General features: G+C 36.0%; 4 protein-coding genes across 4 annotated transcripts; 1 reads left to right on the plus strand and 3 right to left on the minus strand.

Annotated features, from left to right (window-relative positions):
• Positions 1 to 14,358: 14,358 nt before the first annotated feature.
• LOC102804079 (centrosomal protein of 192 kDa-like) lies at positions 14,359 to 75,297 on the minus strand. Its single transcript, XM_085500713.1, has 37 exons — positions 75,134 to 75,297; positions 71,551 to 71,731; positions 70,499 to 70,546; positions 67,726 to 67,898; positions 63,464 to 63,622; positions 62,967 to 63,046; positions 58,836 to 59,222; positions 55,750 to 56,175; positions 51,601 to 51,826; positions 51,160 to 51,315; positions 47,437 to 47,511; positions 45,496 to 45,560; positions 40,466 to 40,651; positions 40,009 to 40,153; positions 36,577 to 38,706; positions 36,140 to 36,333; positions 35,197 to 35,427; positions 33,374 to 33,499; positions 32,826 to 32,963; positions 32,541 to 32,607; positions 31,859 to 32,004; positions 31,289 to 31,500; positions 30,114 to 30,308; positions 28,923 to 29,010; positions 28,525 to 28,689; positions 27,465 to 27,642; positions 26,870 to 27,074; positions 26,522 to 26,628; positions 26,066 to 26,264; positions 24,209 to 24,436; positions 22,826 to 22,997; positions 22,432 to 22,636; positions 21,985 to 22,154; positions 21,401 to 21,460; positions 20,905 to 21,107; positions 16,415 to 16,562; positions 14,359 to 16,234 (listed from the first exon to the last, which is right to left on the minus strand). The coding sequence occupies exons 2-37, from the start codon at positions 71,691 to 71,693 to the stop codon at positions 16,046 to 16,048; spliced, it is 8,025 nt and encodes a 2,674-aa protein (XP_085356839.1). The 5' UTR covers positions 71,694 to 71,731; positions 75,134 to 75,297; the 3' UTR covers positions 14,359 to 16,045.
• A 3,819-nt stretch (positions 75,298 to 79,116) lies between these two features.
• Positions 79,117 to 117,654, minus strand: LOC100368816 (type 2 phosphatidylinositol 4,5-bisphosphate 4-phosphatase-like). Its single transcript, XM_002730570.4, has 7 exons — positions 117,524 to 117,654; positions 96,555 to 96,742; positions 91,312 to 91,515; positions 83,722 to 83,771; positions 83,344 to 83,434; positions 83,099 to 83,153; positions 79,117 to 81,168 (listed from the first exon to the last, which is right to left on the minus strand). Exons 1-7 carry the CDS (start codon positions 117,624 to 117,626, stop codon positions 81,083 to 81,085), a joined length of 777 nt encoding a protein of 258 aa, XP_002730616.1. The 5' UTR covers positions 117,627 to 117,654; the 3' UTR covers positions 79,117 to 81,082.
• LOC146742785 (ATP-dependent DNA helicase Q1-like) lies at positions 103,555 to 108,863 on the plus strand. The gene is made up of 3 exons (XM_085500559.1): positions 103,555 to 104,770; positions 106,275 to 106,448; positions 107,966 to 108,863. Exons 1-3 carry the CDS (start codon positions 104,655 to 104,657, stop codon positions 108,564 to 108,566), a joined length of 891 nt encoding a protein of 296 aa, XP_085356685.1. The 5' UTR covers positions 103,555 to 104,654; the 3' UTR covers positions 108,567 to 108,863.
• Positions 109,068 to 115,328, minus strand: LOC146742786 (uncharacterized). Its single transcript, XM_085500558.1, has 10 exons — positions 115,041 to 115,328; positions 114,697 to 114,816; positions 114,234 to 114,567; positions 113,466 to 113,815; positions 113,048 to 113,302; positions 112,383 to 112,767; positions 111,555 to 111,824; positions 111,028 to 111,267; positions 110,210 to 110,341; positions 109,068 to 109,710 (listed from the first exon to the last, which is right to left on the minus strand). The coding sequence occupies exons 1-10, from the start codon at positions 115,140 to 115,142 to the stop codon at positions 109,361 to 109,363; spliced, it is 2,538 nt and encodes an 845-aa protein (XP_085356684.1). The 5' UTR covers positions 115,143 to 115,328; the 3' UTR covers positions 109,068 to 109,360.
• Positions 117,655 to 144,179: the final 26,525 nt, after the last annotated feature.

Consider the following 144,179-nt stretch of genomic DNA (forward strand, 5'->3'; position numbering starts at 1 on the left):
CCATTCAGGTGCACCTTACATCATTCATACCATCTTCTAACCAGGTGAAGCTTACTACATCATTCATACCATCTTCCATTCAGGTGCACCTTACATCATTCATACCATCTTCTAACCAGGTGAAGCTTACTACATCATTAATGCCATCTTCTAACCAGGTGAAGCTTACTACATCATTCATACCATCTTCCATTCAGGTGAAGCTTACTACATCATTCTTACCATCTTCTAACCAGGTGCATCTTACTACATCAGTCATACCATCTTCTAAACAGGTGCACCTTACTACATCATTCATACCATCTTCCATTCAGGTGCACCTTACCTCATTCATACCATCTTCTAACCAGGTGAAGCTTACTACATCATTAATGCCATCTTCTAACCAGGTGAAGCTTACTACATCATTCATACCATCTTCCATTCAGGTGCAGCTTACATCATTCTTACCATCTTCTAACCAGGTGCATCTTACTACATCAGTCATACCATCTTCTAAACAGGTGAACCTTACTACATCATTCATACCATCTTTCAACCAGGAGCACATCACGTCATTCATGCCATCTTCTAACCAGGTGAACCTTACATCATTCATACCAGCTTCCAACCAGGTGAACCTCACTACATCATTGATACAATCTTCCAACCACGTGCACCTTACACCATTCATACCATCTTCTAACCAGGTGCACCTTACTACATCATTCATACCAACCAGGTAGAGCATATTCCAATGATAATTTAATGTCGACTGTGTTGCTTTAACACAATATTACCTCCGCATTTTTTTATTGCACGTGTTATTAGGAGTAATGGCATAATACAAATACAAAATAAAAGTTACTGACAGTGATTAATATATTTCCTATGCTTCAACATAACAATGCAGCACATTCTATCCTGCCTATGTTAAATCACACCGTTTCGGAAATGACAACAGATGTTTCCCACAGCTAAATTTTCAACATTTGTATTGTGTCATTTCCACATCCTGTTACCGAGACAGTGATTTGTTTTAAACAGGAAACAAACTATACTAAACGGTACAATATTTACAGGATACCATAAATGGCAGTCTGCAAATTTTGACAGTTTTCATATATTCTTTGCCTCAAATGTTCACCCAAATGACTTATTTCGAACATTTTTTGTTTAAATATAATCACATAAATATGACTGAATCTTACTGAAATATTGCTTTAGACACAAATGCATGGGCAAAGTGACTCTACACATGGCTAATATCACATGAAATGTGATGTGAAAACTAAGAGTCGAGTAGTCACAAGATGGAAACCATAAAAATTGGGATGCACAACACACAATTACAGGAAATAACAGTGAGAAGTCGTCTGAAAGACGCTTAGCCCCTGAAGATGGCGACGTATATGACATTTTACCCAGAGTCCTGGTAAGTTGTCATCCTGTATCATAATACCAGAGGTTTACTTGACAAGCATAGATTTCAATAGATGGTGTCAATTGGAAACCCCGTGGCCATCTTTTTCCACTTGCGATTTAATGTACAACGTCAGTATACAGAGTATATTCTAAGCTATCAGTGACCACATTAAAATTACGACGAAATTATTAAAAATTAAAATCAGAGAAACAAAATTAAACTGCTTTTATTAAAATGAAAATAGCCAGATTGTATCTGATGTGAAAAACGAAATGACAAGCATCAAGGTCCCATAATGTATACATTAAGTTGGAAGGAAATACATCAGAATAACAAAAATGATGACCATTAATCTGATCCTCGAGCAAATGAGATGTATATTATTATTTTATTTATTAAATCTTTATTGCAGGATATAAAGTGAAAAGTTCATACATCCCATATTAAACAAGCAGCCTATCGGCTGAGATAGCTCCGCTGTTAGCAATGCACATTTCAATTAAAGAACTGAAGACATCATTAGAAAATGAACAATATGAATAGTATCAAAGCAATCAGACTTACAGTTTTTAACAAGAAGTCGAAAATATCACTTTTTACCAAAAAATTACAAAAATATTCACCAAAATAAATTAATTAGAGAATTGAAGATATCATCACAAAACGAACAAATCTGAGAGAGGTCCACATGTAGTACCTATATATGTAATATCAAAGCAATCAGACTTACAGTTTTCAACAAGAAGTCGAAAATATCACTTTTTACCAAAAATGACAAAAATATTCACCAAAATTAGAGAACTGAAGATATCATCACAAAATGAACAAATCTGAGAAAGGTCTACATGTAGTATCTATATATGTAATATCAAAGCAATTGAACTATTGGTTTTTAACAAGAAGTCGAAAATATCACTTTTTACCAAAAATGACAAAAATATTCACCAAAATTAGAGAATTGAAGATATCATCACGAAATGAACAAATCTGAGAGAGGTCCACATGTAGTACCTATATATGTAGTATCAAAGCAATTGGACTTGCGGTTTTTAACAAGAAGTCGAAAATATCACTTTTTACCAAAAATGACAAAAATATTCACCAAAATTAGAGAATTAAAGATATCATTACAAAATGAACAAATCTGAGAGAGGTCCACATGTAGTACCTATATATGTATTATCAAAGCATTTGCACTTGCGGTTTTTAACAAGAAGTCGAAAATATCACTTTTTACCAAAAATGACAAAAATATTCACCAAAATTAGAGAATTGAAGATATCAACATGAAATGAACAAACCTAAGAGAGGTCTACCCAAGGTACATATACACCAAGTATCAAAGCATTCAGGCTTGTAGTTTTCAAGAAGAAGTCGAAAAAGTAAAACATTGACACGGACGACAACGACGACGGACGACGACGACGACGGACAATCACTCATATGATAAGCTCCGCTTGACAAAGTCGACAGCGGAGCTAAAAAAACATAACAATAACAACAACAAATGACAATAAATAAAAACAAAGAGACATGCTGTTTTCAACAAGAATTCTAAAATATATATCACTTTTCACCAAAAATGACAAAAATATTCATTAGATAATTGAAGATATCACGAAATGAATAAATCTGAGAGAGGTCCATGTGTAGTACCTATATATGTAATATCTAAGCAATTGGACTTGCAGTTTTCAACAAGAAGTCGAAAATATCACTTTTTACCAAAAATATTCATCAAGAGTAAAAAGACTTGACTAATAAATACATTCATTTTTCTAGCGTAGCTGTGGCGTATACATGACTTTACGGTACACAACATAAAACTTCAAACATAAATGACTGTCTGATGATAAAAGCACTGCAACGATTCTATTATTACTTTTAGTTATACGTGAAAAATCCATGTTTCGTCTAAGAGCATCAAATGTGGGAATGTTGGAGGACACAAACATACCGCTAGCACAAAAGTACCTGGGACGATCAAGGAATAAACAAAATTATTATACGCAGCACGGAGATCATAAGTACTTTTACGACTATGTTGAAACCAAAGCTGTTAACAATACATGTTACAACAAGTCATTGTCAATGACACGTCCCCGTTCCGTTCATATTTGAGTGACATATACATTCAAAGCAGATCATGACCGAAATGCACCTGCATATGTACAACACATTGTGCTAAATCTGAACAAAATCCATCCATGCATGACTGAGATCCGGTTCTGGAATTGTGAAAATACGTGATTTTGATGCATTTTCGGCCTTAAAATGGCCATCATTCCGCTATTGTTAAGCAGATCATGAAACAAATGCACATATCTATTTGTGACATGATGTACCATGTGTGTGTGAAGTTTGAACTTGATCAATCCAGACATGTCTTGGATACGAATCCAGAACTGAATTCTTTAACAAAATGGCCGCCAGTCGGCCATTTCGAACTTGATCCGGAAAAAAAAAGACGTGCATCAAGGTCCTATTATGTTTAATGTATGTACCAAATTTGAACAAAATCCATCGATGCATAACTGAGATACGGGTCCGGAATGGTGAAAATGTGCGATTTCAATGCATTTTCGGCCTTAAAGCGGCCCCCATTTGGCTATCGTTAATGAGATCATGAAACAAATGCACATACATATTTGTGACATGATGTACCTTGTGTGTGTGAAGTTTGAACTTGATCAATCCAGACATGTCTCGGATACGGATCCAGAACTGAATTCTTTAAAACAAAATGACCGCCAGTCGGCTATTTCGAACTTGATCCGAAAAAAAAAATGACGTGCATCAAGGTCCTATTATGTTTAATGTATGTACCAAATTTGAATGAAATCCGTCCATGCATAACTGAGATCCGGGTCCGGAATGGTGAAAATGTGCGATTTCAATGCATTTTCGGCCTTAAAGCGGCCGCCATTTGGCTATCGTTAATGAGATCATGAAACAAATGCATATACATATTTGTGACATGATGTACCTTGTGTGTGTGAAGTTTGAACTCGATCAATCCAAGCATGTCTCAGATACGGATCCAGAACTGAATTCTTTAAAACAAAATGGCCGCCAGTCGGCCATTTCGAACCCGATCCAAAAAAAAAAATGACGTGCATCAAGGTCCTATTATGTTTAATGTATGTACCAAATTTGAACAAAATCCGTCCATGCATAACTGAGATCCGGGTCCGGAATGGTGAAAATGTGCGATTTTGATGCATTTTCGGCCTTAAAATGGCCGCTATTCGGCTATCGTTAATGAGATCATGAAACAAATGCACATACATATTTGTGACATAATGTACCTTGTGTGTGTGAAGTTTGAACTTGATCAATCCAGACATGTCTCGGATACGGATCCAGAACTGAATTCTTTAAAACAAAATGGCCGCCAGTCGGCTATTTCGAACTTGATCCGAGAAAAAAAAATGACGTGCATCAAGGTCCTATTATGTTTAATGTATGTACCAAATTTGAACAAAATCCGTCCATGCATAACTGAGATCCGGGTCCGGAATGGTGAAAATGTGCGATTTTGATGCATTTTCGGCCTTAAAATGGCCGCTATTCGGCTATCGTTAATCGGATCATGACAAAAATGCATGTGCATATGTCCCATATAATGTGTGATGTATGAGTGAAGTTTGAACTTAATCGGTCCATGCATGTTCGAGATACAGGTGATCACGGACGCACGGACGCACGGACGCACGGACGCACGGACGCACGGACGCACACAGGGCAAAACATAAGTCCCCGTTTTCGGACTGCGTCCGAACGGGGACTAACAAATGGTTCGGAACAATGTAATTTTAACATTACTACTGCATATCCTGCAGCTAGAAAATTTTCGAAGCAATATATTGGCAGTGCCTTAGAATGATCGAATCGTTCGTTTTATGTCCTAATCATCCATGCAATTATCAGCAACGACAAATTGTGCACAATTTTTAGTTGAGAATCACCAAGATATATGGGTGGAATTACACTGCTTCTAAGAGCACTCTTCTGTGCAATAAGTACACACATTCAGACTTCTTAGGATGGTAAATAATATTGAAGACCAACCCATATTCATAGCAAACATTAACAAGGGTTCGCAAACCACGGATGGACGGAGTAAGGATAACCAAGTCATCGGCATACATCAGATGGGTGATAAAAAAAAAAAAACGCCCACGCAACAGCCCACTTTAGATGACTTTAAACGGGAACTGAGGTTATCTATATACACGTTGAAAAGTAAAGGCGAAATAATGCTACCTTGCCGTATATATAAAAGCATGTCAGAAATGTGACCACATTCATTAAGACAAAATGATCGCCAGTCAGTCAGTTTTTATTCTATCTGAAAAACAAAATAGTGTGCATTAAGGTCTCATAATGTACAAAAGGATTTCATCCATACTGACATCCAGTTTCTGAAAGCAGAGATATATAAATTTGATAACATTTTAGCTCAAATGGACATGCATATGTATCCCAGTCCAGGCATGTCCAAGATACCATTTGGATGCACAGATGTCAATTTATAAATCTCCATGCAGCCAATGAGCTTCAGCTGGTACACCAGAACCCAGAGATAATTTTAGAGATGGATGTAATGCAACTGGTTCATCATAATTGAACAAGCAACATATTGACAAGTAGGTAGAGATGGTAAGAGCTTTCTTTACGTGGACTGCTCTTCCATCCTTCCATGTATTATATAATAACAGCACAACATTGGATGAGATGTTTTCAGTTTTATTCCCAGTTCCAGAACAGCTAAAATTAGGCCTGGTTTTTTCATCTAAGTTTTATGCAGGTTTTGATACAATTAAGAACACATCGAATTATTACTCAATAATGGGTGACTTGCCAACCCATTACAAACTCTGTGACATTTGGAGCACAAAGTGTGCTTGAGTCCATTATTGGTTGGAAAGGGTAGGTTATTCAATTATGGTGATATTAGTGAATTGACCACTCTTTGAAAAGTTTTGCTGCTCCCAGCCCAAAATCAAAGAAAGCTTAGAAAGAACTCCCGTGTGCTGAGAGTATTGAAGACACATTAAAAATTAATTAAAAATTACTTGTACATGAGATATTGATAGAAAAACTGAAAATTAATTATGTACATCAGGTAACTAATATGAACAGAACAGAACAAAAAAATTATGAATTATTATGCTAATTAGAGAATTAATATGAACAAATTTTAACCCCAAATTAATCAGGCCTGTCTATTGTCCTAGAGCATTTATGTACCAAATTTTATTCAAATGTGATGATCAGTAATTGAGATATCAGTGTTAATTAATTATGTTAATTAGGTGATTAATAAGCATAAATATTTACCAAAAACTAATTGGGTTTCCGCATAGTTCTCTTTAAAAGTTTCATTAAAATCCAATTTGTGGTTCTTCATATATCAGTGGAACATTATGCAAATTAGGTAATTAATATCCAATTAAAACTAATTAGGTCTCTGCATAATCCTAGAAGATCTATGTAGCAAGTCTCATTGAAATATGATGATTACTACTTGATATATCAAAAGCTGAAAATTAATTAATTATGCAAATTAGATAATTAATGTGTACTCATATTACCCTAAAAACTATCAGGTTTGTGCAGTGTCCTATGACATCTATGTACCAAGTGTCATTGAAATGTGATGATTACTACTTGAAATATCAAAAGCTGAAAATTAATTAATTATGCAAATTAGCTAATTAATATATACTGATATTAGCCTAAAACTATCAGGTCTGTGCAGTGTCCTATGATGTCTATGTACCAAATTTCATTGAAATGTGATGATTACTACTTCAAATATCAGAAGCTGAAAATTAATTAATTATGCTAATTAGGTAATTAATATGTACTCGTATTACCCTAAAAACTATCAGGTCTGTGCAGTGTCCTATGACATCTATGTACCAAGTGTCATTGAAATCTGATGATTACTACTTGAAATATCAAAAGCTGAAAATTAATTAATTATGCTAATTAGGTAATTAATATCTACTGATATTACCCTAAAAACTTTCAGGTTTGTGCAGTGTCCTATGACATAGTAACTGTGCATACACCAGCAGACAGTGTTGTATTCAGTGTTTTGATGTCAGTAACTGTACACACACCAGCAGACAGTGTTGTATTCAGTGTTTTGGTGTCAGTAACTGTGCACACCAGCAGACAGTGTTTTGATGTCAGTACATGTAACTGTGCACACACCGGCAGACAGTGTTGTATTCAGTGTTTTGGTGTCAGTAACTGTGCACACACCAGTAGACAGTGTTGTATTCAGTGTTTTGATGTCAGTAACTGTATACACCAGTAGACAGTGTTGTGTTCAGTGTTTTGATGCCAGTAACCGTGCACACACCAGCAGACAGTGTTGTATTCAGTGATTTGGTGTCAGTAACTACACACACCAGCAGACAGTGTTTTGATGTCAGTAACTGTGCACACACCAGCAGACAGTGTTGTATTCAGTGTTTTGGTGTCAGTAACTGTACACACACCAGTAGACAGTGTTGTATTCAGTGATTTGGTGTCAGTAACTGCACACACCAGCAGACAGTGTTGTATTCAGTGATTTGGTGTCAGTAACTGTGCACACCAGCAGACAGTGTTGTGTTCATTGTATTGGTGTCAGTAACTACACACACCAGCAGACAGTGTTTTGATGTCAGTAACTGTGCACACACCAGCAGACAGTGTTGTATTCAGTGTTTTGATGTCAGTAACTGTACACACACCAGCAGACAGTGTTGTATTCAGTGATTTGGTGTCAGTAACTGCACACACCAGCAGACAGTGTTGTATTCAGTGATTTGGTGTCAGTAACTGTGCACACCAGCAGACAGTGTTGTATTCAGTGTTTTGGTGTCAGTAACTGCCCACAAACCAGCAGACAGTGTTGTATTCAGTGTTTTGGTGTCAGTAACTGTGCACACCAGCAGACAGTGTTGTATTCAGTGTTTTGGTGTCAGTAACTACACACACCAGCAGACAGTGTTGTGTTCAGTGTTCTGATGTCAGTAACTGCACACACCAGCAGACAGTGTTGTATTCAGTGTTTTGATGCCAGTAACTGCACACACCAGCAGACAGTGTTGTATTCAGTGTTTTGATGCCAGTAACCGTGCACACACCAGCAGACAGTGTTGTATTCAGTGTTTTGATGCCAGTAACCGTGCACACACCAGCAGACAGTGTTGTATTCAGTGTTTTGATGCCAGTAACCGTGCACACACCAGCAGACAGTGTTGTATTCAGTGTTTTGATGCCAGTAACCGTGCACACACCAGCAGACAGTGTTGTATTCAGTGTTTTGATGCCAGTAACCGTGCACACACCAGCAGACAGTGTTGTATTCAGTGTTTTGATGCCAGTAACCGTGCACACACCAGCAGACAGTGTTGTGTTCAGTGTTTTGATGTCAGTAACTGTGCACACCAGCAGACAGTGTTGTGTTCAGTGTTTTGGTGTCAGTAACTGCACACACCAGCAGACAGTGTTGTGTTCAGTGTTTTGATGTCAGTAACTGCACACACCAGCAGACAGTGTTGTATTCAGTGTTTTGGTGTCAGTAACTGCACACACCAGTAGACAGTGTTGTGCTCAGTGTTTTGGTGTCAGTAACTACACACACCAGCAGACAGTGTTTTGGTGTCAGTAACTGCACACACCAGCAGACAGTGTTGTATTCAGTGTTTTGATGTCAGTAACTGTGCACACACCAGCAGACAGTGTTGTATTCAGTGTTTTGGTGGCAGTAACTGTGCACACCAGCAGACAGTATTGTGTTCACTGTTTTGGTGTCAGTAACTGTGCACACACCAGCAGACAGTGTTGTATTCAGTGATTTGGTGTCAGTAACTACACACACCAGCAGACAGTGTTTTGGTGTCAGTAACTGCACACACCAGCAGACAGTGTTGTATTCAGTGTTTTGATGTCAGTAACTGTGCACACACCAGCAGACAGTGTTGTATTCAGTGTTGTGGTGGCAGTAACTGTGCACACCAGCAGACAGTATTGTGTTCACTGTTTTGGTGTCAGTAACTGTGCACACACCAGTAGACAGTGTTGTATTCAGTGTTTTGGTGTCAGTAACTGCACACACCAGCAGACAGTGTTGTGTTCAGTGTTTTGGTGTCAGTAACTGTGCACACACCAGCAGACAGTGTTGTGTTCAGTGTTTTGATGCCAGTAACTGCCCACAAACCAGCAGACAGTGTTGTATTCAGTGTTTTGATGTCAGTAACTGTGCACAAACCAGCAGACAGTGTTGTATTCAGTGTTTTGGTGTCAGTAACTGTGCACACCAGCAGACAGTGTTTTGATGTCAGTACATGTAACTGTGCACACACCAGCAGACAGTGTTGAATTCAGTGTTTTGGTGTCAGTAACTGTGCACACACCAGTAGACAGTGTTGTATTCAGTGTTTTGATGTCAGTAACTGTATACACCAGTAGACAGTGTTGTGTTCAGTGTTTTGATGCCAGTAACCGTGCACACACCAGCAGACAGTGTTGTATTCAGTGATTTGGTGTCAGTAACTACACACACCAGCAGACAGTGTTTTGATGTCAGTAACTGTGCACACACCAGCAGACAGTGTTGTATTCAGTGTTTTGGTGTCAGTAACTGCACACACCAGCAGACAGTGTTGTGTTCAGTGTTTTGATGCCAGTAACTGCGCACACACCAGCAGACAGTGTCGTATTCAGTGTTTTGGCTTCAGTAACTGTGCACACACCAGCAGACAGTGTTGTATTCAGTGTTTTGGTGTCAGTAACTGTGCACACCAGCAGACAGTGTTGTATTCAGTGTTTTGATGTCAGTAACTGTGCACACCAACAGACAGTGTTGTATTCAGTGTTTTGGTGGCAGTAACTTTGCACACCAGCAGACAGTATTGTGTTCACTGTTTTGGTGTCAGTAACTGTGCACACACCAGCAGACAGTGTCGTATTCAGTGTTTTGACTTCAGTAACTGTGCACACACCAGTAGACAGTGTTGTATTCAGTGTTTTGGTGTCAGTAACTGCACACACCAGCAGACAGTGTTGTGTTCAGTGTTTTGGTGTCAGTAACTGTGCACACACCAGCAGACAGTGTTGTGTTCAGTGTTTGATGCCAGTAACTGCCCACAAACCAGCAGACAGTGTTGTATTCAGTGTTTTGGTGTCAGTAACTGTGCACACCAGCAGACAGTGTTTTGATGTCAGTACATGTAACTGTGCACACACCAGCAGACAGTGTTGTATTCAGTGTTTTGACTTCAGTAACTGTGCACACACCAGTAGACAGTGTTGTATTCAGTGTTTTGGTGTCAGTAACTGCACACACCAGCAGACAGTGTTGTGTTCAGTGTTTTGGTGTCAGTAACTGTGCACACACCAGCAGACAGTGTTGTGTTCAGTGTTTGATGCCAGTAACTGCCCACGAACCAGCAGACAGTGTTGTATTCAGTGTTTTGATGTCAGTAACTGTGCACACCAGCAGACAGTGTTGTATTCAGTGTTGTGATGTTAGTAACTGTGCACACACCAGCAGACAGTGTTGTGTTCAGTGTTTTGGTGTCAGTAACTACACACACCAGCAGACAGTGTCGTATTCAGTGTCAGTAACTGTGCACACCAGCAGACAGTGTTGTATTCAGTGTTCTGATGTCAGTAACTGCCCACAAACCAGCAGACAGTGTTGTATTCAGTGTTTTGGTGTCAGTAACTACACACACCAGCAGACAGTGTTGTGTTCAGTGTTCTGATGTCAGTAACTGTGCACACCAGCAGACAGTGTTGTATTCAGTGTTTTGGTGTCAGTAACTGTGCACACCAGCAGACAGTGTTGTATTCAGTGTTTTGGTGTCAGTAACTGTGCACACCAGCAGACAGTGTTATATTCAGTGTTTTGGTGTCAGTAACTGTGCACACCAGCAGACATTCCACACAAATGACACCCTGCAGCCCAAAACCACAGCTGAAAGTTATTTTAGAAGGAACTCCCCTGTGAAAACATATTTAATGAGGTGGAAATTAGACTCTGGTTACCATTACTGTTGACAACTTGTTGACACACTTAAAATAAGAGGTCACTGACTTGTGAGGAGGAATATCATTCGACTCCGAACAGAATCAGTTATACAGAAACGACAGACGAAAAAAGCAAATGGAATGTAAATACAAGTGAACTCAGCAGGAAAGGATGGAAATACCAATCCTTACTGTAATTACACTTTGTGGTAAGACATGTCACTGATGTCAAACTATTACACTGATTACAGTCAATCAAGGTATTCTGTTGACATTAGGAGAATGTGCTTTCTTTCATTCATTCCTAATTTGAAAAGGCAGGTTAGTCATCAAGTACAAGTACAAGTACAAAATGTATTGCTTACATAAAACAAAGACCGCTTACAGGACAAACAGATGACAAAACTGCACAGGATTGCTGATTACTCACAACAACAACAAAATAATAAAAACAATAAAAGATAATCTTCTAAGTACAACCATTTCAATTAACTTAAGGTAGAGATGCAGTTTACCTGACAGGTATTTTAATTAGTTAATTAGGCAACCAAGATGACCTCCCTTGTTCACAAAACTATATATTTTCGAAAAGCTTATTGTATGAATTTTAAAATTGTGTAAGTATTTTTTTTTATGGACACTGTAGTTTGAAAAATGCACAAAAATGTGGTTTTTTTGGTCAAAAGTGATTTAAACAAAATCAGCTTCTAAACCAAGCCTCTGTTTCCTGTCAAAATTGGTTTACGGGTACATCTGTTTACTATGAAGAAAGTGCCGTCTTGAAAACTGTCTACCAGTCGTCAATTTTGCTGGGCAGCAGCTCAAATTTCACTAATTTAAGTTTATGCAAAATTAACATCCAGGTTAGTTGGCTGTACGATTGTTGTAACACTGTTCAACTAAAAACAATGCCCGACGGCGTTTTGAAGATAAACACATTATCAATCATTTGTGAAAATTTCAAAAACCGTCTAGGAGCTATTTTTTTTTAAAGTTCTGGGATGTGCACTAAAATAAAGCTAAGATAATTGCTAATTTGCATATTTTATACTTAAGTAAAAATAAATGCTGATTTACATCGCCATTGGAATTCCACTAATGATTTTATTTTCAAATTTTCCCAGAATACAGATGTTCATACAATGCCATAAAAAATAAAAAAAAAAGTAAAATTTGTCAAAATAAACTGCATCTCTAAAACTTAACGTTAATATAATACTGGTACATCTATATGTCATATTTCTAGAAAGGGACGGGTATCAAAAACAATAAGCAAGTTAAAATTCATCAATGGTTGAATCATTGTCTTCAAAAACCTTGAAATGTCTATAATTCGTTTGACTGACTCAGAATATTTTATCAAATGTAAATTTAAATCACATGCAATGTATCACCTATGCACAAAGTCTGAAGTCTATGAATTTCAAGACAATTCAGGGGCCAAATGAAAATTTGGTTGTTCATTTAACAACTTTGTGGTTGACATGGTGTGTGTACTTTAGAATGAATGCAACAAATTGTAAAAAACAAAAAAAATTATGATGCTGATTAAACAGCCCTTCCCACCCCCCAAAAACACATTAACTCACTCATGGAATAAATATGCTGCTATTGTGACTGAAGTTACTGTAGTTGATCACAAATCTTATTGTCTATTGCATACATGTGACTATTGTACTAATGTATGTATGCATACAATAGATGTCTGTCAGAAGCCCATCAGTGACAAGAAACTCAATATCATACTATGCAGTCATAGCTCTTCACAAATGTCTGGTCAGGATAATTTATTCAGTTCAATAGAACATACCAACAGATGTAACCTACTTTTATGTGAACCCTGAACATCACCAGACAATGAAGTCTAGTAGTATAGGGCTCATACCACTAATTGAATTTCCATAGACGACAATGTTAAAATATGACGAGATTGCTTATATGAAAATGACGAAGAAAGTTGAAAATATGGCTCAAAAATTGGAAATCAATATGCCAGTAATCAACCATATGAAAATAACTAACATGTTGGCCAGCTCAAACTCTTGCAAATCTCAGGTAAACAAGACACACCTACTGTATTTGGATTGCACCAAGAGAAATCACTGGCAAAACACCAAGATTAGAACATCCAAATACACACGGAATAAACCCACAGGTACACAGCCGCTAAGTAGTAAACAAAAGACCACATGTTGGTCTCACCTCTGACCCAGGTGATTACGCCCTCAAACAGGGAGCACCTGAGAAAAAAAATATTTAAAAAATGTCATTGGTTCTTGCTAGGCATTTAAATTGAGGGCTACGAGCAGCCATTGGTTAATTAGTGGCATGAGACCTATAGCATGCCCTCTCGTGGCAAGAAGTGGTAGCATCAACGAAGAGAACCGGGAGAATAAAGTGTTACAAAGTATCATCTTCCAATATATTTGATCTGATCATATCATTCATAAATATTCTGTGCAATATTTTGCACATAATTTGCCTATAATTGATCCATTATTTTTGCACTATTATAAAATGAACATAATTTCTTATTGGCCAATAGATTGTTTTATTTTGCCTGCGAAAATGTCCACAATTTAAATATTTCCATGGAAAGGTAACATACATCTCGGCAAAAAATGATATTAATTTAAAGCCAATCTTGTTAAACTGCAAAAAAGAGGCAGAGAGTTCACAAACTTATAGATCCTAATAGTGGCTGCAAATTTCCTAATCCATTTTTATCATGCCTGTCTTAATAAATCAGGATTTCCGCCAATGACAAGTAATTTGATTTTGAAATTTAATTGACAAATCAGTAAAATGGTATTATAAGTATGAGAGAGATGGGATTGAGAAGGTAAAACCAGGACTAAGGTGAAATGTCGAGACAGATCACACCCACCCAACAAAATGAAAATATACAAGATACATTTCACTATCTTGTGGATTTTGACCTTTATTATTCTGTTCATCAAAAAGCCACATTTAAATGACATACAAAAAAACATACCAATAGTTAAATTATTTCTCTAGAATTGATTGATGTGAACAAATGAAGAAGTGTAGGAATAAAACACCCCCTAACCTCAGTTGATATTGAGATTATGGCATGCACTATTGAAAAACAATTATCAGTTCCCTTTGAAAGATTTTGATATTAAGTAAAAACTTTTTGAGTAATACAACAAGTTTAAACACAAACAAATTGGTGGTTAAATTTTCGCTGATCTTATGAGAACTAATAAAATTGATTTTGCATGCTAGATCCAAGAGTGAATTTACACTCGGCTAAATGTTCTGCTCCTCTATAAGTACACATTGGTAATTCAAATTTTACACATTTTTCTTTTAACTTTTTATTTTTGGCAAAACAATGAGCAATTTTACAGTGAGCTGAATAAACAAACTTAAATACAAATTTATTTCTGTAAATTATGATAATCAAGCATAAAGAAAGTTTGAGATATGTAGTTTATCCGTTATTTACAAAGTATTTACAACATTTGTACAAGGTTCAAGACATCCAATTTTCAGTATTATAAAGTACCAATACAAAAACACATAATATATATCATTAATAGTACCCCTATGACTGATTTCTGGGCTGTGTGTGCAAGAGATCTCATGGAAATCATGAAAGCAACCAACATATAAAGATTGCAGCAAAAGAATGACTACCCATTCAACAAAATAAGTCAAATATGAACATGCTATACTTTGCTGAATATTTCACAATATACAAGGGATGTTTCAATGAGATAATTACTGCTTACAAAAACATGGTTTTCAAAGTTGCATCTGTCTCCATTTACACTAATCATATTTAAAAGTAATGTTTTGTTTTGTTAGTTGATATTTCATAGTTTTAAATTAGTTTTAAAACAATAAACAAATCAAGGTAATGTAAAAACAGAAGGCTTCGATATTCTGCCCCTAGAGGGCGCTAACAATTCCAAAGTACTAGTAGCTTCTTGAGTTAGTATTATATGTAAATGATTGTTATTTCAAATTGTTAGAATATTGTTGAGTACTAAAATTGTCTTTAGTCATATTTCACATTATCAATAATCACTCATCTTGAATTTTCATACCAAACTATGTAACACCAATTTCAATAAATGGTTTGCAAATTTGTGATATGTACATTTTTTTCATTAACTTAGACATTTAAGTAAACAAATGCAATCAAACAACTATACTGCCTTTTAAAATATTTAGTATGTAGTAATAGCATAGCCTTACAAGCAATCCAAGATGTGTCACTAAGATTAGGTACCAGTATTGGCACGATATTCCAAATATATATATTTAATATATCAATAAAGAAGTAGAAATATTACTAACAATGATTCCTTGATTGATGTCTTTTTGGTGGTAGTCATAGAGAGGAATAGATAATCCACCCCAATTCACATTGTTTTATCAGTCATTGAATTCTAAATGGTATCTTTAGTTCAAGAGCACATATTCCAGTAAAGCAGAGAATAAAGTCATACTTGCCAGACTTTGAGTATAAATCCAGTGGCAAAGAAATCCATTAAAATCTGGGTGAAATGCAATTTATGAGGCAGCCACATTGTGCAATATATTGTGGATGTCCATATATAGTAATACAATTTACAGACATTCTCCATAGAGTTTAGCCACAAGACTGTGTTCAACGTCTGTAGCAATCACCAGCAACGATTCATATATTCCAGCTTGTTCAGGTTTGAAACTGACCGGTAGATGGAGATAATGTCTTGGTTTGATGGAGTATTCTGAATGACTTATTGAGAACGGTGGATGTGGGTTCACAAACTTCAACTGAAAGAAATGAATTAAAGAGATTAACCTAAGAAAAAATGTGTTATACGCAATAGCAACAACTTATTGCACAAAATAGCTTCCTGTGAGCTGACATTTCTAACATTTAAGCAGCTGATTGACAAGATATGATAATTGACACATTGGTATGATAGTAGTATGCCGTGACGATAAACTCACAGTATGTGCAACAGTGCCTTCATTTTTAATCTGTAGTTTCAGTTTAAATACATGACCAGCTTCAGTGGCTGGGAATACCAGCTTATCCTTTGGCAAGATAATAGCATGATGTGAAGAACTGCTCGAAGTAACCGCATCCAATAATGATCTGTGGAAACAAAGAATAAATTGTCAATATCATAACGAAGGAGAATTAAACAGTGAAATCACAATAATTTTGTGAGGCAGAATAAACTTGCATGTACACATGTTCAACCAAATGATGCATTAATACAAGTTATTATTGTTATTATTTTTATTATTATTATTATTATTATTATTATACATGGTCTCAGGACAAGAAAATCTGAAGATAACATGATGTATTAGAGAAGTTTGAATAAGACTGTAAGGTCAGGTCAGTTATGTCTCTGGAACAGCATTTGCTAAACAAAATGGCCACCAGTTGGCCATATTGAATCAGATCTTTAAAAAAAGCAAGCCATGCATGGCACAGTTCCCGTTAGTTATCAAATTTAAGATATTATAGTTTTGTTTATAATAATAATAGTATAATGAATATTTAAAATTTGAACATAATCAGTCACAGCATGTCAGAGATATGGTGCTAGAACCACATTCATTAAAACCAGTCGGCTATTTTGAATCTTATCTGAAAAACAAATGATGTGCATCAAGGTCCAACAATGTCCAACGTATATACCAAAGTTTGAACAAAATCCATCTGTAAACAGCCGAGAAATGCTTGATTTTGAAGATTTTTAGAACAAAAATGGCCGCCATTGGGCTATCTTGAATCAGATCGTGCAACAAATTCATGTGCATATGTATAATATCATGTATGATGCATGTGTGAAGTTTGATTGTGGTTGGTCCAGGCATTTCTAAGATACAGGTCTGGACGCATGGACGAAAACACTGACGCACGGAGGTCAAAACATAAGTCCCTGTATTTTCGGACTGCGTCCGAACGAGGACTAAAAAGTTTGAACAACTTTTTGAGCAAATGCTAAATGTGTTGATTTGATAGGCTGAATTGAATCGTGATACATGATGTATGAAACATGTGAAATTTGCACATGATTGGTCAAAGCATATTAAATATATCTCAGGATCAGCATTCCTTAAAATAACAGTTGAACTCTGGTGACCTTGCCCTTTGTTATAATATTATTTCCTTTATCATAGTTTGTTTCAATATGAATATGCATTGTCATAATTAATTTTGAATACAAACAAGTTTTGGAGTTGAAACAACAGTGAGGAAGCAGTCTACCGAATGTCCTTGATAGATGTAAATATCTTACAAAAACTTTGGTGCCTAATTTGAATGAACTGTTTGTCAAATACAGAATACATATTTTTGAGTACAATTTTCTTTTCAAAATGAGGATGCAACATTTTGCTTTTTATGTATTGATTTCGATTTGATACCTTTGAACTAAACAGATTTTTTATAAGCTTCAGATCTTGATCAAAGTTTGGCACTCAGTTCATAGGAGTGCTTAATATTGATTTTCTGACATCTTGTTTTCTGTAAAGATTTTATTGGTAGGTTTGCAAATGTGTATCAGACTGTGCAAAAACTCTCTCCATGAGTTGGTTTTAAAACCCAGTCCAGTATTCCCATGATATTTCGGAGATAAAACCAACAATATTATTACAAGATAAATGATTTGCTTCATTGAACACATACAACAATGCATATTTCCATGATAAATTTTTAGCACTAAAATGGCTGCCATTCAGCCATGCTGAATTGGATCACAAAATATAGTCAAATCTGTCTACAGAAGCCACCAAGGTAACCAAGAGATTTGGGGTTTTATAGACTGGTGGCCTTTTTTATACAGGAATGGCTAATTTATTCATGAATTTATTCTCTCAACCCATACACAAATTAAAACACAACTAAAACTAAAATTTAGTACTGTAACAATGATTTGATTTAAAATTATGTACATGTAACAAAGTTAAATTCATAATTTTCCAAATCAATATTTGTTCAGTAAAGTACTGCAAAGTCTTATTTATTAGTAAAAAAAAATCACTCTTGTTCTATAGTTGTTCAGATTTTCATGTTTCTTTTAATACTTATCATGTCGCACACACATGATAACGGTTCAAATAAATCAGAATGTTTTTCAACTATAGCAAATATTTTCAACTCTTCAATTCCTGAATCGAAACTTATATCACTTAAGAGTTTATTGTTCGAGCGCCAACAAACTAGAAGGTGAGACAGACTTTGAATGTGTCAAACGGACAGCTGCAATACACCTTGTTTCCAACCTTTCATCATAAAAAATCCCCTCAAACAAAGTTCCATTATTATTCAACTAACTTGTATCAGCCTCTGAATATTTGCACACTATCCTAAGAAAAACCAACATGCAAATTATATTTTCATACTTTTGGGGGTTGAAAAACGGTCATATTAGCTCCACAAAACACATACCATTAGGCCACAAAAAAAACAAACAGGGCCACTACAAATGTACAATCCTACCACTATAGATAGGTCCACTACAAATGTACAACCCTATCGTTATAAACAGGGCCACTACAAATGTACAACCCAGCCACTATAGATAGGTCCACTACAAATGTACAACCCAGCCACTATAGATAGGTCCATTACAAATGTACAACCCTATCGCTATAAACAGGGCCACTACAAATGTACAACCCAGCCACTATAGATAGGTCCACTACAAATGTACAACCCTATCGCTATAAACAGGGCCACTACAAATGTACAATCCTACCACTATAGATAGGTCCATTACAAATGTACAACCCTATCGCTATAAACAGGGCCACTACAAATGTACAATCCTACCACTATAGATACCGGTAGGTCCATTACAAATGTACAACCCTATCGCTATAAACAGGGCCACTACAAATGTACAACCCAGCCACTATAGATAGGTCCACTACAAATGTACAATCCAGCCACTATAGATAGGTCCACTACAAATGTACAACCCTATCGCTATAAACAGGGCCACTACAAATGTACAACCCAGCCACTATAGATAGGTCCACTACAAATGTACAACCCTATCGCTATAAACAGGGCCACTACAAATGTACAACCCAGCCACTATAGATAGGTCCACTACAAATGTACAACCCTATCGCTATAAACAGGGCCACTACAAATGTACAACCCTGTCGCTATAAACAGGGCCACTACAAATGTACAATCCTACCACTATAGATAGGTCCATTACAAATGTACAACCCTATCGCTATAAACAGGGCCACTACAAATGTACAACCCAGCCACTATAGATAGGTCCACTACAAATGTACAACCCTATCGCTATAAACAGGGCCACTACAAATGTACAACCCTGTCGCTATAAACAGGGCCACTACAAATGTACAATCCTACCACTATAGATAGGTCCATTACAAATGTACAACCCTATCGCTATAAACAGGGCCACTACAAATGTACAACCCAGCCACTATAGATAGGTCCACTACAAATGTACAATCCTACCACTATAGATAGGTCCACTACAAATGTACAACCCTATCGCTATAAACAGGGCCACTACAAATGTACAACCCAGCCACTATAGATAGGTCCACTACAAATGTACAACCCTGTCGCTATGAACAGGGCCACTACAAATGTACTACCCAGCCACTATAGATAGGTCCACTACAAATGTACAACCCTATCGCTAAAAACAGGGCCACTACAAATGTACAACCCAGCCACTATAGATAGGTCCACTACAAATGTACAACCCTGTCGCTATAAACAGGGCCACTACAAATGTACAACCCAGCCACTATAGATAGGTCCACTACAAATGTACAACCCTGTCGTTATAAACAGGGCCACTACAAATGTACAACCCAGCCACTATAGATAGGTCCATTACAAATGTACAACCCAGCCACTATAGATAGGTCCACTACAAATGTACAACCCTATCGCTATAAACAGGGCCACTACAAATGTACAACCCAGCCACTATAGATAGGTCCACTACAAATGTACAACCCTATCGCTATAAACAGGGCCACTACAAATGTACAACCCTATCGCTATAAACAGGGCCACTACAAATGTACAACCCTGTCGCTATAGACAGGGCCACTACAAATGTACAACCCTGTCGCTATAGACAGGGCCACTACAAATGTACAACCCTGTCGCTATAGACAGGGCCACTACAAATGTACAAGCCTGTCGCTATAGACAGGGTATAGAATTATTTATAACAAAATGGCCCTCAGTCGACCAACTTAACCATGTGTCGGTGCAAACAGATAAATGCACAAGTTCATCCAACAGGTATTCTCATGGGCATTTCAAAGTGAGAAGAAATATTTTTTCAGTGAAAGAAAACAGAATTTAACACGAAAGGGAACTGAGATCATTGCAAATTGAAAACAGAATAAAAAGATTTGACAGGTTTTCAGTTATCCGAAAGTTGCACAGTAACCAATTTATGATAGCTTACTTTGGTACAGTGTGTTGAGTTTTTGTGACAGGTTCAGTGTTATCTGTGGTAGACTGATGGAAAGGTTTGACCATTGGAACAGTTGGTGCTAATGGTCCTCGTCTATGAGTCTTTGTTAAAGCTGCAGCAGCTTTGACACCATCACCAGCAAGTTCTATTTTAGTCTGTTGAACTGTGGATGCTACGGATTCTTTGGAATTGGCCTATATGAAATATACAAATAAATGCAACCAACATTATAGGCATAGTCACTGTGACAATAATCACAATATGGGATTGTCTATTAGAAACTAGGACAGAGGTTGGGATCGAGATTCTATTTCTAAAAACACTTGCGCACATTTGTGTAGTCATCAGTAATCGTTAGGGATGTTTTTTTATATCATCAATGAATTGCTGCACAATAAAATGAAGGACATTATGTGCACCACAAGATGTCTTTAAATAAACGTGTGAATCTATTATTACAAAGCTGACAAGAAGTCACATGACTTACCTCGAGTTCCCAGTATTGTGAATAACTACCTACATCTCTTGGAATGAATACTACTGGAATCTGCAATAAATACAAGCCACTGTCAATGTCATATTTCTCTTTGTTTATTATTACACAAATCAGAGATGTCATTTATCTATTAAAACCAGGTATTATAATATTTTGTTGTTGATACGCTCAACTTTAAAAAAGATCTTGGCTTAATCTTGTTGCAATCACAAAGTGAGTATTCTCAGGGGTGGACATCAGGGCATTACTGTACGTTTGGGTTAGTTGTTGAGATTATTTTGAACAGTGTAGTAAGACTACCTTATGTGTGCAACATATACATGTATACATTTAGTTGCTCAGGATTACCTCAAAGTTGAGTTTGTGCTGTTTTCTTGACTGGCGTTCCACAGCAGCTTGCACAGAGCTCATACATTGTACAGTGTGTGTGTCCAAGCAACGTAGAACATTTATCAAAATAGTAAAAGTGTACTCATATAAATATCATATTTCATCTTGTACCCACTTTTCACAAATGACTAGTTAGGTGACAGATAAAATATGGAAACATTTGTGCAAGAAAAGCAGCTGTTTACCTTGACAAACTGTCCTGGTGTAAGCATACCAGACTGTTTAGTGAAGCGGAAAGCTGTGTAAGTTGCTCTGTAAACTTCTTTGCTTTCTTGTTTCACATAGGCAGGTGCAATAGAGGATAAGGACCACCTCATTATCTCACTAGTGGTGTTTTCAAAATCAAGACAAGTTTCTGAAATGTGGAAGTAGGTAAAATAACAGAGATGAACACTAACGATAATCTACGCCTACATCCAGCACAAAAACAGATTTACAATGAGTGACATTCCAAATTATAATAATCCTGTTCAATATAAACACACTGTACAAGACAACACTGAATTACAATCGCACAACAACATGAATAATAAAAAGAAAAGTTACATTAATCTTTCGTTTTAAAGCGAGCATTAGCTCATGCAGAATTTCACCTTGGGGAGGTATAAAAACTTTTTGAATTCACTTCATACCTGTTGTCTCTTGTACTCGTGTTGCTGGGAATTCCAGTCTTTGGGCAGCTAGTCTGATTGGTTGCGGGGAAGATAATCTTTTCTGATGTGTGACTGTGACATGCTGCGTAGTTGTCATGCGAGGTAAGCGATGCGGCTCTTCATGAATAGTTGGCTGAACTGATTTCTCCATCACTAAATCACCATGAATTTGTACCCTTATTTCCTGAATATAAAATAAAAAAAACACGACTTAGACCTTGTGTTCTCAATGCTACAAATGTGATACAATACAATATATGCCATACTAATTGTACAGTCAGGCATGTTTTTAAAATGTAGGGAGACATATAAGCTCAAACCAAAAATAAGAGATAAATCTGTACACAAGCTGATCTCATAATGAATCACTCACCTTACTACCACCATCACATTTGACTAATATAGAACCTTTCCATGGCAGCTGGATGCCACGGGAATGTATAGAAGGATTAGCACTAACACATATAAGTAGTTGACTTCTGGCTTCCAACACACCATTCTGTGGAGTTACTGTCAAGCAATGACCTGGCCATAGTAACTCAAAACTGAAATTGAAACAAAAGCAATTGAGTGTGAGTCAACAAGATCATACCTTAATATTAACATTAATCTGCAATTTTCTAGTTCAAAATTATGGGGTTCAAAGAGTTCAAAGTTAGTGCATTATTCAAGAAAACTTTCATTAATTATACTCTACAAGGTTATGAGTACACTACATGTATTGAAACAAATTCAGAGATTGAAGGTGAAAAATAATCCATTTCGAGAATGGATAACAGTCAAAATGAACACCACACAGTTTTCAACTACAGTTGAACACCCTCATAACAATATGTTGATGTCTGAATGTACAAGTACAGATATGGCATCACTTCTCTTCAAATGTAAATCAATTTAATGATCTGTTTCAAAGAAAAATATTAATTGTGTATCATCAATATTAACAAATCTAGTACAATATTCATTTACGCCAAACATCTCGGCATTTTCAACAATCTATTAGTTGATTGGAATCGACTGTAGTGTTTCTGGTTTATTTACGAGCCTGCAAGCCTGCATGTGTGTATTGCTCGCGTTCAAATTCATTCTAATTTACATAGCTTTGAATTTGGAGCGATTAAAAATGAGTCCCAATTTCAGCATGTCCTGTTTGTAGCTGTTATAATTATATGCACACAATATGACCATGTGACCTTGATTTGACCAAAATGTAATATTTTATTTTCAGCAATATTCGGTCTTAACGTAGAATTTTACCTAATGTGGGACAGAATGTTTGATTTTCAGCAATATGACTTGAATATAAAAGTAAAGAATCCAAAACATGTTTGCAGCAAAGAACATTTGGATCTTTAAAACGGTGACTTTTGTAGCAGTGAACATTTCAGTTGGATTCTCAAAAAAAAAAACTTCACAGCAACTTTTGCAGAATGACATCGTCATGAACGATGTCAAATTATTAAATCTTGAAAAGACAAGAAAAACAACAGTTTACAGTTTGCCATCTAGTATGCACATTTTCTTTCAGATTAATCTGACAAGTAATATTCACCTTTAACACATTGATCACAATAATTTTCCACCAAAATTATTATTCGCTAACATCTTTGTTAATTTCTGACTGAATAGACATAATTTCTCATTGCCTACTAATCTTAAACAAAATCATTGGAAAAAAAAATATGGAAAAAGTTTTTTTTTGTGAAAGATGACTTGGGCACACAATGAGTGAAGCACCAGCTCGTTAACATCTCACCTTAGCTTTCTTTCAGTGTAATTAATCAACTGTATACGACTTCTATTCACAGGTTGATGGATATCAGGCTGTGTTGATAATAGTATTTGCTCTGGTGTGACTTCCCAATGAGTACAACTATTATCATCACCATTAACTTGAGTGTTTTGATATAATCTCAGGTTACCATTAGTATTACTGCTCCCTTTCACTGGTGGTGTGTGCATAGTAGGCAGGAGACCAGGTTTGCTGCAAGAAAGGAATGAAGCACTGTGTACATGGCACTATTTCCAATAAGAATACAACTTCAAGTCAACATATTTACTTGATCATTTGTGTATAATAGTTCCTTAATAAAAGCTGAATTTTAGCCAATAATAATGTCTGACGCAGTAGTACCTACCGTATTACCCCGGGCACGCGCCCCTCCCTGGACAAGCGCTCAGGGTGATTTTTAGCCAAGAACGGGGTCAACAATAAAGTTTTATTTGTCAAAAACTAACGCGTTCGACTTATTTAAATAGTGTGTTTGTTACGGTAGTTCTCTTTTGGGAGTGTGTGGTGGCCCTGAAAAGGGCCGCTTTGTTTGTGTTTTTACGTAAAAACTCATTGGAACTTAACGACGTAAGATGAACCACGCAGCATGTGGTGCACACGTTCTGCTTTCTCTTCATTCACGATGAATCCAATATTGCAACGATCCATACCTTGGTGAGTGGTTTGAAGCACTTAGCCTTGGTTTCAAAACGTAGTATTTCGCTGACTGTGAATCCATAACGGGAGCTAGCACTTCTGAGGCATCACGTCGTAAACTTGCTACTTTCTTTCCATCCTTCATCACAGCTATGGCATTACCGTCATGTGGATTATTTTTCTGTCGTTTAAGAAAAAACATTTTGCCGACCTCAAGTCTATTACGATAACCATAATGAGGCATGCCGACGATGGGAACTTGTTGCATCATCGTTATTTTTGTAATTTTGTCACGTGTGTGGGTGCGTGAATAAATCATGTTAATGAGGTCGACCAGAGTTTATTTTCAGTCTGTTTTTTATGTATCACCATTTGGATATGTTTATGTATTCACAATAAAATACAAAACATTATCAATAGTTTGTAAACATTTCACATCAGTAATAAAAGGTTTATTTGTTTCATAACCCTGTCTGCTATTCTTCAGTAATTACCATGCGATGTATCAATACGTGCGTGAACAAAATTATGCTAATGAGGTCATCGCCATCTTCGATTACAAGTGGTAGTTTTTCCCGGCCGTTTCGACTTGTATGCACTGATCACGGTTACTAAAAAAGTAACCGTGCATTGATTACAATACTTACCATACTTTATAGCCAATTTCAGTGAGTAATACAACTTCATTCGCTGACATAAAACAAGTTGTATTCTTGAAATTCGACCCCATGTCTTAGTGTGCCCACATTTTTTGACCAAGTGCTCACGTTTATTGAAACCTCGCATAAATCAAGAAATAAGTACGTGTACAAAGTGTACGAAAGCATTCCTTTATTGACCTTGTCATACGATCACAAAAACAACTTTTTAAAATCTTTTTTGGTGTGGTCCTCAGGTAAGCGCCCACCCCCATTTTTTCCTGATTTTGTATGTTCAGGCCCCTGGGCGCGTGCCCGGGGTAATACGGTAACTTCTTTTCTCACAACCAAATGTAATCTCTGAGCTATAAAATCCATTTTTGTACGCAGAATATACAGCAAGTTCACAGTTTATTATCAGGACTCACTACACAAAAATGCTAATTGGAAAATGCAACTTCAATGTCTTCACAGTAGCTAAATGTTATGAACAGCACAGTATAAACAGAATTTTGCTATTAACCAGACATAAGAAAGTTACACTTACTTAATGGTTTGATCAAAGTTGATAGTATCGTCTTCAGTCTTAGGCATCATGCCAGGCGACTCTGACATGCATGTAGAGTCAGCTTCCAAATCATAGAAAGATTTTTCACAAGGTGGGTTTCCTGTCAGTGCTAACATCAATCGTGACATACATGAATAAAATAATCTAACATCATTTGAACATTCTGGAAGATTATATGCTGCAAAAAATAATAAAGAATTTTAATAATCTGTTATGCAAAGAATGAAATATTTGATTTCCAGTCAGATGAGATGTGCAAACATTTACTTTCACGTTAAAAATATTTTAAATACATGTTCTTTTTTATCCACCTCGTAATCCAGTATTAATTAAGTAAACAAACTAGAAATTGTTACCATATACGAGTGAATTACCGCATCAACCCTTGTTCAATGAGATAGTTTATCACGTATTATTTCTACAGTATTTACTAACCTTCATAGACATAGTCTTCACCGGAGTAAGGACAATCAAATATAACACCCTTCAAAGGGTTATTCTCTGATAAAGCCATTGGTTTAGTTGATGATTTATGAACAGTCCTGAAAATAGACAAAATTGTAATAATTGACTGTATCTGAATACATACAGTTGGGTATATTTGTCTCGCATCACAAGATTGTTTCTTTCCTATCCTCCTCATAAATCCTATCTGAAAAACTCTCCAGCTACCATCCTGCCTTGTTTTGACATCCTTGCAATTTAGCCTGGGTTTCTTTTTTATAGGGTTCTAATTTATGTAAGTAGCAGCCAGTCTGACTTTATTTTACCCGCCCCCCTCACCTTCTATACTGCTGTCTGGTTATCTCATCACCATAAAAGAAACCAATAGTGGTAACAACATTAGACTTTGTATGACAGAGTCCAGTCTCTCGTTCACTTGGATTCAGCATTATTGTTACTGTTCTAGTGCTCTTCTCTTTCACAATAAATTCACTTGGCTCCACAACAAGCACACCAGGTGAGAGTTTAATCTTGGCTGCCATGTCTGAAAAAAGGAGAATATTAAGTTTCAGACTAATCAATTTCTATCACACTTGGTACAAGTAAATTAGATATGCACAACAATTTACCTTTTGATCCAATTAAACGTTTAAATGTTTTCAATGTAAAATTTGTCCAGATACAAATACCTAAACGTGTCAATAATCATTTCTAAAAGATGAATAGGAATTTGTTTGGGGTGATCCATTCCAAATTTGGTGGAAATCTAACTTTCATAACTTTGTTATTATAATACTATGTAGTATGCTTATCACAAATCTCATTGTGGCTTGCAAAAATTTCAAAAGTTACAGCATTGTCATACAAAACACGTAAATTTATGCAAGCAATATTTGAGAAAAAGACTTGAACATAAAACTATTGCATGACTAACCTTCAAATGGTATAGCCTTGACAAATGCAGCCCGGGGTCCAGTGTTTTGTATTGTGATCTGTGTAATGCTATGCTTTCCCAATGACAAGGATCCCATATTAGACATGAATGTACTTCCCATAGTTTCCAGATCCTCTATAATAAGGTTACTAATACCACCATAACCATACAAAGGAACCTGGAAATAAATTATTCACATCATCAAACAAACATGTGAACACTGAAAAACTACCCACAAACATGTGAACACTGAAAAACTACCCACAAACATGTGAACACTGAAAAACTACCCACAAACATGTGAACACTGAAAAACTACCCACAAACATGTGAACACTGAAAAACTACCCACAAACATGTGAACACTGAAAAACTACCCACAAACATTTTGAGTCATTGTGAGGACAATGCTGTCAACATGGTGAATTTCCAAATGTTCATTCATGCAAGGTAATTAGAGTAGGAAACAGGTCTTAGATTATAGTTTGAGAGAGTCAATCAGAAATAAACTCAATTTGTGTGTTTGTGACCATGTCATCATAACTCAAAAACAAATATTGATAAAGTATTAATTAAGAAGTTTTGTAGCACATCAGCTTATTTACAGTTACCGGTAAGTAGAATTTACTGAACATCTGAAAACATCTCCGTTGAGAAAATAAAGACACAGAATATGTAGTTGTATTCTCCTACAATAAAACTTCCTAAAATAAATTGCTGTAGTTACATGTTAAAAGCAGTTACTTAGATAGTACTTTGTGCTCTCGTCAAACTTAATATCATCTTAATAGCAAATGCAATTTTCTGTATCTCGAATATCATGTCTATTTGATTTGACAGCAATTACACGACTTTCTCAGTCAAATACATATGAAAGACGTATTGTTTTGCTAGGAAGGGCTTGCCGAAATGCACAGAAAATAATAATCTCCCATGATAGTTTCTCTGTCATTCATTATCCTAAACTTCCAATGAATGTAAATAATATAAATATAAGGAAATCGATCCGATGTAAGGTCATCTCGATACCTCTGCCTAGTATCTTTATAAATATACTTACTGTGAATTTAGTTCCACCAGTAGATGGTTTCATCACTAACTTTGCTTGCCTACTGATGATACTGGTCGGTGCAAATAGGACATGAAGTGGGAAATCCTCTAGTGGTTTAAGAATGACTTGTCTGCTGTCTGACAGATTTTCTTGATGCCCAAAAGAACTCTGAAGCTATAACATTACAAACAGAATGCGGTATATATACATGTATTCAGTGCTCCCGTCAGATATGATGCAATTTTTGTTTTAATATTTTGATATTGTACAATGTATATGTGTGAATACATTGAATACAATGAACAGAACATTTCTTGTCAGAATAAGTGTATGTGTACTACCTCTGTACTTAGTGCCAAGTAACTACAGAGATCTAACAATGAAATGAACACAATCTATGGAGATACCTGGAAGTCCTGGTGGTCTGCACGGATAAATATCCTCAACTTCAGTACATCATTTTGTAAATTATTACGTAAAACCACTTTTTGTTGTCTGTAGAACAAGAACACATTGGGATGTACAATGATTATCACTTGAAACTTATAAACACAATACAAGAAATATACAATCATCACAAGGCAAAATATTTTAGTATGATTCTAACAGAATGTTATTATTTATTTCATGTCTTTACTTTCACACAAATTGTATACATTGTTCAAAATTAAAACATCCAAGGTATTTTGCAGTCACATAAAGTGTATATTGACTGTTGATATGCATTGCTATGCTATGTTAAGATGACATCGCTTGCAAAAACTAAACTTCGTTAACCAACAATGTTTGGAGAGTAAAATTTAAGCCAAATTTAAGATATATAGTTTTGTTTATAGTAATATAGTTGGAACATAAACAAGTCAGAAGTATGGATCCAGAAGATGATTTTTTAACATTAAAATGATTGGCATCGTGTATATGATCGTCAAACAAATGTCTGTCCATATTGAGAAATATTGCTCTAGAACAGCATTAATTAAAACAAAATGGCCACCATTTTGAATACATCTATATATATATATATATATATAACATGATGTAAAACGAATATATAAAATTTGAACATAATCAGTCAAAGCACATCAGAGATATGGCTCTATAAGCGCATTCATTTAAACAAAATGGCGGCCAGTCAGCCATTTTGAATCCGATCTGAAAAATAAAATGACGTGCATCAGGAACCTGTAATCTCTAATGTATGTACCAAGTTTGAACAAAATCCATTCATAAACGCCAAGATCCAGTTCTGGAATGCCATAAATGCTTGATTTTTGATGATTTTTTAGCACAAAAATGGACATCATTCGGCCATCTTGAAGATCGTGATGTGCATATGTATAATATTATGTATGATGTATGTGTGAAGTTTTATTGTGATTGACGCAAGCATATCTAAGATACAGGTTTGGACGCACGCATGGATGCATAAAGGTCAAAACATAAGTCCCCGAACTGCATCCGAAAGGGGACAAATAACATCTCCCATACAAAAGTTTGTGCTTTTTCCCTTGTAACATCTGGGCAATTGAATTCCTAGCAACAGGAACACAAACAACCATATTCGACCAGTTATTTATATGAACAAACAACATACTCACAATGCTCTACCAATTGGAACTCCTCCCCAGTTGACAAATTGTTTATTACACAACAGCATAGACTGAGGAGATGATTTGTGTGAATGTAGAGACCCAGTACTCGTTCTTTGTGACCTGTGTTCAGACATTGTACCTTCACCTTGTAGTTTCACCTCATACTCTGGTCCATCAGGTAGTACTGACATAAGAAGAAGACTGTAACAAAACAGCATGATATAATGATATATAAGGTATCATGAAACATACTTTATTATAGCTGAAATAAATTTTGGCTGAAAAGACATTTTGGCACTTTTGTATGAAAATATAGAAGAAAATGTATTTTCACCGATTTGTGACCATATATGATGATTAGATATTTTGGTCATATATCTCGTCAGACAACATAATTACAGCACCAGTTGCATGTCCCTGTCTGCAACATTTTATAAGATATTACACCATATTATTGAGGACGCATGGCTATATATACAGTAATTGTCTGAAACCATTAGTCATATTACATTGGATTCAACCAAAAACTAATCACGTCTGCACAATATCCCAGGGCATCTATGTACCAAGATTAATCTAAATCTGTTGAATAGTACATGAGAAACAAGTGAAAATGCTTAAAGTTGGCTAATAATTATTCAAATTAGGTGATTAATGTACACAGATTTTTACCCAAAACTAATCAGGTCTGTGCATCGTCCTAGAGCATCTATGTACCAAGTTTCATTGTAATGGAATTGTTAGTACATGAAAAGCCAAAAAAATATGATTAGTAATGATGAGTACATATCACTGGAAAAGCCGTAATTTGGTAATTAATATGCATGAATATTAACCCAAAACGAATCAGGTTTGAGTTTATTTCTACAGCATCTATGTTACCAAGTTTCATCAAAATCAATTGAGTGGAACAGTGGGCCAGGAATTTTTTCAAGTTTGAGCAAAATCGTCCCAGCCAAAAAAAACACAGAAAAATTAATACATGAAAACACACACACACGTGATTTTAAGGGCAATCCTAGCGGAGCAGATTGTCAACAGACAGAAGTCAAAAAGGTACTTTACAGTGAACATATAAGATGACAAGTTTACAATTCTACATAATAATTTATTTTGTAATCATTGCATTCATTTTAATAATACTTTATCTGCTTTATTAGAAGGATAGATTAATTTTGTACCTGTCAATTGCAACTGGAGCATCAACTGGGGTGAATTTCACAACAATGTCAGTCATTTCATCTGGTTTTAATGTCAATGTGGCTGGGATAACACTGAAAAATTCCTGAGTTTGTGTTATCTTTAATTCTACTGTAATCATCAAATTACCAGCATTCTTTAATGGCAAGAATTGTGTGGCTGTCTTACCAGGAGGAGCTGCTAAAAATAGGGGCTGCAAAAGATACAAATTTGGTTAGTACTCATGCATATATCACATTTGGGGTTTGACTGCGTAAAGCAAAAACATGTAAAGATCCTTTTGAGAAAGCTCTTATGCTGATTGGTTACTATGATTATGTCATAAAGTCATGGATACTTTATTATATGATCTACCAATATTTGCTATCATTTCAGGTGATGTTCAACAGTTCAGTATGCATAGTAGAGCACATCCAGTAACTTGTACACACTATTGCTAGGTTTTATTTACTAAATTACCTGCTGAAAGTCTCCACAAGTCCATGGACAGCCAAAATGAATGGGAAATGTGTTAAGATGTCTTGCACTATATAACATATGGGCAATATTACCTTATGAAGTAACTCTTTCAATATATGCAATCTTGTAGTGCCTACTGTGACTTTGAGAGCTCTACTAGCAATGTTGTGATTGTCTGGAGTATCTAATTCAACATCAACTCTAGCAGTTATCATCTCTGCTACACCCAACACAGCCACTGTAAAACAACAAATTGCTTACGTTAACAGCTAAAAAAAACGAGCATTTCTAAACAAATTGATTATGAACAGAGTGGTAAAATATACCACAAGTGATCTTCAGAAATAAAATACATGCAAACTCACTTCAAAATCAATCAGTTGATTATACATGTATGTGTTAACTTTCATGCAAATTGAACACCGTATTTGCTCTTTTACAATCGCATCTCCGAAAGAATTGCACTTAAACCAGAAAGTGCATTTGTTGTATGCTGGGTCATTAGAATGCTACTTATTTTGACAATAGACAACAACTCTGTCATTTGTATAAACTAACAGAGCATAGAAACATCCATGGTATTTTGAAATCAGGTGAAACATGTATTAACCATGACTACTTTTAAGACAGCAGAAATCGCCTAAGTTGGTTGGTTTACGCGGTTTCCAATTTTTACTCTATCATGCTGCAGGAAGAGCATTTTGGCAATGAATTTCTTCACTCTGGCACAACAGCCCAAGGTGATTACACATTCTACAAATGATTGTTACTTACCATGATCCATATTCCTATGAGGAGCTTTGAAATCAATAAGTACTAAATGAGGATCATCAATACTGGCCTAAGACAGAGAAAATGCGGGAGTGTTAAGCAGCTACACTGTACATATGGATACAGCAAATATTTTATATTTATATAAATATTTAAATATTTATATACAGAAACATCATTGTACTTAGTTTCTAATCCTAAGACAGACCAAGGTAGACACAACAAATCGCTGGATGTACATGTTCAATATCAATTGTGTAAGGGTCAAAAACCTGTACTATTACTCACCTTGTTATCTGTTCTACCTGGAACAATAATATTGAGGACAGATGAACCTCTTGGTGTCATGGCTGTACCACCCGGTGACAGTGTTTCCAATCTAGTATCAAGTTTACCAAAACTATAACAATGCCATGCTATGGAACACTAAACAAAACAGTAAAATGAAAACAATAACTTATTCATTCTATTAAAAGAACATCTTCAATAGAAGCACATAGAAACAAAATATTGGATTTATTGTATCCTGAATCATAGAAATATTCCTTGTATTCCATGCGCTATTAATAGAACAAATACGGCAAGGCACTTTAAAACACTGTACAATTCAACTACAAAATGTTAGGAATATATCTATCCACACTTGTATCTTGACATATCATTGTAAATACAGACAGATAGTATTCAGGCTGTTATTATCATCATCATCCTAACCAACCGCCAGTGCCCAACTGATTGTTACACTTGCATAAAGTGATAGTATGATTTCCTTATCAGTTCAATGAGGGCAATATCAACTACATATACCATGACAAGAAAGAGAGTTCTCAACGCACCGCTGATATTATAAGTCTAATTGGCACAGAAGACTTTCCTCTGTTGTATATTTTTAATGCCTTTGATCTGGTATGGCCATATGCCACTTCACCAAAATGTAGACTCTGAGGGTTATCTGCTTCAACCTATCAAAAAAGAAACAAACAATATTCAATGTACACACAAAACGTGTTACATTATCAGTATCTAACCTAGATGATAGCTCACTATCCAATTTCATTCTATTGATTCTTACAAATAACAAGTCATTGAAAATGACACAGTCCCCGTCAAGTTCTCTTTGTGCTCGTCATATTAAAGCGGAGGGGTTGTCGTGAGCGTGTCCTTGAAACTTGAGTTCCAAGTGATTTTACATCAAAACACTTGTTTCGTGTCATAGTAATATAGCCAAAATAAAAACAGCCGTTATTCAGCCATCTTTGATCTGATTATGAAACACTGATATGTATGATGTATGTGCCAAATACGAATGAAAATGGTACATAAATTGTGGAAATATAGTAGTAAGGCCAAAAAGTCAGATGGCTGTCAATCGGCCATCCATGACCAGATTTTGAAACAAATTGTCATGGACATGCATCCTAACATGTATAAAGTACATGTATGTGCCAAATTTGAATGAAAACTGACAGAGCACGTCCAAGATACCGCATAAAAAAACAAAAACAAGATGCCTGCCAGTCGACCATCTTTGATCCAATTGCGAAATAAATCGTCATGGACATGTATCCTAACATGTATAATCTATGTACCAAGTTTGAATGACAACTGACAAAGCATGTCCAAAATACATTTTCAAAAAACAAGATGGCTGCCAGTCGGCCATTTTGAATGGAATCGCTAAACCACTGCATGTGCATATGTCCCACATAAGGTACTAGGCACATGCAAAGAATGAACGGAATTGGTGCACAGGATTCTGAAATATGACGTTGGATAGACTGACGCACAGACAGACGCACACACGGACGGTCGGACGGACAGACTCAGGAACTCAGACGGTCGGGGACATGTATCCTAACATGTATAATCTATGTACCAAGTTTGAATGACAACTGACAAAGCATTTTCAAAAAACAAGATGGCTGCCAGTCGGCCATTTTGAATGGAATCGCTAAACCACTGCATGTGCATGTCCCACATAAGGTACTAGGCACATGCAAAGAATGAACGGAATCGGTCCACAGGATTCTGAAATATGACGTTGGATAGACTGACGCACAGACAGACGCACACACGGACGGTCGGACGGACAGACTCAGGAACTCAGACGGTCGGGGACATGTATCCTAACATGTATGATCTATGTACTAAATTTGAATGAAAACTGACAAAGCATGTCCAAAATACGACATTTTCAAAAAACAAGATGGCTGCCAGTCGGCCATCTTTGATCCAATTGTGAAATAAATCATCATGGACATGTATCCTAACATGTATAATCTATGTACCAAGTTTGAATGAAAACTGGCAAAGCATGTCCAAAATACAACATTTTCAAAAAACAAGATGGCTGCCAGTCGGCTATTTTAAATCGAATTGCTAAACCACTGCATGTGCATATGTCCCACATAAAGTACTAGGCACATGCAAAGAATGAACGGAATCGGTCCAAGGGATTCTGAGATATGACTCCGGACAGACGCACGGACACACGGACGGACGGAGACCGAATTATAAGTTCCCGTTTTCGGACTTCGTCCGAACGGGGACTAAAAACACTGCTTCTATGAAACTCACTATAGGCCACTAACTTTTAACATTAGTGACAAACACTACTGAGTTGCATACTAATTTGAACAACTGGTTCTTGTTTATATACCTGTATATTTGCTTTTTCTGCCACAGCATGTACTGTTACAACACTGATACTAGGTGTGGGCTGTGGTATGTTGGTATTTTCAGCAACAACAAGACTACTGCTGATCTGTAAATGTGCCACAAAAATTCCTGGATGCTTGGGTACAAACAAAATGTTGGTATCTTCAGATTTCCCTGGACATATGATAGCAGATGATTTCATTATGAATGGAGTATAGTTCTCGAGGTCAACCTGAAAGTACAATATTATAGCCTCAACTCAATAAAAGTTCTGAAACTTGAATATATTTGAATGCTAAGCAAGCAAAATTTACATGCAATACAAGGATTACATTACATCATTCTGATATAATCGTCATGAAATCAGTTACGAAAATTTATTATTTTATTTATGTTCCAGTTGTGTAATGTATTACATTCACTGACTGTATAGACTCCAGTGTAATAAATATGAGTGGATATTGTGCACAGAATCAATTATGAAATGTATGCATTAGAGTTAGAGGTCTCTTGTAATAAAGTAGTCAGATTACTAACATATAAACACTTACAGTTTGTATAAACATGCATTAGCTGAATCTATATACATAACAGCAGATGAAAACTAATTGGAACTAATATAATTACTGGTATAGGCTGAATACAAACACATAAAAACACCTTACAATACAAGATCTGAACTCAACCATAACAAAGCACCTTGCCAGGGTAAGCTGATGCACATCTTAGTAGGTCATGGTAATGAATAAACCTATACTGTGTTTGTTCCATTAGAAGCATATGCTACTAAAAGAGCAAAAAATGCTATGCAGGTTCAGTAATTTGTACCACAACAATTTATCTTAGTATACACCCTGCTTAAGATTATTTATGTTAACATTTTTCCTACGTTACCTGGTAATATCACCTGTCACCCCTGGGTATAGGAAAGTAAAACAACCAACCTGTGCATCATTTGCTGTCACTGATATAAGCTTCATGGTAGAGTTGATCCACCGATTAGTTCTATTATGTATTGGTAAAGACGTCTGTACTGTTATGCCAACACAGCATACACCACCAAAACGAAGATCGCTTGGTATCACTACACCCTTAGACAAGTCTAATAAGGATGCAGATGGTGCTGCTGGCCTTGTAGCTGAAACCAAAATAAATATATGAACTAGTAATTATTCAACATACATGCAGGTGTATACCGAGCAGATCTTCTTGGATCATACAAATTATATGTGCCATTATCAGAATTCTTGTTATTGCTGTTCTTTTCCCTAACAAGCCATAATACAATGTGCATTTAATGCAATGCAATGCAACAAAGTACAAGAATACCATTATCATGTTTTGTTTCAGATGTTACTAAAAAAATAATTTATGAGCTAACCTTGTGGGGGTGCCACTGTAGCTGCAACTCTTGGAGCTAAGCCGCTGTAAACACTGGATAATACAACTCCAGATTGGCCAGGGTAATTGGGTGTTGCTACATGCTGGCTCACTTTGGCTGATGAAAATGTGGGTCTATGCACAATACCCGATTGTCCCGTTGTTGAACCAACATTTTGAGACAAAGATACAGTATTTGGTGTAGGTTGATATGAAGGGCTTGATGTTATAACTGTACTGGATGCTGGTGAAATGTTGAGACTGTGTGATGGTGATACTGATGGAACAGCATGCTTTTGTGAGGTAGTCAATGGTCTGCTGTTCAAATACTGACTGGCAAGAGTGGTGCTAAGAAGAGACTGGCTGGTTAGCAGTGTTGGCACCGTAGTTAATTGGTTTCTTGGTTGTACACCCTCAACAAATTTAATACTAGGTATTGTTTCAGTGGTAACGGCTTCATTTTTGTCATCCTTTAATGCTTTACATCCTGATTGAGCAAAATGCAGCGGAGTTAGGTCCTCTTGTGTTTTCTCAGAAAATAGTGTCTTTTTTGGAGTGCTGGAATCTAACACACTACAATCATTGAATTCTGGCACCCCTAGCTTCCCTATATATGACACATCACCACCTTCATCTGCGTCACAAACTGGTGTGCTCAGAGTCTTGGCAATGGCTGCTTTTTGTTCAATAACAGACCCATAACTGACATTGCGCTCAGGTGACCTACTAGGTTCTCTATTCTTTTTCATGTTGTAAATACTCACTCTATATTTCTCAGCACTTTTTTCTTTCTCTTCATCGGGTACATTGCTGCTGGCAAGCTGGGTGGCATCTCTACTTCTTCTATAAATGGCTGAGGGAGCTGAATGCTCACTCTTTGCTCCATAATTTATTTTTGGTTCATGAGAGGAGTCAACACTTTTTAGTTTTAAATGACTGGAAGATGTGGGTGTTGGCAATTTTGAGGATGATGTCAAAGACTGCGATGTCATAATCGAATTCATTGTTAATCCATCTAAGGATTCTCCAAAGCCGCTTGATGGCGACCTTTCTCTGGATGATTTTTTGCTCTTATGTGTCCCAATTTTTCTGCCATGTTCCTTATGTGTTGACTGCTCATCAAAAGGTCTAACAGGCTGTGGCTTGGAATGTACCAAATGTTCATTATCATTTGTAGGCATAGGATAGCTATAGGTATCGACCCTATTTGGTAGATTTAGAAAATGTCTTTGTCGCTTGGTAACAGTCTCAGGAGTAGTTCTCCCACCCCTGGATGGGCATTTCTCAGGAGGCAACCCAAACTCATGCTTTTCATATCTCTGATAATCTGTCTTATGAGACGTATTATCTGCCAACTCAGGCAAGGATTGACTTTTCTGTTTTAGCATTTGTTCCATGTTTTTATTTGGTGGAGAAAAAGAGAGTTTTCCTTTCTTTCCACTTTTCGCAGTGCCTGGTGCAGAGGAAGAAAATTCCTTGGGAATTTCTGGAAGTTTCATATGATAAGTTGGTATACCTTCAAAACCATTGTATCCCCTAGGCATAGCATGGCGTTGTTGGGGCACCTCGGGAACTTTAAACAGCTGTGACTGTCTACCAGGTTTCAATGCTTCCACCACCTCAGTAGAATCATCAGACTTGATTGGACGGAACATTCTGTCATGTGACAGCTGCTTATTTGTTACTGGTTCAGGTAGAACATGTGATTGATGAACTGGAACCTGATTGGGTGATGATTTCACTGATCTGGTTGGTCTCTCTTGATTCATAAATGGTTCACTAGGCTCAATAGTGGGTATTTTAGTTTGAGATGCATAAGTTGGTTTGGATGCAGCTGTTGTCACTGTATGAACATGCTCTGTTTGTTTTACTGCAGACTTAATAGGTTTTTGAGAAAATTTAATGATCAATGCTGCTAACTCTTCAGGGTTAGCATTATCTGAGGCATTAGCAATTGCTGTAGCTATGTCCACTATGTTTACAGAGGTATCCTGCTTTTCCTTTAACATACTACTTTGCATCAATGTATCAGCATCTCCTAACTCTTGCCTAATTCCTGCCGGTGCCATTCTCTCTTCTGGAGGAATAACCCTTGTCTGATTGGAAATGCTCTCAGCCCCAACATCATGTTCTAGTGAATGAAATAAAAAGCCATCAAGTCATACACCATGAAAGTTATATTTAAAACATTACAACAATCCTGTATAGATATTGGACCAGGGGTCTTGATCAGCTGGTTCAAGAGCAGATCTAGTAGACATGAATTAACTACCAAAAATACAAAGAATAAAATAAGAAAACATCACCAAGGTCATATTTAATTGTGCAGCAAACTTAGTACTTTTCATTTGATAAATAAATATATGTTAGGATACTACTCATCAAACTCATTAGCAAAATTTTCCTGAAGCCAAAAAGTGAATGCTCTTTGGAGAAAAAACTCAATCTGAATATTCCAAGATTATCACTTGACACAAAAACCAGTGAAATTCATTTCAAGTTACTATATAATATACTTTATACAAATGATCATTTGAATGAAATAAATCCAGGACGATTTCCAATATACTTTCTGTAATGAGTGTAGTGAAATGCACCTTTTTAAGTAAATTTACTGTATCCCTCTGACAAGATATCATTAAGGAAATGGGAAGACAACTGAAAATCACCAAGGTACCTGGTAAACTGTGCATGATACTAGGAGACCCCGAATATGGCTGGCAGGTAAACTTTATCAGCTTACAAGTGAGAGACCATATATACTCCTCAAAATGGAAGAAACAAAACCTAACTACCGGTATGCAAATTTAAGTAAGTCACTAAAAGCATTATTCCAGATTGAGAGTGAGATTGTCTTTCTTAATACCATATTTAAAGAGCAGTGGTGGTCGTGCAGAGCATGTGGGCTCATCTAATTAAATTATGAGTATTAGTTCTGACCTTGGTGCGACATGCACTAATTACCACCACTGACTTGATAACTTCCAATCACCAAAAAAATTACCTAAGCTTGATAAAGTTTCAGTTTGTAAGGTATTATGGGTCTAAGTTGCCATCTTTGTTAATATGAGACCCATATCTTGCGTGCGTGGCGAGACAACATTATCAAGAAATGTATACATTTATTATGTAGCCAGTCAGTTCCCAGACTGGAACCGGTAGCGAGTCAGTTCCCGGACTGGAGCCAGTAGCGAGTCAGTTCCCGGACTGGAGCCGGTAGCGAGTCAGTTCCCGGACTGAAACCGGTAGCGAGTCAGTTCCCAGACTGAAACCGGTAGCCAGTCAGTTCCCAAGCTGGAACCAGTAGCCAGTCAGGATACCGGATATTTGTAATGTCTGACTATTTGCCAGGCATATCTCCACTATTGTAAACAAGATGGTTAAAATATCACAATGACAATATTCTAATGTAGTTGTACATTATAAATCTTACCAATGTCATGCTCTCCTACACCAGACTTTCTTTCTTCAAAGCTGCCGTCCAGATTGATATCATGTGTGTGACCCATAGCACCAATCAATGCAATTGGACCATTAGTATGGGGTGGTGTAATAACATCTCCTGCACCAAATGTGGGCTGTAACAAATACACCAAAATAGCTTTAACAATATTGACAAACCAATGAGGCATACAAATTATACAGGTAACATGTAGCTACGCTACATATGTATAGCAAAACCCTTTCAGAACATTTATTCCTTGGACAAGATAATGGGATTCCTAGTGCCTTTACAAATGAGGCATACCAACAACACTGCATACTCACAACACTACAAACCCAGTTATGACTACTACATTTTCCATGAGCCTTGCAATAAAGTTGACTCTGCAGGATGGTAATTCAATCAACAATCAAGAGCTGATATATTAGAAATAAACGGTTCTCACTCTAATTGAAGATTGTGCTCTTGCCAAGCCCCCAAGAGCTTCAGACCGAGCACCAAGAAAAGTACCAATAGATATTCGACAAAAACTTTCATTTCCAGTAATATTATTAAAAGATAGTATAGCACCATCATGAAGACCCCACGACTCTCCTAATGGTGGGTCATCAGATGGAGGTACCATGGCATCCTGAAAAAGAAAAGACATGCATATAATAATATACATATATCTGACAAACATTTCTTGGTTCTAGAATCTCTGTTGATGTGACATTTGCATATTTCAGAAGGCTACAGTCCACAGCTGGCTACTTATTGCCACAGAATAAAAATAACAATATTTGCATTATTAGAAGTGCATCTATCCATTTATTGCATACCGATTAAAATATTCCCAGAGCATCTACCGTATTACCCCGGGCATGCGCCCAGGGGCCTGAACATACAAAATCGGGAAAAATTGGGGGTGGGCGCTTACCCGAGGACCACCCCAAAAAAGATTTTAAAAAGTTATTTTTTTTATCAGCGAAAAACTGCAAATTTGGCAAATTCGGCAAATTTGGTTGCACAACTTCCCTTTATCATATACACCCAGCGACACCGATGCCAGCTGACTGTGCTCCCGTTATGGATTCACAGTCAGCGAAGTGCTACGTTTTGAAACCAAAGCTGAGTGCTTCAAACCACTCACCAAGGTATGGATTATTGCAATATTGGATTCATCGTGAATGAAGAGAAAGCAGAATGTGAGCGCCACATGCTGCGTGGTTCATCTTGCGTCGTTAAGTTCCAATGAGTTTTTACGTAAAAACACAAACAAAACGGCCTTTTCAGGGCCACCACACACTCCCAAAAGAGAACTACCGTAACAAAACCACTATTTAAATAAATCAAACGCGTTCGATTTTGACAAATAAAACTTTATTGTTGACCCCATTCTTGGCTAAAAATCACCCTGGGCGTTTAACCGAGGATGTCCCCAACATGTTACTTTTGTGAAAACAGGGGGGTGGGCGCTTGCCCAGGGAGGGGCGCTTGCCCGGGGTAATACGGTATGTACAAAATCAGTGTTCTCCCCAGGCCAAAACAGCGTCGCGGGCCCCGACGCGATTGGATTTGCCCGCGACGCTAAGTGTTTCCTCCGCGATGCTATTATTTATCCCGTGATCTGATTTCTTCAGTCTCTCACAGACTGTAAAGTTTCCTGGCTAAATAGTTAAATCTAGAAATACATTGTATTAACGCTAATTTCCCGGGATAATCCCCTGTTGTTTCTCATTGGTTGGATATCGTTTTAAAACAACAAAGCAGTTCTATAAAGACAAAGCCGTAAGCCCCGGTGTCAAACGCTCTTTGCCAAACGTATATTTATATGCAAATGATATAGTCACACTTGGGGTCAAAAGCCACATGTTTCCGGTGTGTACGAAACGTATTTTCATTATTATTTTTAGAAATGTAGTCGTACTATTATTCTAAGTTTTGATTTTTGTCAGTATTTTTGATATTGTATTTGTTTTTTGAGATCAAAATGTGAAAAACTATATATTTATGATGTAAACAATTTTGACCTCGTGATTGTGAATCCAAGATGGCGTCACCCACGTAAGATCCAGCGAGCGTGAACTTCCCACTCGAATCGCATATTGTGCTCAGATTCGGATGAATTAAGTGAAGCATAATTGAAAATAATATATTTATCAAGAAATCGGGAATTCTAATCAAGAAACGTGTGGAAATTGGAGTGACACTTGTGTTATTTCTTGGTATAACAATGGCGACAATTCGTAATTCAGACCTCTGTTGTCTCGAATTGTTCACAATTGTGTTGAACAGACAACATCGATGATTAAAAAAAATAAAGATGGATAATTTCAGCCAGAAAAACTATTATTGCTCGAACATAGTAGCGTAAGTATCGTGACTCGTAACAGTTGTTGTACTTAACCGGAAAACAACAGAAACGGAAGACAAGCAATGAGAATAATCAACCCAATGTTTAATTTACCTGGACTGAACAGGGTTTTATAAAGTTGCTGATTGCTGGGCCAAGCAAAGAAACAGAAAACTCAGTATTTCTGCGGGACATTTGCAATACTAAACATGCAGTGCAATAATTGTATACAGATTGCACATAAAATAAATAGAAAAAAAGGAAAAAAACTGGTTTTGTTTTATTTCCCCATATGACAAACAATATGTTAATTTAGGCTAATTATATGCTAATTATTATGCAAATTAGCCGCGACTATGAACAATTTCTGGGGAAAACACTGAAAATGTTAATGAAATCTGACCAGCGGTTCTTGAGATATTCATAGAACAGACTAGACTGACGCAGTAGGGGCGATTAATTTGTTTTTGTAATTTAAATAAAATAAAAAATTTCGCAAAATGGAGGTGTTAGCGTGAAATCCCCTGTAACTGTGAAATCACCCAGACTGGTCTATTCTGCATGGCCCTCTATCGACACTGCAGGAACCCGTTGATTTTTCAACAGGTAATTATGTTAATGAGTGTTCTAATTGACAATCATCTAACCAATCACGTCTCTTCAACTGAGACTTTTTAAGTTTACCGTAAAATTCCTAATTGAGGCCGTGGCTTTAATTAAAATTTTTTCAGTGGACGAATTCAGATGCGTGAAGTCTTGGTGCGGCTTTAATTAGAGCATTCACTTCGGTAACAGTGGGAAATTTTATCAAAAACAAAAGCCAGAAGGGATAATGATATGCTATTGAGATGCACGACACTCGATTGCAACTTTGCTGCGATTATAAGCGCACTTTCGGATTTTTACACACAGACAAACTTGTACACAAACGAAAATGTATACTACAATCTCTTGAATGGACTAATTCATTAGCATCGGTATAGGTCGCAACTGAGAGACAGCTGTCTGACACAGTCGATTGCGTTCGACTACTGGCATGTTCAACTTCCGGCAGAGCAACTGTACATTCCATGTTTAATTTGGACATCGAGGAAATTAAAATAAAACAAGCAGCCTCTCGGCTGAGATAGCTCCGCTGTTAGCGATGCACATTTCAATTAAAGAACAGAAGATATCATTAGAAAATGAACAATATGCATGGTATTAATGCAATTGGACTATATTATTTTTCACCATAAATGATTGCGGTTTTTAACATGAAGTCGAAAATATCACTTTTTACCAAAAATGACAAAAATATTCACCAAAATTAGAGAATTGAAGATATCATCATGAAATGAACAAATCTGAGAGAGGGCTACCCAAGGTACATATATACACCAAGTATCAAAACATTCAGGCTTGTAGTTTTCAAGAAGAAGTCGAAAAGGTAAAACATTGACACGGACGCCGCCGGACAATCACTCATATGATGTCGGGGCACAGGTCAACATGTGTTCGTATATTAAGAGTTACCCCCTATGAGCAATGGAATCGACCTCAAACATGCTAATTATGCAAGTATTACCCATGATTCCTTCTCTCGATCATACAACAGACTCAAATGATCGAGAGAAGGAATCATGGGTAATACTTGCATAATTAGCATGTTTGAGGTCGATTCCATTGCTCATAGGGGGTAACTCTTAATATACGAACACATGTTGACCTGTGCCTCGACATATGATAAGCTCCACTCGACAAAGTCGACAGCGGAGCTAAAAAGTCAATCAAAAAAAATGTTCACATGATAACAAAAAAAATACTCAGTATATTATTTAATGTAATATATATTTATTTTCTCATTTTTTTTTTACAACGAAAAGTATATTCTAAAAGAAGTAAAAACAAAAACGAATGCATTCTTAGTAGCAAATGATCACGGTAACGGTCATGCTGCGTTTCACTCAAGTGAATAACTTACTTGTTTTCGAAGTGTTACAATTGCTGATTATTACTCAGTAGTGATTACTATAACGTACACAAAATAAATTTGTTGAATTGTTGTGAAAATTTAACTTAGTTTCACCGCAAGCGAATGATTTCGGTCACATATAAACACTTGATCCACGATATCCGCCATGTTTGTTCAAACATCTTTAGTGACTTGAAACTGTTTTTTTTTTTACCTGATAGGTCAAGTCGCTAATTAACCAATCGAAACGCTGGATGGTGCCAACGTGATTAAATTACTACCATAGCTCATTTAAATATGTTAATGTAGTTCAGCGACCTCATGGTAAACGAAACACGGAAGAGATTTACCGTTGTTGTGCAATCGTTTGGCTTTGATTTTGATGGGAAAACGGCATGATTTTTTTTTTAAATCAAGAAATTAGTTGTTTTCGAAAGATAAGCTGAGCATTGAAGAAGAATTTAACACTTATGACGATAATAACAGCTCATTGTCGAAACGCAGTTTACCACAGGCACCTGCAGTTCACGCTACCCACAATAAACCTGTACTCTGGAATAAGCGTCAATGACTACGAAAAAACCTAAATTAGACTCTAATCTAAGCGCCAGGAATCATTGAAATGTTCGAAAAATTATGCCTTAATTTAAAATTAAATGGTATATCTTTTTCTGAAATATGTGGTGGCTGTTTGATTTGTGAAAGTTTGGGGTGCGGCTTATATTGCAGGCTTTTTCCTGGGATCAAAACTTGTCAATTTCAAAATGAAACAATGTCTCAAGTTAGGGGTGCGGCTTCTATTAAAGCTGCGGCCTCAAATATGATTTTTACGGTATTTACGACGACTACATCAAACTCTAATTTCAACGTGCCGCCATGTTGGGTCTGCAGTGTGACCTTTTCCATGTTGACCTCATTATGCATGTATTTCGGCCCAACTCATTATAATATTTGCATTCATGAATATTTAATAGCAAGGAATTTCCTGCAGAATAAACCAGTCAGGGTGATTTCGCGCTAACACCTCCATTTCGCGATTTTTGTTATTTTATTTAAACTATAAAACAAATTAATCACCCCGATTGCGCCAGTCTAGGAACAGACATACATACAAACAGACAGAAAGGGCAAAGACACCCATTGTAATGCTTTGCATAAGAAAGTAAAAAAAAAATTAACTACATGCCTGCATAAAAATATTTTCCTTCTCAAACTCTTCCTGATCAGCAGCAAGCTTGGCAACAGCTTCATCTGTGAGGATGAAAAAGTAGTTATAATTTAGAACAAGTTACACCAGCCTCAGAAGTCATATGAACACACTGACTGGTCATTTATGATAAATGAAAACTGATTATTAAAAAAAAAGTGCACTTAATATTATTTATTCAGATTAATATGATTTATTTTATTTTATTTTATTAAACTGCAGGCAAAAAACCCAATCAGAACAATAAAATAATTTGACATTAAACATTGACATTTGACATTTGACATTAAAAAACAAAAATCACTTTCTAAAAAATTAAGCTACATTATTTTTAAAACTATTAAAAGTGCTATTAGAAGAAATGTGATTAAAAAGAGTGCTTGGGGAATGATGATTTTCTGACATATAATTGACATTTTAAAATATAGAAAAGCATGCGTCGCTTCCAATACATGTTGCACGAGGCTTCTTGCAACATGTATTGGAATTTCAGATAAAATGTCAACACAGTTGTAATATGAATGTAGGCATTTGTGTAAAAATACAAGTCAAGGGTGTTTCTGCAGAGGCAAATTGAAATGGTAATAAAGTGATACATAATTATGTGAAGAATAAAATACATTCCCCTTCAAACATAACAATTTTACAAGTTTCTTTTCAACCCATTCAATTTTGTTTACAAGATATTGTTGGAATGAAGACCACACTTGAGAACAATACTCAAGATTGCTCCTCACTAGTGATATATACAAGGTTTTGATAAGAGTGGTACTGTCAAAAGATTTGCAAGTACGTTTAAGAAATCCCAACATTTTAAAAGCTTTGCTAACACAGCTATTAATGTGATTATTATACTTAGGTCACATATAAGGGATGCTATTCTATATACATGTAAAATGGGATTACACTCATCTAATAACTCTATAGGCTATGGTTTTTTTACTGGTCGCTCAACATGCTAAATTAAAACCTAGTGATTATGCAATGTAGTACCCTATATGCACAATATCAAAGCAATCAGACTTGCAGTTTTCAACAAGAATTCGAAATATCACTTTTTGCCAAAAATTACAAAAATATTCATCAAAATTAGATAATTGAAGATATCATCACGAAATTAACAAATCTGAGAGAGGTCTACCCCAAGAATCTATTTGCAAATATGAAAGCATTTTGTTTAACGGTTTTGAAGAAGAAGACAAAAATGTAAAAAGCTGACGACAGACTACATACTACAGACGTCTGATGACGTCGGACAACCAAGTTTATTGAATCAACCAAAAATTATCGTTATTAATTTGCAGAAGAAAAAATTATTTTCATTCACACCTTAATTAACTTGTATTCTTGGAAAAATTATTATTTGCTTTACTGTGAGTTTTTACAGTAGATGTAAACATTTCAAAAATTTAACTTAAAGTGCTCTCTCTCAATCTTAGTTGTCTATCCACTGCACATAATATTTCATCGTTACAGAGGCCTCTTTACATATAAGCTGCAAGTTAGCATGTAATTTACATACGCTTTGCATAATAATATCTCATGAACCTCAAGATGTGGTCTAAACAAAGAGGGAACAGACATAATCAAATTCAAAACCATGTTATAACAAAGGAAACAGTATCCCAACCTTCTATTGTAGGGTTTATGAAGGCATATAACGTGACTATGATGTTTTAAAAGGTTTTATATTCACTTGAATTTTGATTACAATGCCACAGGCCCTACACACTAGGTGTGCACTTTGAGTCAAGTTTGATTTAAATCCTTCAATATAGGATCAAAATAACAGGTGTGTGTGTGTGTGTGTGTGTGTGCAATTCATAATTCTATACTTTTTTATTCAGCTGTTACAATGTATACATGGAGATAGGATTACACTGGATTACTAGAAGGATTTAGTAATACAACTATCTGTACCTGCAGGCAGGAAATCTTCATCACTATCGATACCAAACCCAAAGTCGTCATCATCACCTGAGGCTTTAAAACCACCTAAAAATACAAAATAAATTACTGTTATATTGTAGAAGGTTGATTTTTGAACTGTGACCTCATCATACTGTAGAAGCTTTCAATGCTATTCAAACGAGGTTAATGCAAAAATAATTAAATTCACTTCAGTACAAATGTATATGAAATTTTAGGCCACAATTTTGTTTACTAAAACATGTGACATGGTAACTAATAGCAACAGCCTGACCAGCTATTATTTGTAATGTGTAGTCCTTGAGCAGGAGAGGCATTATAAAATAATAACAAAATGGGAAATTTCAGACATAACACTAACATCTCTATTAATTTTCATTTAGTTTAACCACCTACTGGCAAAAACCGAATTAACTGCATCAACATAAATGACTTGAGATTCTGATTTCCTGTCCTGATTGTTTAATGGAGAATCTATGTACACTTGAGCCATCAGTAGAACAGACATACATACACAGATAGGGCAACTGCAAAGGACTCTCATTGTGTACTTCAGTTCAATCCAATTATAAACACAATGACTAGGAGTTTTCACAGTCACATAACTGCTCATCTGACAATATGCACTGTCAGCACATAAAAGTTATTTTGCAAAAATATTTCACACAGCCGTGAATAAAATAACCACTTTACATTTTCTCTATGATGGTAATAGTTACACTATCAAGAGCAACAAATTCAAATGACATGCTTGATTTATTTTTTATTGTAAGAGTTTGACTCCACAGTTTATTAATGTAGAATACTCTCACATGAAGTTTTTTTTTTTGCAATTTACAAGTTTAGCTTAAAGCGATATATCAATACAAATAAAATGTGTTCTTTCTAGTGGCTAATATTGACTTCATGACAAATCTAAAAATTAATTATTTGGGGAATTTTCATAATTTATTGACTTCTAAAATTCTGACCATTCACAAAACTATGCACCTTGTATATCCAAGATTCCACCATAATTTAATATTCTAAAAACAAGAAAATAAAAATAAAATAACAAGAACTACTGGTTTACTGAAAGCCAAAGTTGTTACAGTACAGGCAGCAGGGTTCTCCCCAGGGCTTTTCAGCACCGAGGCACTTTACTTGGGACCTCGGCGCTATGTGTTCCGACTTCGGTGCTTGATTTCATATTTGACATGCCAATATCAGATGTGCAAAAGCTTTGTTCGCCACGATGGTCAGCCCCGACCGTCACTCAAAATTAGTGACCACAACGGGAACGCTTCCGACCAGGACTATTGTCCAATTGTTATTATAATTACGTACCGACGACACGCATCCTGCCAGTCGTGGATTATAATTTGTAAACAATAGACGTAGTCGCACGATATGTAGCGGCTAGTCAAATTTGTGAAACTAGCACCTCTTTGTAAGTAAATACTTTCTGCGATGCACAGTGTTTAGATTGAAAGCTAAAATTTGTTCAAAATCAATTACACCTCGATATAACATGGTCAAAGCGGAGTTCATGATCAGTTTACGATACTCAAAAAAAAAAACAATGTAATTTTTATGATCACTACCATTCGAAAAACTTCGGATTCTACCGGCATTACCATGCGGCATTTTGATTGGTTAATGGCATTCTTGACACATCAGGCTAAAGGACACATGCCAATGTTTCACAAACATCATGGCGGGTCTGTTTTTTTTACCGAAGCGATCGAGTGATAAAAAATAATCGCTCCCGATAAAAATAAGTCGGATTTTACTTTCATTTCATATCAAAAAAAAAAAAAGAAGTACCGTTAAAGTCCTAATATAAACCGCATACGTAATTAGTAACTGCACCCCCAATTCCGGCTTCGGGGTTAAAGAGTTCTTAACAAAAATTGAAAACTTGAAAAGGACCTATTAATAACCGCACCCCCAATTCAACAAGACCATGACCGACTTCATTGTTTCAACCAGCTGTTCCAAAACGGCATTGTTCCTAATCCTATTCATTTGTTTCGACAACATGCCTAAAAATATTCACACCTATTTATTGTTGTAAGATGACAGACAGGCGTTGAAACTGCTTTTGTTCTGGCGGCGACCTCTGTCAATACTCTTTCTGAATACGTCTGTGTTTCGTAAGTTTTAGACAATGAGCTTTTATCACCGTAAAAGTGTTAAACTGAGCATTGAAGAATAATTTATCTTTCGAAAACAAATAATTTCTTGATTTAAAAAAAAAATCATGTCGTTTAGATCGCACTACATTATCAATAAATATCTTCCGTGTTGCGTTCACCATGAGGTCGCTGAACTGTCATTAACATATTTAAATGAGCTATGTAATTTAGACACGTGGGCACCATCCAGCATTTTGATTGGTTAATTAGCGACTTGACCTATCCGGTCAATAATACGTCACATGAGCATTCAAAAACATGGTGGATATCGTATCGGCTGTTTACATGTGACTGAAATCATTCGCTTACGGGGAAACTAAGTTGAATTTTACTTGCATTTTATAACAATTCAATGAATTTATTTTTCATGCGTTATTGTAATCACTACTAAATAATAATCACCAATATCAACACTTCGAAAACAAGTAAGTTATTCACTTGTGACCCGCAGCATGGCCGGATCGAGCTACCGTTCTGTGATCATTTGCTACTAAGCAGTGCATTCGTGTTTTTATTTGAAACTTTTGTTAGAATATACTTTTCGTTACCAAGAAAATAAAAAAAATAAATGCATATTACATTAAAAATACTGAGTATTTTTTGTATCATGTGGAAATTTTTGTTGATTGACTGTAATTTTTCAACATTTCGTAACGCCTATTTTAGAACCAAAATAAGGCCTTTCACTCTTCCCCGCCCCCAATTCAAGAGATTGTACGGTGTATTGTTTGTTTTATGCATGTGTTGTGGACAAAAAATGACCACGCCCATTTAGTGATTGCAATATGTACGTAATAGAAACCGCACCCCGAACTTGAGCTTTTGATCCCAATTTTTAAATTGATACATTGTAATATAAACCGCGGTTTATAATAGGACTTTAACGGTAACATTTATTGAGGAATTATTGGTATAACCGGTGTATAACATTGCCAAGTAAGTTATGTCACATCGTAACTTTGATGGTTGTTTTGAAGTTTTATTTGTTCGCTCATTACTGTAAATGTAAACGTTTTAGAAGTTGATGGTACGAATAATAAATTACAACAATACGCCAATTAATTACGTGGTCGATTTTTTGAAGGTGAATGTTTTTGGAGTAAATAAAATCAGGAAATTCGTGAACATATTTCTGGCTTAACGTTTCAAATGCGTTTTATTCAACGTTTAACAATAGACAATTAAATTGCAACAATAATTTATGTGTGTTTGTTTTTAGTCTGTATTTAGAGAATGTTTCAAACTCTTCTAAATTGTGAAACAATGTGTTGATTCCATTAAAAAAATATTTGCACTGTGACTGAGCTCATTAATATTCATAATTGTAAATGAGTTCTGTTAATTAATGAAGGAAAGGTATGTAAATGATATGCAAATTATTATGCAAATTAGTTGCAGCGCTATGCATTTTTTCTGGGGAGAACCCTGTGCAGTGTGTCAACTGAAACAAAGTAATCCATAATATTTGTTACAAAGATTGACTATCTTTCAACCATTTCTGAGATCATAAATTATATTAATGAGAGTAATGACTTACCATGTTTATTCATAGCTGGTAGTGGTGATTTGAAAGCCAAGTCGGTAAGTATTTCACCATTGTCTTCAATATAGGATGGACTATGTGGAGTAGATTCTCTTCCACTGTCATAACCAGTGGGTGATTTCCTTGATTGTTGGGGATCACTTACATAGTCTGTAATTTTAAATTAATTGTTTATATTATCTTATAATCAAAGATAGCAAGGAAAGTACTATCTGAAACTAAATGTAAAGATGTCAGTAATTAATAGGGTCAGCCAAACATAATTTAGATATATATTGCATTTGTTCTATTAAGTAAACTTAAACAAAACACAAGTCGTATACTTCAATTATTAAACATACAATAAATGCAACTTATGAACAGCAAATAAAGTTTAGCATTCTATGAGTGGGTCAACAAAGTATTACCTACTACTCACTACATACATGTACATACCTTCCTCTCCACTCTCGGCACCTTGAACTTCAGCTCTTTCCTCAGCCCTTTCTTGTGATAGGTTCATCTGTTCATTACTCAGGTTACTTCGTGGGCTCAATGCAGCTGGGTCTAACTGAGCAAACTCATCTTCTCCAAATGCCAAATTCTGACTGAATGTGAAATCACCGGTACCTAATCCAAAACTGCCCAATGAGGAACGCCCAACAAAGGGGTTTTGTGGGCTCTAAAATGTGTAAATACAAGATGTGGTAAGCGATATTCAAGTATATAGATTGCACTTCAGTAATGTGTGTATACATTAAAAAAGTATGGTAGGAAATTCAATTAGCATTCAATAATGCAATTCCAGAGATTGCAGAGCCGTAGTATAAGTGATTGTCATTATGTTATTACCAAATTCTATACCATCTGCCCATTTGATGTAATAAACACATTTATTAAACATCTGACGCAGAACTCATCTGACCATCTGTAAAATGCCATATTGAGTATTTTTAAAAGTGTTTGAACATCTTCCTTAGGGAAGAGTAGGAAATCAAACGGGCGGTGCACCGCGTTCATTACCACGGTGTACCGCAGAACGCCGGGGAGAGCCGCGGACTGCTTATAATAAGGGGTCTCTACCGCTGTACCGGTCTCTACCGCGGTCCTCGCTAATGTGTGAAATACGTACTTAACAGTTTCGTTGTGATTCCACGAGTCATTGTTTTAAAATCCGATGCTGTAAATGAATACGATATGTGCGCTTGTTTAGTATTTAGTACATGTATTTAGCGTAAATTTCCAAAGTGATGCGATATAATTTTTCATGGTACATGTATAGGTATACCTTTATTACACTGGAATAAAGTTTACAATTGAAAAGAGGACGATTTACAAAGTTTCAGCGTATCCAAGCCGTATCCTGGTTCTTGATTGATTTGCCAGTATTGTGTCACACTCCAGAAACAAGCAGCCTATCGGCTGAGATAGCTCCGCTGTTAGCAATGCACATTTCAATTAAAGAACTGAAGACATGATTAGAAAATGAACAATATGAATAGTATCAAAGCAATCAGACTTACAGTTTTTAACAAGAAGTCAAAAATATCACTTTTTACCAAAAAATTACAAAAATATTCACCAAAATAAATTAATTAGAGAATTGAAGATATCATCACAAAACGAACAAATCTGAGAGAGGTCCACATGTAGTACCTATATATGTAATATCAAAGCAATCGGACTTACAGTTTTCAACAAGAAGTCGAAAATATCACTTTTTACCAAAAATGACAAAAATATTCACCAAAATTAGAGAACTGAAGATATCATCACAAAATGAACAAATCTGAGAAAGGTCTACATGTAGTATCTATATATGTAATATCAAAGCAATTGAACTAATGGTTTTTAACAAGAAGTCGAAAATATCACTTTTTACCAAAAATTACAAAAATATTCACCAAAATTAGAGAATTGAAGATATCATCACAAAATAAACAAATCTGAGAGAGGTCCACATGTAGTACCTATATATGTAATATCAAAGCAATCGGACTTGCGGTTTTTAACAAGAAGTCGAAAATATCACTTTTTACCAAAAATGACAAAAATATTCACCAAAATTAGAGAATTGAAGATATCATCACGAAATGAACAAATCTGAGAGAGGTCCACATGTAGTACCTATATATGTAGTATCAAAGCAATTGGACTTGCGGTTTTTAACAAGAAGTCGAAAATATCACTTTTTACCAAAAATGACAAAAATATTCACCAAAATTAGAGAATTAAAGATATCATTACAAAATGAACAAATCTGAGAGAGGTCCACATGTAGTACCTATATATGTATTATCAAAGCATTTGCACTTGCGGTTTTTAACAAGAAGTCGAAAATATCACTTTTTACCAAAAATGACAAAAATATTCACCAAAATTAGAGAATTGAAGATATCAACATGAAATGAACAAACCTAAGAGAGGTCTACCCAAGGTACATATACACCAAGTATCAAAGCATTCAGGCTTGTAGTTTTCAAGAAGAAGTCGAAAAAGTAAAACATTGACACGGACGACGGACGACGACGGACGACGACGACGGACGACGACGGACAATCACTCATATGATAAGCTCCGCTCGACAAAGTCGACAGCGGAGCTAAAAATGGCCAGCAAATGAGAAACGGGCGAACTAATCAAAACAGGTCAGGCTGTCTGCATTGCACTGACAATGACATGATTACTTTCTGTTTCGTTTCATAAATCTTGCCTTGCGCATGTATTCTTGGTTGACAGAATATTTTTTAAACAAAAGACGTTATTTTTCTGTTACATGTTCGTGTTCCATGGTACTCGTGAGTGTGAAAGGCATTTTGAGTGAATAATTATTGAGTTTATGATACCGTACGATAACGCTAGCTGGCTCGATTAGAATTTCATTGCGTGTGAACCGCTGAGGTCATTGCCCGTTACTGTGCCAACCGCACGTAGTTCAAAAGCACCTGACGTTGTTTTGTTTTTTTTTCACTGGAAATGTAAGCAATACTCTGCGTTCAAAGTACGCTGCCCCGATTTTGAAATTACAGTAAATTGTAACGCATGGATTTTATTTACATGAAATTTAGTATATTTCAAAATGATATAGATGTCAAACCATAATTATTATTATTTGAAATGTTGTTTCTTGACTTGACTTTTCTGGCTTTAATGTTTTGTGTGTGCGCGTTTGTTTACAATATCATTATCAACAACAGTTATTCAGTGGCCCCGTCTCTGAGGCAGTAAGTCGCGGTTTCAACTAAGTCGCGTAGTTCGATGGCTCCGGACGATTGTATTGTGTTTTGCCGTCAGTTTTAAAGTAGAAAAACTAAGTCTGGTATTATCGCGTATTTAATTGCCCGCTCAATCAGTTGGAGGTGACAACTTAACACCTACAGACCGTCAATTACTGAAATAGAAAGGGTGATAGCAGCCTGAATCGAGGTGTCGACAGGGGTATAAAAAATAAGTTTGCGTAATTATTGCAAAGCCAACGCATTATCAAGTCGGCAAAGTTGAAATATTCACAGCCAGTACGTAAACAATGGAAAATAAGTTTGCGTTATTATTACGAAGGCAACGCATTATCACGTCGGCAATGGTGAAATATTCACAACCAGAATGGTAACAATTTTTACGTAGGCAACGCAGAGCCAGTAAAATTTGCGTAATGGGATGTGTATAATAAAAAGGTCAATGCGTGGAGCGCGAATGGTCACCAAGGTAACAACCCACTTGTTCAGTGCGTGACTTGGGGTTAAGGTTTATTAGATTAGTCAGTTTCGCCAAGAAGTGCGCTATTTTTTTTGCTGATCACCCAGTTGTTGTAGTATATATTGTAGCACCAAGTGTGTGACACTCCCTCTTCGACTTCGGCTTGCTTTTCCTACTTAGTGCATGGTCTCGAGGTAACGTAAACTGCGGCCTCTCATCGAGTGTTTTACACTTGGAATTTATACTTCGCTTACATTGGTATACGCGAAACATTAATCTTTTAAAATAAATCCTGAGACTATACATGATGTAAATTCAAAATAATGTGATATTATTTTACATTATGTGGGGTCTACATTATTCTGGGTTGCTTTGCGATGTTATACCAAGACTCGTGAAAATAAAATAGTGTTCTTCTGCGAACTAATAGAGACGATTTTTCCAATCTTCTGGTACCACTCGATTTTTATTATTTGAACTTGGCGGCAAGTAACCTTTAGTTTCCCAGTCTATTGTGTCCATTCATAGTCTTAACAATAGGGTGTAAATTGCCATGCGAGCCTACCGCACACGACCGCGGTAAACCGGGGTCATGGAATCTTTGCATAAATTTGCATAAAATGCGGTCGACCGGCGAGCACCCACCACCACCGCGGTAATGACCGCGGTAAACCGCGAGTTTGATTTCCTACTCTTCCCTTAGTTAGAAAATGTGTGGCATGTTTATATCACACGACAGAAAAAGAATCTTGTGCAAAACATTTTTCGTCATCATTTCAAGATGTCATCTCTTATTAAGTATGCACTCAGTGCATACTTTGTGCTATCCTTGTAATAACCTCATAATATTCATTAAAAACTGCTGCATTTTAATTTACTGAACATACAATTTTAATGATTTAAATTTACCTGCACATGTTCATCACCTTCTCCTCTCCTAATTTCATCACTTGTCAGAGTTTTATCAAACTCAATATCAGGCACACATCTCAAAGTCACATCATGGTCATCCTCCACATCGTCATCATTGTTATCTTGAGTAATGGCACCAATCTCAGATGCATGGAAACTACTGTCATCAAAACTCCATGGAGTACTGGCTACATCTTCAGCCATAGTGTTACTATATGAATGAGTTGTTGGAAGAAAAAACTTGGAAGCAAGCTGTAATTCATCCGAATACTGTGAGTCTGAGTCTCTACCACTTGCTTGGCTATAAGTAGATCCCTGAAAAGGCCTAATATGTGAGGGTATGGTACTCCCGCTTGGACTGACAAACCGTACTTGGCGATTCAATGGGTCATCATCGCCAGTTGGTCTCATCCTAGACGAACCCTAAAAAAAAATGTATGTCTTCAATTCAACAAGTACATATATATACTTACACATTTGTATTATGACATAAGTACTTATTTTTAGAAGCTCATGATATGATAAAGAAACAGTGAACTAAACAAAAAATCAAAGAAAGATTAGAAAGAACTCCTGTGTGCTGAAGAAATTGGAGGCATGAAGTTAGCACATGTGCTTCTATTAGAGCAAATACAGCATTTAAAAATATAACTGCAAGCAATGATCAGGGAGGTTTCAAGTAGCTATGGTTTAACAATTGAATGAATATTGAATAAAATAATGACCAAATATGAATGAATGAAATGTATTTCACCAGAAACAGTGTATACATTGAGTAGTAAATTATAAATAAATAAATACTAAAATTAATAATAGTAGTAATTACAATGATAGTAATGTAGTATATATTTTTGTTTCTGGTGTGGTCACAGAAATAGTTTATTCAAGCTAGTCTAGTCTGTGACCTATGATCCAAGATACATAATAAAGTAGTGATAAGCTAAGATGCACAAGACATAGTTAAAGCATGTAATGAATACTATAATAGCAATAACAAATTTGGAGTCAAGAAAAAAAAAACGCATACACATTGCACATCAACTGTCTCAACATAAATTATGTAAATATAACACATGCATTCACACACGCATATACATGCAATATAATAAACATGTCAGACAAAATTACAGCACCAGTTACATGTCCCTATCAGCAACAGTACTGATATCACATTGATTTCAACCAAAAACTATTCAGGATTGCACATATTGCACATTGAGAAACAAGTGAAAATCTTTAAAATGCGCTAATCAATATGCAAATTAGGTAATTAATATGCATGGTATAAATGAAATACTTATCAGGTCTGTGCATTGTCCTATGACATCTATGTACTAAGTTTCATTGTAATGTGATGAGATTAGTACTTGAGATTTCAGTAGAAAATTGACAAATGATTATGCAAATTAGGTAATTATTATGCACAGATTTTTACCCAAACTAATCAGGTCTGTGAATAGTCAGAGCATCGATGTACCAAGTTTCAATGAAATGATTAGTACTTGAAATATCAGCAGGAAAGCCGAATATTTACTAGCTATGCAAATTAGGTAAGTTATATGTATGGATATTATCCCAAAACTTATCAAGTCTGTGCATTGTCCTATGACATCTATGTACCAAGTTTCATTGTAATGTGATGAGATTAGTACTTGAGATTTCAGTAGAAAATTGACAAATGATTATGCAAATTAGGTAATTATTATGCACAGATTTTTACCCAAACTAATCAGGTCTGTGAATAGTCAGAGCATCGATGTACCAAGTTTCAATGAAATGATTAGTACTTGAAATATCAGCAGGAAAGCCGAATATTTACTAGCTATGCAAATTAGGTAAGTTATATGTATGGATATTATCCCAAAACTTATCAAGTCTGTGCATTGTCCTATGACATCTATGTACCAAGTTTCATTGTAATGTGATTCTCAGTACTCAAGATATCAATGGAAAATTGACAAATGATTATGCAAGTTAGGTAAAAATTTGCATGGCTTTTAACTCAAAACTAAGCAAGTCTGCGCATTAACCCAGTACATTTATGTATCTAGTTTTATCAAAAGCCAGTGAGTGGTTCTTTAGATATCAGTGGAACAGTCATGGAACAGCTAAAAAAATCAGCTAATTATCATACAAATTAGGTAATTAATATGCATGGGGATTATAACCTAATCAAATATGCACATTGGCCCAGAGCATCAATGCAGCAAGTTTCATCAAAAAGCAACATATGGTTCTTAAGATATCAGTGGAACAGACAGATGGACGGAAGGACACAAACAAACACACACACAGACACACACACACATCTTCACATCGTACCTGTCTGTGTATGTATGTCTAACAACACACATTGGATTAACTTTTAATATAGTTGTGATATGAACTTGATTAAAACGAATTCCTATATAGTGATGCTTTAAAATTGGAGTTTAATTAAACTCAATTTCAATGCAATTCAACATAGAATTGCGTTTTAATTAAGTTTAATTAAATAAAAGTTGACTTATTATAGACATGTTTGCGAAGCTTAGGTTTAGTAAAGGTAGGTATGGTACAACATTAATATAAATTGAACTATACCTTCCCCCTTTACTAAACCTCAGCTTTGAAAACTTGACTTATCATAAATTCGATTAAATCATCACAATGTAGGTCTTGCTGTCACAAGTCGGTGTAAATTGAAGTCGTCACAACATTGGTAACAAACATGCACACGTACACGTACACACACACACAGACAGACAGACAGACTAACTGCAAAGACTCCCATTGTGTGCTTCACACATGGGAGTAAAAAAAAAACAGTTCCATCTTTGAAAAAGGAAGACATGGCCTTAGATATGATAAATAACAAAAACGGATATGTTGATTACATTGCATTATTAGAAAATTGCGGGGAGCAAATTAAGGAATTGTCATTCATATACAAAAGAAACTTACATAGACATTGAATCTGATCACACACACAAAAATGGCCAAAAATTAAGGTATTATTTTTCCCCAACTTCTCAGTCAAGAATGGGCTTAGTGTATTCGAAAATATATGGAACAAAAATAGAGAATGAACATAAATAGCTTACTGGAAAATCAGCACTGTTTTTATAATCAGGCATGGGTGGAATAAGGTTGTCAACTCCATCTCCTGCTAGACCCAATCTTCGTAAGACATCCATTGTACTTGGAGCATCATTGGAAACTGGATTGAAACCAGATTCATTATCATCATCATCACTATCATCTGTACCAGCTCCACTACTCCCATCACCTCCACCACCGCCATCACCAGGCACAGGCGAAAATGAGACATCGCCTTCAGCAGACTGACGCAAACTAACTGGCTCATTCTCGGATGATATTAGAGAGGCATCTTCATTTGAGTTGCCACCTTCCAACCCAGGACGCTGTTCTTCTATTTCACCACGCCTGTGTTGTAATAAATATTGATCTCGCTGCTGCCTTGCTATTTCCTGTAGAATACCATGAAATAATAAAAAGTCGTGAGAACTACTGTTAGGTTGCACAAATTGAGAAAATCTGCGTTTTGGGAGTATTCCTATACATGTATGTATATATAATGTTGTTTCCTTCTTTGAACCTGCATGTAATATATTTCTACTCACAAAATTATATTCACTGTTTTTAAAAAAATGCATTTGTTCATTCAGTATATTTTAACATAGCTGACTATTTGATATTTTGAAAATAGTATTTTTAGCTCAAATGTGAAGCACTGAATTTCAAACTATTATCTATGTTTCATTTGTGAATTTAAATTGAATTAGTTTTGTTTGATTTTACAAGATTCAGGGTGTTTTTAAGTTCAAAATCCAGCTACAGTAAATGCAATTTTCGGTTTATATGCACTTCTATTACAGATATGCCTCTAAAAGTGCAAGTATGGAATAATACCTAAATGAACAACTTGTTTATTTACATTTGTTCAATTCGATAATCTTTTGCAGTAAATTATATTTTTTTGCAACCCAAAAATAAATATTTGTGTTTTATTATCACTCATGGTAGCATAGCAAAACCTTTTTTGCTTACAAGATGGCAGTCATCACTCATGGTAGCATAGCAACACCCCTTGCTTACAAAATGGCCATCATATCTCATGGTAGCATAGCAACCAGTGCACTTTTTCACTTTTGGTTGTTATACCGTATTTATCCAGCTAAGAGCCCAGGGTCCTGATCATGGAAAATAGACAAAAAATAGGGTAGGCCTATGCCCAAACATCCCCTGCAAAAACAAACGAAAATTCACAATACGCAGATCAAACTGCGACAGGAAATAGAATGGCAAATGAAAACATGGAACAGAATTAAATGAACAATATGCAACATTAGAAGTATAACAAAAATAATTTATTGCTTATATTGTGACAAATAAACCAGAAATAATATATCGATGACGAGGAATCATTTGAATTACGATTTCCCTGCCGACAAAGACGCCCAATACGCGTGAACTCAAAATGAACTAAAATGTTAGGGGTTAAACTGCACAAAATTATTTCTGGTCTTGACAAATTATGGATCAACTGTCATACTAGATCGATAATAATTTACACAGTAAAAATTATAAAAATTCATAGCTGTTTGAAAAAACTTCTCAGATCTTTATTGTACTTCATTGCCTTCGTCAAACTCAAAACCCTCAAAGTCCAAGTCGGCGTCACTGTAGCTGTCGAGCAAAATCCCCACAGCTTCGTCCTGAAGTTCGTCGATATTGTCCCACACAGCGTGGACTTAGCACTTTCAATCCATAGATTTCAGTCTGTCAGCTTGGCACTTTCATTCATGTCTAATCACAATAAAGAGACAAGAAAAATGGGGTCGCTCTGCTACGATGTCACGGGATGCTTTTGTTTACAGTCTGTAATCTTTGACCTTTAAGCATCTGCTTTACTGATTGGCTAAGAATGACATCACTACAAATGTTTCATCATAGAGGGCAAGTCAACATTGCTTTCTTATCAGGCTAGACGCAAGTTCCGATGGTTGGAATGTCTCACTATATAGATATTGTGATGGGCTTGAAATAAGATTTTTTTTTTTTTTAACGACAGAAGAATAATTTTCATGACAGAAATGCAATAGCGGTGATGAAAGATGGTAAAAAAATTGGCAGCCTTCAGGGTGACATTGCAAAATTGTTGGCCCAAGTTGTGGATTTGCTGCTACCAACTATTTTATAAATCCAAAAAAACGCGATTTCAATCACTCTCCGTCCCAGGTATGGGTTGCTACAATATTGCAACATTGGTTTCATTGTCGATGACGTAAAGCTGAATGTAAAACACATAAAGCACAAACCAAACAGCCCTTCTCAGAAGCACAACATCGTTTTCTGCTTTAATATACATTATTGTAGACTTGCTGATTGTTATGATTCTGATAAAAAAAAAAACCTAAAATACGTGAAGGCAAAACGCGAAATTACTTATTTTACTTTCACAGCTATTTTGCATTCATCGCTCGTTTTACGCAATCTACAATTATTTTTCAAGAATTTTTATCAGAATAACAGCAGACTGCAATGTCAACTGTTAATACAATGAACAATCAAAGAAAGCTTAGAAAGAACTCCCGTGTGCTGAGAGTTTTGGAGACACATTACAAATTAATTCAAAATTACTTATACTTGAGATATTGATGGAATAGCTGAAAACTAATTATGCAAATAAGGTAACTAATATGAACAGATTTAAGTGTAAAACTAATAAGGTCTGCACAATGTACCAAGTTTCATTGAAATGTGATTAAAACCAAAAAAATATTAATTATTATACTAATTAGAGAATTAATATGAACAGATTTTAACCCAAAATTAATCAGACTGTCTATTGTCCTAGAGAATTTATGTGCAAAGTTTTATTCAAATGTGATGATCAATACTTGAGATATCAGTATTAAATAATTATGTTAATTAGGTGATTAAGAAGCATAAATATTTACCAAAAACTAATATGGTGCATAGTCTTAGGTTCATTGAAATGTGATGGGTACTATTTAAAAGTTTCATTGAAATCCAATGAGTGGTTTTTAGACATCATAGAACAGCAAAAAATTAACTAGTTACGCAAATTAGGTAATTAATAGGCACAATTATTTATCCCAAAATTAATCAGGTCTCTGCATAGTCCTAGAATATCTATGTCGCAAGTCTCATTGAAATGTGATGATTAGTACTTGAGATATCAGGTGAAAAGCTGAAAATTAACTAATTATGCTAATAAGGTGATTAATATGCACAAATATTTACCCAAAAACTAATTAGGTCTCTGCACAGTCCTCAAGTAACTATGTACCAAGTTTCATTGAAACGTGATCATTACTACTCGAAATATCAAAAGCTGAAAATTAATTAATTATGCAAATTAGGTAATTAATATGTACTGATATTACCCTAAAAACTATCAGGTATGTGCAGTGTCCCAAGTTTTATTGAAATGTTATGATTAGTACTTGAGATATCAGTGGAAAAGCCGAAAATTGATTAATCATTATGTAAATTAGGTAATTAATAATATTAACAGATTTTTACCCAAAACTAATCAAATCTACGCATTAGTTCAGAGCATCCATGTGCCAAGTTTCATTGAAATCCAATGAGTGGTTCTTCAAAAATCAGTGGAACAGTCATAGAACAGCTTAAAATCAGTTAATTATCATGCAAATTAGGTAATTAATATTCATAGATTTTTACCCAAAACTAATCAAATCTGCGCACTAGTTCAGAGCATCCATGTGCCAAATTTCATCAAAATCCAATGAGTGGTTCTTTAGATATCAGTGGAACAGTCTTGGAACAGCTAAAAATCAGCTAATTATCATGCAAATTAGGTAATTAATATTCATAGATTTTTACCAAAACCTAATCAACTCTGCGCATTATCCCAGAGCATCTATGTACCAAGTTTCACCAAAATTTGATTAGTGGTTCTTGAGATAACGGTGGAACAAAAAAAGTGACATACATACATACATACAGACATACAGACATACAGACATACAGACAGGGTAACTGCAAAGACTCCCTTTTGTGCTTCGCACACAGGAGTCAAAAATTAGTTTTATAGAAAAAGGCCCCCTATGCTTGAACATGACCTAAATTTCTTTATTGTATCAAAATTGGGGGGTGAGCGTTTGCCGGGGCATGAGCTCTTACCTGGATAAATACGGTAATAAGCTAATTTAAGAACTGACCTTTCTAGCTGCTTCCAGTTCATCATCTGTGTTGATTTCACTTCCATCAGACTCTATACCAGTGGCAGCACCACGCACACCTAGAATTAACAGCCACATTGGAAAGTGATGAGAATTTCAGCATTGATAAATTGAAGCAGCATCCTATTTCAAGATAAAGGCGTTTGTAGTCACAAAAATATAGTTATGCCAATTTCAGTCAAAATTGGTCACTATATCAAGTTTGATATCAATTGATGCATATGATGGAACTGAGCATGAGCATTGTGACGAATGTGGCGTTTATGAAGAGAATGATCACAAGGGTAATAATCGATATCACTCAGCGACTTCAGCACAACTTTTTTGAGGATTTGGACACTACATAAAACAGGCATTATTAATTTTATTACAATACTAATTTAATTTTGTTTATGGTTTTGGAGAAACAGTTGTGAAAGTTGACAGATGGTCAATGGACAAATCAGTAATAAGCTACTCAAACTAATAACACTAACCTAAATTATCTTGTGGTATCATTTTTTCTTCTAAACTATCTGGTATAAATCCTTCACCGTCTGAGTCTCTGGGACAGTGATTATGCCATGCGACAGGTGTTATGGTCCTATCACTGAAGTTATCATCACTATCCACAGGTAACAGACCAATAGATAATCCTACAACAGACAACTTATGTTAACACAAAGCAATGGCTATAAAGTACTGCATTTCAGCACTAAAGAAATTTTAATACTATCGAATTTTATTCTATCAACACATTAAGTCATGTTTTAACGCTTTAGCAATCCATAAACTTCGTTTTTGGTTTATATGCTTCTATTGGAACAAATATAGTAAATTTCAACACCAATACATACCATATTAGTATATTACAACATAAATACAGCAAGATTTTAATGATTCTAGGTATTGAAGAATTTGGTTTCTAATAGAGCAAATACAGCATATCATCACACAGCAGTAGTCGGTCTAGTCTCAATGAATGCACCCATCTGTGTCAGTAACATGATATGACAGAAATACATTACTAGCATGTAATCTGCTATGACAGAGTGACATACATTACTAGCATGTAATCTGCTACGACAGAGTGACATACATTACTAGAATGTAATCTGCTACGACAGAGTGACATACATTACTAGCATGTAATCTGCTACGACAGAGTGACATACATTACTAGCATGTAATCTGCTACGACAGAGTGACATACATTACTAGCATGTAATCTGCTACGACAGAGTGACATACATTACTAGAATGTAATCTGCTACGACAGAGTGACATACATTACTAGCATGTAATCTGCTACGACAGAGTGACATACATTACTAGCATGTAATCTGCTACGACAGTGACATACATTACTAGCATGTAATCTGCTACGACAGAGTGACATACATTACTAGAATGTAGTCTGCTACGACAGACATACATTACGAGCATGCAGGGATCTGCCCACGCTGGTCGGCGCCGGTCGCTAGCGACCGGCACTCTGAATTTCCGACCAGGACAAAAAGTTGGCGACCAGCACTATTCTATTTGTTTATGATACACACAGGATGTCGGCCACTGGACCATCATTCTATTGTCCTTGTTGGTTTTAACACACAACACAATGCAAAAAATTAACACACAACAAAACTTGAAAGAAGATACTGCTGTTCAAAATCAACGTACACGTGTGACATCAGCCTAATGTGTTTTTGTTTTAACCTCCGATTGACATTCTGTTAGTTTTAACAAACGAACCAGATCGGAATAAGTCGTACATCAAGATAATGGAAGGGGAGACAATGATAAATAAACAGAAGGAAGGATTACCATTGCAAGTTTAGTTGCGTGCCGAGTTTAACAATAACTTGCTCACTTCACCAGCAGCGATGCATCAAGCTGTCGTTCGTTTAATCTGCACTTGCACTCGAGTGTAGTAACCGTGATTGATGTTTTTGGCTTCATGACTCGTTCATAAAAATAAATTCATAAGCTATATTCAGTCAGCGATACAAGGAATACTAATTTCTCACTATTAATGTGATTTACCAGCGTTCCATCGGGAAAGAAAACAATTAAATTCTTGTTGCCACTTTGGCCGTAACAAACGGACGACACGCTTTGGAAAAAAAATGGCTGCCAGGTCAGAGGTCAATGTCTAAAAATACGTATTTTAGACGTGATTTCAAAAATAAAGTATATATATTTTTTCACTTTTATTAAAGCAGATTAATTTTACATTGAAATATTTGAAATAAATAAAAGTTAAAATAATTAAAGTAGTTAATTCGTAGCTAGTAGAATGGAAAATGAATATTAATTAGCTCATGAATATTAATGAGCTCATGAATATTAATTAGCGACCGGCACTCAAATCAAGCTGGGCAGAACCCTGAGCATGTAATCTGCTACGACAGAGTGACATACATTACTAGAATGTAATCTGCTACGACAGAGTGACATACATTACTAGCATGTAATCTGCTACGACAGAGTGACATACATTACTAGAATGTAATCTGCTACGACAGAGTGACATACATTACTAGCATGTAATCTGCTACGACAGAGTAACATACATTACTAGCATGTAATCTGCTACGACAGAGTGACATACATTACTAGCATGTAATCTGCTACGACAGAGTGACATACATTACTAGAATGTAATCTGCTACGACAGAGTGACATACATTACTAGCATGTAATCTGCTACGACAGAGTGACATACATTACTAGCATGTAATCTGCTACGACAGAGTGACATACATTACTAGCATGTAATCTGCTACGACAGAGTGACATACATTACTAGCATGTAATCTGCTACGACAGAGTGACATACATTACTAGCATGTAATCTGCTACGACAGAGTGACATACATTACTAGCATGTAATCTGCTACGACAGTAACATACATTACTAGAATGTAATCTGCTACGACAGAGTGACATACATTACTAGCATGTAATCTGCTATGACAGAGTGACATACATTACTAGCATGTAATCTGCTACGACAGAGTGACATACATTACTAGAATGTAATCTGCTACGACAGAGTGACATACATTACTAGCATGTAATCTGCTACGACAGAGTGACATACATTACTAGCATGTAATCTGCTACGACAGAGTGACATACATTACTAGCATGTAATCTGCTACAACAGAGTGACATACATTACTAGCATGTAATCTGCTACGACAGAGTGACATACATTACTAGCATGTAATCTGCTACGACAGAGTGACATACATTACTAGCATGTAATCTGCTACGACAGACATACATTACTAGCATGTAATCTGCTACGACAGACTGACATACATTACTAGCATGTAATCTGCTACGACAGACATACATTACTAGCATGTAATCTGCTACGACAGAGTGACATACATTACTAGCATGTAATCTGCTACGACAGACTGACATACATTACTAGCATGTAATCTGCTACGACAGACATTACTAGCATGTAATCTGCTACGACAGAGTGACATACATTACTAGCATGTAATCTGCTACGACAGTGACATACATTACTAGCATGTAATCTGCTATGACAGAGTGACATACATTACTAGCATGTAATCTGCTACGACAGAGTGACATGCATTACTAGCATGTAATCTGCTACGACAGAGTGACATACATTAGTAGCATGTAATCTGCTACAAGAGAGTGACATACATTACTAGCATGTAATCTGCTACGACAGACTGACATACATTACTAGCATGTAATCTGCTACGACAGACTGACATACATTACTAGCATGTAATCTGCTACGACAGACATACATTACTAGCATGTAATCTGCTACGACAGAGTGACATACATTACTAGCATGTAATCTGCTACGACAGAGTGACATACATTACTAGCATGTAATCTGCTACGACAGAGTGACATACATTACTAGCATGTAATCTGCTACGACAGAGTGACATGCATTACTAGCATGTAATCTGCTACGACAGAGTGACATACATTACTAGCATGTAATCTGCTACGACAGAGTGACATACATTACTAGCATGTAATCTGCTACGACAGACTGACATACATTACTAGCATGTAATCTGCTACGACAGTGACATACATTACTAGCATGTAATCTGCTATGACAGAGTGACATACATTACTAGCATGTAATCTACTACGACAGAGTGACATACATTACTAGCATGTAATCTGCTACGACAGAGTGACATACATTACTAGCATGTAATCTGCTACGACAGAGTAACATACATTACTAGCATGTAATCTGCTATGACAGAGTGACATACATTACTAGCATGTAATCTGCTACGACAGACTGACATACATTACTAGCATGTAATCTGCTACGACAGAGTGACATACATTACTAGCATGTAATCTGCTACGACAGAGTGACATACATTACTAGCATGTAATCTGCTATGACAGAGTGACATACATTACTAGCATGTAATCTGCTACGACAGAGTGACATACATTACTAGCATGTAATCTGCTACGACAGAGTGACATACATTACTAGCATGTAATCTGCTACGACAGAGTGACATACATTACTAGCATGTAATCTGCTACGACAGAGTGACATACATTACATTTGAGGCTAGCCTCAAGCAAGCTGTGTGTTAACAAAGCTAGCATTGTGTTTACAAGATTCTACCCACAACAGTGTGGCATAAAAATATAAGCCCACTCCAAAGTGTACAATTCAGCCTTCCTCATTGATTCACACACTGTACAATGACAATACCTTCCATTTCACATTCTGGAATAAGACCAAGAGATGAGGTGTCTGTCAGGTAATTATCTTTACTGTTAGTACTGGCAATATTTGATGGTCTGGATTCGGATGATGAAAAAGACACTCCAGACAAATCAATGTCCTGTAACAATCCACTTAATCTTTGGTTTTCAAGCAAATCCCTGTAATTAAAAAACAAGCAGCCTATCGGCTGAGATAGCTCCGCTGTTAGCAATGCACATTTCAATTAAAGAACTGAAGACATGATTAGAAAATGAACAATATGAATAGTATCAAAGCAATCAGACTTACAGTTTTTAACAAGAAGTCGAAAATATCACTTTTTACCAAAAAATTCCAAAAATATTCACCAAAATAAATTAATTAGAGAATTGAAGATATCATCACAAAACGAACAAATCTGAGAGAGGTCCACATGTAGTACCTATATATGTAATATCAAAGCAATCGGACTTACAGTTTTTAACAAGAAGTCGAAAATATCACTTTTTACCAAAAATGACAAAAATATTCACCAAAATTAGAGAACTGAAGATATCATCACAAAATGAACAAATCTGAGAAAGGTCTATATGTAGTATCTATATATGTAATATCAAAGCAATTGAACTATTGGTTTTTAACAAGAAGTCGAAAATATCACTTTTTACCAAAAATGACAAAAATATTCACCAAAATTAGAGAATTAAAGATATCATTACAAAATGAACAAATCTGAGAGAGGTCCACATGTAGTACCTATATATGTATTATCAAAGCATTTGCACTTGCGGTTTTTAACAAGAAGTCGAAAATATCACTTTTTACCAAAAATGACAAAAATATTCACCAAAATTAGAGAATTGAAGATATCAACATGAAATGAACAAACCTAAGAGAGGTCTACCCAAGGTACATATACACCAAGTATCAAAGCATTCAGGCTTGTAGTTTTCAAGAAGAAGTCGAAAAAGTAAAACATTGACACGGACGACGACGACGGACAATCACTCATATGATAAGCTCCGCTCGACAAAGTCGACAGCGGAGCTAAAAATAGAACAGTATCAGAATCAGGTGTATTTATGATACATTTCTGATTATTATGTAAATATTGTGGAATGACAGTACAACAACATTATATTCACTATTTTTGACATATTTTTTTTTGCTGTCATTTTTGGCTATTACTCATTAAAGGTTATCATGAGAATAATACTGTAGGACGAAAAATTTTCGCATAATGAAATTTTTGAGTGAAAGCAAATTTCGTCTAATTCAAGCATTTTATTATTTGCATTCTGTTTGCAGACGAATTATTTCAACTGTTTGTCAACAAATATAAAAAAGAATCTAAAAAAATAAGAACATTTATTATTCAATGTCTGTCTAATTCACACATTAACAACAAGTGTTACACTTCTACTAGCCAACACACATTCGCGAACCATGCGAAAATAATTTCCTGTTCTACAGTTGCTTAACCCTCTTTAAGCCAATATATATTTTGTGTTATCCTACCGACACCATAAAAAACCATGTGAAAATAGAGGGCATTTTTGTCTGATACCTTAAAATACCATAGCCATTTTTTCACATTGTCCCTTGTGGTTTTACATCTCCCAAACATTATGGAATATTCTTACAACTTCTTGTAAACAAATTAAGATCATTAACATTTTATAATGACAGCTGTTTTATCCCATAAAAAGGTTACTACACAGGCAGTACATGTAAATGCCAATTCTGTTGACAGCATTTTGAGTTTCAAAATAAATTCAGAGTTTAACAGAATTTGATTGTCTCATTTAGGTAATTATATTCTCCCAAATGTCTCGATAAACCTGAAGCCATATTTTAACATAACTTGGTATTTTATGGACCAACAATTTCCTTTCCCAAGCCATAAAAACCCATATTGTCTGGCAGAATACATATTCCTTCTGAAACCATAAAGTACCATATTTTGTGATCCTGAGGTTATGATAAAATAAACATGTAATCCCCAAACCATATTTCACCATAACTTGGTATTTTATGGGCCAACGATTTCCTTCCCTAAGCCATAAAAACCCATATTGTCTGGCTGAATACTTATTCCTTCTGAAACCATAAAGTACCATATCTGTAATTATTACTGTAGCCATATAATGCCATAATATAAATGCCCTAAGTTCTGCACAATCTGAACGCATAAAATACCATATAATTGATTTTAGACTAGAAACACCCCTAGCCATACAAAACCATACTTTGGGGGTTAACATTTGTTTGCACCCTCCAAATTTCAAATTAAACCGGTAGCATAGTTACTTGATAAACCATGACTTACTGGGCAAGTTCACTTTTATCTCAGGTTTCATGATTTATTAACAAAATTCACAGCTGTCATGTCTATCTTAATTAGAATATTTTTGTAACCCTCCTCTAATCGTACAATTTAATTAATTTATATGTCTGAATTTCATGAAATGAGAAGACAATGATCTATTCTAAATGGAAAACCAAGTTTAGTTTCAATTTGATTACTTAAAATGCGGTGATTAACAATTGAAATTGGTTGAAATTACACAAAAAGTTTTGGCTAGTTAGTGTGAAAACTATGCTGGGAAAATAGGTGTCAATTTTTCACATGGTAATTTATGGCGTCGGTAGAAAAAGGATTAAAGTATGCACTCAGGCGGTACAGGGTTGCATCAACCTTGTGCATACAAAGCGATACTCCTGTGATAACATCATATTATGCCATGTTAGCTGGAAAGTAATTTACATAGTTACTTACGAATTTGATGTCTGATCCAAAAAAGAACCAAATGCACCGTTTGATGGCCTGAAAAGAAAGAGCAGATTTATGTACAGTTAACATTGACAGCTTTCAAAATGCTATTTTTTCAATACACAGAATTGTTATTGTCACTTTGTTATCACATCCCACTTAATAGTTCTGCTCTAAATCTGCTTTTTTCCCCATATACTGCTCAAAAATTGAAGACAATATAGTGTGACTTCATTGACTGGGTTAGACAGTCAAGAAAATTCATCACTATCCAAACCTGGATAGTGAACCTGGAAAAATGCTATCTCACCGAAAATTCTGCTACTTTTTGTAAGAGTAGTCTCTTTTGGCCTTTATTTTGAATTGAAGATAGAAAATATTTACATAGCAATGGTCTCAAACAGCAAGTCATCAATGGAGATAATGAGAGTTATTGTATGTACATGTACCCTGCACAAAGATGTGTGCCTGTACTCGTATGATAGTTGTAACTAACAGCTATTTTTTTTATCATATAAACACTTCCACGGTTAGTAATCTAACTGAAACAGTTGGATACTTTGGTTTTGGGTTTCTGACAACGATAACCGTGACTAAACTACATTGAACGCAGCAATTGTAAAGACGACTGTGCAACAGTATTCAAATGTTGAAAATGCACAGAAAAAGTTGCACACACTTCTTAAATGTACACAAGTTCTGAATGACAAGTGAATTACATTGAGTTCAAAGAGTCCTGTTGAACACTTACAATAATAATAAATAAAATCTGGCTACCAAGGCAAGCAAGACTCATTGTATGCTGGGCACTTGATGGATTATTTGAGTATGAGTAAATGTGATAGTTGAGGACAGAAAACAAGAAATTACAAACATTTTACTAATTCATCCAGAGTTTTATTAGTAAATTTTTAGAAATACTACATTAGACAAACCAGTACACTAGCAGAATCACTAACACCACCATAAAATAGCATGCTATATATTATGGCATAAGTAATGCAATAATAAAAAAAACATTCATTTCCACCCCCATTCATTGTGAATGACAGATTTACCTGTCCAAATAAGTCTGCTTTGGTCTGGCTGCAGTTGATGCGGCAACCGGTGTTCCAAGATTGGCAGAGGATCCCCACATACTCTCATTGTCAGCATACTTAACATTTCCTCCGTCAGAGCTTTGAAAAACGTCTTGACTCATGATGTTTCACAGATGGCAAGGAACCAAGAAAGTTTTTCCTGCACAGAATAAGAAATGATCTCAACCAAGATGTGATGAGCACAAATAAACAATGTAGTAATGCTTTACAGCAAACACACAAAAAAAGTATTCGAAAAATACTGCTACATGTATCTCACTATTCTTCGAGTAATACTGTAGGGAACTTAATTATACACAAAGCAGTGAATTTGAAACATAATGAATCTCAAATTAATTAAACTCTGTTAGTATTACCCCTATATAGTAATTCCGAGAATATATTGACAAAAAACACAACACAAACACGTTTCAGATAACATAGAAGGCAAGTTTCCACATTTTGAATACAGCATTCAATGACGTAAGTACATATGTGAAAATGAACAGCCTCATCAGAATGACAAAATTGCAGTAGTGTTTATTTGAATGCGAAAGTGTCTTTACTTGAAATTACAAGTTATTCGCTGAAACTTTTATGCTTAGGGTTCATGCAAGTAAACAGTGGGAAAAGGAATTAAATATTGTTGAAAAGGTTTGTTTCCTTCATGACATAGACCCTGCGTTAATTAGTAGTAGGTGTATTTTATTTTTATAGGTCTTATCATTTCTGGGCAACGATCGGGTGACGTGTATGATACCACCTACAAAAGCTACAGATCTATAAATGCAGGTCTGAAAACACACAATTTGCCAGCATTTCATACTGTCAAGACATATCACTTAAAATTACACTTGTTTACACATTTACCACCCAAAACAGACCAAATACATATTAATACATGTGATTATAACTGACAAATGGAGAGTGGAAGTTCATTTCACAAAAGGGGGGCATAATTGCTAAAAGAACGCCAACCATATGGTTTTGTGGTACATTTTCAATCTTGTCTTTTCAATAACAAAAGATCAGTGTTAGATGACCCAAGGCCACTATGACCCTGTTCATATCGGCCAACCAAGCCACATAAATAAATTGGAGCAGAATTATTTAAAAATTTATAGACAGTCAACAGTACTTTTGAAATTTATTCTTTCACGAATGAGTAACCAATGCAAATCATAAAGTGTAGATGTAATGTGATTTTTTTTTACAATTGATGAGTCTGGTTGCTGCATTTTGAACAGATTGGAGTTTGTCTTACTGAAATTGAGGGCATCCATAAAATATACCGTACTTCCCAAAGTATAAGTCCCTCCCCAAGTATAAGCCCACCCCTCTGCTTTTGGACATTTAACGAGTTGAGGGCATCCCCGAGTATAGGCCCAGGGTGTTTTCTAGAGGACAGCAACGATATTTATTAAAATATGCATGTAAAAAGTGTATTTCATTGCATAAAAATCATGATTGGTACGATAGTTAGGTTCCAGTTTTTAAGAGAAAACTCGCATTAATTACAGAGTGCACGACGGAACATAGTTCGCACGTTTTCTACTCTGTTATTTACTCGAGATGAATCCAGATGTTGCAATACTGAAATAATCCATATTTCCTTCGAGTAGTAGTTTTCCAAATGGCAAAAATGTGATCGTCAAGTCGTGAAACCTGGTCACTGATCATCGTTTTCATTTTCCGAATAATCTTGTCCATTGAGACTATCGTGAATGGGATGTGAACGAGCAAACTATTCTTTGACTTGACTTGTTGGCGGCCACCCTCAGTTTACCTTTCCAAAATTGATAATCAACACCTTTTAGGGAAAAAATTTCCCTGTTTTTGTCGAAATCAGTGTTAACAGATTGCATTTTAACATCGCGGTAATTCACTTCGTCAATAATTGGAAAACTTTGACTGTATGACACCGCATTTTCATTGGTTAACAAAAGACTTGACCTGTTAAGTCAAAGGAAGTTGTTCAGGTCAAACTATGATGAAACCATGGCGGAAATAGCTTTGTATCGAGAATTTGCGTACGATCTTGCATTCAACAGTTTTCCTGAAGACCCTACCCATTTTCGCACCATAAATTCAGATGGTTTGTAAATCGTATTGTAATAATTTATTTTTATGAACATGTTTGTTTCTTCATTGTAAAAAGTGTCATTGAAATCAATGAAGACTCGTTTCGCTTTTTTTCCTCAAAAAGACATAATATTCTTCCGAGACCGGCACTGTGAAAATGTAATTTGGATAATATTTCGAGGTTGGGAAGATGGTTACAGTTTTAAACGCACCAAAAATTTATTTTTTCTGAGGTGTTCCTCGAGTATAAGCCCAACCCTTATTTTTCACGATTTTACATGTTCAGGCCCCTGGGCTTATACTCGGGGAAGTACGGTAATATTCAGTAGTCTAATCTTGATGGACTAACTTCATCGTAGCCGCTTTATGCAATAGAGTCCGAATTTTACTAAAGCACTAAAGTGCAAAGTAAGCTGACTTACAATTCTGATTAATATGGTGTCCCAAATCACCATCAGTTTCAAAATGGACTCCAAAATTACAGAATGAGCTAGAAAGATACAACTTCAAGATTACGCATGAAAGTACATTTAATACAGCTGACGTGGCAAAGACCACTTTTAAAATGGAATTATTGCTACTACTAAACGCTCAATTATATCAGTTGGAGTTTGAATCAACACTCATTGTGGTGGAAAAATAACATGTATATTATTTATGCACACTTCGAATATCCGTAACGTAGCCTAGCATGAGCCAATCAGAGCTGCTGAAACAGCAACAATTCATCAACATGCTTAGATCGTCAAGACCCTGTATAACAAAATACAAGAACATAGCAACGTTCAAGGACAGGTGGAATCTATCTAAAGATCAATATTTGTTTACCACAAACATTTTTTCAACCACAACTGGACAAAACTAAAATATTGCATGTGTGTTATGTAATTACACTGGTTTTTCTAATGGCGACACCATTAGACGACCCTATTCTACACCGATGTAATTTTATTATATCGGGTGAATGGCACAATTCAAAGCATGTAGGCTTGCGAGACCCCACATATTTGGAGAAACAAAACACAGCATGTACAACTATTTTTCAAATTAAGCAGATATACGTCAACTTTGATTATTTCCTCACTCATGTTGACACGTATGACGAGGTGTCAACCGAGCAACCAAAACAAAGTCTAATGGATCAACTCTGTATTTACAGTTTCATGAAAACAAACGCACAAATGCGAAACAAACAATATTACCACCACCACCATTCATCATCATCATCATGACACTGTTATTTCCACTATATCAACAGTGAAATGTAACGCATAAGTGTTCTTGTGTGTTTTAAGATTGTGTCACTCGGCAGTTAGACCGACACTGGGTCGTAAACAATCTTATACTTACGTCCGTGACCCAGCTGCAAGAGACCGGGCGAACTACTTTCGGCGCTCAGATTTGTTTAGTTATCCACAATGACACCCATTATGGAAATAAAATACTGTGGTTTTTACTCGTTTACCATATTCCAACTAACCTTGTGCACTTATTTTGTATCAACGACAAACACCTACAATGAACTTCGCCAAGGAAACTGTCACATCAAGTTTACAAACTTACACTCCGCCATTTTGGTTTTGTATTACCGCCGATTTGAAGTCACGCAGAATCACGTTTTGTGCGAAGCAGGCCAAGGGTCGCGGGAATGCACGATTTATGTGTCCTCGAACCAGAGGACTTTGATTCATAATCGTCCCGACTAGAAATTTATGAACGAAATTGTTTATGTTGCCCTCACTTAAAATCCACATTTAAAACTACAAGATATGCCTACTGTGAGGGAAGATGAGAATATTTAAGTTGAAAAGTTGAACTTAATGGCGGCCTTTAACAAAAGTTTCACCGACGAGGACGTGAGCACATACTAGTAATACATGAATAAATGAAACTACTATTTAATTTATTAGTCAGAAGCCTCCATATACTTTGTATCCGTCACTTACACGTCGTCTTTTTACCACGATTGATCTTCAAATGTTGTCGTTTCTTCATCAAGTCAGTGTCCCGCCGAATGGGTACACAATATTGTAGCTGTCAACTGAGGGCGCAACCTACTTAACTTACATTGTACAGGTCTGTGCAACGATAGCAGACTCAGGAGTACTTGTCAGTCAAGGCCCGATTATTCGGCAATTAAAAAATCGAGTTTGCGAAACTGTACAAATGTATGTAACGTATTCAAAATCAGATTTCGTACTGACCATTTATGGTCAAAGTGGCGATGTTTAAAACAAATTCATAATTTGTTTTCCGACTTCAAGTGAACCCAACTGTAATTTAAATATCGATACAACCCATGACCGCGTAATTACCAGACTGAGGTAAAGTACCTCTATCAGTACCTATAATATATAAAAAATATTTTAGCCCTTTGACACAATTATCATTTCCTTTGTAATTTGAAGTGACAATTATAACTACGTGAATGTCTAAGTAGGTTCATAAACTAAAAATTGAAACAGGGAGGTACACCAAACCAAAAACCGAAATAGGAAAAAAAGAATCTGCGAACTGTGTTTAAATAACAAAGTAGAAGATGAGTACCATTTCATGATTTAAAGGCCCCTATTACGAAAAATCGCGAAAAGCACTATTTGAAGAAACTACTAAGCACATTATAAACTTCACGAATATGAGTGACTGCAACAAATTATTAAAATTAATCTGTCATACAAACCTGAATGTACAAATATCAGTTGCCCAATTTATCAAAAATAACACGAACCTTAGACAGCAACATCTTCTGGCAAATTAACATAAATACTTTTTTCTCATTCAGTCTTGTTTCATGTTTCATTGATTTATTGTATATCACTTATGTTTTTTATTATTTCATTTATTTTTGTTTCAATATTATTACCTACCTACATAATTATATCAACAGTTTTTTGTTTTTTAACACTTGGCGTGCTTTATATAGTATTTTTTGTAAAATTTGTATGTTTTATATATGTGTCTTAGCAGTTAGTGTAACCATTTTAATTCCTTCTGAGGAATTTTAAGTGTTTCAATAAACTTAATAATAATAGTTTATTACGCAACAGTAATACAACTATAAGTAATACAACTAAAAATAACTACAAAGTAAAGGTTCTCCCTACCCAGGGGTTTACACAGGCGATGCTTTGTATATACCGGGTAGTATTTTTTAGATATAGTGAAAGAGCAATGTTGTTTTTCATAATTGTAAAGAACATTGCGTCTTTGTTCTCTTCACTTGAGGTAATTTCGCCGTTTTTCAGTAAGATTTTTATTTCATTTTCAAAATATGAGCAGCTCAAAATACAATGTGTTTCATCCTCAATATCGCCTTGATCACATTTTTTTACAGACTCTTTCTCCTTCTCCCCAGTTCAATTTTCAAAATGTGATCACTAAGCCTGAATTTTGATAACATTCCACGTAAGTTAAAGTTTTTTATTTCATTTGAGTAATTTTCAAGTTCATAGTTTATTTTAAATTGTTTATATGTCCTAAGTTTATTGCCTTTAGTTTTGTCTTTACTACTGGTGGATGAATTTAGCTGCTAGTCCAAGACTGTTTGCATTGGTCTCTTAATTTCACTTTTATAATGTTTGATAACTGGCTAATATTGTCTACATTGTACTGTTCTTTAGCTTCATCCAGTTCTTCGTGCCCAATAATATTTTCAATATGTTTTATCAACTTTGATTTAATTGTTGTTTTTTCATTTAAAGCGCATTTTAGAATATTATTGTCAGGAAACATGTTAAGTCTATACCAATATTTATAGATCCATTCATAAAACACACTAATATTCCTTATGAATTGACAAGGTTACAAATGCAGTTTGAAACTAATCGATATACCTCTACTAACTAGTAATAAATAATCACTAGAACCTTCACTATACCATTATGGAAGATAAACTTTTGACAAAATGTTATTATTATACGATTATATAACGATTTTTAAATCTAATTCATAAAACACCCCAATTGTTTTATCCCAAATGTTTACAACACAGTGGCGGCTCGATAAAAGTTAAAATTACGAATGTTGTTTCTCTTTAAAGTTGTGCTTCACAAGGATGATAGTGTCGCAGTGTTTTGAATATCTTATTACCCAGGTAATGATAATTTTCATTTAAGAAAATATACTTGTTTACTATAATAACAAATTGGGGAAAAATTGCAAGGAAGGGGTTCAAACCTATAACACCAATATTGGCCAGAGATTTGTGATTTTTTCATCTCGAAAGAAAAGGGCCACAAATAACGGGAATGGACCCGCAGATATGTTGATTTTGAGGATAACTTGAAGTGGGTCGTACGCGCAACGACGTGATTTGAAAAAAAATGCTAATGTTATTTAATGGGTTAATAGAAACATGTCGTGTCAGTTTGAATCATGAAATTTATAAAGATAAATGAAATAGGTTTGTTTTGCCGATAGTACATCTGTCAAATCGTCCACATTTTAAAGGGCACACTAAGTATTACGGATGAACGTAATTTTTATTAGACATTTCAAAAAAAATTGTCAATGCCTCAATTCGGTTTTGTATTACCGGTACCGGCACGATTTATGTGACCACGAACCAGAATACTTTGATTTACTATCGTCCTCGACTAGAAATTTGCGAACTAGGAAGGTTATGTTGCTTTCATTGAAACTAACTAAACAAACAAACAATTCTATTATTGGTGCAGCCTAAGAATCAACTGAAAACTGTTGTGTATGATCCATGGCTTAACTTTATGCAATAATTATTAGTGATAGCAGGTCTGACTAATTCAGACCTACATTAGAATATTTTTAAAGATAAGCTCAAATGTTTGTATCGTATGAAATGTAAAAAAAAATTTGTTGAACAATTATAAGCTTAATTCTTTGGTATGTTCCAAATAAAAATGTATCAACTTCAGAAATAATTCAATCCAATAATTGTCTAGTCAATACGTTACTTCCGATTAAAGTCGAATTTGGCATAATTGTGATACTATGTAATAGTAAAATCGGAGCTCAGACTATTGGTCAAATCTTGGGGAAAAAAATGAATCCCACAATGTCCAATTGCGCCCTCTATGGTTGTATTTTTGTTGCATGTATTTCTAAAAATGTAAGGCAAGGGAGTACAATTTGGTGGGGAACAAAATTTGCAAGGAAAATTCAAAATAATTTATTGCAATATTTAAGTAAAACATCTTGAAGAGTAATTGTAACTTCTCAGTAATATCTTCTATGGCTTTACATTTATTTCCATGTTTAACCAAAGTACTAGTATATGTAGGTGATTTTGAACGGTTAATGTTTCAAGATTAGGTTTTGAGTTATTGCAACCACAAGAATGCAGTTTACAACAGAGACAAGACATTTTTAGCACTTCTTCCAAACTGGACAAGGCAATAAAACTTGTTAAAACATTAACTGTTGAGTGCATAGATAAGTGTATTAATATATGTATGTACAGGTGCACCAATAACAAAGACTACACAGTTTTAAAATGATAGCAAGTTATATATTCTGCTTTCACAGTTTTAAAGTAAAACAATGCAACTACTGAATATAAAATTATACAATGAATCAATATTATTTCATTGACAATGTCCAGCTTAAATATAAATAGCATTTCAACCTCAAATAGCGGCTATAAGTTCAATTACCCCCCCCCCCCTCCCCAATTTTTCACACATTTGTCATATTTTATTAATACAATTTCTCAATGCCAGCTTCACTTTGGCTGGCCAGTAACCAACAAGATTGCACAATGCCAGCTTCACTCCAGCTAGCTGATCGATAAGATTTATTTCTTTTCAGTCTCACTCTGGCTACCAAACAAGTTTTATTTGCCAGCCTCACTCTGGCCAATCAATGGGATCTCTCCTAGCGCATTATTTGTTTTTAATTTTCCCAACAAGATTTGTAAGAACAAGCATTCTGATTAACTTGATTGAAAGCATGTATCCCAACATACCATAAAGGATCTTTGCACAGAGTATTACTATTTTACCAAATAAGTTGCAGCAAACTGAGTAATAACCATTATATACTGTTTTATAGTCATGTCCATCGCTACACAATAACATATGGCTCTTTAAACAGCAAAATACACAAGGGTGATAAACTGATGCATAGTGGGAATGTGAAAGCTGATAATGACAAATACACTTCTCTGTAGTTAAAACATAATAAACAAGACTGTTTAACAATCAACAATGTATCCCTTCAATAAAGTCCCGGTGTCCACATAATGGGCTTTTAAGCACAATTTTTTGGATGCAAGCATGCCATGCTATGCTATGCTATGCTATGCTATGCTATGCTATGCCATGCTATGCCATGCCATGCTATGCTATGCTATGCCATGCTATGCCATGCTATGCTATGCCATGCTATGCTATGCTATTGTCACCATGGAGAATTCTGATAGTCTGTTGAGGTTGAAAGTAATTGGGATAACAAACTGTAAGTGTTTTGATATTTATTTATTTTATGCAGACGATTATGAATGTTATACTTAGATAAGGTACTTGGCTATAGTTGCAAGTAAGAAGACTTTCACTAACTAGTTCATAGTAGTTTCTTCAAAATTTCATAAAATATATTACAATAAATACAAAGAGAGGCATGTAACAGAGATACAGCAATCTGATTGGTCACCAAATACTTAAGTTCTATGTGACAGAGCACCGATATCTGATTGGTTAATGTTTTTGAATACATAATCACACTAAATTGTGTCAATGAATTGACCACCATGTAAATGAGTAAACACACAGTTTATGTGACAGATACCATCATGCAATAGTGTCTTATTAATGAATCCAAAACAAATGGCAAGGGTGAAGAAAGCAATGCAATATGTTCTTTGCAATGGACAAGAAGGTGAACTATATTTTTTCTCACTTTTTTTTTAATTGTAAGTATTTCTTGTTCCACATAAAACTGTACTTCCAGACAGGTTAAAACATAAACTTTGACCAGTACTTCCAGATACCGGTATATTGAAATACATGACATTTGTACAGACATTTATTATGTGCACTATTCTTGGTGGTTGAACTGCACGTGCCACTGCATTGGCAAGAAAAATACACATCATGTGTCAAACAAAACACTGATTATTTTATGAAGGCATGATTAGACTGAGAGTTAACACACTGAATAAATCAAAGTTTTTTCTGGAGTAGTGTATGTAATTTATATTCATATGCAGATGATATGGAAAAAAATATTAGCATAATCAGATGCATGTAGCATGCATATTAGATCATGAAGAATGCATACTGAAATGATGCATTGATTTAGCAGTGATTTTAAGAGCTTGGTCATTCCAACACCGTTCAACAATGTATGGATAGAAATGTCAACAATTTATACACGATGGTAACCACAAATCAGGAGGGCATATATACATTATAATAATATCTGAATTGCTGTCACCACTTGGGCTATGATTTGTTCAGGCTGGTCCTTCAATTTGACTGACTCTCATGGTTCCGTAGTAGCAGCTCCTGACCAGGTTAAGAATACCGATAATAAATGCACCTACAAAAATGACAAGAAAAACAAGTCAATAGAACCTAATAAATGCACAGCTTTGTGTATCAAGATTTATTTTTTTGTTGAATTCCATGAAGAGTTGAACTTTTTGAATGTGGTAACATTTTGTGAATTATTATGTATTTTTCTAAAGTTTTCTAATTAGGTTTAGCATTAGATATTGAGTAAAATGTTTTAGGAAATTGAAATTGAACAGTTGAACTCTGGTGACCTTGCCCTTTGTTGTATAATATTATTTCCTTTATCATAGTTTGTTTCAATATGAATAATTAATTTTGAATTAAAACAAGTTTTAGAATTGAAATGGCAGTGGAAAAGCAGTCTACCGAATTTCCTTGATTGATGTAAATATCTTACAAAAACATAATTTCCAGCTTTATTCAAAGTAATTCAGATATTTTAGTATAAAAACAAATGCAGAAAAATCACACAAAAAAAGTGCTGCATTTAGAATAGATTCATAAAACATGTAAGATAACAGAAAATCTCAGCTGGCTTTTGTCCAAGTATTTTGTACAGGTGTCTGTCAAAAATTAATGATTTACTGAGACAAATATGAACCGCCTTATTATATCCATTGTGTGACTACTGTATTATTTGAAAAGTAAAAAAAAAACGCACTCTAGGAATAATAATCATGTTGCAAGCTCTGCTTTGTATACAAATCAACTCAAATAGTTATAGTGATTGGAATGCATGTAAAGCATACAGGTAATCAGAGTTGACATAGTATATGACAATGGACAGATGTTGAATTGCCAAAGAATGCAAATAGTTGGTTGGTGTCCAGTGAAGAGAATAGTCCACAGTATTCCACTGTTGCCTCATAAATAATCTTCAAATACAGCAATCTTTGTTTTTGAAGTGTGTTTTTAAATTAATATTATAAAAGCTCTATAATTCTGTTCTAACAACTGAAACAATATCCTGTGAATTTTGATTTTCAAAATTTATATACTTCAACAAAAAAATGTTTTGTCAAATGAACTGTTTGTCAAATACAGAATATATATTTTTTGAGTACAATTTTTCTTTCAAAATGTGGATGCACTGTTTTGATTTTTATGTATTTTTGCATTGTTTTTGTTTTGATAACTTTGGACTAATCAGATTTTCTATTGGCTTCACATCTTGATCAACAGTTTGGCACCCAATTCATAGGAGTGCTTATATCGATTATCTGACATCTTGTTTTTGGTAAAGATTTTATTGGTAGGTTTGCAAATGTCTATCAGACTGTGCATCAAGTCTCTCCATGAGTTGGCATTGAAACCCAGTCTAGTATTCCCATGGGATTTGGGAGATACAATTACCAATGATATCATTACAAGATAAATAATTTGCTTAATTGAACACATACAACAATGTATATTCCTACTGGGATCAGTGACCTTTGAATGTGTATCACCAGTGATCAGTCATTAACAGTCAAAATATTTTACCAGATTTTCTCAATTTATGATATTTTCACACAGGACATCTGTCCTTCATACTAAAGGAAGATTTTATACTGATGAATTAGGTGACCAAGTTTGAAAAAAATTGGAACAGAATTAGTAAAGTTATTGTGCACACAATAACAATTATTAATGACGACGACAATGACAGCGGCAACAGACATTTTTCCCCTTAATATTACTTCCCTTCCATCTTTGACGATACAGGCAAGGTTAAGAAAGGCTTGATTTAAAAAAAAATTGGTGTTACAGATAGTTCTGACTTTATTCTTATCCAAACAACAACAAAATGAAACTATTAAATATTAATGTACGCAAAACACAATAGCTAATTTTTATTGTTTGTTGTTCACAAATACAGATAATATAATCTTGCCTCTTATCTTTGATAAGTTTACAATGATACTAATTTTATAAAAATAAAAACAATATTCACATGTATTAGTGGCAATACTCACCAATCCACACAAAGTAGATGCCGCCAGATTCTTCTGCTAATTCATATGTACCAATCTGTAATAGGATAAATAATGACCATGATATAGCATGCATGTCTGGAATGCACTTTGCATATACATTCTCTTAGTGTAGCAATTCTTGCTTCATGCTACCACACACACCTCAAAGTCATTCAGGTCACAAGTAATACTGAGCTTCAGGTCACATGTCATACATTACTAATATTCAGATTGTATGTACTCACTGTGACACCTATTCCAGCAACAATGAACACAATACCGATAACAGCAAATATGATACAACGATTCTTTGCAAATTTAGGTCCAATAGATGAACTGTAAGAGAATGAAATGTATTGTAAGTTTTAAATATGAATGCAGTAAAATTGTTGACCAGATTTGTGAATTTATTTTGGAAAAACAAATTATAAGTTACCGGTAATTAGAATCCGTTTTAATTTCATATCACACATTTTACTGCAATATTGGTACATTAGTTTTTGTCAACTGATTCCATTCCACTTTAACAGATTTTATTTTGGGTATTAAATGTTTTGAACAAATTAAGTTATATCACTCAATAAACCAGTTTGCTGTCAATAATTCATTATAAAAATACTCACACTCGTCTGCAATGTGGACACCTTGCTAGAGAATTGACTGTAGTATTAAACTAGAGATAGAAAAAAAGATACATCATTACAAGTTGCACACTTGTACAAATAACATACATGTATACCAATGTGATTGTGATTTGAATATACCAGTATATATATGACATTCAGACACAGCAATGATGGTGCAACACCGTCAGAGTATGTATTCACATTTACAGCAATCATGGTGGCACACCATCAGAGTATGTATTCACATTTACAGCAATCATGGTGGCACACCATCAGAGTATGTATTCACATTTACAGCAATCATGGTGGCACACCATCAGAGTATGTATTCACATTTACAGCAATCATGGTGGCACAGCATCAGATCATGTATTCACATTTACAGCAATCATGGTGGCACACCATCAGATCATGTATTCACATTTACAGCAATCATGGTGGCACAGCATCAGAGTATGTATTCACATTTACAGCAATCATGGTGGCACACCATCAGATCATGTATTCACACTTACAGCAATAATGGTGGCACACCATCGGATCATGTATTCACACTTACAGCAATCATGGTGGCACACCATCAGATCATGTATTCACATTTACAGCAATCATGGTGGTACACCATCAGATCATGTATTCACATTTACAGCAATCATGGTGGCACACCATCAGAGTATGTATTCACATTTACAGCAATCATGGTGGCACACCATCAGATCATGTATTCACATTTACAGCAATCATGGTGGCACACCATCAGATCATGTATTCACATTTACAGCAATCATGGTGGTACACCATAAGATCATGTATTCACATTTACAGCAATCATGGTGGCACACCATCAGAGTATGTATTCACATTTACAGCAATCATGGTGGCACACCATCAGATCATGTATTCACATTTACAGCAATCATGGTGGCACACCATCAGATCATGTATTCACATTTACAGCAATCATGGTGGCACACCATCAGAGTATGTATTCACATTTACAGCAATCATGGTAGCACACCATCAGAGTATGTATTCACATTTACAGCAATCATGGTAGCACACCATCAGATAATGTATTCACATTTACAGCAATCATGGTGGCACACCATCAGATCATGTATTCACATTTACAGCAATCATGGTGGTACACCATCAGATCATGTATTCACATTTACAGCAATCATGGTGGTACACCATCAGATCATGTATTCACATTTACAGCAATCATGGTGGCACACCATCAGAGTATGTATTCACATTTACAGCAATCATGGTGGCACACCATCAGATCATGTATTCACATTTACAGCAATCATGATGGCACACCATCAGATCATGTATTCACATTTACAGCAATCATGATGGCACACCATCAGATCATGTATTCACATTTACAGCAATCATGGTGGCACACCATCAGATAATGTATTCACATTTACAGCAATCATGGTGGCACACCACCAGAGTATGTATTCACATTTACAGCAATCATGGTGGCACACCATCAGAGTATGTATTCACATTTACAGCAATCATGGTGGCACACCATCAGATTATGTATTCACATTTACAGCAAACATGGTGGCACACCATCAGAGTATGTATTCACATTTACAGCAATCATGGTGGCACACCATCAGAGTATGTATTCACATTTACAGCAATCATGGTGGCACACCATCAGATCATGTATTCACATTTACAGCAATCATGGTGGCACACCATCAGATCATGTATTCACATTTACAGCAATCATGGTGGCACACCATCAGATCATGTACTCACATTTACAGCAATCATGGTGGCACACCATCAGATCATGTATTCACATTTACAGCAATCATGGTGGCACACCATCAGATCATGTATTCACATTTACAGCAATCATGGTGGCACACCATCAGATCATGTATTCACATTTACAGCAATCATGGTGGCACACCATCAGATCATGTATTCACATTTACAGCAATCATGGTGGCACACCATCAGATCATGTATTCACATTTACAGCAATCATGGTGGCACACCATCAGATCATGTATTCACATTTACAGCAATCATGGTGGCACACCATCAGATCATGTATTCACATTTACAGCAGTCATGGTGGCACACCATCAGAGTATGTATTCACATTTACAGCAATCATGGTGGCACACCATCAGAGTATGTATTCACATTTACAGCAATCATGGTGGCACACCATCAGAGTATGTATTCACATTTACAGCAATCATGGTGGGCACACCATCAGAGTATGTATTCACATTTACAGCAATCATGGTGGCACACCATCAGAGTATGTATTCACATTTACAGCAATCATGGTGGCACACCATCAGAGTATGTATTCAAATTTACAGCAATCATGGTGGCACACCATCAGAGTATGTATTCACATTTACAGCAATCATGGTGGCACACCATCAGATCATGTATTCACATTTACAGCAATCATGGTGGCACACCATCAGATCATGTATTCACATTTACAGCAATCATGGTGGCACACCATCAGATCATGTATTCACATTTACAGCAATCATGGTGGCACACCATCAGAGTATGTATTCACATTTACAGCAATCATGGTGGCACACCATCAGAGTATGTATTCACATTTACAGCAATCATGGTGGCACACCATCAGATCATGTATTCACATTTACAGCAATCATGGTGGCACACCATCAGATCATGTATTCACATTTACAGCAATCATGGTGGCACACCATCAGATCATGTATTCACATTTACAGCAATCATGGTGGCACACCATCAGAGTATGTATTCACATTTACAGCAATCATGGTGGCACACCATCAGAGTATGTATTCACATTTACAGCAATCATGGTGGCACACCATCAGATCATGTATTCACATTTACAGCAATCATGGTGGCACACCATCAGATCATGTATTCACATTTACAGCAATCATGGTGGCACACCAACAGAGTATGTATTCACATTTACAGCAATCATGGTAGCACACCATCAGAGTATGTATTCACATTTACAGCAATCATGGTAGCACACCATCAGATAATGTATTCACATTTACAGCAATCATGGTGGCACACCATCAGATCATGTATTCACATTTACAGCAATCATGGTGGTACACCATCAGATCATGTATTCACATTTACAGCAATCATGGTGGCACACCATCAGAGTATGTATTCACATTTACAGCAATCATGGTGGCACACCATCAGATCATGTATTCACATTTACAGCAATCATGATGGCACACCATCAGATCATGTATTCACATTTACAGCAATCATGATGGCACACCATCAGATCATGTATTCACATTTACAGCAATCATGGTGGCACACCATCAGATAATGTATTCACATTTACAGCAATCATGGTGGCACACCACCAGAGTATGTATTCACATTTACAGCAATCATGGTGGCACACCATCAGAGTATGTATTCACATTTACAGCAATCATGGTGGCACACCATCAGATTATGTATTCACATTTACAGCAAACATGGTGGCACACCATCAGAGTATGTATTCACATTTACAGCAATCATGGTGGCACACCATCAGAGTATGTATTCACATTTACAGCAATCATGGTGGCACACCATCAGATCATGTATTCACATTTACAGCAATCATGGTGGCACACCATCAGATCATGTATTCACATTTACAGCAATCATGGTGGCACACCATCAGATCATGTACTCACATTTACAGCAATCATGGTGGCACACCATCAGATCATGTATTCACATTTACAGCAATCATGGTGGCACACCATCAGATCATGTATTCACATTTACAGCAATCATGGTGGCACACCATCAGATCATGTATTCACATTTACAGCAATCATGGTGGCACACCATCAGATCATGTATTCACATTTACAGCAATCATGGTGGCACACCATCAGATCATGTATTCACATTTACAGCAATCATGGTGGCACACCATCAGATCATGTATTCACATTTACAGCAATCATGGTGGCACACCATCAGATCATGTATTCACATTTACAGCAGTCATGGTGGCACACCATCAGAGTATGTATTCACATTTACAGCAATCATGGTGGCACACCATCAGAGTATGTATTCACATTTACAGCAATCATGGTGGCACACCATCAGAGTATGTATTCACATTTACAGCAATCATGGTGGCACACCATCAGATCATGTATTCACATTTACAGCAATCATGGTCGCACACCATCAGATCATGTATTCACATTTACAGCAATCATGGTGGCACACCATCAGAGTATGTATTCACATTTACAGCAATCATGGTGGCACACCATCAGAGTATGTATTCACATTTACAGCAATCATGGTGGCACACCATCAGAGTATGTATTCACATTTACAGCAATCATGGTGGCACACCATCAGAGTATGTATTCACATTTACAGCAATCATGGTGGCACACCATCAGATCATGTATTCACATTCACAGCAATCATGGTGGCACACAATCAGATCATGTATTCACATTTACAGCAATCATGGTGGCACACCATCAGAGTATGTATTCACATTTACAGCAATCATGGTGGCACACCATCAGAGTATGTATTCACATTTACAGCAATCATGGTGGCACATCATCAGAGTATGTATTCACATTTACAGCAATCATGGTGGGCACACCATCAGAGTATGTATTCACATTTACAGCAATCATGGTGGCACACCATCAGAGTATGTATTCACATTTACAGCAATCATGGTGGCACACCATCAGAGTATGTATTCACATTTACAGCAATCATGGTGGCACACCATCAGAGTATGTATTCACATTTACAGCAATCATGGTGGCACACCATCAGAGTATGTATTCACATTTACAGCAATCATGGTGGCACACCATCAGATCATGTATTCACATTTACAGCAATCATGGTGGCACACCATCAGAGTATGTATTCACATTTACAGCAATCATGTCGGCACACCATCAGAGTATGTATTCACATTTACAGCAATCATGGTGGTACACCATCAGAGTATGTATTCACATTTACAGCAATCATGGTGGCACACCATCAGAGTATGTATTCACATTTACAGCAATCATGGTGGCACACCATCAGAGTATGTATTCACATTTACAGCAATCATGGTGGCACACCATCAGATCATGTATTCACATTTACAGCAATCATGGTGGCACACAATCAGATCATGTATTCACATTTACAGCAATCATGGTGGTACACCATCAGATCATGTAGTCACATTTACAGCAATCATGGTGGCACACCATCAGAGTATGTATTCACATTTACAGCAATCATGGTGGCACATCATCAGAGTATGTATTCACATTTACAGCAATCATGGTGGGCACACCATCAGAGTATGTATTCACATTTACAGCAATCATGGTGGCACACCATCAGAGTATGTATTCACATTTACAGCAATCATGGTGGCACACCATCAGAGTATGTATTCACATTTACAGCAATCATGGTGGCACACCATCAGAGTATGTATTCACATTTACAGCAATCATGGTGGCACACCATCAGAGTATGTATTCACATTTACAGCAATCATGGTGGCACACCATCAGATCATGTATTCACATTTACAGCAATCATGGTGGCACACCATCAGAGTATGTATTCACATTTACAGCAATCATGTCGGCACACCATCAGAGTATGTATTCACATTTACAGCAATCATGGTGGTACACCATCAGAGTATGTATTCACATTTACAGCAATCATGGTGGCACAGGATACATGTCAAATTTGTGTTTTTTGTTGATGTATTTTTAAAATCTAGCTATGCTATATTCCATTTTAAAAAATCTAAAAATGAAAGTATGATTGAATAATTCATGAATGATAAAAAAAATGCTGGAACATGCCACTGTAATGTATTGACACAGAAAATATCAAATAAACCAGGAAGTTTTCACAATGAACTCATTGTTTACACTGTCTTTTGGAATGTCACTATCTTAGGTAGTGGGTTCTCCCCGCCTATTCACACAGTTCATACCCACCATAGGCTCCGGACAGTCTATTTTGAACTGTCGGCATTAATCTGAGATTCAGCCAATGGCGGAGAGAGAAACCTAGGTCAGAGGAAGACCTCAAGATTTTTCTTTACATTACGAACCATGTGACCGGGGCAATGAGGCGCCGTCATATTGCCTTTATTCTCACCACCGATGACTAAGCCAACGCTAAAGAAAAAGTGGAGTGGTCGGGAAGTCTATGGTGGGTATGAACACCTTCTGCCTAAATTCACTACATTCAATTTCCAATCATGGACTCCGGTCAGTCAAAATGACCATTTTGAACTGTAGGCAGAGTCAGACGCCGATAGTTGGCGGGTTTCCGAGAGAACCGAATCTGCCACCCGCCGAACATATGCCCAGCCCCCTTGTCGCAAGCGGAAGTATCAAACTTGCTTTCCACATTTCACAAGTAAATAACTTTCTTGTTTTCAAAGTTTTGCAATTGTTGATTAGTAATCAGTAGTGATGCAGCCAGCCAGTCCGTGCATTTCTATCAACACACGGCAGCACGCAAATTTAGAAAAGTATTTTTCTGAATACATCACCATTGTACCGTGACTGATTGGCTGAAAAGTTTCTCAGCCAGGCCGGATTGGGTAGTGATTGGTTTGCTATTTGATTAGATCTTGCAGCCCTACAAACAGAGATTTGAAGTATATTGCTAGAAATGCATCATTTGTTGTCCATTTATATTCTCAATTACAAGGAAATGAAAATGTGATTGAATAAATCATGAATGATAAAAAAAATGCTGGTACATGCCACTGTAATGTAATGTAATGTAATGACACAGAAAATCTCAAATAAATCAGGAAGTTTTCACAATGAACTCATTGTTTACTCTGTCATTTGGAATGTCATCATCTGCACTACATCTTATTAGATTAGTAGTCATATAATAACATTACAAAAGTATTTATTCTGATGTATCAAATAAAGTAGTCCCAAAAACATCAGTTGTTTATTCGAGGGGTACACTTATTAATATGTTAGTGACAGTTCAGTAACCTCATCACAAATGCAACATTAATTTTTAAATCAAAAAATTAGTAGTTTTCGAAAGATAAATTTGAACACTTTTTATGGTGATAACAGCTCATTGTCAAAATGAATTTTACACATTCACAATAGAGATTTTACAGTAAACACAAACAGATTGTTCAATTTACTATATGGTAGCTGTATATGTATACTTCAAAAGCTGTGAACACACTGTTGACCTACTTGTATTACAAATGTACGAGAGCCGTAAACATACAACCAACTGTCATTATGTATATGCATTGTTGCTGTTTCATAGACACTTGTGAACTAAAACACAAAGTTATTTCTGAACTAAGTTTTCACCAATTTACAAACTGTAATCATGGTTAAAAGAATAAAACAATAACAGCCGAGTCAACTCTTCAATTAGGCTCATCTGTTTGTTCATCTGTTTGTTCATTTGTTTACTAATTTTTAATTTGGTTTCACTAATAAGCCAGTATAGGAGCACACAAAGATGCTACAAAGAGAGGAAACTTACCAGAAAGGTTTCATTACAGTGGCCACAGATCACACGGCTACCAACTTGTGTTCTAACAGTTGCTACGGTAATAGGACCAAGATTAATAATTCTCTTACAGTTGGTCCTCGGACATGCGATTCTTTGAGATGTATTCTTACAGATCAATAGGCAGTTACATGGACATCGCACATATTTCTTTCCTGCCGGAGCTTCCTTGATTGGCTGCAGAGAGATAAGATATATGAAAATTGATTGCCAGGTTCACTGCAGTGGTGATGCATGCATTATTGGTTGTAATAATGAGATTTGTGTTTACAACAAAAAAAGAAACCATTCAAATACAATTTGTAAAAATGTACTAATTTTAACATCATATTAATAATGATTGTCTACACCAGTGTTTAAAATTTCACAAAATTATACCAGACTCCAGGACTAGTAACTTTCAAATTTCACCAGCCTTGCATTAAAGATTATTAAAATACTTCTGTTCCTCGTCCAAATAAACACACTAAGTCATTTTATTTAGAAGAAGACAATGACCAGAACAGTGTAAATGATGTCAGTGTTTTTTTGTATCCCTTTCATCTAGATCTGAGAAGTCTGATTTATGTTTGGAGTGAGAATCTAAAGCTACCAGCTGAGCAACTGTAGTTTCTACTGTTACACAAATACCCAAATGTGTTCTGTCTCATATGACGGCACTAATCTTTTCGTCTTGTTTTTGTTTAGGTCTTACATGTACTGTAGTTTAAACCCCTGCTCGATCATAAGCCCTTCTCCAAACTTACAGCATTTTACAACAAGTCATTTATCCGATAAAAATGCCAACTGCCAACACGCTGTGTATTATAATTTTCGATTTGCCCATGGTCATGTTAAATTCACTGCAGAAAAACCTGGGAGAAAGGCATGTGCTTCAGTCGCTGGTAACTGTGTTTAATTGCCTAATCCACAGATTTGTTTTTAAAGAAACATTGCCTTTGTTTCATGTTGCGAATGAGAGAAACACTTGTTTGATTGACAGGTCTTTGGTTATCAGCACCGACAATTTTTGGCGATGATGTAAGAATGAGGTGCGAAACATATGTTCATCTACCAGTACATGACACAAAGCATTTTTAATTTGGTTGGTTTACTCTTCAACAATGACGATGGGGAAGACAGTGATTTTGAGTTCGATGGATTTAATTTCAACGATGAAGGAAATTGAAATTGAAGTGATCTTCGCAGCTACTTCGAACATTGAATATAACGTACTGAAAAACTCTTGACTGACAAGCTGATCTCCCACCTAACATACTGAACTTTCGACTGTAAACATGTACCACTAAATCGTTTTTTGTTTTTTTTCGCTTTGAGGTCGACAAACTGTATATAATTTATTTATTTGTGATTTCAAGTGAAATAAATAAGGTGTAAATCATATATAGTGTGATTGCTTTTTTTATCATTTGAACGTCATGGCGTCGTAATGACATTATGATTTGAATAAACAAACATGTATGTAATGAACTTTCCGTGACCCTATCCTTGTGACCCGGGACTCTGATAAATGCATCCTGTTTCGGGTGTCATATTATAGCTTTTTTTTAAAACTATCATTTAATCAGAAAAGACGATACCAGAGTACAGTTTGTACCCAAAAACATACAGCCCAATATTCACGTGAAACATAGGGTCGAATGCAGTTCCACTTAGTAAACCCACCCAAGAGTGATTTAGTGACTGTCACGAGGTGACTAGAAATGCTGTACAGATGCCTAGATACATATTATACTTGTGTAATTTACCGTATTACCCCGGGCACGCGCCCCTCCCTGGGCAAGCGCCCACCCCCCTGTTTTCACAAAAGTTACATGTTGGGGACATCCTCGGTTAAACGCCCAGGGTGATTTTTAGCCAAGAACGGGGTCAACAATAAAGTTTTATTTGTCAAAAACGAACACGTTTGGTTTATTTAAATAGTGTGTTTGTTACGGTAGTTCTCTTTTTGAAGTGTGTGGTGGCCCTGAAAAGGGCCGTTTTGTTTGTGTTTTCACGTAAAAACTCATTGAAACTTAACGTATGTGGCGCACACGTTCTGCTTTCTCTTCATTCACGATGAATCCAATATTGCAATAATCCATACCTTGGTGAGTGGTTTGAAGCACTTAGCTTTGGTTTCAAAACGTAGCACTTCGCTGACTGTGAATTCATAACGGAAGAGCATCGCCAGGCGATGGACGCGGGGCTTTTTGGCAACGACCGCAAACGTATCCGTGTCCAGCCATTGGTTGGCCATGTAGAGGTCAAAGTACGCATTCTATTTTTACATATTAAGTTTGGCTCTTCAGTTTCACCCCCTCCGGACTGTTCTACTTTCGCAGCCTAATCGCATGTTTTTCAAAAAACGTCGAAAAAACACAAGAATTAGTAGAAATGTTCCTCTTTTGGGCGGATTATTGATAGAGAATAATTTCTTTATTGCAAAAATGTTGAAAACCGCGAGTTTTTGCTTTAGTTATTTTTTTATTGGCGAAAAACTGCGAACTCGGCAAAATTGGTTGTACAACTTCCCTTTATCATATACACCCAGCGACACAGATGCCAGCTGACTGTGACCATAATGAGGCCTGCCGACGGTGGGAACTTGTTGCATCATAATTTTGTCACGTGTGTGGGTGCGTGAATAAATCATGTTAATGAGGACGACCAGAGTTTATTTTCAGTCTGTTTTTTATGTATCGCCATTTGGATATGTTTATGTATTCACAATAGTTTGTAAACATTTCACATCAGTAATAAAAGGTTTATTTGTTTCATAACCCTGTCTGCTATTCTTCAGTAATTACGATGCGATGTATCAATACGTGCGTGAACAAAATTATGCTAATGAGGTCATCGCCATCTTGGATTACAAGCGGTAGTTTTTCCCGACTTGCACTGATCACTGTTACTAAAATAAAAAAGTAACCGTGCATTGATTACAATACTTACCATACTTTGTAGCCAATTTCAGTGAGTAATACAACTTCATTCGCTGACGTAAAACAAGTTTTATTCTTGAAATTCGACCATGTGTCTTAGTGTTCCCACAGTTCTTGACCGAGTGCTCACGTTTATTGAAACCTCGCATAAATCAAGAAATAAGTACGTGTACAAAGTGTACGAAAGCATTCCTTTATTTGACCTTATCATACGATCACAAACACAACTTTTTAAAATCTTTTTTGGGGTGGTCCTCGGGTAAGCGCCCACCCCCAATTTTTCACGATTTTGTATGTTAAGGCCCCTGGGCGCGTGCCTGGAGTAATATGGTAAGTGTCTATTTAAATGATGGGTCATACACCCCTTGTTGGAATGGTATGGTCAAGAGAACAGATCGTCTTGTCGGAAAATTTGAATACCGGGTATGTGCACCTGGACATTGATACCTATAAAACTACGCCTTCATCACATGCTCAGGCGATTCCATCTGGCAAAACCACGTTTGACATCATTGCCTGAAGCTTGTACACAACTAATGCAGAGAAGTTACAAATCTCAACGGACCTCTCATAGAACTGATATTACGACGAACTGACTTTAACCATTGCTGGCTGCAAAGCGGCAAAGATTGAGACAACACATCGACGTAAGTTACTGTCTGTGTATCCCTGAGGAAGCCAGCGGGTCGTCTTTGCGTAGATAACGTCAACACGTGGTTGAAACAGCTATAGGACTTCGTCGAACACGTTTAATTAATTATTCACGTTTAACTGCAAGTTCTGCTTACAAGACATTGACATTCGTCGCATGATACTGGTCAGTAACACTACGTTAAGGTTACATATTTCATGCATATTTTGAGTTTATTATTGTATATTTTGGAGTGTACTTCATTTATTTAATTCATCAAATTATTATATAACTGCTGTAATTTTGTACTACTTTGTTATTCTATTGATGTGTTTTGCCAAATTAGGCTGGTCAGACGCTGGAAATTTGGCAATATTTAATGATTGAAACGGCGTCAGTTTAAACGATTCACTTGTACATTGTTTACACTTGGATGTAAGCTCCATGTTACTGTATGGGCTCTAACTCGTTGAGAATTGGTTAACATGCACAGGGTTTTAGTCCGACTTGTATTCCTGCTGGGATTTGAACCTTGTGCGGTGTGACTTAATTAATATTGACCTTTAATCTGTTCCCGTTATACTTAATAAATCGTTAACTGCTAGTATATGATTGCGTCTGTTGTATGTTCACACTGACTACACCAGGGTCACCAGTTAATGCTTGTTGGTTGTATACAAATATACAAGTCACAATTAATGCTAAAAATTAGCAGTGGGGAAAAGAACCCACAACACAAGGGCAGTCTTGTTTGGTAGCCACACTTGACTCTGCCTTTGGCAGTGACCACAGGGTATAACGGCTGATCCTCAAGTTAATTTGGATGATGCTAGTCTTAGACACTCTAGTATCGTACACACGACGATATGTTTATGAATAAATTAGCATAAATTATCACTCAAGAGATGTTTTAACTTTTATCCGTAAATAAGGGCCCCCCCTAATTTTTCGTCAATTTGCTGTTTTCCAAGAGGGGTTTATACTCGGACAACTACGGAACAACTTATTTTGTAGTATATCACTACAACTCAAAATTCTACCAACAAATCTGGTATTTCAAATTGAAGTATTCTTTGTTTCAACATCACTGGAGAACTGAGTTTGAATTCTTACAATGATATTATTTAAACAAAATTTTTTAGTAGGCCATGGAAAAAAGGTCACCAGACCACCAGGCAGGCAAGTTTTAATTTTTACCAGTCTCACTCAAAATTTTGGCAAAATGGTGAAATGATCTCCAAGAGCAACCTTAATTAATCTATGACTTTCATTTTTGCTGTTATTTGCACAATATTTTCCCTGTTTTACAAACTTTTAATCTATTGGACGACCAATATGAATGTTGAAATTTGTTTTGAAAAAAAAGTAAAAAAAGTCAGTTTTCTCAACATTTTGGGTGATATATGTTGTATTGGTTCAAATTAAACACACATAAGTTCTCATAGTCTACACATTAAATATATTTACAAAAAGGTAAAATAAAACACGTTTTTCCCAGAAATTTGGTTTAATACCTGCCTTTTTTAAATTGCATACATTTATGTACAACAATGACCAATGTTTTCACAAAGTATCAGCAAATTCCTGAAACGTTGATAAAACTGAATTGAAGAACATTTTTAATTATTATTATCAACAACATTTAAATGATACATACTCACCGTAGCTTCATTACACACATTACATTTCACAACATGTTGATGAAGTTTGCCTTCTATGTTGATCATAGCCTGACAGACTCGACAGTTTATCATTGGGACACCACCTGCTGGTGATGGTGTATATGGTGGGGGTTGTTCATCTGGCAGGATGGGTGGTGGAGGCCCTCCGACCATCGGAGGAGGAAGTTCTATAAGCGATAATACAAATAATAATTATTCTTAAAATTATAAATGAAACACATGCTTTTAATTTAATTATTCATAAATATTTCGAAATGAAAGTGTTTGTGGCATATTTTGCTACACTAACCACACATACATGTGCATGTACCAGGAATTTTGTTACCATATCTTAATGACATGTACATGTACCAGGAATTTTGTGACCATATCTTAATGACATTATGTACATGTACCAGGAATTTTGTGACCATATCTTAATGACATTATGTACATGTACCAGGAATTTCGTAAATATATCTTAATGACATAACTGATAAAAAAGTCCATAATGGACCATAAAACAATCTGTCCAATTATCAAAAGGCTGCAGTAATAATTTCAGAGGAAAACAAAATCTGGAAGTTCGTAAATAACAACAGTCAAAGCAGCAGCCGTTTTTATTTCGCAATTGACATGCGTCCCTGGAATAATGTCTCCTATGTTTAGGTGAATACATTTGTAAAATTGAATGAATACAAGTACACCAATCTTCATCTCAATTCATATAAATTACATTCCAGATTATACTAATACATGTACTATGCTTTACTGATTTCATGGCTCAGAAATTCACTTTTTGGTGGAAATTATGTTTAGTAATAGTTCCATAATCTACAGATTTCAATCAAAATGAATAAAAATATTTGTTTTCATGGTCTGCAAATGATATAGACATCTAAGCCATTATGATAATCATTCATCCATGTTTGATTGAATTTACCCCAGACCATTCGTCTCGGTGTTATCGCTATCGCCACACGAGACTCCAGCTTGTCTCCTATACAATTTGACTGCGCACATCCAGAAAGTAGATGTAGCTGTGATTGGTGGAATACTAATGAGTTGAGTGTCAATCAAACGCCCACGCTATCTTTAGTAAACAAAGTCACGTGACACGCCCCATTTTAGTTTAGCGGTCGAATGCGATTGGCTATCGATGTCAGTGCAAAGGTCATATGAATATTAAAATTAAGTGGGCGGAAGGAAAATTGTATAGGAGACAAGCTGGAGTCTCGTGTGGCGATAGCGATAACACCGGGACGAATGGTCTGGGGTAGATTGAATTGTGTAAAAATATAATTTGTAATGTATATAGAGGTATGTATGTCATATAGAAAGTTATGAATGGTAAAATTTCTGAACTAACACACCTAAAAAACTTTTCTTTAGAGAGAACACAGGGTTCTTCTATTTTGGAGTGACATAACAAAACTAGACTTATTAAATTGTCAACTTTGAAGTGTTGACCATTAGAAACTCTGGGAGATGGTTAAAAAGGAAAAAAATTGCAATTAATTAATTAATATCAGAAAAACAAATTTGCATTCCTAAATCTTATAAAAAAAATATTACACAGACTGGAAACTCACAGAGTTTCTAATGGTCCACCCACAATAAAAAAAAAACAAGACACAATACATTGAGGTCAATGAGATGCCTCATAGAGGTCACATTTCCTGGTATTTTGTGACAGCTGGCTTTGTTATGAAAACAAGTACTTGTCTATCACAAGTGAAACTTTTTGTTCAATCAGAAAGTGCTACTAGTATATCTTTTGTATGTACAGTGTCATCGTCCACCTGGAAAAAATGTTTGGGTGCCCCCCCCCCCCCCCCCAATCAAGCTGAAACCTTTTGTGTATTTTTCGCTTAAAACTACCGCTATGTAAGTCAGCAAAATTTGCCCCTCAAAATGCAGGGAATAGTGTTTAGGCGTGATGAATGTTGAACAGATCTTGCATTCCATGCAAAATTTGGTGCCGCTGCCTCATATGTAGTATATACATGTTTATTTTAGTTGTCGCATTCTGTTATATTTATTTTGTGTTCCTATAAATGTGAAGACAGCATTGAAGCAAAGTGGTCCTGGTCGACACGGAACATTGATTTTGCTTTGAAAGTTTATAAAAACATTATCTGTTATTGCTCAGGACAGGTAGGGGGGTGACGGGTGATTCTAGATCAATTCAAGACTTTGTAATTACATGTATTTTGAAAGAAGAGACAATTAAGGTATCGTCAAAATTATACTCCGGAGTCACAACCCCACGGCTAGGTTCATGAGTGAGGCTAGCCCTGCGTACAGTGCTGTGTGTACGGAGACGCGTTCGGTTGATAGATGTCCCCACCACAGCCCTGCAAACTTCCAGAGACAAAGTCCGGGACTTTGAAAAATATAACTTTTTTAATGAAATAACATGCTTAGGTACCAATAATGATGATCGATTACCAGATATATCCAGAACTCCCAGCTCGGAGTCCAATTTTGGATGAAATCGGCTACTTTGCCCTAAAAACAAACGTATTCTCTCGCGTGAATGAAATTAAAAATGGCGGCGTTTGGTGGATAATTCCTCCGGTACCTACGTGTTTACAATTTGTCCGTCTTTACTAGTTGTTATTTAAAGATATTTCAGTTTCAGATAACTTTGTAATGGTTGTTACGGATAACTATCGTCATTTCAACCGATTTCGGCTGGGAAACTACTTATTTTTAACTTGCGCACCAATTACGGTGCGCTCCCGGACTTTGTCTCTGGAGGTACGCAGGGCTGTGGTGGGGACATCTATCAACCGAACGCGTCCCCGTACACACAGCACTGTACGCAGGGCTAGAGTGAGGCAAGAAATCTGTTACAATCGTTTTCACTAAACATTGGACGATCAGATTGTGGTAAATGTTGATACATCAGAGCAAGTACCTAATAAAATTGCCACTGATTTTATCACTACTAATCAAAACATTATAACTGTAGCCTAAACATTTTTGATACAATGTATACCTGACTGAGTCTTCGAGGCGCCATTCTGTCTTTTTCTACTCAATTATAATGTTACGTTTGTGTGTGTGTCCCGGTAGTGTGTCCAGACACCCAGAGCATCTAACGCGGGAAAGTCGGGAGTACATGTAATTTGGTAACAAAATGCAGTCTCATAAACGAGGATTCGACACACAATTTAGTGTACGACAGAAAATTGTTGAACTTTACTTAAATGGGCTGTCATGTAGACAAATTGCACAACAAACTGGCGTGTCAAAAAGTACTGCCAATAATATATGTACTAAACTTATTACTAGCGGTGATGTTTCAGCTGGGAAGCATGGACGAAAACACGGTAACAGAACATGCTTGACTGATAATATTTTACAGCATATTGAATTTTATAAACGTCGACAGCCTAGTATTTATCTGCGTGAAATTCAGTCAAAGTTACGCCAAGATAATGTGTGCCTCGATGTCCCCAGTTCATCCACGGTTTACCGGGGACTTGTTCACCACCTAAACATGACGAGGAAAAAGTTAAAATCTGTTGCTGCAGAGTCAACGACTGACATTAACGAACAACGAATGCTTGATTTTATCGACACCATTTCTGATTTTAGACCAGAACAGCTGCACTGGTTTGACGAGGCGTCTGTCATTCGTACTACTGGAAACCGGCGTTACGGGCATGCAGAAATTGGTAAACCGGCGATAGAAATACAGCGGTTTGCGTTTAATGTTAATTACACAATAAACCTGCTTACAAGTATATTTGGTGTCGAATATTCTGATATCATTGTTGGACCTTCCAATGCTATGGAAATGATGAATTTTTTTTTTGAAGCAGTCAATGTAGAAGACCACGTTGGAAATCGTTGTTTGGCACCAGGAGATTGTGTAATCATGGATAATTGTGGTTTTCATCACGCCAGGATTGTCGAACCTAATTTGGAACATTTATTACAACAGCAAGGAGTGCGCCTAATTTTTCAACCACCATACAATCCCGAGTATAATATCTGTGAACAATGTTTTCGGTCTATAAAATCGTATTTGCGGGGAAACCAGGAATTTTCGTATAGATTTACTGAGTTTGCTATAGCAGACGCCATTGGTCACATCACCCCTGGGGCATGTCAAATTTTTTCTAGAGAAAGTGGTTACGTGTGATTTGCTTCCCGCCAAAAACTGGTCAATACGAACTGAAATGGAAGTCAACTTGTACCAGTATTAAGACAATATATATTCACTTGTTATTTTTTTATTTTGTTTTATAATCATCTTTATTAATAAATAAAATAAGATGACAATAAAAACTACAATAATGCTGAACAACATGTAGTATTTATTTTGAAAAGTTAACATTAACATGGGAAACTGAACGGCCGATAAAGCAGTTTTAACAATTTAAGTTTCGTTTACAAATATTTAAATATTTGACCTAAATTTGGAAAATCCTTTGCTTTGATTGTACTGAAGTATAGCTAGATTATAACCACTTCATGGTACATGGAAAACCATACAATGAAAACACTTTAAATTTGAGAAGTATCTTGTAATGTTCGTAATGTCATAACCATGTGGAAAATAAAATCAGTCATGGTACTAGTATTCTGGTAAAAAACACAAACAACATTTTTACAAATCCGCAGATTTAGATGCGATATTCGCCAAATCTAGTAAAGTTAGGCAAGACTGGTTTGTTTCGCCGACAATCACACCCTCTGGGTTCTCCTTTTCCTTGGCTGTAGGTGCCAATTCTGGAAATTCCACTTGGTTTTCCATTTCAATTTTGGGTTGAGGCGTAGTCAATGCTGCTGCTGGTATGGGTAATGGTAAACTTGGACTTGTTTCCGCGGGTCTTGCCATTACTGTACTAACTGGTGTAACGGGAACTTGCGTTGTTGGCAGGCATTCACTAAATATAGGTGCTGGCATTGTCATCACATTGCTAGTAGGTGGTCGCATAAACGCCCAAGGGTTGATAAATGGAGTAGGATTTCCATACCATGGCATCATATTTTGCGGAATAACCATTCCTGGGTTGGGCTGTGCTGGAACATACGGAGTATAAACTTGATTTGCCTGGTGTGGAATTGTAACTACGGCTGTCGGCGACGGAGATGAAATAGCATGTTTCAATGGCGAGGTTTCCTTGGATTGTTTTATTGTGCGTGTTGTTATTTCATGCTCGTCTTTCACGTCGTCGTCATCGGGTTTAAATTCAGAAACCTTTCGTTTTCCCATTTCCAATAATTTAGGTAGATCAACTGCATCTTGGAGATTTCCTGGTGGCAATTTACCATCCAAGGTGACTTTAAGGAGACGAACATCTTTTAATAACTTGCTGCGTCCCTCTAACCCAACGTACTTTTGTGGGAAGAGTCGTTGCAAGCGTGGTTTTAGAACACTGGCAAACTGGGTTGTATTTTTAGCTATGAAAGACTTCACAGACTGTAATTCCCCTTCTAATGCTTTCATCTTGTCTTTCACGTTCTTTATTTCTTTGTCTTTCTGTGAAATTGAGAAGAAATAAAATAAGAAAATGGAGAAAATAAACTACTAAAATTTACTAACCCCATTTGAAGTGCGAACAAAAGAAATGTTTGCTACGAATTAAAATTATTTTGTGGTGGTGTTTTATTATTAGCCATCACCACTGTACATAAAGTAGGCGTGAAAAATACGAATTAAATCATTCGATAAATATTTCGTAGCTTACTTGACGTAATGCTTCTGAATGTTCCCGGTGTTTATCTAATCGACCACAATACATATAACCAGCACATGGTTCATAACAACACTCGCGACGGTTTCTGTTCCCACTTTCCTTGTGTCCTTTATGGTGACATAAATTGCATGTAGCGTCAATAGCTCGGATTCCTGGTAGTGCAAGTGTGGCTAAAGGTGGTGGCGGAGTCTTCAAATCTGTCCACTCACGTTCAAGTACAAACTTGCTTTGTGATAATATTTCTAACTGGTCCTCCAATTCTTTTTGACTGTCAGACATAGTAGGAGCCTGTGACGGTTTTTGGCGTGGCGTTTCACTTTCAACATTGGTAGATGTTTCGTCTCTTTTGTAGTCCAATCGACGTCTCTTGCCAGTACTTGAATTAGAAGCCCCTAAATTACTGTGAGTCATGGCCGAAGATGTCTTAACCGCCGGGGAAGTGCCGTCGACAACGTACAATTGTTCACGCATTGTACCACCTTTTAAGCGAATTGTGTCCACTATCACATCACGGTATCGTTCGGTTGGTGGTAAATCAACTCGCTGTCCATCTTCGTCCATGATTTGCAGACGAATAGCCTGCATTCGCCTTAAAAAAGCAATCTGTTCACATAGATAGTCAACAAAATTTTGATATGACATGCACATAAACTCGCCTTCTTTATTTAACATAGATGGGAACAATTCTGTCCTCCATGTAATAAGTAAAATGTAGCTTGAAAAGATATTCAGCCATTGTCCAAAGAGCGTTGTAATAAATCAGCAATGCTGGTCAGGATTCACACTGTTCACTCTAAAAAAACGACTCGGAAATGTCTTGTGCAAACAATAAAAGACAGAATGGCGCCTCGGAGACTCAGACATGTATACATTGTATCAAAAATGTTTAGGCTACAGTTATAATGTTTTGATTAGTAGGGATAAAATCAGTGGCAATTTTATTAGGTACTTGCTCTGATGTATCAACATTTACCACAATCTGATCGTCCAATGTTTAGTGAAAACGATTGTAAAAGATGTGTCAGACGCTCAACTTTATGACGATGTAACAAGATCATGAAAAAGCCAATGAACTAACAAGTATAACTCGCTCAACTAACTGATCGAATTATGTGTCATTCACACGTATTTTGACTGATTTTAATATAGGTCAACACATTCATTCTATCAAAACAATGGCACATATAAGCCCAATACCGTGTGTTGACATCATACCATGATGTAGCTGCAGTTCTGTAGCTCTGGATTTCGCTGGTGTCCGTTTTTGACGTTTTCTGTTGCATCGGTAGTCTGATTCGGTCGTCTATTGGTAATTGCGAAACCCTAGAGCTACAGTACGAGACGTAGTCAGTTACCATACCGGACGACACAAATCCGTGTCGGCCAGGTTATTGACACTTTATTAGCAAAATTGGCTGTCTACGCTCACCTGTGTATGATCGATCGTTATCTAAACACATTTGACAACTATTCTGATTTGGATGTTCTAAATTACCGACGTTATCTACTAAAATCAGACGAATACCGGCGAAAACCCACTATTTACGCTTCAAGGTCAGCCATCTTGGAAATTTTGACCCGTGACGTCACGGCGCGTCATAGTCTCGCAATTTCACGAATAAGCCACTCGATTGGAGTTGTGTTGAGATTTAATGAATATTATGGATGAAAACAACCACAAATATATATGCAATGTATAAAAAAAATCGAAACATGGTATCAGAAATAAAATAACATAATATAAATTAATAATTGTATTATTTTAATTATTTATTTTGAAAAAAAAAATGATAATAATAAAAATGAATTGTGGGTATTTTCTCACACAAGCCAGTGTTGTACAATAAAATGAGTTCATACACAACAGAAGTTGTGAGGCAGTTGTTTGGCGTTAAGATGGAAACCTTATTAGGTTATGAGTTGAAGAAGGACCAACTGGAGCTCATAACAAATATTATGAATAAAAGGCATACCATGGGCATATTGCCTACAGGTTTTGGTAAATCTGATGTATACATCACCCCGCCTTTATTGTTGGACCAAGCAGAGCCTGGTATTCACCACATATCCCTGGTTGTGAGTCCACTAAAAAGTTTGGTTATGGATCAAGTGGCCAACTGGTCATTAAAAGGAATAAAATGTGCTGGCATTGTAAACAGAGATGAAATGGAGGTGGAGACCATTGAGGGTGAGTTTATTTATTTTTGCTCTCAAAATAAAAATTAACCAGAAATAAAGTTTTTTTTATAGAAGTAGCTCATAATAAAAATAATAATAACTTTGTTACACAACCAAAAAATAAAATATCTTTTATCAAAAGTGACTCAAATTTTTTTCTATTATTTTTTAAGGTCTGAAAAGAGGAAGATACAGTGTAATTTTTATGTCACCAGAGAGTGTTTTGGAAATAGATGACTGGTCATTTATTTTAGAATCAGAAATATACACGAAAGGCGTATGTCTTGTAGCACTGGATGAGGCTCATGTTATTTGCACATGGTAATAAATTTAGTTAGTGAATTTATTTTACACATCCATATTTTATACAGAATTAAACTTATCCTATGACATTCCTAAGTTACTATAAATTCAGGTAAAAGTAATGGCAAAAATTAGTTTATAATACAAGAAATCGTTGTTATGATGTCATGTCCATGTTATTAGCTCAAAAGCTTATAGAAAGTTTATGGAATTAACCATGTTTGTCCCTGCATGAACACAGATGTCTTTTAAAGAGGAAAGTTTCAATTCCATTGCACTTGATGTTTATTTCTATGGGAGTGGCAGTCTCTTGTTTTCTATTGTTATGGTAATCTCATTGCCATATTTACTTCAAGATAAATCCAATTAAATAATTTCCCCTTTTGTTAGTATCTCGGACACTGCTGATCCAATTTAGCTGAACTTTGGTACACATGTACAGTTGAATAGACTGAAGAGGAATTATAATTCTGTAACATTAATTAGGTTACTGATCAATTAATTTTTTGTTAATATCTTATGAACTAATAGTCGAAATGACTCCAAACTTAGTATAAACAAACTTTATATTTTCTTACCAGGTGTGCACTATGCAGCTTAATTAACAATCTCATTTGCATATTTAATTAATTTTGAATTTTTATTGATATCTGTGAACTTGGTTTTAGCATACTTTATATTTCCATATAAGATATGCACTATTGAGATGCAACTTAATTAATTAGCTTATTTGCATATTTAATTAAACTTCTATCGGTAGTGTTATTGACTAAACATGGTATAAGCATACTTATACATTTCCATATGAGCTTTGCACCATGCATGCCATATAGAGTTTCAATTCAATTAACGGGTTCTTTTGCATATTTTATTATTTTGATTTATATATCTCGTGAACTGTTAGTCCAAATGTGACAAAATTTTTAATAGCGACGTAGTGTTTAGCTATAAGAAATGTACTCTTGATTTTTAATTTAATCAATGTGCTCATTAGCATATTGATTTTTGAATTTTTGTTGATATTTTGTGAACTGTTAGTTTAAATGTGACTAAAAAACATACTGTGTATTAATCTATGAGGAATGCACTATCGAGTTCCACTTAATGAGTCGCTTTGCAGGTTTAACTGATATTTAAGTTTTGTTAGTATCTTATAAACTACTGAAATTTATTGTGACTGAACTTGGCAGGTGATGGGTATAATATGTAGTTATGAGTTGCCACCTAATTAATAGCTCATTTACATATTTAATTGTGTTTTTATCTCCCTCATACATGGGAGCATTTTTTTCATTGTACATTGCATTGAACAAATTTATATTGTTGCATACAAATATTTATACTTGATTCTAGATTATGTTAAATGAGTTTGGTAACTACCCTGGTCATATTACAAAAAAAAGGAACACAAAAACCAATGTTGAATTTGTGAATCTGTGTTCTTATTTTCAAAAATATGCTATGCCTTTCATTTGATACATGCTTATATCATATATTCATGGAAGTTTCATAATACCTGTAGGGGAGAAACTTTTAGGCCTGTTTACAAGCGAGTTGGAGATTTCCGAGGCCATTTCACAGGAGCAAGTTTGGCCATATTGAGTGCTACATGCACAGATAAAGTACAGAAGATTATTTTAAACACCTTGCATTTAGAAGACAAAGAAGTTTTTACAATAGCTAGGCATCCTGACAGGTAAATAACTACAATATTACATAATGTTGATCTTTATTTTAGAATAGTTAAAATGTTTAATGTAAGAAAATGTCATTTTATATAGGCCTAATATTTATTTATCAATGAAGAGTCAGCCAGGAATGAAGTTTTTAGAGGATGTTAGGTGGTATATTGATGAAATTAAAGTAATGGGGAAAAATGCAAGAAAAGCAATTATATACATGAGGTCTGTATTTTTAATTAATCTATGTTGCATATAATCAAATATTCGGTAACAAAAGATAAAAGTTTCTCTCACGAACAAATTTTTATTAGTCTTTGAAGTAAATATTTTTGTAAACTAATTAATTTTATGCTAATAAATGTTTTGTTTTCACATATATTATTGCATGCTTGTTCTTTTGTTATGTTTCTGTATATACATTTACACTGTAATTGGAGTAAAAAAAAATAATTACATGTTCTGACATTATTGGAAATGTACTGCATTGTCACTCTGCACAAAACCATGAACATTTTTACAAAAAAATAAATTAACTTGGAGGTTTCCTGTTAAGACTATAGCACAATTAGATGCCATTTGAAAGACAACACTTTTTAAGAGTTTATTTTATCCGTACATGATTTACTAATAAACTACAAACACAGTGTAATCAAAATATTAACTTTGAAGTTTTACATGTATATTGCTGCATCAGTAAATACTGTAAAATACTTAAATTTAGCTGGAATTAATTTTCCCTGAAAAGACTTTTTGGATGTTTTGTATGGCATTTTTTTCACTGATTTTTGGTGATTTGAATGTAAAATAAAGGAAAAAAAGGTATATTCACTGAATCACTCCTTCAGCGGAAATAGTGAAAATTAAATCCAACCGAAAATAAAGTATTTTACAGTATACTGATAAGTGTGGCATTAACAGGCTAAAATATAATGTATAGCCCTTAATTGCCAGAGTGGGTATTCACAATATGGACTAGACCAGGTCTAAATATTTCATCTTCTGTTTACCTCCTCTCAGCGAATTATACATGATTATTATCAGAAATTAAAAATAACTTTATTAGAAGTACATCATCAGTAGAAGTACATCCAAAATGATATTTTTTGTAAAACTTGATCACTTAAAGGGCAATACTAGTCATCATACTGTGCTTGAGCAAGGTCAAACTCCATGCAGTTTGTTGACAACACACCCCATGATGCAATGTTTACATTAGCAATACAAATACAACTGTGACTGAAAGAGAGCTTCCATAAAGTTAAAGAAATAAGGGAAATGTGCTTGCTTGGTTCAATTTTTGTAAGAAAAGTGATGTGTTAACGGTAAATCATAAATTGTTTATTAACACAAACGATGCACATGAGCAGTGCGATGACTATCACTTTTTAATTAAAGTATGACGTTTTGATTTCATAGTATTACATGGTTACAATGTATTATATAAGCAAATGTTCTACTAATAGGGCTACTAACAGTATAAATTAATTTAATGTCAAATTTAACACTACTGTGTTGTCAATACAAATTCCAGAACTCAAACCCAAACTGGTAGACAGTGGAGTAATATCATGAATTACTTGGGCAACCATGCATACATTGACCAGAAAAAAAATGTAAGATGTAGAATGGTCGATGTCTTTCATGCCAATGTGGAATTAGAGGACCAGAAAAGAGTACTGGAGAACTTTGCTCTATCAGACAGCACAATCAGATGCGTTGTTGCTACTGTTGCATTTGGCATGGGGATCAATATCCCAGATGTCGATTTGGTACTGCACTGGGGAGGGAGCAATAATATTTTGCAATATTGGCAAGAAGTTGGGCGATGTGGGAGAGATGTCACAAGGAAGGGTGAGGCTTACTGTTATGCAGTTAAAACCGATATTGTAAGGTGTGACGAAGATATGAAGAAACTTTGCAATAACTTGAATACAGGCAAAATGAAGTGTCTCAGAATTGCAATTCTTCAAGAGCTGACAATACCTGAAATGGATGCAGAATACCTGAAGGGTCTCACTAACCGAGATAGGTGTACACAAGCATGTGGGGAAAAATGTACATGTCATCACTGTGTATGTTGCTGTATCTGTAGAGGAGCCTGTCCATGCCAACATTTATCAGCTGGAGTATAGCCATACAACCCCTTCACACTAATCCAAACTTCATTACAACATATATTGACCACATGCATTATCTAATATTGATACATTTGAGTGTAATAATGACACTGATTTGCAGAAATAAACAACTCAACTTTCCATCCTTTTCAAAACATATTGTAAGGTCTGAACATTGCTACCCAAATCTGCATATTTATCATTCTTGTAGAAGAATGGCAGGACTTACAATGGGCCATACTAGTTTATATCTGCACCCTTTGTTGATGAGGCAGAATTTTCCAAAAATATTATGGGAAAAATATTTCATAATTCAGGTTGTATAGTTGTTTGATAAAAGAGACCAGGAAATCTTATGTATGGAAACAACTATCAAGGTGACACAAATGAACTCCCTAACACTACAAGGATTATACTTTTGGATTTCCATCATATCATATGGTGAATTGTGATTTGGAAATATAACTATGCATGAAGGGGTGCAGATATAAACTGGAATGACCCAATACTGTGTAATACTTTATTTTCACGTAATTTTATTTTTAAGCCATAATACAAAACAGTAAAAATCTAATATCAACACTTAATGTCTAAAAACTGTCTTTCCTATACTTTACATTGTGTCTAGATATAAATAAAACATATGTACACTTGTCAACAGATGTTGTGATAATATTCATGAAAAACGTATATAGAATATCATGGAAACAAAGTATGTATTGGTGGCAAAATACAGTGCTGCAGTGACCATTTTGGCAAATTGCTAGCCTTCCCCACATATATTTTGGCGCTATTCATTGTAATTGATGTTACTCAGTTGGGAGACAACTTCTTTCAGCATCTAAATTTGTAGAATATTTGTGCAATCTGGTTCTTAATTTCTGTGGCATTTCTATTGTGATTTTGTTTTCAAAGTCAGGAAAATCTTTATGCCGCCTGCCATCCACTACATCAAAAAGGCCATCATGTCTGTATGTTAAAATAAATTTCCTAACATCATCTACATAAGATTCTTTGGATGCTCTTGTCCTTGAAATATGAATGTCAATGACCTTAGAAAAATAGGCTTGGTCCATCTTAGAGCCCAGATTCCCGACCAATTGACTGGTACGTGCAACTTGAGAATCACTGTACTGTCCATGTGTGTGCTTCAAGTTATCTGAAAAAATATTAAAGCAAGTTTAGTGTGTGCTTTCTGTCTGCAGAAATACTTTTAACCAAATTGTATGTACATGTACACTGTAAAACGTGTCTTTTTAGCAAGCATGATATATTGGCTGATTTAGCTAAGCTGTTATGTAGTTAATGTAATTATACAGTTCATGATTCAATTGGGTTTATGGCTATTGAAAAGACATCTAAAGATGTATTTAACACATAAAAGACAAATACGGTATGTAGATAATTCAAAGTGTTGTATAGGATCTTTAGGGTGACAATTATATCTGGTGATATTAAAAAGCTGATTAGTATATTCATTGTTTAGGTTAATTTTAGAACTGTATGTTGGGCTAAAACAAAATGTACCTATACTTTGGTTGTGCTCCAAATAGCTCATTAATTGCTTGACCATGTATAATTATTCATTTCAAATTGCATTATGTATCCCATTTCATGCAAGATCTGTTAAGAGTTTAACTTTAGTCAGAGAGACTTACCTTTGAATTCATTATTTAGGAATTCATTTACCAAATCTAATGGAATATTATGTCCAGCTCCACCTGTCAAATTTGCAGTCCTGTTATACTTTAGTTCATGGCTAATTCTTTGTGTCATCCAACCATTTATGCCTATAAATGTGATTTTATATTGTCTTAATAACTTTGCATGTGTGGTTATTTATTTGCCCATGATGATTAACTGTAAAAACTAGCACCATAGTGCATGATCTCTAATAAGAAACCAATCTACTCTTAATCAGAGTATCTGTAAATCTTGCATAGTAAAAGCTTATGTTTTACTGTACATATTTTGTAGACATTATTGGGGCAGTGGTACCAGTACTAGCACTCTCAGAATTGTATTGAAAATAAAAGACAATTTAATGTAAAATTTTGTTCAATTATTCACACCAACATTTTTTTCAAACTTGAAACATGAAGAAAACTATTATTTGGAGAGGTAAAAATGTTCTTCTCTGCAACGTTGTGCTTTGCCAATTATGGGTGTCTGGGTTTATACAAGCTTTCAGATTTTGTCTGTAGTGGTGATAATAGTGAGAGATACCTTGTGATGGAGACTTTTGACTTGCAACTTTTACCGTATTTTCTCTATTAGAAGAGCATCTCCAATTGTAAGCCAACAGTTGCATTGATTGTATACTGATTTATTAAATTGTATGATTTATCAAAATATCACCTTATCAGTACCTCTGTCATTTACACTAGTACCGATATGTGCTATTAATAGAGCAAATACAGTAATTATGTACCTCTATGCACTTAATCATGTTATAATTATAGCAACATATCATTACCTGCCAATAATCTGTGCCCAAGTATAAGATACTTGTAGTGATTGTTTGACCAAAAATCAATCATATTGATTCTCCAGGTCCGCATCATTGCCTCACCATCATTTTCTCTTTCCGAATCTTTTTCACAGAAATACTTCAAACCTTTCCAGGTCAATGCAGTGGTGTACTCTGCAATGTGATCCTTTTTATCTGATGCTTCTTTATACTTGTAACAGGCAACTGAACAATACCAGTCATCAACTAGATAATAAAATTTTGTCAGATGAACAAAATGTAATAGCTGTGTGGCTGTCTGTTACAAGTTTGTCTATAGGTTAGCAAACATAATTAAAGTACAAATTTAAAACACTTCTTCATTTGAATGTAAGCAAGCAAATACACTGCAGCTACCAATTTATATTTACATAATGACAACAAGTTCTGAATCATACAGCTTATCTGTATTCTTAAATAAATATACATGAGAAGGTAATTATATAGTCTACAAAAGAAAGTGTCTATGGGCTTGATGAATGTATATATATTACCTGGCAACTCAACTAATCCTTTGCAGTCAACATGAAAACGTTCACCATTCAGACAGTTATTACCGGCCATACATTTAACAACTTCTATACCAGGTTGATACACCTTACAACAAAATGAAACACTTTTTTCACAGTCTGGTGAACACCACCACTCTTCATCTTCTCCTGGAAGGTTATCTTCTTCTAAATTTACACATTCAATGTGGTACCACCTTCCTAATGCACAACTTTTGCCAGCGGAACATTCAATCCAGGTTTCACAATCCACACCTTTTTTAAAACAAAAATTTAAACATAAATACTTGTGACACCTTACTTTGACATATACTAAAGATAATGAATAACATGAAGAACCCAATACATAACCCCACAAAATTATGTTTTTGTGTTAACACAACACACTAGCAGTAGTACAAGCCCTTTAAAGCAGAGTGAAAAAAAATCATTTTAAAAACATGATGTTGGTACACAAGTTTATTTTTTATATTTTATCTCACTTTTTGACTACTTTTAGCTTTGATGTTAATTTCTGAGTAAAAAAATGAAAATTAATCATTCACACTGTGACCAGAAACACTATAGTTATTATTATTTTTTTGTGCACTTGATGAAGATTACTAAGAAAATTATTAGTAAGTAAGCTTCATACAAATTCACTAGGTATAGAACCAACAATTATTTTTTGGCAATTTCACGTTGGTTATAGTCCAATTTAACACACATACTGACTACCACCCGATATTGTTAGTGGCCAGGAGAAAAAATGAATTTGGAAATTTATAGAAAGTCTTGTGATTGAGAAAATTGTGACATAAATTTATAGAATACCTTCATCTGGGTCACATATGCAGAATACTCTTGCATCTTCTTCATCATCACTATCAGCAGCTTGTGAAATAGAACAAGTATCTATAACGGGCCACAAATGTGTAACTACATTCTTTGATACAGTCTGTAGGTATTGTTGTCTCAACTCTTTCCTTTCTTCACAAGGAGAATTTGCAGGTTTGTCATCAATATCATCTAATCCCAACAGTTTGATGCAAAGCAGTGACACCAATCCCTCAGTAGTGAATGTTAATAAATCTGTCACTTCATTCATGTTATCCATTACTTTGGTTTTCACATTTTTGTGTTTAAAAACAGTCTTTATATTGTATAAAGTGCCTTTACTGCCAGCACTTTTAGCATTATACATCTTATCCATGATGTCCTAGAAAATATAAAGTTTTACTAATTACTACAATACCATTAAGATATAAACTTTGTATCTAAGGAAATTATGATACTGATCACCAAGTTGTGTAGTATTATTCATACAATAAATTACACGAATCAAGATGCACATGACTGTATAGTTCCATACATTTATGCCTGCAACTAGAATATAAAATGCTGTTGTTTAACTCAGTTAGAGAAGCACTTTTAATACAGCAAAATGCAATATGTACTAATAATACTAATATGACATAAGAGCAGAGGTAGATTCTTACTTGTAATACAATGCCACGTCTATGAAACTCCTGTGGAGCCGGTTCAAGTCCAGCTAGCCTATTAGCTGGGTCTTCACTAGCAGCCATAGATATGCGGGCATCAATCATTCTTTCAACTGACTGTTGATCACCATTACACAGTATAGTATATGGGGTTCCATCTGGCTGCATTGGCACATACTTTTTCAGGTGTTTCATTATTGCAAGCACCCCTTTGCTACTCCCTGGGTTTTCTTGCACTACTCCTAAATTTATCTGTTTACAATGATAAAGAAAGAATACATCATTGCTTTATCCTATATCATAATTTCACATGCTTATAATGCAGAATACTTGCACATGCACACATGTTAAGAATATGATATTATCTAGATATTAATTTACATACACCTGGTATTTAGGGGCAGGCTTAACTTACCACTTTACTTTTCTTCTTAGATAACTCAGACTGTTCATGAATAATATGTTCCACTACACAATCAGAATAAGAGCTCTTAAAATGTGTGAGATGTTTGCAGATTATCCTTGAAACAACAACTGCCATACGTTTTTCAAGGGCATCCCAATCCTCTTGAGAGGGAAGGAAAGAATTCAATGGAATTGTTGTAGCCAGCTCTCGTTTTTCATCATTTAAATGCATAGCAGGTACTCTGTTCTGTGTAGCAAAACACATCGCCCACATTAAAAATTTGTTCTGTTTAGACGATGTATGATACCGAGATAAACTTAGTTTCTGGACATTGTCCCAGCACAGACTGTATCCAGGACCTGAAAATATAATGAAAACAGACAAGTGGGTAAACATTATGAAAGGCTACTGCTGCCGGTGCAAGTTCAACTGGTAGCAAACTGCCATCTCCATGGAGCCATACATTTCCTATGTTATGTCAATCAAATGACCATGCATTTTACTGGTCCTGGTCTAAAGTACAAATAATATAATTTGTTGCAGATAACAATGAATTTGAATATGAGTATGCATGCTTGGTGGTTCATAGTAATAGCATAATTGTCACAATAAACTAGGGCTGCATGGGTATGAAACTATAACATATACTGATCACTTTTATAATTGAGGGCTTTACAGAATATGTAAATGCTGCAAAACCCAATACAAAATGAAGGAAAAACTAATTTACAACAATGTTAATTTTCTCTTTAGTGCAAAACACTATATACAACTTACATTCATTCAATGGTTGAATTCCACCATCACCTGTGTCTGGTCCAAAGAGAGAACGTCTGTAACTAACACCATCCTCCTCTGTAGATTTATCATCACTGCTTGCAGAAGTAATGGAAATTTCACTTTCACTGGCACTACAATCACTTTCACTGGCACTACAATCACTTTCACTGCTAGTAGTAGGACTAGTCATTAACTCTTGAAGAGGAATGGTAGTTACACCATCCGTTGTATGAACATTAGGCCTACTGTCCATATTATCAACATCGCCAAATGCAACATCTATGTCACCATCATCACTACTGATATTAGGAGCATCATCTCTTAGTTCTTCCTGTCAAAATATGTATTTAAAATGACTTTTAACATACACTTTTATTGTTAATAGTATTCACATTGACATTCATTGTATCCATTATCTATTCATCACCAATAGCTATGCAAATAAATTCTTATACGTTACCTCTATCTTGCTTTTCATGTCATACATTTCTTTGTCAAAGTTTTTTCTCATTCTGTCTATTGTGCCACGTGTTCCATTTACGCCCAAACAAATACCAACATGCTGGAAGCACTTGAAAAGCTGCATAATTGAAAAAAATAACATAATCTAAAATAAAGTCAGTTGTTTAATAAAATTAGATTAGTAAATACTGTGGGCATACTGCATACTGATAAATAAAGCAGATAAATAATACAGATTGTGCAGAAGCCAGAGATTGACATGAAAATATAATTTAAAAGTCTGTGTATTTACAATGTCTAAACATTGGTTGGCATGAAATTATTGTTATGTATGTTCCATACCTTCTGACTACAGCCACTTTTATACATTTGAATGGAGTTAAATGCTTGTATTATATTAAATTTTCTTCTTTTTCTTAAATGTAGCAAATTGCACATAATCATTCCATATGCTGGAGTTAGTTTGCCACACTACCATCAGAACGACTACAAACACAAATATGAAATAAATGCCATTAATTCTTAAAATAATGCTAAAGCAGTTTTCTTTAAATATTATGCAATTAAGTAAGTGATAAATCCAATCAACACTCAATTGAATAACACCCTCTCCCAAATATGGTTTAAAAACTTTTGTTTTTCTAAACTGGCATACTTTATGTAAGTGATAATTCACACAACCTTGTTTTCTTTCCTGCGGCACATTTAATAAAATTTATACTGAAAAATTGTCATCTATAACAAACTTTACTTACATGTCTATCAGATTATGACTACGTTGGGTAGTTAAAGCTGCTCTGATGATACTGGTCAGCAGAGGTAGACCACAATTGACCTCTTCAATTATTTTTTCCCATTGAAAAGACTCGCATGTCTCTTTAGAAAGTGTCATTGGTCTGCTTTTTTTAATGTAATTACCAACTTCCTTCCTTACCTATAATAATTTTCAGTCAAAGAAGTTTAAATATATTAAAAAGAAATATTAAATATCAAACATTTTCCTTGCATTATATTACTGGAAATGACATTTAAAATACTGTATACAACTAGTTGTTTGATTATGCAGTAATCTGAGGTTAACCATTAGGAGCATCATTTTGCATTAATTAGTAACATCTCTACTTAGATGATTATTTCCACAATGTTTGCTAACTTTGTGTCCTTGGCTTGTTTTAGCACAAATGCCAGTCATCATTGTCTGACCTCTAAACCATGTGATGTTTACAATTCCTTTGTTTTATGCCTAACTGCCAATCAGATTTGTTCTAACTTTATTATTCTCATAAATAAAAGTGTGTTGAACCAAAGACAATTGGTTGAACACACCAAAAACAACAACTTTAAAACCTACCTTGTTGCTTATAACAGTAGCAATTTGTTTCCGTGCACGAACACTTCTGTGATACAGAATGCTAATAGCAGACTCATAATCATGTCTCTTAACAGCAAGAATGACTCTTTTCACAAATGTTAATTTCTGTTGAAAAAGAAGCTTTAATTAGGGTTATTGTAACATTTTTTTTTTTAAGATTTGAAACATGTGAAATTAGGTTTTTGCCATTCAATCAATGTTTGAGGGAAAGTAGTACAATAAATTGTGGCACTTTCCTTTCAAATAATGAATAGAGTATCAAACACTTTAAATAAATTATTTTATTTAACACAAGTATTTAATATAACACTAACCTTTGCTGTTTCATAATGGTTTTCATCAGCATCCTCCACATTTCTATGTTTTTTAAGAGTACGTGGTGTTCTGGTTGGAGTACATCTTTTTCTTTTAAGATGAAGATATGTACCCTCAGCACATCTTGCAAAAAAACCCTGCTTGGCTTCTTTCCCTTCTCTAATTTTTCTTCTAGATTTTTCCAGAAGTGCATAGCAATCTTGACATAGGCACCTGGGTGCATCAGATTTGTGGCCTAGGGGTGTCAGGTTTGTTTCATACACTTCATCCAGTGCATCCTTGACACACTCTACTTTACCAACTTGTTTCACAAGAGAATGTCTCTTATATCCTTTTGCCTTTACCTCAAATGCATTCCCACAGTTGATACACATAGACATGGTAATGGATATGGAGGTGTAGCAAACACTGGCTTGTGTGAGAAAATACCCACAATTCATTTTTATTATTATCATTTTTTTTTTCAAAATAAATAATTAAAATAATACAATTATTAATTTATATTATGTTATTTTATTTCTGATACCATGTTTCGATTTTTTTTATACATTGCATATATATTTGTGGTTGTTTTCATCCATAATATTCATTAAATCTCAACACAACTCCAATCGAGTAGCTTATTCGTGAAATTGCGAGACTATGACGCGCCGTGACGTCACGGGTCAAAATTTCCAAGATGGCTGACCTTGAAGCGTAAATAGTGGGTTTTCGCCGGTATTCGTCTGATTTTAGTAGATAACGTCGGTAATTTAGAACATCCAAATCAGAATAGTTGTCAAATGTGTTTAGATAACGATCGATCATACACAGGTGAGCGTAGACAGCCAATTTTGCTAATAAAGTGTCAATAACCTGGCCGACACGGATTTGTGTCGTCCGGTATGGTAACTGACTACGTCTCGTACTGTAGCTCTAGGGTTTCGCAATTACCAATAGACGACCGAATCAGACTACCGATGCAACAGAAAACGCCAAAAACGGACACCAGCGAAATCCAGAGCTACAGAACTGCAGCTAACCATGATGTAATAAAACTTGTTCTTCCGCGTAGACGTGATGCAACGCCGTGTTTTAAAACCGCGAAAGTCTGTCATAATCCAACACTGAGCAGATTGTTCCATAAAGAAACACTTACCAGTGGTATCCACCTGTGGGAGAGGGGCATATGGTTGCTGTGGCGATGAGTTGTTGTCTTCATTTTGTAACAGTGGAGCGTTTTCCTCTTCTCGATCCGCCATTTTGGATCGGAAAATTGAATATAGGGAGATAGGGGGGGGTCATGTGAGGTAATCACGTGACATATGATAGATCTGCGCTCACATCACCGTACACGGCGCTGTACTATTGATTTAGGGGTCGACCATTTAATAGCATACTGAATGGCTGAAAGATTTGCTAAAAAAAAAAATGCAATCTAGACACTAACTGAAAAAAATGCATGCATGGTGGTACGGGGAGGGAGATGTTGTCATATTCAATAAAAATAAAAATAGATAAGACACCTCGAAAAAATGCGCTTGACTCACAACTTTCAAGTTAACCACCCCATGACGATTTCAATGGCCTACCCCTTTATAACAAGACAGACGTTACTTAAACGATTGGAAGTTTTTCTACATTTTAACCAGCTTTACTAAATTTTAACTATTGTATCGGAATAAAATTATTTAAAAAGGAGAGTGGTCGTCACGACGCGTCGAGTTTTATATGGTTCCCCGCAACGTTGTATACACGTATGTGAAACAAATTTTTCACGTGAAATTCGATTAATGCAAGATGTTTACAAATACACGCGATGTCTTCTTCTGGAAGGTGGGATGATGAGAAACAATTTCTTAAAAAGTTTTAAAAAAGATTTTGTGACAATGCACTGTATACCGTAGTGGCATATATCGGTAGTTGGTTCAATAAAAATAATACATTGTGTGATCGTGACATTTGCCAGTTAATAACCCACTTTCTGTACATTAAACGCTACTACCCGTTATGCACAAACAGTGTATGCTCTCTTCCTTGAAAAACATTCTCAGCTACAGTCAACAATTTTGTACATTTTATTTTACTTTAATCGCTATGAAATTAAGATCTTAAATATCAAATATATGTGCTGTATAATGGAGCAGACTTGACCAAGTTTATTTTAAGTTATCTGGCTTCATTCTCGTTTGATTCTAAATAGAATATTATTTCACATATATTTGACCATTTGAAAATCGGGTTTCGTGAAAAAAAAATTGTTGATGCAAACAACTGTTTTGGAAAAGTTAGGCGAAAAAGTTTGCATTGTGTATTTAAAGTTCTATAAAAGTGACAGACACAAATTAAGTCTATTCTCACAATAACAGCGTGAACAGTACAAATAGATGATCAAATGTTTTGTTAAGCGCGCCTACCAGCCCTGGTGTTGAAAACAATTAACATATTTTGTACGTTATGCATAGAATGAATGTTCCAGTAAAAGACACGGTTTGTGTGATCATTGATATAAATGGAGCACCTACAAACTTGAAGTCATGTTATTTCTGTAAAACATATGTACCTAATTACTGAATGACTAGACAAAACGAACACATACGTGAATAATTAAATGAACAGAATGTCTGTACTGTATACGTGTGTGTGTGTGTAAACGTACCCTGTCCACTTGTAAATCGTCAGATGTTCATTGTACTTTGTTGATATCTCCATACGACTATTGAGTTTAGATTAACGGATGGGCATGTCAATGCTTCACATTTTTTATACAAAACAATACCATGCAAAAAATCGCGAAATTCATCAGAATGTGATTTACAGAAATTTATCAATCGTCGCTACCAAATCCACCACTGACAGAGTTGACTGTATAACTAGATCTGACTGAAACAATTCATTCCTGAGTTTGGTACTATTTTCTATGCAATAGTAAATTCTGATTGACGCTATCTTGTATGAAACTATCATTTATCGTATTCCCATTTATTCGTTCAGTTTTTATGGAAACTGACTGTATATGATCACCCAGACACTTTAATTGCAGAAATATGTTATCCCATAACTCTCCATTCTTCTTTATTACCTCATCGAAATTTTGACTTATTTTAATAATTTCTTTTTCTTTTGTAATGGCAATAACCTCTGGACATTGTTGCAAAGAATCGTCACATTTTTAATTTAATAAGAGGCCTATTGCAACAATGCAGTCTGAATTCTAATTCATGTTTATCAACGTGCGAGTCCGGCCAGGTTTAAACAAAACAGGCACCGTAGACAGCATATGTACTACATGTATTTGCTGTACACAACATTTCAATTCTAGAATACATTAATTTAATTACCATAGGACCTGAAAAAATACCCTGAGTGACTAAGTCAACATTCTTTTTCTGTTGACCGGGGATATTTGGAATTGAAATTAGTTTTACTTTACAATCATCAGCATCTTCTTTGCCTGGGTCTGTAAAACCCAACAGTAGATAGGAAACATGGATATTTTGTAAGATTGGCTATAGACCAGCCTTTGTTGACGCCCAATCATCACTCATAAATAAATAATTGGTAATACGTGGTATTCGTTGCTGTACTTTATGATTCATTGTCTTTATAAAACGAGTAGAACCTCAGTTTTAGAAAATTATAGACAACTATTTTCAATATAATGTTTTGTACTATAAATAATGTTTAATTTTTATTGTTTTATATAATCATATCCCGGTAGTTGAGGCGACCGACATACGAACTTTATAACGGCAAATAAAACCCAAAAAAATAAATAAAACTAAACAAATTTAAAAATTGGGCTTATACCTACATCGGATTTCAATTAGAATGAGTATAAATTAAATGAATGAAAGCAAGAACACGAAGAACGAATAAGGATTGGGAATATGACGAATAGTCCGAGGGAAAACTTGAACTGCAATGATTATCACTATTACGAATTAAATAAATTGCCCCCACCGGTGCAATTCGTTAAACCTCTTCTAATATTCAGCATACTAGTATGCTTCACTTTTCAGCGGGTGTCATGACAATGCATTCAACGGTTGCAATTTCTCTAGCGTCATTCAGGAAAAAATCACAACAATTGTTGGAAACACTTTGACAATAAGAAAATAATCACATAGCGTTTTACTGTCGTTTGGGTTGGTGACATCAAATTTCACGATGCTGTCTCTATCAGTTAATGTCAATGTTCCTCTGCGTCGCTGAGATAACCCATATGCCTATATGTGTTCTGTATATGTATTATGTATAGCTGTATGAAGACGATCTTTTTCCTTTTCCAGTCTATCCAATGTATATAATATATCTCTTCATTTAGTAACTTAAGGTAGAGATGCAGGTTGGGAGACTATATTTCTAATTGCCTCTAATTACTGTAATTACATGAGTAAAATATCCTTTTTACCAATCAAGTTATATATCATTTGAAAGAGTTTTATTTAAACTTTTGAGTTTTATGGTTTACAATAATGTACTATGATACCATATTAAGTGGTGTTGATTTTAGGTTAAAATCATGCATTTTAGGTGAAAGTGCACTTAAAACTATTTAACTTTTGAATGCATACCCTGATTTTAATTTAAGAACACTTATTTAAAACTTCTGTTTACTAGGAACATAATGGCTTATTTATTAGTGCTTCCATTGAAAAGTTTTTACACAGTGCTCTTTGAAACATTCACATTTTATAAATCGTCCACAGTTAACAGAGCCGCTAATTGGCAGCTCTATTGTTTCTGTTCCAGTGAGGACAGTGAAACCATACTAAGCCATTTACTTAGGATAGACCTGAATAATGACCCATGAAAATTTCATCGAAAACAAATGAACCTTCTAGAAGTTAAATAGTTTTAAAGTTGAAATTTGGAGTAAAAAATGAAACTGAGATAATCGCCATTTTGTAAAAAAAAAAGTTTTAAAACGAATCATTCGCTTCATATGTGTAACAGAAACTCCTAGAAATACACCATACACTGTAATTTGCCGATGTTAAATCGTCAGGTAAAAAAAATAAAATAAAAACATTTACAATTCGAGGGAAACGGACAAAAAATCGTCCGCGAAGTCTCAACCTAGCGTGAAAACTGTCATGGCGTCGTGTTATCAATTCCACTGAGGGAGGGACACAATGGATTACGTAAAGCCGATGACTTATTCATACAGTTATATAAACATAGCGATCGCCATTGGGTGGGTTGAGTCTAAATTTACCTTCGCTCAAACCTTTAAAAAATACTTTGTATGACGCAGTTTCCGTGGACCGTGCAAAGTTAGAAGACCAGGTTAAAAAGGGCCCTAATATTTTACTACACAACGACTATTCGCAAACGCCGGTGAAACAAATTCGAAATAAAGTCACATTGGAAAGGGAACTATTGTAAATCGATGCAGGTTTCATTCAACTACAGACGAGACAGGTCGATGCAAATTAAGCGAACTCTGACCTCTGGAAATACCTCATTCATAGAGTTCCTTAGTACCAGAGGTCGCCGATCACGACCATACAACGTAGTTTGCGACATCGCTACCGGTGCATGCTAGCTGACAAGGGGGTTTCCGATTAAGGTAACCAAGATGGCATCGCAGAGTGCATGATTTTTCTGCGGTGTTTAAAAACAGCATCTCATTGCCGATTTTTCGGTAATTTCCAGGGTATTTTTTTTTATTTTTAATTAACCGAGCATTTTATGTTTGTGTATTTTGGCACTGAAAAGTTAGTTATCGATGACAGCAACAGCAGTGTTGTTTGTCAATTGCATCACAATTCCTTCAGCACGATAATCATTACATCGAAACGAAAAATGTTTACTTCAGATTTAAAATGCAGTTGGAGTAAAAATTTTTTTAAAGTGCCTGTGCAATGCCCACTCTCAGGTTAACTATTTTAGATCCGTGTCCTACTGAAGTGGGCAGTTATTGATTTTTTTTGTCAAAATGGTTACTCCTATCCAAGTAAATTTAAGATATACTAGTATGTCGTGCTGTAGCCACGCCCACCTATCCTGAAACGGTCGACTGTTTCCGGATTTCGGACTCTCGCCGAAAGTGCGCCACCAAATGCCAAAATATGAGAGGAAGCCATACTCCTGAGCTGTACTTATATAACACTGCGTGATTCAACATACTTTTAAACGATATACATTTTTCGGTCGGCATTTCTTTTTTTTGTCAATTTTTTTTTTTTTTTTTTGAGATAGAGAGTTTTTAGAAGTTGTTTTCAGAACAAACGTTTGTGATGGTTAAACGTTGTGTTGTGGGCGGTTGCAGTAATACGTATAGTCATAGTGTAAGTATTCACACTTTTCCAAACGATCCGAAGGTGAGACGTCAGTAGACGAAAGCCGTGAAAACAACGAGAAAAGGTTGGGGTGGACCTTCTCCTTACAGCGTCATATGTAGTGTCCACTTCACCTCAGATTCTTTTTTCGAAAAACTGTCTTTGGCCGTGAAAAAACAACTAGGTGTTAAAGAGAAGCGCCGACAACTTAAACCTGACGCAATACCAACAATTTTGAAAGAAATAGATTCCGAACCAGCCCATGATCACCGAGGCGGATTTCAGAAGAGAGAGAGACGTCGGGTAAGTGTTTCAAATCATTTGACTTTTTTTGCCATCCTGATTATCGCTTTATAGAGACAATTAAGTTTGCGTTATGTAAAGCACAGTCCCTATAGAGGGACTGTGTGTAAAGGTATCAATAATTTTTGATAGTAACACGAAAACGACGCGTCGGACAAACAGGAAATTACGCAGTCCTTACACACTGCTAATTGTTTTCATTTTCGCATGCTAAAAGTTTCTGAATTGTTCGGTGATTGGTGTTGAATGTCGAATTCACACCTCTGTTACTTTCCTTCTAACTTGATCTGCGAAATAATTTATGGGGGTACTGGACATCTCGACCCCAAAAAATCCCGACCCGTTTTTCATACATACAGCCAAAACAAAGTCAGCTTGGACTTTCAGTTATGAGACATGACAAAACAAACGCTGCCAGTGATAGATTTCGCGAATAAAAAACAAAATTAACGCAATCAAAGGCGCCGACCACACGCGTAGGAAATACTAGTAGATAGTACACGATGTTTGGAATCAAAAGGTGTCGATTAACGTTGAACAAGATAGAGGTTCGCGTCGCCACATTGAGACAGGGTCGCCTCGATGCGGTGGGACGAGATGTTCAATTTGGGTCGAAATGTCTTGGGTCGAGATGTCTAAAAATCATTTATGGAATAAGAATCCGGGCTTTGGCTGTCAATGCGTTATCACCAAGTAAATAAGTATGACAATCACGCTAACTCGAGTCCACTCTGAATTTGTCTGTATGTGTGTTGCTCTCAATTATTTGTGTTATCCAATTAAACGCCACCAGTCACGCACTTGTCCTCGTCGTGACCCGACGCGTTCACCCATTTCAACTGAATCTATTTCCACGCGGCGGTCATTTATTTAGTAACTGTGATTTGTCGTTTTTTTTAGTTATTTCCCTATTTTATTGATCACTATAGTTTAACGTCTAGAATGTCAAAATATGTTTTCTTTTTATTTTAATTTTGATGCTTCTACTGGAAATGTACTTCAATAGAGCATGTATGATATGATTCTTTATGGTTTTCTATCTACTATTGTTGAATCAAAATGCTCTCATTATAATTTACAGATTACGTAGAAGAGCTCTTCAATACACTAGACTTGTATGTTGGAGGAGATTGTGTATTACATACACTTGATGATGCACCCCTGCCACTCAACAGCCAGTATGCCCACCCTGACAAAGTCTCGGCAGTTCATCGCCACACTACAAGATTCACATAACAGTGTAAATACATTTCCAGATGCTGCAACAATTATGCTAATAAAAAACAGGCTACGTTACACAGTTCACAAATTTTATTTAGACTTGTGATGAACAAAGAAATATGACAATGTAAACATTGGATTGTCTGTACATGTATGTGAGGAAAATAATGTGAATAAAATATAATTTGTACATGGATTACTATTACTATAGTATATGATTTTAATTGAGTGACACTGTGTGACAATGAAAAAAAGGAAACACATCTTCAGATTTTGGAATCTATGAAAAACCAAGATTTGGTAATTTAAGTCCTAAATAATTCTCTGACATAAATATTGATAAATCTGTTACTGCTCACTCTGGTAGTACTGTAGTCTTTTTCAAGGAACTTCAAGTATCCCCTCGTTAACCTGTGGAGGTTTAGAAAATAAATAAGGTCACAATCTTTATTTGGCATTTGTTTATACGTAATTCATTCGTTTTATGATGCATCTTTTTTTACTATAATAAACTATTATTATGTTATATATGTGTTTGAATTATGGATGAAAAAAATATTGAACACATTTACAATTAGTACATAAGTATAAGCAATTGCCACCCAATCCTCTCAAACGATTATTCAAAATTTTTTTTTTCTTCATTTTCTTTTCATAATAATATGTCAATTTTATTTCACCAAACATTTTTCAAATTTACGTTTAAAATTTTGAAACTTGCGGATGTAATGCACACCCGCGCTTCGTGTGAAGGGAAGCCAGGTCAAAACATTGGGCATTTTACGTGTGTAGAGCAGCCCACAGAGACGTCGGCCGATCCCAACAACCATATCAGAAATTGTTGATGGTGGAAAAAAATAAGAGTTTCATTTGTGCAAAAAAAAAATCAAACGTGATAAAGTAAAACGCCGATGACATTCGGACCACACGAGACACTCACGCCTTCGACCATGAACGAAAATCCAATATGGATGCCGGACATGGTCAATTGAGTTGCCAATAACTTGCGTGTCGGACTATACCATTTAGGTAATTAACATAAAATGGCGTGCTTTTTGTAAGTCTGCGACCACCACTGTCGTCCTAGATATTCGACTTTCTTTCTCTTATGGTGAGATAATAACACCAACGATTTGTTTCCCTCTACATTGTGTAAGTTAGATGTGTGTTTGTGTACCGCTACTGTTTTTCATAGGTTTCACTGACCGCGTCTCGTGATCCTTTGTCGTTGGTAATTAACATAAAATGGCGGGCTTTTTGTAAGTCTGCGTCCACTACTGTCGCCCTGGGAATTCGACTTTTTTTCAGAAGCATGTTTGTGTACCACTACTTCTTTCCTTGGGCTTCGGTTTCCCTCTGAATTAAATTGTGTAAGTTAAATAGTTAAATATGTGTCTGATCTCTATTTTTAAACCTAGAAGTAGCCTGTCTCTGATCTTTATTTTTAAACCTAGAAGCAGCCTATCTCTGGTCTTTATTTTTAAACCTAAAAGCAGCCTATCTCTGATCTTTATTTTTAAACCTAAACGCAGCCTATCCCTGATCTTTATTTTTAAACCTAAAAGCAGCCTGTAAAATAAAACAAAGACAGCTTGTTACTAATTGGCCTGTCACTCAACCACATCATGCTAACTAGTTGACCTGTCAATCAACCACATCATGCTAACTATCCCGCAGCTACCTCCCCTACACCTAAATGGTATAGTCCGACACTCAAGTTATTGGCAACTCAATTGACCACGTCCTTTACACGTATCGGCAATGCGAGCTGCCCAGCAACTTCCCTTTCTGACGTCACAAGGGGAATTTCTGTATGGAAATGAATCGCTAATGAGGAGCCTCGTTTTAAAATACAAAAAATAAAGTTGCTGTAGACTAAGTTTAAAACACATTTTTTCACTTAAAAAAAATAATTTATGCTTAGAAACATAAAAATTAATAATATTTATGTATCAATTAATAATTTTAGACGTGAAAATAGCAGCCATTTCACAGGCACTTTAAACATTTTTTAGTTTCGCCCACAATGCGAAAAAGCTTGAAATCTATGCACCAAGAAAACAAAACAAATTGTGGCCTTGTTTTGCGCGAAAATTAAATCGCCCTATCGACGCTACCTCCTACATGAAAATAAATGAAAAACCAATTTATTTAAGGGTGAAAAAGTTTACTTATCAGTTACAAGTGTATGTTTTGTTTCATTCCGCTTGCATGCTGGAAGCGTCTACGTCTTGTCTGTTTTTGTAGTTTGCTAGTTGATCGCGCTTGAGGTAAGTAAACAGAGAGCCAGGACAGGAAGTCGCACACCGGCTGCTCCGTAACTGGGGCCAGCAATCATTTGCATATAACATCAAAAGTGACGTGTCAATCAAAGAGCAACGCAAACAAACTTTCAGAACTTTTAATCACATACGCGTGCCTCGGTTTCCTATATTTTAAAATTGATTTTTGAGTATGTTCCAACAATGACAATGCTCCGAAATTTTAACACTATCTAGCCAAGACTGTCTGGGTGAGAAAAAGCAAAAAAAAAAAAAAAAATCACGAAAAATGCCCACGAACCTGCATCTCTATTCTATGTTTTTTTAATATACTAGTAGTTACTCACTAACTGTTTTTATCTTGTACATGGGTTGCTACAAATATAATATTTTGATCTTTAAATCTTAACAATTACCCACATATTCGTATTTATTTATGTACTCATGCACATTTTAATACAATTAAACTATCAGCATTAGAAAAAAAAAAAATGACACTTCTGAAATGAGGGATGCCCCTCACATCCTTAAATGTTGGCGTCGGGATTCAGCGTTGGCTTCTATAAGTTTGGTGTAGGCGTATTCGTGGAAACAGTAGACGTCACTGACCATGGCACAACCAAAGACAATGTCCCATGTATTGTCAGATTCTTCCGTTGTGAAAATCGACTTGATACAGAAACCGTTGATAGCTTAGAGTAATGTGCATAGTGCTGTCTTGCCACTTCCACGGTAACCAAGGACTTGCAATTTATATAAACGTTTTGCCACATTCTGAATTGACATTTCAGATTTGGGAAGAGATAGTAACAGATTCATGTGCAAAATAGGCGTAGAACGCGTTTACACTATAATTAACATAATATTTATATTGTTCCAAAGTATAAACTGTTACTGATATGGCATTAAATACAGTCAGAACAACTATGTTTTTTTTGTAGTGATATTTTGTTTTATGATATGGTTTGTTGAGTTCACGTATAAATAGTATGTACAATGTGATATCTCTCGAAACTTTAATTATTAAAAAGTCGACTTTTCATTTTTTGCATTTATATAGTAGCCCGCCGGGCCACCGTTATTTTCTAGATCGACTGCACATGATGTCGACTTTTAATTATTTATATTTACTTAGTAGCCTTCTGGATCATTGCTGTTTTCCAGACCGACTCAAAACATACCTATTTGAGATTGTTTTTGTTATGCATGATATGAGCCGTTATCATGACCGTGAATAAGGAAGGACCAATGACGCTTGTTCATGATTTGCAAGGGAGTATTTTACATGATTAATACATAAATAATAAAAACGCACTCCCATCACGAAACATAGGGCCCGCTATATTCAGGCACTAATGTTGCCACGATTTTTCCTATGGCCACAGTCCCTCTATCATAGAGGGACTGTGCTATGGCTAATAACAGACTTGAATTTGATTATATTGGTTTATACACATTTAAATTATAAATCCGTAGAAAACTACGATAATCATGTTTTGTGGGTGTTACAGTGTTACTTGAGAAACCACGCAAGGGAAACACAACGTTTTCCATGTACACTAAAATACGTCAATAATTCACGTCAACGACGCATTTTTAAAGTTGAGTTCTTCAGCGGTATTAGTGTTACCAGAGGACATTCATGCACTGTGGGTGATATTCGCTCACATTCGATCAGGTTCAAACTGCATGCATTGGATCGTAGAGTATAATAAAGGTAGCGTAATGTACATTTAAACAATACACTGTTTATTATGGCGATGTTACAACAAAGAAACTACAATGTAACAAGAAGGCAACTGATGAATACACGATGGAATGCCCCTTTTATAGGGTTCAGTAAGATTCACACCTATGGGTTAAAATAGGAGGGAGACACAGTGATAGGTTTTCAATATTGATACATCGGCTTAAAATCGACCTTGCAACTGATTCCTATTGCGTTCGTGCTGTCTGTTGATTATTATTAAATGGCTTATGTAAACCACGTTGGTTCTTAAAATTGCTAAATTCTGATACACTAACTTCTTGAGATTCGAATAAAAGTTGGCAAACATTTTGTTTTATTCATGTTCATGCGGCTTGCCTGATTCAGTTGAAAGTTTGCATATCAGTGAAGATCCTTTCAACGTTCTTCAACAAGAAATCACCATGTACAAAGAAAAAGGGGACATTATTCTACAAGGCGACTTCAATGCCCGAACAGCAGACTTACTGGACATAATTGAAGATGAGGAGAATAACTTCAACTTTGCACCAGTTAATTACCAGTGTGACACTAGAACTAAAATGCGACATAACATGGATACACATAAAAATGCATTTGGTACAGAATTTAACTACTCTATGCAAAGCTAATGGTTTAATCATACTGAACGATAGAAGTATAGGTGATAGACAAGGTGTGTTTACCTGCTATGAATGGAATGGTGCTAGCACAGTTGATTATGCTATTACTGATACCAATCTACAGCACCAAGTCATGAACTTCAAAGTACATGAACCCACAATTGCATCAGATCACTGTGCAATATCTGTCATACTTAAACTGCCAACCATCCATGGTAAAACTAGCAACCCAAATCAACACCTGGATAATTCTCCTAGTTATTATAAGTGGACAAATGAAACAAAAGATCTGTACTTGCTATACCTTAAGACTGTAAAAGGTGAAATTGTTGTTAACAACTTTTTACACACAGACTTTTCAAATCACTCATCAGATGATATTGCCAGCAAATTCCAACATACCATTGAGCAACTCGCAAATGACTGTTTATTTGACAAGAGTAAACACTTTAAACGAAGAAAACTCAGGAAGAAATCATATAAGTATACTGATAGAAACTGTAATATACTCAAACAAGAACTTAGAACATTAGCTAAATCCTTACAGCACAAACCCCGGGATACTGATATGCGCAACATTTATTTTACTAAGAAGAAAGCCCTTAAAAAGCATATTAAAACCATGCAAAGACAGCAATGGAACTCTTTCCAAGATAAAATTAACTTGTTGAATTCCAATACTAACACAGGTGATTTCTGGGATTTACTCAAGACATATACAAAATCAAGAAGTACAAGTCTAGTTTCAGATATCCCCTATGACAAGTGGATACATCATTTCCAGTCAATCAGTAATAATTCCAATATACCAGAGAATAGACAAGCTGAGATCCACCAGGTATTGACCAATTTTGAAAATCTGGACAATCTCAATTCCAGCATTAATAAAGAGATTTCTATGTCTGAAATTAAGACAACTCTGAAGAAGCTAAAAACAGGGAAATCACCTGGTTATGATGGCATACCAGCTGAAATGCTTAAATTCAGTAGTCCACATATTATTGCAGCCCTTCATAAATTATACAACCATGTAATGGAGAAAGGAGAATACCCCGAAATATGGAACATTAATGCCATTACACCAGTTCACAAAAAAGATGATTCACTAAATCCAAATAACTACCGTGGGATATCAACTAACAGCGCAATAGGAAAAATCATCAGCATGATTCTAAATGACAGAATAAACCAGTATCTACATGATAATGATATTATTCACAAGAACCAAGCTGGTTTCAGGAAAAAACATAGGACAACAGACCATATCTTAACACTGCATACCATGGTCAAAAAATACCAATCACTTTATTGCTCTTTCATTGACCTGAAAAAATGTTTTGATACAGTTTGGAGATCAGGACTACTGTATAAATTGCAAGCCAACTGCATTAATGGCCGTCTCTATAACATCATCAAAAGTATGTACAATAACATTAAATTCTATGTTAAACTAGATGACAAGATGACACCAGCATTACAGACTTATAACGGAGTAAAGCAAGGCTGTCCACTTAGTCCTACTCTCTTTAGTTCATTTATTAATGACTTAGTTGAACTATTAGACAGTACAGCCATTGATCAACCAGTACTAGATGGACTAACAATATCCAGCCTCCTCTTTGCTGATGATATAGTTATCACTTCAACATCTAAAGAGGGACTCCAGTCTTCCCTTAATCATCTACATGACTATACTAATAGGTGGGGATTGAAAGTAAATACAGACAAATCCAAATCCAAAGTCATGATCTTCACAAAATATGGCCACAGATCTGATAACATTGCTCTTAAATACGGTGACACAATTCTTGAAAAAACCAATCAATTCACATACTTGGGCATTACTCCACAAAACTATGCCGAGACTTACTGATAAGGCAAGGAAAACCAAATATTCAATTGGTAACATCTACAGTGAAAAGTTTAACAATATTAAGTTGAAATCCAAACTGTTTGACTCATTGCAATTACCAATTTTATTGTATGGATCTGAAGTTTGGGCTGTTTTAGAGACTGGTAAATGGGACAAGACTGACACAGAGAAGTTTCACTTAAATTTTTGTCGTCAGACTCTGTGTGTCAACAATAAAACAAGTGTCATTGGTTGTAGGATGGAAATGGGTAGATTACCCTTAATTGCAAGAATCCATTACCAGGCAATCAAATATTATCAAAATATTTTGAACAATGGACCTATCAGCTTTACATACTATGCTATTAAGGAACTGCAACAAAACTGCTATAAAAATACATGGCTAGCTAGTCTAATTAAAATTAGTAAAATTTACAAAATTAACATTCAGTCTGTACAAAAACAAACTTTTTATCAGTTGGCCAAAGATCATTATGTAAATTCATGGCTTCAGGACATCAAAAGACCAGATTCAAAAATGAGAACATATTCTTTATTAAAAGATGACATTAGCACATCACCTTATTTATACCTGTTGAATAAGAGAGAGGAAATTAAGCTTATGTCTAAACTGAGACTTAGCAACCACAGATTAGAAATAGAGCTAGGACGTTACAAGAGACCAAAAACACCAGTTGACAACAGAGTTTCCAGGATGTGTAACATACTTGAAGATGAAATACATTTCATTACATCCTGTAAACTCTATAATACAGATCGTGAGAAACTATATATGGTCTTCACTGAACAATTTCCAGATTTCCAGTCTGCCAGTAATATTGAAAAATTTAAGTATATCATGAATACATCAGAAATAAAACTCATTAAACATGTTATTACCTATCTTAAATCATCTTATACTTTACATGCTAACTTCCAAGCACAATGAAAATGTTCTTCTCTTAGTACTGTACCTAGTAGTAGTGTGTCTTTTATGTGATTTAGTTACTTCTTTTTGTTATACTGTTATTACAATTAGCTAAAATTGAGATGTAGTTTCACAATACGGCGTAATAAAGTTATTATTATTATTATTATAAGTACTATGCATATAAGTACTATGTCTGTAAATATGCCCAGAATAATTTCTCATTAATCAGGATCATACATACCGTGTTACAGGTACAGACCATTTTAACAGCAGTTTCTCTGAAACTGCTTGTATGTACTGGATTTTGCACACTTTTTAGTGATTCAACCATTATGCTTAGCCCATTATAGTACCTTGCCAGCAATTATTGATCACATCACAAATTAGTCTAAAATACACCCACACTCCTGGATTGCTGTATTGATGGAAATCTGCATTATAGAACAAGCAGTAAAATTCGGCCATTTTGAAGTGGATCATGAAACACATACATGTGCATAAAATGTGTGATGTCACGTTGTGGTACAGCATTCGTTAAAACAAAATGATGTTGTGTTTCAAAAACCTTTTCAATGGACCAAGTTTGAATGAAATCTGTCCATGCAATCGGCTCAGGCATGTCCAAGATACAGATGGGGACGTACATTAGTGCAATGATTTGATTTTAAACTGCAATATATACAGGGGAAGGGTATAAAGTTTTGGTCCTTATAAATATTTTCATAAATATATATGCTTTTATAAATCAAAATGGATGTTAGAATTCAAATTGAAATGGTATTGTGGCATAATTGGTAGTTTTAATTAATATTAATCAGTTTCTGCCTCTTTTGGAATGTCCCAGTTGCTATGCACACAAAGTCATTATAGATTTGGCAGACTAATACAGTATATCTAGATTATGATGAGGTGGGATAAGTGTTGACCAATCTTAACACACTGACCTTGTATGATCAAATATGGCTGAGTGGCGACCATTTTGATCCTTGAAATTGTTATACATAAAGTGTATCATCATTCTATAACGTTCTTATGCATTTATTTGATAGCCAATAAGAAACAGTGATTGGTCATCCATAATCCTACCTCACAATAATCTAGATATACTGTATTAATCTGCCTAATCTACAATGATTTTGCATGTATTCATACAATGTGTAACTGCTGGTAGTAAATATTTACTAGGTTTATATATAATCTGTACCATACATGGCTTTGCAATGTATTCATATTATAAATCAATATGGGAGAAAAGCTCAATATCAGCCCATGAAGTGACAGACCCATGCTTTAAATCAATATGGGAGAAAAGCTTAATATCAGCCCATGAAGTGACAGACCCATGCTTTAAATCAATATGGGAGAAAAGCTTAATATCAGCCCATGAAGTGACAGACCCATGCTTTGAATCAATATGGGAGAAAAGCTCAATATCAGCCCATGAAGTGACAGACCCATGCTTTGAATCAATATGGGAGAAAAGCTTAATATCAACCCATGAAGTGACAGACCCATGCTTTGAATCAATATGGGAGAAAAGCTCAATATCAACCCATGAAGTGACAGACCCATGCTTTGAATCAATATGGGAGAAAAGCTCAATATCAGCCCATGAAGTGACAGACCCATGCTTTGAATCAATATGGGAGAAAAGCTCAATATCAACCCATGAAGTGACAGACCCATGCTTTGAATCAATATGGGAGAAAAGCTCAATATCAGCCCATGAAGTGACAGACCCATGCTTTGAATCAATATGGGAGAAAAGCTCAATATCAGCCCATGAAGTGACAGACCCATGCTTTGAATCAATATGGGAGAAAAGCTCAATATCAGCCCATGAAGTGACAGACCCATGCTTTGAATCAATATGGGAGAAAAGCTCAATATCAGCCCATGAAGTGACAGACCCATGCTTTGAATCAATATGGGAGAAAAGCTTAATATCAGCCCATGAAGTGACAGACCCATGCTTTGAATCAATATGGGAGAAAAGCTCAATATCAGCCCATGAAGTGACAGACCCATGCTTTGAATCAATATGGGAGAAAAGCTCAATATCAACCCATGAAGTGACAGACCCATGCTTTGAATCAATATGGGAGAAAAGCTCAATATCAGCCCATGAAGTGACAGACCCATGCTTTGAATCAATATGGGAGAAAAGCTCAATATCAGCCCATGAAGTGACAGACCCATGCTTTAAATCAATATGGGAGAAAAGCTCAATATCAGCCCATGAAGTGACAGACCCATGCTTTAAATCAATATGGGAGAAAAGCTCAATATCAACCCATGAAGTGACAGACCCATGCTTTGAATCAATATGGGAGAAAAGCTCAATATCAGCCCATGAAGTGACAGACCCATGCTTTGAATCAATATGGGAGAAAAGCTCAATATCAGCCCATGAAGTGACAGACCCATGCTTTGAATCAATATGGGAGAAAAGCTCAATATCAGCCCATGAAGTGACAGACCCATGCTTTGAATCAATATGGGAGAAAAGCTCAATATCAACCCATGAAGTGACAGACCCATGCTTTGAATCAATATGGGAGAAAAGCTCAATATCAGCCCATGAAGTGACAGACCCATGCTTTAAATCAATATGGGAGAAAAGCTCAATATCAGCCCATGAAGTGACAGACCCATGCTTTAAATCAATATGGGAGAAAAGCTCAATATCAGCCCATGAAGTGACAGACCCATGCTTTGAATCAATATGGGAGAAAAGCTTAATATCAGCCCATGAAGTGACAGACCCATGCTTTAAATCAATATTGGAGAAAAGCTCAATATCAACCCATGAAGTGACAGACCCATGCTTTGAATCAATATGGGAGAAAAGCTCAATATCAGCCCATGAAGTGACAGACCCATGCTTTGAATCAATATGGGAGAAAAGCTTAATATCAGCCCATGAAGTGACAGACCCATGCTTTAAATCAATATAGGAGAAAAGCTTAATATCAGCCCATGAAGTGACAGACCCATGCTTTAAATCAATATGGGAGAAAAGCTCAATATCAACCCATGAAGTGACAGACCCATGCTTTAAATCAATATGGGAGAAAAGCTCAATATCAGCCCATGAAGTGACAGACCCATGCTTTGAATCAATATGGGAGAAAAGCTTAATATCAGCCCATGAAGTGACAGACCCATGCTTTGAATCAATATGGGAGAAAAGCTCAATATCAGCCCATGAAGTGACAGACCCATGCTTTAAATCAATATGGGAGAAAAGCTTAATATCAGCCCATGAAGTGACAGACCCATGCTTTAAATCAATATGGGAGAAAAGCTCAATATCAGCCCATGAAGTGACAGACCCATGCTTTGAATCAATATGGGAGAAAAGCTTAATATCAACCCATGAAGTGACAGACCCATGCTTTAAATCAATATGGGAGAAAAGCTTAATATCAGCCCATGAAGTGACAGACCCATGCTTTGAATCAATATGGGAGAAAAGCTCAATATCAACCCATGAAGTGACAGACCCATGCTTTGAATCAATATGGGAGAAAAGCTTAATATCAGCCCATGAAGTGACAGACCCATGCTTTAAATCAATATGGGAGAAAAGCTCAATATCAGCCCATGAAGTGACAGACCCATGCTTTGAATCAATATGGGAGAAAAGCTTAATATCAGCCCATGAAGTGACAGACCCATGCTTTGAATCAATATGGGAGAAAAGCTCAATATCAGCCCATGAAGTGACAGACCCATGCTTTGAATCAATATGGGAGAAAAGCTCAATATCAACCCATGAAGTGACAGACCCATGCTTTGAATCAATATGGGAGAAAAGCTCAATATCAGCCCATGAAGTGACAGACCCATGCTTTGAATCAATATGGGAGAAAAGCTCAATATCAACCCATGAAGTGACAGACCCATGATTTAAATCAATATGGGAGAAAAGCTCAATATCAGCCCATGAAGTGACAGACCCATGCTTTGAATCAATATGGGAGAAAAGCTCAATATCAGCCCATGAAGTGACAGACCCATGCTTTGAATCAATATTGGAGAAAAGCTCAATATCAGCCCATGAAGTGACAGACCCATGCTTTGAATTAATATGGGAGAAAAGCTCAATATCAGCCCATGAAGTGACAGACCCATGCTTTGAATCAATATGGGAGAAAAGCTCAATATCAGCCCATGAAGTGACAGACCCATGCTTTGAATCAATATGGGAGAAAAGCTTAATATCAGCCCATGAAGTGACAGACCCATGCTTTGAATCAATATGGGAGAAAAGCTCAATATCAGCCCATGAAGTGACAGACCCATGCTTTGAATCAATATGGGAGAAAAGCTTAATATCAGCCCATGAAGTGACAGACCCATGCTTTGAATCAATATGGGAGAAAAGCTCAATATCAGCCCATGAAGTGACAGACCCATGCTTTGAATCAATATGGGAGAAAAGCTCAATATCAACCCATGAAGTGACAGACCCATGCTTTGAATCAATATGGGAGAAAAGCTCAATATCAGCCCATGAAGTGACAGACCCATGCTTTGAATCAATATGGGAGAAAAGCTCAATATCAACCCATGAAGTGACAGACCCATGCTTTGAATCAATATGGGAGAAAAGCTTAATATCAGCCCATGAAGTGACAGACCCATGCTTTGAATCAATATGGGAGAAAAGCTCAATATCAGCCCATGAAGTGACAGACCCATGCTTTGAATCAATATGGGAGAAAAGCTCAATATCAACCCATGAAGTGACAGACCCATGCTTTGAATCAATATGGGAGAAAAGCTCAATATCAGCCCATGAAGTGACAGACCCATGCTTTGAATCAATATGGGAGAAAAGCTCAATATCAGCCCATGAAGTGACAGACCCATGCTTTGAATCAATATGGGAGAAAAGCTCAATATCAGCCCATGAAGTGACAGACCCATGCTTTAAATCAATATGGGAGAAAAGCTCAATATCAGCCCATGAAGTGACAGACCCATGCTTTGAATCAATATGGGAGAAAAGCTCAATATCAGCCCATGAAGTGACAGACCCATGCTTTGAATCAATATGGGAGAAAAGCTCAATATCAGCCCATGAAGTGACAGACCCATGCTTTAAATCAATATGGGAGAAAAGCTCAATATCAACCCATGAAGTGACAGACCCATGCTTTGAATCAATATGGGAGAAAAGCTCAATATCAGCCCATGAAGTGACAGACCCATGCTTTGAATCAATATGGGAGAAAAGCTCAATATCAGCCCATGAAGTGACAGACCCATGCTTTGAATCAATATGGGAGAAAAGCTCAATATCAGCCCATGAAGTGACAGACCCATGCTTTGAATCAATATGGGAGAAAAGCTCAATATCAACCCATGAAGTGACAGACCCATGCTTTCAATCAATATGGGAGAAAAGCTTAATATCAGCCCATGAAGTGACAGACCCATGCTTTAAATCAATATGGGAGAAAAGCTCAATATCAGCCCATGAAGTGACAGACCCATGCTTTGAATCAATATGGGAGAAAAGCTTAATATCAACCCATGAAGTGACAGACCCATGCTTTGAATCAATATGGGAGAAAAGCTCAATATCAGCCCATGAAGTGACAGACCCATGCTTTGAATCAATATGGGAGAAAAGCTTAATATCAACCCATGAAGTGACAGACCCATGCTTTGAATCAATATGGGAGAAAAGCTCAATATCAGCCCATGAAGTGACAGACCCATGCTTTAAATCAATATGGGAGAAAAGCTCAATATCAGCCCATGAAGTGACAGACCCATGCTTTGAATCAATATTGGAGAAAAGCTCAATATCAGCCCATGAAGTGACAGACCCATGCTTTGAATCAATATGGGAGAAAAGCTCAATATCAGCCCATGAAGTGACAGACCCATGCTTTGAATCAATATTGGAGAAAAGCTCAATATCAGCCCATGAAGTGACAGACCCATGCTTTGAATCAATATGGGAGAAAAGCTCAATATCAACCCATGAAGTGACAGACCCATGCTTTGAATCAATATGGGAGAAAAGCTCAATATCAACCCATGAAGTGACAGACCCATGCTTTGAATCAATATGGGAGAAAAGCTCAATATCAGCCCATGAAGTGACAGACCCATGCTTTGAATCAATATGGGAGAAAAGCTCAATATCAGCCCATGAAGTGACAGACCCATGCTTTGAATCAATATGGGAGAAAAGCTTAATATCAGCCCATGAAGTGACAGACCCATGCTTTGAATCAATATGGGAGAAAAGCTCAATATCAGCCCATGAAGTGACAGACCCATGCTTTAAATCAATATGGGAGAAAAGCTCAATATCAGCCCATGAAGTGACAGACCCATGCTTTGAATCAATATGGGAGAAAAGCTCAATATCAACCCATGAAGTGACAGACCCATGCTTTGAATCAATATGGGAGAAAAGCTCAATATCAGCCCATGAAGTGACAGACCCATGCTTTGAATCAATATGGGAGAAAAGCTCAATATCAACCCATGAAGTGACAGACCCATGCTTTGAATCAATATGGGAGAAAAGCTCAATATCAGCCCATGAAGTGACAGACCCATGCTTTGAATCAATATGGGAGAAAAGCTCAATATCAGCCCATGAAGTGACAGACCCATGCTTTGAATCAATATGGGAGAAAAGCTCAATATCAACCCATGAAGTGACAGACCCATGCTTTAAATCAATATGGGAGAAAAGCTCAATATCAGCCCATGAAGTGACAGACCCATGCTTTGAATCAATATTGGAGAAAAGCTCAATATCAGCCCATGAAGTGACAGACCCATGCTTTGAATCAATATGGGAGAAAAGCTCAATATCAGCCCATGAAGTGACAGACCCATGCTTTGAATCAATATTGGAGAAAAGCTCAATATCAGCCCATGAAGTGACAGACCCATGCTTTGAATCAATATGGGAGAAAAGCTCAATATCAACCCATGAAGTGACAGACCCATGCTTTGAATCAATATGGGAGAAAAGCTCAATATCAACCCATGAAGTGACAGACCCATGCTTTGAATCAATATGGGAGAAAAGCTCAATATCAGCCCATGAAGTGACAGACCCATGCTTTGAATCAATATGGGAGAAAAGCTCAATATCAGCCCATGAAGTGACAGACCCATGCTTTGAATCAATATGGGAGAAAAGCTTAATATCAGCCCATGAAGTGACAGACCCATGCTTTGAATCAATATGGGAGAAAAGCTCAATATCAGCCCATGAAGTGACAGACCCATGCTTTAAATCAATATGGGAGAAAAGCTCAATATCAGCCCATGAAGTGACAGACCCATGCTTTGAATCAATATGGGAGAAAAGCTCAATATCAACCCATGAAGTGACAGACCCATGCTTTGAATCAATATGGGAGAAAAGCTCAATATCAGCCCATGAAGTGACAGACCCATGCTTTGAATCAATATGGGAGAAAAGCTCAATATCAACCCATGAAGTGACAGACCCATGCTTTGAATCAATATGGGAGAAAAGCTCAATATCAGCCCATGAAGTGACAGACCCATGCTTTGAATCAATATGGGAGAAAAGCTCAATATCAGCCCATGAAGTGACAGACCCATGCTTTGAATCAATATGGGAGAAAAGCTCAATATCAACCCATGAAGTGACAGACCCATGCTTTGAATCAATATGGGAGAAAAGCTCAATATCAACCCATGAAGTGACAGACCCATGCTTTGAATCAATATGGGAGAAAAGCTCAATATCAGCCCATGAAGTGACAGACCCATGCTTTGAATCAATATGGGAGAAAAGCTCAATATCAGCCCATGAAGTGACAGACCCATGCTTTGAATCAATATGGGAGAAAAGCTCAATATCAACCCATGAAGTGACAGACCCATGCTTTGAATCAATATGGGAGAAAAGCTTAATATCAGCCCATGAAGTGACAGACCCATGCTTTGAATCAATATGGGAGAAAAGCTCAATATCAGCCCATGAAGTGACAGACCCATGCTTTGAATCAATATGGGAGAAAAGCTCAATATCAACCCATGAAGTGACAGACCCATGCTTTGAATCAATATGGGAGAAAAGCTCAATATCAGCCCATGAAGTGACAGACCCATGCTTTGAATCAATATGGGAGAAAAGCTCAATATCAGCCCATGAAGTGACAGACCCATGCTTTGAATCAATATGGGAGAAAAGCTCAATATCAGCCCATGAAGTGACAGACCCATGCTTTGAATCAATATGGGAGAAAAGCTCAATATCAACCCATGAAGTGACAGACCCATGCTTTGAATCAATATGGGAGAAAAGCTCAATATCAGCCCATGAAGTGACAGACCCATGCTTTGAATCAATATGGGAGAAAAGCTCAATATCAACCCATGAAGTGACAGACCCATGCTTTGAATCAATATGGGAGAAAAGCTCAATATCAACCCATGAAGTGACAGACCCATGCTTTGAATCAATATGGGAGAAAAGCTTAATATCAGCCCATGAAGTGACAGACCCATGCTTTGAATCAATATGGGAGAAAAGCTCAATATCAACCCATGAAGTGACAGACCCATGCTTTGAATCAATATGGGAGAAAAGCTCAATATCAACCCATGAAGTGACAGACCCATGCTTTGAATCAATATGGGAGAAAAGCTCAATATCAGCCCATGAAGTGACAGACCCATGCTTTAAATCAATATGGGAGAAAAGCTCAATATCAGCCCATGAAGTGACAGATCCATGCTTTGAATCAATATGGGAGAAAAGCTCAATATCAGCCCATGAAGTGACAGACCCATGCTTTGAATCAATATGGGAGAAAAGCTTAATATCAACCCATGAAGTGACAGACCCATGCTTTGAATCAATATGGGAGAAAAGCTCAATATCAGCCCATGAAGTGACAGACCCATGCTTTGAATCAATATGGGAGAAAAGCTCAATATCAGCCCATGAAGTGACAGACCCATGCTTTGAATCAATATGGGAGAAAAGCTCAATATCAGCCCATGAAGTGACAGACCCATGCTTTGAATCAATATGGGAGAAAAGCTCAATATCAGCCCATGAAGTGACAGACCCATGCTTTAAATCAATATGGGAGAAAAGCTCAATATCAGCCCATGAAGTGACAGACCCATGCTTTGAATCAATATGGGAGAAAAGCTTAATATCAACCCATGAAGTGACAGACCCATGCTTTAAATCAATATGGGAGAAAAGCTCAATATCAGCCCATGAAGTGACAGACCCATGCTTTGAATCAATATGGGAGAAAAGCTCAATATCAACCCATGAAGTGACAGACCCATGCTTTGAATCAATATGGGAGAAAAGCTTAATATCAACCCATGAAGTGACAGACCCATGCTTTGAATCAATATGGGAGAAAAGCTCAATATCAGCCCATGAAGTGACAGACCCATGCTTTAAATCAATATGGGAGAAAAGCTCAATATCAACCCATGAAGTGACAGACCCATGCTTTGAATCAATATGGGAGAAAAGCTCAATATCAACCCATGAAGTGACAGACCCATGCTTTGAATCAATATGGGAGAAAAGCTCAATATCAGCCCATGAAGTGACAGACCCATGCTTTGAATCAATATGGGAGAAAAGCTCAATATCAGCCCATGAAGTGACAGACCCATGCTTTGAATCAATATGGGAGAAAAGCTCAATATCAGCCCATGAAGTGACAGACCCATGCTTTAAATCAATATGGGAGAAAAGCTTAATATCAGCCCATGAAGTGACAGACCCATGCTTTGAATCAATATGGGAGAAAAGCTCAATATCAGCCCATGAAGTGACAGACCCATGCTTTGAATCAATATGGGAGAAAAGCTCAATATCAACCCATGAAGTGACAGACCCATGCTTTGAATCAATATGGGAGAAAAGCTCAATATCAGCCCATGAAGTGACAGACCCATGCTTTGAATCAATATGGGAGAAAAGCTTAATATCAACCCATGAAGTGACAGACCCATGCTTTGAATCAATATGGGAGAAAAGCTCAATATCAGCCCATGAAGTGACAGACCCATGCTTTAAATCAATATGGGAGAAAAGCTCAATATCAGCCCATGAAGTGACAGACCCATGCTTTGAATCAATATGGGAGAAAAGCTTAATATCAACCCATGAAGTGACAGACCCATGCTTTGAATCAATATGGGAGAAAAGCTCAATATCAGCCCATGAAGTGACAGACCCATGCTTTGAATCAATATGGGAGAAAAGCTCAATATCAACCCATGAAGTGACAGACCCATGCTTTGAATCAATATGGGAGAAAAGCTCAATATCAGCCCATGAAGTGACAGACCCATGCTTTGAATCAATATGGGAGAAAAGCTTAATATCAGCCCATGAAGTGACAGACCCATGCTTTGAATCAATATGGGAGAAAAGCTCAATATCAGCCCATGAAGTGACAGACCCATGCTTTGAATCAATATGGGAGAAAAGCTTAATATCAACCCATGAAGTGACAGACCCATGCTTTGAATCAATATGGGAGAAAAGCTCAATATCAGCCCATGAAGTGACAGACCCATGCTTTAAATCAATATGGGAGAAAAGCTCAATATCAGCCCATGAAGTGACAGACCCATGCTTTGAATCAATATGGGAGAAAAGCTTAATATCAACCCATGAAGTGACAGACCCATGCTTTGAATCAATATGGGAGAAAAGCTTAATATCAGCCCATGAAGTGACAGACCCATGCTTTGAATCAATATGGGAGAAAAGCTCAATATCAGCCCATGAAGTGACAGACCCATGCTTTGAATCAATATGGGAGAAAAGCTCAATATCAGCCCATGAAGTGACAGACCCATGCTTTGAATCAATATGGGAGAAAAGCTCAATATCAGCCCATGAAGTGACAGACCCATGCTTTAAATCAATATGGGAGAAAAGCTCAATATCAGCCCATGAAGTGACAGACCCATGCTTTGAATCAATATGGGAGAAAAGCTTAATATCAACCCATGAAGTGACAGACCCATGCTTTGAATCAATATGGGAGAAAAGCTCAATATCAGCCCATGAAGTGACAGACCCATGCTTTAAATCAATATGGGAGAAAAGCTCAATATCAGCCCATGAAGTGACAGACCCATGCTTTGAATCAATATGGGAGAAAAGCTTAATATCAACCCATGAAGTGACAGACCCATGCTTTGAATCAATATGGGAGAAAAGCTTAATATCAACCCATGAAGTGACAGACCCATGCTTTGAATCAATATGGGAGAAAAGCTCAATATCAGCCCATGAAGTGACAGACCCATGCTTTGAATCAATATGGGAGAAAAGCTTAATATCAACCCATGAAGTGACAGACCCATGCTTTGAATCAATATGGGAGAAAAGCTTAATATCAGCCCATGAAGTGACAGACCCATGCTTTGAATCAATATGGGAGAAAAGCTTAATATCAACCCATGAAGTGACAGACCCATGCTTTGAATCAATATGGGAGAAAAGCTCAATATCAGCCCATGAAGTGACAGACCCATGCTTTGAATCAATATGGGAGAAAAGCTTAATATCAACCCATGAAGTGACAGACCCATGCTTTGAATCAATATGGGAGAAAAGCTTAATATCAACCCATGAAGTGACAGACCCATGCTTTGAATCAATATGGGAGAAAAGCTTAATATCAACCCATGAAGTGACAGACCCATGCTTTGAATCAATATGGGAGAAAAGCTTAATATCAGCCCATGAAGTGACAGACCCATGCTTTGAATCAATATGGGAGAAAAGCTCAATATCAGCCCATGAAGTGACAGACCCATGCTTTGAATCAATATGGGAGAAAAGCTCAATATCAACCCATGAAGTGACAGACCCATGCTTTGAATCAATATGGGAGAAAAGCTCAATATCAGCCCATGAAGTGACAGACCCATGCTTTGAATCAATATGGGAGAAAAGCTCAATATCAGCCCATGAAGTGACAGACCCATGCTTTGAATCAATATGGGAGAAAAGCTCAATATCAGCCCATGAAGTGACAGACCCATGCTTTGAATCAATATGGGAGAAAAGCTCAATATCAGCCCATGAAGTGACAGACCCATGCTTTAAATCAATATGGGAGAAAAGCTCAATATCAACCCATGAAATGACAGACCCATGCTTTGAATCAATATGGGAGAAAAGCTCAATATCAGCCCATGAAGTGACAGACCCATGCTTTGAATCAATATGGGAGAAAAGCTCAATATCAACCCATGAAGTGACAGATCCATGCTTTGAATCAATATGGGAGAAAAGCTCAATATCAGCCCATGAAGTGACAGACCCATGCTTTGAATCAATATGGGAGAAAAGCTCAATATCAGCCCATGAAGTGACAGACCCATGCTTTGAATCAATATGGGAGAAAAGCTCAATATCAGCCCATGAAGTGACAGACCCATGCTTTAAATCAATATGGGAGAAAAGCTCAATATCAGCCCATGAAGTGACAGACCCATGCTTTGAATCAATATGGGAGAAAAGCTTAATATCAACCCATGAAGTGACAGACCCATGCTTTGAATCAATATGGGAGAAAAGCTTAATATCAGCC

This window comes from Saccoglossus kowalevskii, chromosome 6 (genome assembly GCF_978046115.1).
Source record: "Saccoglossus kowalevskii chromosome 6, keSacKowa6.1, whole genome shotgun sequence".
In the NCBI taxonomy this organism is placed as follows: domain Eukaryota; kingdom Metazoa; phylum Hemichordata; class Enteropneusta; family Harrimaniidae; genus Saccoglossus; species Saccoglossus kowalevskii.

Bases quoted from the DNA above. Each gene is read 5' to 3' on its own strand.
- LOC102804079 (XM_085500713.1), bottom strand. From the start codon at position 71,693: ATGAGTCAAGACGTTTTTCAAAGCTCTGACGGAGGAAATGTTAAGTAT. The intron at 36,334-36,576 runs GTTAGCTCATAA...TTTTGGTTTCAG, and splicing joins TACAGTGGCACCCCCACAAG to CTACAAGGCCAGCAGCACCA. The intron at 26,265-26,521 runs GTTAGTAAATAC...TATTTTTTGCAG, and splicing joins TGAAGACTATGTCTATGAAG to CATATAATCTTCCAGAATGT.
- LOC146742785 (XM_085500559.1), top strand. From the start codon at position 104,655: ATGTCACCAGAGAGTGTTTTGGAAATAGATGACTGGTCATTTATTTTA. The intron at 104,771-106,274 runs GTAATAAATTTA...TAATACCTGTAG, and splicing joins GCTCATGTTATTTGCACATG to GGGAGAAACTTTTAGGCCTG. The intron at 106,449-107,965 runs GTAAATAACTAC...TACAAATTCCAG, and splicing joins ATAGCTAGGCATCCTGACAG to AACTCAAACCCAAACTGGTA.
- LOC146742786 (XM_085500558.1), bottom strand. From the start codon at position 115,142: ATGATTATGTGCAATTTGCTACATTTAAGAAAAAGAAGAAAATTTAAT. The intron at 113,303-113,465 runs GTAAGTTAAGCC...CATTGTAAACAG, and splicing joins CTAAGAAGAAAAGTAAAGTG to ATAAATTTAGGAGTAGTGCA. The intron at 109,711-110,209 runs GTAAGTCTCTCT...ATATTTTTTCAG, and splicing joins CCTAAATAATGAATTCAAAG to ATAACTTGAAGCACACACAT.
- LOC100368816 (XM_002730570.4), bottom strand. From the start codon at position 117,626: ATGGCGGATCGAGAAGAGGAAAACGCTCCACTGTTACAAAATGAAGAC. The intron at 91,516-96,554 runs GTGAGTATGTAT...ATCTCTCTGCAG, and splicing joins ATGTGTGTAATGAAGCTACG to CCAATCAAGGAAGCTCCGGC. The intron at 83,435-83,721 runs GTGAGTATTTTT...ATTCTCTTACAG, and splicing joins TGTCCACATTGCAGACGAGT to TTCATCTATTGGACCTAAAT.